Source organism: Barbatula barbatula (genome assembly GCF_947034865.1).
Source record: "Barbatula barbatula genome assembly, chromosome: 10".
NCBI classification, from domain to species: Eukaryota; Metazoa; Chordata; class Actinopteri; order Cypriniformes; family Nemacheilidae; genus Barbatula; species Barbatula barbatula.
In genome coordinates this window covers 1,292,904-1,437,082 of record NC_136773.1, presented here as the reverse complement: position 1 = coordinate 1,437,082, position 144,179 = coordinate 1,292,904, and the positions used below count along the sequence as shown (strand labels likewise).

Genomic DNA, 144,179 nt, shown 5'->3' with positions numbered 1-144,179 from the left:
CCCTTCTCTGAATTGGTGATCTCCTTTGGCAAGCCTTTATCGATACCCATTCTTGAAAAAGGGTGTATCAGGGTATCAGCAGTCCCATGAGGCTAGAAGAGGCTATGTGTTCAGTTAATAACTCTGACGCATAAACACGTCAATTCCAAACATGGTTCAGAAATGCATCTGATCTTAACAAATGTGTGAAATATCTCTGTATTCGCAAGAATCCAGAGAACTCTGTAGGGTTCATCCCCAGTGCACTAAACAATGGTGGCTCGCTGTTAACAGACACTGTTCGGAGACTAAGTTTCTACAGTATTTATAGGGTTTGACAATGAGGAATGTCTCCAAACAAAGAGGCAGAGCTGCTACAATTGGATTTCTGCAGGACAAAAGCATGGGCTCTTAAATTGTGGAGCACAGCGGTGAGACGCCTGACATTACAATGTGCTCACAGACTTCCTCTGCCTACATAGCACAGCACAGGCTGAAAGCAAAGTGTGTGTGTGTCTATCAGAAAGTGGGCCAGGAACCAAACTATCAAGATCTTCTCTGTTTCCTGATTGACAAAAGCAAGGGTCATTCAGATGTCTATTTTTTTAAATCCCTCCTCTATTACCACCTGATCTGAAAACTCCTCCTTAATAAAATCACTTTTGTTTTCTTAGAAAACATCAGATTCAGAAATCTGATTATCATATTAACATCGTTTCTTGATTCGGCATCTCCATCCAGATGATTCATTGTGAACTATAGTATAGTCTTACTGCAGAGTTCACAACAAATACCAGGTGGTTTTGTTTAAGTATTAAATATACCAAAACAAGTTTATACTATTGTTAAATACACTGGAATATGTCATTTTAAGTACTTTGAGAATATAAAATACAATAAATACGATTTATTGCCTGTTTTGGCATTGCAATTCAGTTACCTTCCAGTTAACTGGAGCCAGTGTGTTTGGGTTATGTTAACAGGTTTAGTACACAGACTTTGCATCAGTAGAGGGTCAAAGGTCAACTCTAAGCCTATAACAATTAGGAGGCGCAGCCAACGTGATTAGACAGAAATTGCCTTTAACAGCGTGTGACCTCTAACCTCCAGTCACGTACACCCATAACAAACAGTGGAATGACTTAAAACACACACACCCCCTCCAACTCTATGAATGCTATCTTTTAATCCTGTGAAATTAAAATGTCATCAATACTATTAATAAATTCATCTGATCATAGCAATAATCACAGCCACTGATGTAGAGCCCCATCACACGACTACGAGAGACAATAGCTAATAGCTGACTTTTGACGGTGTAAACATGTTAACATGTCTTGAAATCACTAATCTAGTGTTACCGTGTGATATTTTATGACATTAAGTTTGCATCTACAATTTTGAAGATAACAAAGAACGCAAGTGCGCGTCATTTTCTTTTTGTTCTCCAGCATGTGTTTCCGAGAGCAGAGGAGTAATGCCGCCGTGTAGGCCCTACGTGACTTTGAGGTTTCAAACAAGTTCGTTTGAGCGGGCGGGCGGAGCGATACAAACAGTCAGTGAAGCCGTCCCCATGGTGATAGTGGTGGAATATCGCATGGCTTTCAGCCAATCAGATTCCAGAACCAGAAAGAACTGTAGTATATTATTTATTGCCAATTTTCGTCAATCGAGCATATCGATGTCAAAACCCAACTTAACAGCCATAAAAATCCAAATTATTTCATGGCTGTCGTATATCTGTACAGTAATATCCATAAATATGTTGAAGCGTAGCATGTTGATATCCAGAAAAAGATTTGTTGCTTGTAATATCACTAGACGTCAATCGTTATCCATAAACATTGTTTGAGATCATGTTTCTCACCGGCACTGTTATAAGGCTAAAATAAACTTTGACAGCCAAGTAACTGACCCATTCTTCTTCCCATTCACACTGTTTTTTTAACATCCACTCTGGCTGCTCGCTGACCCGAATCTAATTTCCTCTCCTTATTTGATTTTGCTGTGGTAATGGCAAGCGTTGTTGGTTTGAGACAGGCTCTTCCATTATTGAATCCGACTCATTCTAGAGACAAATGTGCACCTCTGAATAATTAAGCAGGTGCTTGTTAACACAATGACATGCGGACAAAAACTACAAGCTTTCTCCTGTTTCTTCCTGTATAAACCACACAGTGTCCGATTTTTTTGCTCTTGTGAGACTTTAATAATGAAAATGATAAGAACAATAACAATGAATGCATTGCATTTTGTTTGGGAAGTAAAAGATATGTTCAGAGAAAGAATCTAGGTAGAGCACAGCAGTGTTTGCTTTCAGAACAGGCAGCGCCTAGGGTTCTCCTTTTGTGTTTCTTTTCTCTCCTTTGCGAGCACTACCACACGCCTTCAGTCTGAAGACAGGTGGCCTGATCGAGACGGGCGTGCTGTTCTAAGCGAGTGGCCTGCCAATAGGGCACGGTGCCAGCTGGCAAATCACACAGCTGACTTTCCAAGCAGCTGGACGCTCGCACACATATGCAACACCAAACACACGCGCACGTATATACATGCGAGCGCCACAAAAAACAATATGCCGGTCCCTCTGACGCGTGCACATATGCACACGTGGTGCCGTAATACATGCAGCTTTTGTCAACAGATAAAACGTTTCCAGGTTGCACACAGCTACGTCACCATATGTCGGCTCAGATACGAGAAGTGAAGATAAAAAAAGATGGGATGACATTACACCTACTGCACTTGAACACAAAGAGCCTAGAGGATTATGGCCTGGATGTGGGCCGGCCACAAGAGAAGCCAGTGCAGAGCAGGCGTTTAACCGCATTTGTCTTGCCTGCAACATCTGCAGCTTAAACATACTGTATACATTTATTCATTCAGCTAATGCTTTTAGCATTTCACATTTTGTCAAATAGTAACAGTAGTACCTCCATGAGAATTGAACATGAAAAGAGAAAGGTTTTGCACATTCGTGTGTGTGCGTGTGTTTGTGCACGGTACCCCCATCCTAATGTACAACACAGTCCTAATGATCGGCTGCAGCTCACTAAAGCAGATCATCTAATTGGCTCCTCATTGAGCCTGCAGGGACACATATCTCCTCCCCCACGCTTGCTCTCTCTCTCTCTCTCTCTCTCTCTCCACTCGCCCTTCCTCCCTCCCTCCCTCTCACACTCTTTTATTATCTATAAGTGTATCTCCTCCACTTCTCTTCGTCACGGTGCATTCTTCAGATCTGCACTCCGCCAGCTACAACAACCTCCCTGACTGCAGCCTGACTCCTTGCATTCCTGCCCGATCAGTGTGCTCCCCCATCCATTCATCACAAAGACCCCCACCCGCACCACCTCCCTAGTCTCTGAGGGTTGTCTAAAGCAGTTTGCTCGCCTTGCACTGGGTCACGGAGCGCTCTTTAAATAACACATCAGAGTCAACCCCCCCACATCCTCATGATCTCTGACCGCTCACCCTCACACATACAGACTAGACTGTCTTACAGTCTAACAGCTATCTGTCTTAAGGATGAAATAGATCAATAAATAAATAAATGTGGATTTAAGACCAGAATTACATCTACATCTACCCCACGGTGCAACACAATCGCACCATCCAGCTTGGTAATTCCACTATCACTCCCTCAGCCAGGAACCTCGGAGTCATATTTTATGAACAGCTGTCCTTCAATGATCACATTTTAAAGACAACGTGATCCTTCCCGTAATATGCCTTATTTAACATTCGAAAGGTTAGACCTTACCTCACGGAGCATGCGCACAACTCCTCGTCCAGGCCCTGGTGATCTCAAGGTTGGACCACTGCAATGCTCTCCTTGCTGGTCTTCCTGCAAAGACTATCAAACCACTTCAGTTGGTCCAAAACACAGCAGCACGTCTCGTCTTCCAACAGCCCAAAAGGTCTCATGTGACGCCCCTTTTCATCTCTCTCCACTGGCTACCGGGCACTAAATCCCTTTCCCGTTCATTCTCCTTCACAACTTCTTCCTGGTGGAACATTCTTCCTAACTCGGTCCAGTCAACCACATCTCTCACAACCTTCAAAAAACGACTTAAATCACACCTCTTCTGTGAATACTTGACACATATTTTTTTTAAAGTACACAAACCCTCTTCTCTCAACAGGTAGTGGTCTGACTTTTGTTGAAACTAGTAACTTTGTATTAGCACCTAATGTACTGTTACTCTTTTATGACATATCCGTTATTGCTCCCCGAACTCTTAAGTTGCTTTGGATAAAAGCGTCTGCTAATCTATTATATCTATCCTAGTTGGATATCTTGTCCAGTCTTTCAATGTACAGTAACGTTATGTACAGATGTTACACCCAAAAAAGCTTCCTTCATGAAATCAAATGTTAAAAATGACAGAGTAGGGATGTTTGTGCCGAAGGCATGGGCAAGTCTGTGATTGTTGACATTAACTGGGTTGAAAAACAAAGAATTAGGAGAGATGGAGAAATACAGACAGGCATGCAAAGGTCATCTCGTTTATGAGTGTGCGGTTGACCTCTTGTACGCTGTGACAGTCTGTCCTAAGGCCTATGCAAAGATCAGATCTGTGGCTGATCTTTGACCTGTAACCCTGCTTTGGGGCTTTACCTGTGCTGCAGAGAGCAGGTGGTCAGTTCAGAGGTCAGAGGTCAAAAGCTGGAGCCAAAATGTAGGCTTTTGCAGGGACAGTTGAGGTGTTTTCCAATGTTGTGAGGTACATTTTGTTCTATCTATCAATAGGAAAGTGAAATATTTTCACGTGTACTACGCAAACTATGATTTACTCAGGTAAAACAGTCCATGGTTAATTATATTTATCTAATAATCATCTGTTTCTTCCGGTACTGTATGTGAATTGTGACTGAAGGCTAGTAAACCGACAAAGGTGATCATTACAGAGCTCTCACACTATAATGTTCTATTCCATGTGAAAAGCATCAGACGGGTTGTGTGTTAATGCAGCTCATGTGTGTTTTACAGCTATATGAGCTTGAACTGACCCTGTCATCACTAAGATCGATCTGCATGACCGCTTAGGGTCAAGGGTCAGCAATTACCCACTTCAGCGGTTGCATTCCATCTGCTTGCATTCTCTCTCGCACGCAAACACGGGTGCAGTGAAGTACTGATAATTGCGGGCTGGTGTGTCTAAGAGATGAAACACATCCTGCTCATCTTTAGTCCAATTTCCCCTGTGTTTTGCTCGCCGAAGCCCCCAGCAGCACATTAGACAAAACAAATCAAATTAGAAAGGCAAAGTGCAGCTCCATCAGTAGCTCTTCTGAAGAATCCCATTCTTTTCTCTAACAGACACTTATGAAAAACAACATCAATTAACGAATAAACATTTATTCAGCTAAATTAATAAACTCAACTATAATCCAAATCCGATTTTTTTATCAACAACTCTGGAATTCATCTCAATGGCTGAATTCAGTCAGAACACAGAACATGAAACCTTTATTTAGCTCATGGTACTTTGAGACCAAGTAGTTACAAGATGGCATATGCATCCCTTCATATGCACACAGACTAGGACACCTTCTTATCCTCATACAAGAGCCTCACAGGCTGACTGCTGCCCCCTAGTGGAGTCACTCTGTCTCTATATTACTTCTATATTCCTCTACTTCCTTATTTCTGGGTCTTTACTGAGTGTTATAGTGTGTGTCCTGACATACACAAATGTCAGAGTTTCTCAAAGGTCCTTTTGAGAGGGACCTTTAACCTGTGTGTTTCTTTATAGAACACAAACTGACCTTAGTGACCCTTTGCCCAACCCAGTCAGTCCTTTAAAGCCGCTTTACTGTCCTGACTTCGCAACTGCCAAAGTGGAGTCTCAGTGATAAATGAAGTAAGACAGTGAGAATACAGACATGACTCTTACTGTTACTCTTACACTGTGCATCACATGTTACATTTGTAATCCTTTTCTGATACAATGAACTGACATAACTTTGATTGTAGCAGTATTTATAGAAAGTGTCAAATGAATCAGTTCTATTTCATTCCGTCAAACAATTTAAGATATTTTACACACAAAAACAACCAAAAATGGTGTATATCAAAATACCATTTATTACCAGAATCAAACAATTGCAAAGATCAATATCATACTTGGTTAGTCTCACCTAAAGGCCTTTGCACTGCTAAATTGTGAAGATCTTAAGTTTTCATTGAAGTGGAGGCCTGCCTATGGGATTTCTTCCATAAAAATGAATGCAAACTTTTAAGAAACTGATTTCCCTGAAAATTGTAACCATTGCCTGACACTCCCTGCTTAACTCAGGCACCGTAGACTCAAAGTGGTTGAGTGAGTTGGGGTTGTCCAAATCTGATGGGGTGGGGAAAATGGCGATGCGGACCTCCTGTGGTGCAACCTCCCTGAAGCTGGGCTGACTGTAGGAACCAAGTGTCTGGCTCTGGGGACGAGGATCATCCAGGCCTCCTAGGTTCAGATTGCAAGGTTCCGTCCTCCGTAACCTCTCAGGTAACTGCTCCCACTGCTTTTCCACAGTCAATCATTTTTAAGGTTTGTGAACGAGTGGTTGCTTGCCGGGTCTTGCGGTTAAGGGTAGGGTGACCCTCTGTGTGATCCACCACCGCTGAGCTGTCTATCGCCACATATCTCTATCACTCTCAAGACATCATACAAAGCCTCAACTCTTGCCGTAAGAGGTCTTAACATTCTGGATGACTTCTGGATGATATTGGACTCCCTCTCTCTAAAAAAGTACATCATAACAGTGATGGACATCGCCTGTGAGGGGTTTTGAGTCCATGTTCACAGGTGGTTCTATCCTTCTTATTTCACAGTTTAAAGAGTGCTGGTTGTTGTGGGGTTCAATTCACAAATACTGATCAAATGGGCCTGTTATTCAGGGAATACACTAGATGGCACCACATTTAGTGATACGTTATGGATTAGTCGAGAATAATCCTGTTGAAAAAAACAGCATATGCTGGGTTAGGTATGTTTTGATGCTGGTTTGACCAGTTTAAACCATCAAACCGGCATGAGTCTGATTGAAAGGCTATAAAGCACATGGAATAAGATGAGCAGGAGTGGAGGGGTCTATATCAAAATATAGCATTTGGGTAATAGTGGGAGGGGTGTGTGGGCAGAAGGGGAAATGCTGTACAGATATTATGCGAAAGTGAATGCTGAAAGGGTGAGAGGTTGCTGAAGAATCTGTGTTTTCATCGAAGAGGACAAAAAAAACGAGCTGATTACACCATGTGTAATCCCAGCTGGTCCCCATCAGCCAGACTGGAGCCAAGAGACCCTCAGGATGAAGAACTACAGCCAGACTATGTCACTCCTAATTCTGATGATGTTGTGCAGGACACCAGTGGTAGACACGGGGGTTGGAAAATGTCACACGTCTGCCCAGCATAAACAATCACATGTGTTCTGTTCATGGTTTGCATTCATGCACAAAAAGCATATTATAGTTTCAATAATCGTGCATGGTAATCTTTGTAAATGATTTTACAATAAAAAAAAAAACGAGTTAACACCTTAAAAACAAATATATTAAATCAGGTTATGCCTGCATAGGCTTTAAACGTGCTGTTGCGTGTTTAAAATGTTTACTGTTTTCTTTTACTTGGTCATATGTTAAATAAAGACTGTTGAATGTTATTATAAAATGTAATGTTGAACTTTATCGTTTTTGTGCCGCGTGGTGGAAAGGAGATTCTCTGCTGTATACAGTCATGTTTGCTTCTCAAATGTTGAAGTGTGTACAGCGCATCTGTGGCTAACAAAAGCCTTAAATAAACATACAATTACTATAACCACTACGGTACGTATTAAACTGTGGTAATGGAACTTTTTTATTTGCAGTGAAAACAAATCAAGTAGTTCAACGGTTTGCTTGTATAAGGAAGGAAAAGTCAGTAGCTTTTTTTATTATAACAGTGTGTTTTTATAACTATCAGGCATATACAGTAGTATAAGACTAGAGGTCGACCGATTGATCGGCTGTACATGTAGGCAAAGCACGGGTACCAAAACCTGGTGAAGAGGCCAGCGGCTAAGCTATTACATTTGTCCGCATTGTATAGCTAGATAAACTCCCAATGTATCAATACTGTTTCTGTACTGGAGAATGTCTGTGAGACGGAGAAACTCGCACTCTGCAGACATGCCTTGTTAAAAGACGAAAAGTCTGGCTAAAACGCGCATGTTTCCTTTCCTGCTTAAATGTGTGTCTGTGGGTCGAATTCGGTTTGTACTCGGTATTAAGATGCGTCTTGGTAAATCTTTCTATCAAATGGATTAAATAAGTGCTCACAATTTACAAATGAACGCGATAGGGGCAGATAAACATACAGAGAGAAGCGTTTTTCTTTCTGATCTGACAGCGGCTAGACACGCTGAACACTGTAAGTGTGTGTTAGAAATCTGAAACAGAGAGAAAACGGTTCTTCATCAACTTTTTATCAAGCCAAAGTATAAATCCTGACTTGTTGTTTCCCCTCATTTATCTATTATGTCCATGGCAGTCTTTTATGGGAAAAAGAAATCGGCCAAAAAATGGCATCATGCTGTATAACAGATATCGGCTGGGCTGATTTCTAAAAATCGGCATCAGCCAGAGAAAAAGCCATATTGGTCAACATCTAATTTAGACTCGCAGAAAAAATATCCTTATATGATCCTTATATGTAAACAACACTTTGTGCTAATGATGAAATAATTACAAATATTTCCTGCATTTGGGTCATTCTCTGCCTTTTTTATTATATTATAAATGTGAATAACTGTTGTTTTGATCATTAATATATTGCCTCCTGTTTTAATGAGGCACAAGTAGAGTGATGATCCATGTGCAGCTTTACTGTAGGAGTAGTCGTACAGGCAGAATCAGTCACCAGCACACGTAACAACAAAGACAAAACAGTCCGTAATCCAAAAACAGGCGTGAGTCGGGGCAGGCAGCCAGCAATCACAAAGAATAAACAATCCAAGGGGTAATCCACGTGCAGACAGACCAAGGATAAAAACGCTCAGATGATAAACTAGGCCAAACAATACTTTGCAGATTTAAAGTCTGAGAGCCGCTTAAGTAGTGATGGTAATGCAGATCAGGTGGACGAGTAATCAGTGCCAAGCATGTGGGAATTGTAGTCCAAAATTAGTAAGAATCCAGGAGAGGGAGCCCTCTGGTGGCGGTCGGAGAGATCTGCGCAGGAATCGTTCGTGAGAGATTGCCCCCTGTGAGCAGCTCCTGACGCGAAGAGGGGCTGGTTTCTCCGGCTATGTCCTATGAAATTTGGTAAGAATAGTGGGGTCAAGGTTGTCCTCTGCATTGTCCCAGGAACACTCCTTCGGACCATACCCCTCCCAGTCCACCAGATATTGAAGGATTCCTCCCCTGTCAGGAGTCTAGAATGTTGCGGACCTGATACGCCAAGATGGGTGGGGAAAACTGGTTTGCTCCTGCTCGTCTGCTCTTAGACCACCAGCAGGTTTTAGCAGAGAGACATGAAAAGCGGGAGAAATACACAGGACCCACATACCTGGGACTAATTTCTTCAACGGCAATCTGAGGTGAAGATCTTAGGTGGAAAGCCGAACCCATTGACCTGGAGAAAATTCTGGGATTCGGATGTCAGTGACGCTGGGCTTGTAACTTTTGTCTTCTGAGTGTGTGTAGAAGATGTTTTAAATTTGAACTCTCCTTACATGAAACAAGGGGGTTATGTAGGCGTTAACCAGGGCAATCAGAGAATTACTGGGGTGTGAGGTGAAGTGATGACACAGAAGCGTAGGTTCTCTGTATGAAGTTTTCCAGTTAATATTTGCAGGTCTGTGGTTGTGTGCTTGACTTTTTCCATGCCAATAGGACATCCATCTAATGCTTCCACTGCCAAATGAGACTCGCAGGAGATTAAAGGTAGTTGATTACACCAAGCAAATTCATGAGATATAACATTGCCGATGGATGTGGCCTTGTTTCTACCCAGCAGTGACAAGACTATGGGTATTTTCAGACAGGAATTGGATTGATGAATACATGGACTCAATGCAGAGGAGTTTTGTAATGGTGGTCTGGCAGTGAAGAGGCTCTCAGATGAACCGTCTGTCCGCAGTATAGGCAGAGATGTTGACGTATGCGACATTCTAGTTCTTCTGAAAACAGATAAGTGTAACCGAGTTGCCTGGGTTCTGCTTGAGAGAGGGTGGCTGGTGATTGGGCATTGTGACCGGATGAACAAATCAGATTGTCAAGCTGTATGGCGAGACCGATGAGTTGGAGTTCCAGGTTGAGTCTCTTGCAAAAAAACTTTAAAGTGCTCTCCACAGAGTCAGAGTTTGAGCTGACAAACAGTCCGGTCGCTTGATCTCTTATGCTCCCAATCTCCTCCGTGATTCGAGGCCTCGAATCCCGGCTCTCATAAAGCAAGCAGTTGATCATTGGCCCCTTTACCTCCCTCAGAATGTTCAAATACCTCACAAAAGTGTCGCAAGAAAAGTAAAATGCCATTTTAATGCTTTGCCCGTGAGAAGAGCGCAAACCAGGAATATTTCACTGGAATCGGTGGAATATCTGTCTGGTTGCTGATCAACATATAAAGACCATAGTAACAAAAACCCTTACATTTGGTTGAGTTGCCATGGAATTTCAGGGTCTTTTCTGCTGGTAGGGGTTGTAACGCTGCGACGATGTTCACACTCCGTTGCATAGGCATTGAGCTGGAGGAGGTCACACGCAGAGATTGAAGCGTTTAGACGAACTCCTCTGTACCAGTGGTTAGATGAGCCAATTGGTTTTGGTGAGGGAGCCCTCTGGTGACAGCGAAGAGATCTGCTCAGGACTCATTCCTGACACCTGTCAATTTATTACTTTCCATTTCACTGTTTCACATTATATTTTTACATTAAATAAGGCAAGGAAAGGCAAGTTTATTACACAATAGTAATTCAAAGTGCTTTACATAGAAGAAATTAAAAATATCCATTTGATAAAACATATGTAACTGGTAGCCAGTTTAAAGACCTGAGGACTGGTGTGATATGCTCATATTGGTTCTGCTCAGAATCCTTGCCGCAGCGTTCTGTATGAGCTACAACTGTCTTATGGTCTTTTTGGGGAGGCCAGTTAGGAGTCCATTACAATAATCCACCCTGCTGGTGATGAAAGCATGCACTAGTTTCTCTAAGTCTTGACTGGAATCAAAGCATCTAATTTTTGCAATACAGAAGGTGCAAACTCTCCCTTTGCACCTCCTGGTGGAAATTTCACGAACTAGTTTCATGTGGCGGTAATAGGCCGCCTGGTTGACTACCGACTGTATGCAACAGCTGCCTTATTTACTTTTTACACATTCTTCCTATATAAGAATATGAGAAATACCTGCAGCTTTTCAACATGCATATCAGCTTAAAAACACACAAGGATGCAATAAATACAAACTAAAATATTTTGAACAACATGAGATGTAGGCTTGGATAATACTAAAACAGCATTATGTAATATGTTGTTGTCAGAGCTCTTATATAATGCTTCACCATACTTATTATAGACCACAAACAAGACCATTCAAATTTAGTTAGAAGAAGCATTCCACGCGTTTTGCCATGAAGTCAATCGATTTCAGTTACGATGATGTTCAGTTGTTTGGCTGATTGTGGCATTCAGTGTTCAGTTGACTTGCTGTACCTTACACAGTGCTCTTTTCATCTGATTTCTTCATATTTCTGATCTCTTATTACAAACTAGAGAGTAATGAAATACAACCTCACATGTAAATCTGTAACTTTGGGTAGGCTACACGATAAAGCTTATGTCATAAAACTATATTTGAACACTATTTGGACAAATAGTAATTGTCTGTTACTGTAATCAGCTCTATTGGTTTTTAGTAATGATGATAGTTAATTGTTTGTTCCTAATATATATGTATATGGTATTATATTACATAAAATGGGATTGTAACCCATAGGCTGCAAGTAAAGTCTCAGTCCCAGCAGGAAAGAGAGTGAATAAACAGAGAATGAACATCCACTCTTGAGGTGCCCTTCAGACAGACACCTAATGCCCAATCGCTCATTGGGTGCCACAGCAAAAAAGGCTGCCCACAGTGTGTTCACTTGGGTTAGGGGTTATATTAGGGGAATGAAAGTCTTCAAAGGCTGGCACAAAAGATTGACTGATTGAAAGTCTTTGGACAACATTTTACAGGGTGTTCATATGGTGCAGGTCAAGTTTTACACAAATCGGACAAGCTAGGAGGAGTTCAAAAAGTAGATTATTGAAAAATATTATAGATAAAATAGATATACTATTTTTGAAAGCATTACTTAAGGATTTTGATTCTTAGCCCATATGGTCATGGAGATATTGACTAAAACGTAAAGTAGCTTACTGTAGCGCCACCTTGCGTCAGACAGATGTGCATGCATGTCTGACCATCTCACCAAGTTTGGAATTTCTACAAATCACGTTTTTTGACGCCCAGACAGGTTTAGGGCAGAAAAATTATAATAATAAGTAGAAAATCCTTACAAATAAAATAGAATGTTTAAGTAAAAACTTAAATGTTTGGACCTTTATCTGCTGTTTGTTTAATCTCTCAAGATTGAACCACAATGTGGTCATTACATTTACATTTAGTCATTACAGAAAATAACACACTCAGATTAGTTTGTTCTACAGTATGCTTATCTGATGTCACATTGCTGACCACAGCATAAGCTGTGAACATTGTTGAATGAACTATACAGTAGCACATTCTAGCAGGGTGTCAAGGGCAAAACTGACTTTAATAGGCAATGGCAAATATTATCGTCTTTCTAAACAGATAAAAAAATGACAACAAACTCAATGGACATGCAATAACGACCGCAAATCCCAAAAACTAACCAATATATGATCAGCCAACCGACACTAAAAAAGAAGCAATGGTAATGTCACACATTAATAACCTCTGCTGGTCCTCAAAATCACAAACAATCATGCAAAATCAATACAGCACATTTTCTTCAGCTGAGGATGCCAAAGACTGCCTTTTGTAAAGAATACAGAGAGATTGAAGAAACTCTAATAAAGAAATACATACATGATTTCACTCGTCTATTCAGCCTTTTTAAAATGGTTATGTGGTTAGACAGTTTTTAATGATTGTACACTGCTCAATGGTTCAAACTTTATTTTTAGTCTTTACCAAACAAATTACTGCTGGATGCAGTAAAACAAACACACAATTTCAACAGAAATGATCAAAACATCAGAAAACCAGCCCGATCCCCAAAGCATTGTGGCTCCTTTGGATGTACCCCAGTGATCAATCCTTGTATCTTTCCTTTTTAAAAACACATAGAAATACATTGATGACATGCCAAGACCAGGTATATGGTTCCAGTCTTTAGACCATAGTCAATGGGTCTAAAGAAATAAGCATAAGTAGTTTGAGGCCAAACCAAGGACTTGTAAGAGTCAACGAGCCACCACAGAGCAGATCTTTGGCTCGGTACTGCTGCCGCCACGGACACACTGCACCCGAAACACAAACACACACATGCTTTAGTGTGTATTTAAGGTATCGGCCCACCCCGAAGAGATTAATGACCCTGGAGTTTCACCCAAGCCACTGTCTCCAGCTTAATTCCTCTGTCCTGCGAGCACAGTACACATTACACACACTAAACCCAGAAAAACATATGCCATTCTCTCTCCACATTTAAAAAGTCACTTCCTGAACTTTCCATCAGCTACACAAAGGAACATTATGTCAGTGACTTGGCATTCCACCAACCGTAGTACTGCAAGAGACTCAAAGAGTCTCTGCAAAGACAGTCAAAAACACAAATTGAAGGAAGTGTCATCATTTTTTGACAAGTTGACCATGTCAAGCATGAGAACCCAGAACATTTAACACTGTAAAGAAGTCAGAATACATGAAACACTCTGGCAGCCCACCTTTAACATGTTGTGGATTATTTCTAACACAACACACTTCTCAGACAGACACACAAGTGCACAGGTTTCAAATGTCTGAACCAAGAACAAAACAGAACCAATAAAATGAGATAAACCCTTACACGTATACATGCATGTCTATACTTTGAGATTCCGGATGATTTTGGAGAACTTAGGCAAAGAGTCTTACCATAGAGATGGTTCCTTCAGTCCAAGAAGTGCCTCTGTGGTCAAACATACTGTAGACAGACACACACACACACTAATCCTCCCCACCACCCTACTTCTGTGTAAAACTGCTCTCCTCATCTCCCTCTGCTTCTCTCTGATTCAGTTCCATTAGACCAGGCATCTATCTTCTCAAAGCCAGCAACCAATCAGGCCTTTCGAAACCCCCCTGTCTTGTATGTGTGAAACCCATTTTACAGCTGCTTGAAATAAGTGTTAAATATGATACCCATATTGTTCAAATTCTTGCAGAAGCAAGTTGTGGACCCAGCTAACACAAGACATACCAGTTATGTAATTTTAATGGTATTTCTTCTTGCTTACGCTAGTCAGACAGAGGCAGTGTTGCCATGTCTGCAGTGCTCCGGCTTGTTTTGAATGGTCATCGATTTTGTTTTTGTTACACAAATCTGGCAACCCTTGACACCGCTTTACATTAAGGGACGGAGCTAGTGTGTAGCTGCAGCCACCATGGACAAAATGCCTGCATATGCCGGTCATGTTTGGAAGATAGCTTTTAGATCGTGATATTAGCGCGAGTCACGACACGCAGCAGTATATTTTCATTTTCGATGAACCTCGTGCAAGTAAACATAAGCTGTGTTCAAATGTTTGCTGCGATGTACAGACCGATCAGCACATGACATCAAAGTACCGTGAGAACGATTCGAGGGCAGAAACATACTACTCTGGGTTCTTTGATGTCATACACTGATCGGTTTGCGCAGCTATATAGGATATATTGTTAAATGCATTAAAGTGTGAAATACTAAAAAACAGCAAAGTCTGGAAAATCATGAGCATCCGTCAAGTGAAAAAAAGTAACTCAAAAATAGTAATAGCAAAAGCATTTTTTGTTACTTTGGAGTAATGTAATTAGTTACTTCTTATGGAGTAACTCAATATTGTTACTATTTACTTTTAAAAGTAACTTTCCCCGACACTGCTGCACAAGTAACAGCTGGGGGAGAATAAACAAACAATTTCTCAAGAGCAATTTTCGAAGGGGACACAATTAATACTGTCAAAATAATACTCATTCTTCATTGACGATTAGGCTGCGTTTCGGTCAACTGAATGTACAGCTTATCTTCCACTCTCACTGCACAAAACGGACGCTAAGAAAGCAAAACCTCACGGGTCAGTACTGACAACCTTTTCCAAATAATTGAAAGTTGCTGTTCACCTTTTATGGACAGAAAGGGTCTGAAATTCGCAAAATATAGTGCTAAAGTCGCTAAATTTCAAATGGTTTGTGCGCCCGTGTGTGACATGGAACCTAAATGGCAAAGGCTTGTTGGCTATTTGTGGCCATTAATGCTAATATGTCAATGCATGGGAAACACTGAAGGCTTATCGCTGTGTTAGCTGCAGTATGTGATTTACTATTTAACAAGCTATGCTATAAAACAAGCTACCAAACAAGCTAGCTAGTGTTATTATTGCTTACATAGCAAACTCATGTAGAATACATCGGTTATCATCAGGGGCCTGTACCATGAATGTAGCTGAACAAACTCAGGGTAATTGGATTAGTTTTGGGTTGACAAAACCAAACCAACGTGATCAAGCTTTGTTGGTACCATGAAGCAGCTCGTGGAGTTTCTTTGTCAACTCAAGCTTTGATCCTGAAGCTAAGATTAGTTTGCGCGCGCGTGAACATGAACGAGTGACGTCAGCGTGACTAAACCAATCGCATTATAAATGGATAAAGCGATTTCCACAATATGAACACAAACATGAATTTCAGCCATGGACTGATATGTTTCTGCTGTCTACGCAAGAGAGAAGTGTTTCAGAAACACTGCTGATTGCGTTAAAGCACAAGTTAAAAGACTATATAGTACACATATTTACTGTAGTGCTGTAGGGCAAACAGGATCCGCGGGGTCCTCGGTGGAACTACAAGGGGTCCGTGTCCTTGCGGGCAACTTTTTTATGTAAGGCATGCGTACAGAAATATTACAACAAATGTTCATTGAAGCTCCCGCATATTGCAATTTTGACCCTCGTGCGGACAAAAAACATCCATTCAGGCAGCAGAAGCAGTTAACCTTACATCTGCTTCATCATTTCCCTTACGAGTACACATGAGAGGAGTCACGTGCTGATAAAGTTCATTCTCATATATTTCTGAACTTATGTACAAATTTGTTAAAGCTGCAAACAGCTAATTTCACAGGCAAATGACACCACACAGCTTCTGCATTGTAAACTCTGACATCTTACGTGTTTAAAATCAATGAAACATGCACCGTGTACTGATGCTTCATGTCAAACAAGTTGCCCAAAAAATAACGCGGACTGGTTGCATGTTGGTCTCCTTTTAGTCTGATATGATAAAAACTAGTTTTTTTTTTGCAGAAAGATGACGGAGCTCAGAATTATAAAATAGCGGTGTGTTCTGGAAGAAAATATAAGAATTACACTTAATAAAACAGCCTGCTTTTACAACAGAATGCATAAGCCTCTACCTTTAATAGACTAGTCTTTGCGCCATTAACCAGGTCAGTCATTTTATAGAAGCCATAATAAAAACTACGGTTCAGGACAAAGAACAGTCCCAATACAGTGAAACTGAAAGTGTTCCTAGATGTTCTGCACCACAGACAAGAATGTAAAAACTGCAATGCAAATACACGTGATACAATAAAAGTGGAATATAAGTAAGTAATTTGAATTTCATGTGAGTGTAAGGGAAAGCCAGCAAATCTGTAAAATCAGATTTTACCTATATAGTAACCAATATTTGATTTTATATTTGTATTTTATTTGATTAAACCGTATAAAAAATAACTAGCCATTCTAACACGCACTGTGAGTCAGTTACGTCATCTATATGTTTCTTTGCTCACAGCTGATTGGTCAAACTTCAGTCTGAGATCTTGAATCCAGATCATAATCTGCCCCAGAGCAGGTCATCCGTGCAGCGTAAGATACCATGGCGACGAACACCGAAGAAAGCCGAGCTACTCTCATGGTACCTAAAACCCAGGGTTGGCACAAACTAAACTGAAACATAGCTGGCTAGCCACCTAAACCAGCTTCATGGTACAGGCCCCTGATCATTTATTATTGACTCAGCATCAACTGCATTAAAAAGAATCACTTTATTTGTTTCATTATCCAACTCTGGTCCAATATAAAAAGGCAAAACTAACGCTTCTGTTTTAGTGTAAATATAACCGTTCTGATGCCATTCGGTCCGGTGTCATTTCCCTCGCCATAGTAGGATCAAAATCACTAACAAAGATTGACGTTTGCACACATGCACTAGCAGACCTCCGTTACACTTCGATCGATCTGCATGTTTTTAACTGATAAAGTGAAGCTGACGCCATTGTTACGGTTTATTACTTTATGAATACACATGCACTGAGAGTGGTGCACCGACCAATCACAACAGCCTGAGAAGCAGAAGCTCGCTGATATGGTGTGGGTGGGACATCTTTACACACAAACACGCTCTTAGTGGGGAACCAATCACGACCGACCTGGTCAGCTTTACCAATCAGAGCGTTTCGGAAGGAGGGACTTTATATAGACCGGAAGAAATCCAGTCGTTTCGTTAGAAGAGGGACACTAGACATGCGGAATCGAACGTGTTTTTTTATTAGAAACAAGAACATTCATTGTTAAACACCCAAAAACATAAGCAAAACCTCAAAAACAGCAAAAGAATGGCTCCTTTAAAGTGAATAAAATAGCTTTGACAGCCAACTTACTGGAGTTTCACAACTACTGTCTTGCTTACTAACACAGGACTTGTGTGTAGCACAGGTGAGATAAACGGGTGAAACAGGCAGTGGTTTAAAACTAATGTTTCTAAACTAAAAATGCATTTTTTTGCATATTTATTGTTTTTCTACAAAATGCATATTTTAAGTATATATAATTATATTATTCACAATACTTTTTAAGGATTTGGGGGGGGCAACCCTCAGATGGGGTGATTCCTGTCCCCCACCTATGACTGAGACCCAAACAAACATCTCAACCAAGCTTTAAAATCCAGCGGCACCAAACGGTAAGTAAAAGAGAGTAGCAGTAAAGAAAATATATTCACGGTTGGCCATACTGATCGTATACTAATCATAGCTACTGTAACTCAAATCTACCTCTGATAATATGCTATGTGCATTTGAAGAGCATGGCAATAACGTTCAATAGTAGGCTACAAGGAAAAGCCTCCAATAGCATGAAGGAGTTCACTCATGGATACTTACTGGATGCTGATTTTTCTCTTTTTTCCAATTTCAGGTGGCAGGTAGGTGAGGGGACAGATGTGAGTCTAGTTTCCAATGATGTTGTTTGGTCTGTCTCTGAGTCATCTCCTGCAGTGACCAGAGACTGTCCAATTTCTACATCCTTGCTCCGGGCCGACTCCACCGTCAAAACCTGCAAAGACCATTATAAATGAATATAAAGTGTGTAAGATCTGTGTAGGATTTCAGTCTACATTCATAAATAATTTTTCATGATGAGTTCAGAAATTAGGTTCTATTCTTAACTCTTTTTTTGAAAGTCACGTGAGAGGAGGCGATGCCTCCACAGTGCTATAATTTGGGTGATCAACCCATTATAACTCATTTTAGGGGTTTATATTGTCTTCTGTTTACCCACATGCAATGTAGACAATGAGTTGAGATGATATTCGCGACATTCTCACATTATTCGCCCCCAATTATGAAACATGTTGGGAAAGATTATTGGCAAAGAAATATTAAAGTAAGTGTACATGCAAATTTTACTAAACAAAACAATTCCACTGCAGGAATTTTGGGACGGTACTCGTTGTGTTTACAGCTGAGAGAAAATGCTGCATGTCAAAAGAACCTGCTGACCCCTCTCTCTACCAATCTCTTGTCTCTACTTTCTCTGTTGACGTCACGCAAAAACGGATTACTACCACTCGAGGATCTGCAACTCTCCGGACTCTCGCACACTCTTCAAAACCTTCTCTGCTCTCCTCTGTCCGCCTGCTCCCGCACCTTCATCGGAGTTAACAGCTGCTGATTTTGCATCGTTCTTCGTAAAGAAAACTACTGCCATCAGCAGCCAGTTCTCTACGCCACCACCTGTCGAACCCACCTGTCGAACATCCCTGACACGTGTGTGCTCCCCGCCTTTTCTCCTCTGTCTGAAGCTGATGTTTCCAAGGTCATTGGTTCCAACCACCCTACCACCTGCCCACTGGATCCCATCTCCACCCATCTCCTCCAGGCCATCTCTCCAACGATTGTGCCTGCTCTGACCCACATCATCAACTCTTCGCTCACCACTGGGACATTTCCCACAGCGTTCAAAGAGGCCCGCATCACACGCCGCTACTATAGAAACCCACCCTGGACCCTACACTGCTAGAAAACTACAGGCCTGTTTCCCTTTTTCTCTTCATTGCCAAAGCCCTGGAGCGAGTTGTGTTCAATCAGCTCTCCTCCTTTCTCATACAAAACAACCTCCTGGACAGCAATCAGTCTGGGTTCAAGAGCGATCATTCCACAGAGACTTCACTGCTCTCAGTCATCGAAGCCCTGAGACTGGCAAAAGCATCATCCATGTCTTCTGTGCTCATCCTACTGGATCTGTCTGCTGCCTTTGACACTGTCAATCATCACATCCTCCTGGCTTCTCTCAGTGCTATGGGTGTCTCTGGAATGGCTTTGCAATGGTTCGAGACCTACTTCCTGCTTGCACAATCAAACCTCTCCAAATGATCCAGAATGCGGAAGCAAGAGTGGTCTTCAATGAACCGAAGAGAGCGCATGTAACTCCGCTCTTCATCAGGTTATACTGGCTCCCCGCATAAAGTTCAAAGCTATGCTCCTGGCCTACAAGACCACCACCGGATCTGCACCATCGTATCTCCACTCGCTAATGCAGATCTATGTTCCTGCCAGATCACTGCGGTCTGCAAAGGAACAACGACTAGTGGTACCATCCCAAAAAGGAAAAAAGTCACTCCCCCGTACCTTCTCTGGATCTGTTCCACATTGGTGGAATGATCTACCAGCTGCTACAAGATCAGCAGACTCTGTTGCCATCTTTAAAAAATGCCTGAAAATGCATCTCTTCCGTCAACACGTCGCTGATTAATTTATCCTAATTATTTTCCCTTTCCTTCTTATTAAAAAAAAATAAAAATGCTTAGCTTTGTATACTGTGCTAGGCTTTAATGGACTAGTTTTGATGCACTTATGTATTTTGATGCCTATGTTGTTATAATTGCTTCCAATGTTTCCTCATCTGTAAGTCGCTTTGGATAAAAGCGTCTGCTAAATGACTAAATGTAAATGTAATGTAAAATAAATTGTTGATTAATTCTAAAATTGGAAAGGAAACCTTTCAATATGTTATTGGTCTCCATATGTAGACTTTATTTAAATAATTGGTGCGGTTTTCTTTGCTCTTTCATGCCTTAAATCCAGCTGATCATGTTGCCTGTATTAGATTGTTTTTCTCCGTTGAAACAAAGTTAAGCATTTTCACTCACACCAATCTCTGGCTAGGTGTAAGATTTCGGCCACGTTTACACAATGAAAAAACGAAAAGATTTAGCATTTTTCAAAAGTTTCATGTACAGATGACAACGTTATCAAAACGGTCTGCATTTACATGGATCAAGGAAAACGGATAAAAACGCTGTAGTATGCACGCCAGGCCAATGGATGGCGATTTAGTTGTTTAAAGAAACATGACGTGCCTTGGCACATACACATGCACAGAAAAGTGCTTTGTTCAACATATGTGTGGTTAAACTCTGGTGAATGTAAATAGTATGTCTCCGCTGGTCTTATTGGTGCAGCAGATCCACATTTTGCTGGGCAAATGTTACTACATAGTCCAGCAACGAGAGCTCACAGTACGGGAAGCCGCCATATTGTTTTGGCTAAACTCGCACGACTGATCGCGTAATATGCATGTGTGTGACGTCATTGTTTTCAGAAAGGTCGTCTTGCAGTTTACATGGAAACAAAAGTTTTTTTCAAAAAGTTGCACTTTGAGACCCGTTTTTCACCAACTTCTGCAGAAGGAAGAAAATCATATAGGTTTGGAATGACACAAGGGTGAGTAAACGATGAAAGATTTTTTGGGTAAACTATTTTCTATATTTGAATCCATAAATGGTGAATAAAGGCAAAGGCTAATCATGAACTATAATGTGCCAATCTTAAACTACCTAAGAACTCTCATGTCAAGAACAGTCAAGCAGTGAGTCAAGCAGATGCAATACGTTTTAACAGAGCACTGCTGCCACCTGCTGGACACAATATTAGAGTTACAGTGTTTCAGGCATTTGGCATCACACTCACTGAAAACTAGAGGTTGGCCACCATGGACATGTGTGTGTCAACTTAACTCTCTTCATTAACATGTTTGACAATGTTACAAATTGTATATAACTACATCTTTACTATGTATATGGTGTGAAATACTTGAACGTTCTAAACATGAATACATGAATGACCTACTAAATTTGCCAAAAAGTAAAGTCTAGATTATATCACTTCTATACTGCACATAAGACAGCATTAGTATCAGTATTTAGTAAGCAGCAACCACCGTACTTTCACCTGAAAGAGAAAGTGACCACAGAAGCAAGCATTTTAAAAATTGGGTGTCAAACCTGTTTCAATTCTGTAGAACACAAATAAATGAATTTTGAAGAAAGTTAGCAGTTGTCAGTTATGGGGCACAATTGACAACCATAGCAGAACAGATTATTGTATACATGTTTTGTTCTGTTGAAAATAAAAGAAGAAAAGCAAACAGTTCTGCGGCACCTTTGACTGCCATTATAATTTACAATTGTCGTACTAGCTGATAATGCCACAGAACAAAAAATGCTAAATGACTTTGCTTGAGGGTGAGTAAATGATGACACATCTTATTATCTAGGTGACCTTTAACCCAGGGACATCCATGAGAGTGTCAGAAAACAAAGGTCACATTGACTAAGTGGTGTATCTTTACAGCGATTTAATCTTTCATCCACAATCCTTCTTAATGCTGCTCTCTGATTCTTACAAGCTGTCATTACCTGTCAAATTATGAAGCTGTCAACAGATGACCATAACCGCATGATTTTTGTGAGAAGAAAGCTAAATATTCAACGGCGAGAGCATCGCGCTAGCAACACCAAGGTCGTTGGATCCCAGGGATTGCATTTACTTAGAAACAATTGTATCGTTATGCAATGTAAGTTGCTTTGGATAAAAGCGTCTGCCAAATGTAAATATTCAGAAAACTCTTTAGCCGTTCAGCATAAACATTTTTATATTTATATTCATACAAACATACCATTCTAATACTTTATACAAACATTACTCATTAATCTTATACCATTAGTTAACAATATTTATGTATTATAACACATTCAGGTGTCACAGCCATCCGATTATCCCCCGCACCTCTTCTACATTAACTCATCAACCTATATTTCAGATCAAGTACCACCTTTAATAAAATGAGTTGTTCAAGTACCACCTAATGACAACCATAGAAAACACATGAAATAACACTGAGCTCACAATCTTCAATGCCTCATGATTAGATACATCTCCAATTCTAATGTACTATTAATAATACAAAGGCTTTTTCAAACTAAAGAGCATGTTTCTTTCCTGTTTTTTCAAAGTTATTCAGAAGTAGTAGTGGACACGAAACACTTTTTTCAATGTAAACAGGGCTCTATAAATTACTCTAATGGGGGATTCATTAGCTTTGTGGGGGCAATGAAAAAAGACTACAAACCTATATTAAAGACAGACAATGTGGAAAGAATATCTAACACAGAAGAGAAGTATAAATATATGCCAGCACAGATGTGTATAACAAACAGATATATAGAGATCCGATTATAAGGAGGTTATTATAGGGTCTGTTTTACTGTAAGTCCATCTCATTTACTTTCTATTAGACTTTACTGCAGTGGGTATGGTCAAATCGGCGCCACAAAACGAAATGGCAACACGCGCTTCATTGATTGAAAATTGTCTCAAGTAGATGCAGACGCAAGCTGAACTACGCTTTACAGCAATAACAACAGCTTTCAACAGCAGTTCAAGTGCAGAAATACATAAGAAGCTTCATGTACGCACAGCTCATCGTCTGCTCCCGCTCATGCCTGAGTCAGTAAAGACAATAATTCATACAACTACGTATATTTAAATTGCTTGTAGTCTACATGAGATGTATTCCGTATTTATCAATCATGTATAACATTTGAAACTGAATTTAAAACACAAATATAATATGTCGTTTTAATTTCCTGTCGTGTCACGTACCACTAGGGTTTGAGAATCACTGCTGTACTTTATATGTACTCACCACAGTCACTAGTTCATGGTCAGGCCTTATCGTTGTTTATTTCTTGATCTTGTGGATTTACTTGCCTGTTACCTGTTCAAGCCCATCGCCAAGGGGCAGTGCCAGCCAAAAAAATACAACGAGCCCCCCGCAGTCTTCCCCACTGACCAAACCTTTGTGGATTTGCCAGTGTATGTATTGCATTACAGCCCTTCACGTGCACTACGCTCTCAGGCGTCCGGTCAGTTGGTAATATCTAGAATGCAGGTGGTGGATCCTTTTCCTATCTAGCGCCTAAACTTTGGAACAGTCTTCCCTGCGCTGTGCGGGAGACAGACACACTGTCAGTAGCAATCGAGATTAAAGACGCATCTCGTCTATAATACAAATCCTCTCAGGAATTGTTCGGCTGCATTAATAAGATCAACCGAATACTTCCTCTAACAACTGATGCACTTGTTGCCTTGAACGCCGGTATTGTGTTTTCTCATTTTTCCGAGGATACCATAGCGTGTAGGATGCAGTCCATAACTACACCAGATGGTAGATCTGAAAGAGGGAAGCGGTGACCCAACATGTCCTCACTACGAAACTGCAACTGAAATTAGCCATTAGAATATTAATGATAATCTTAAATCTATTATCTACCTTTAAATGTAATATTCCTCATAACCTATTTACTACTCCATATAGGAATTTATAGTCCAAATAACATGTTACCCACGTTTCCCTTTTCTTTATCTTCTATGTGTACTTCTCTGTAATAACACTGCTGTGAGTGTTTGTGTTCGGTGAGTGTGTATCTGTGTTTCATGCATGTAGTCTGTGTGAGCATGAGCGCATGTGTTAGCGTGTGTGTGCCATATTTGTTTTATTTTTTTGTGGTATGTGAAATGAGATTGCATTTATTCACTTTGTTCTTCAATTCATAAGTAATCTACCCAGCTCTGTTTACACGTTTGCCTAATGTTTTTATTCAAAGCTAATTACAATGCATTTACATTTGCTCACTATATGTGTCATTTTTAATTTTATGTTTTTAATTGTTTCATTTAAAATCGTATTTTTACCATTCGTTACTACTGTTCTTTTGTATATTGTGGTTATATTCAAAGCATTGTCCTTTTTGTAAAGATAATCGAAACTAGACCTAAAGTCAGCTTGTAATTTCAATTGAAGACCACTACCTAAATGTATTAGACCACCATTTGTGCCATAGATGCCATAAACAAAGAGTATTGGGGATTACAAAAAATGATGTTTCATGTTAATGGTTAATCCACCAGTATGTGTAAATAAGTCACATTTACTTTGAGTAGTATTTCTAATGCTTTGTCTTAAATACTTATGTATTTGTTTAAGTTCTATGGAGATGAATAATATAATATGATTATATAATATGACCATACTTAAACAAAGTAACAGCTGCAAAACATTCAATGGCGAATGTAGCAATGAAAACGGAAAAACTCATTAAGACCGTTTACATTGAATGCCATGTAAAGTGTGTATGACCTGAATGACCCGTCCTAAAAAAAAGAATACTACATGTTTGACCTCATTGAATTGAGAGTTTTATAGCAAGGATAGCCCCTTGAGATGTAACATCTCATGTCTGTGTGTCTATTTATTTTATGTTTTGCTGTGAAAATAAATATGAGGCAGAGACGTCTGCTCTATCTTAAAATCTCGTTTGTTTTACTTCGAATGGCACATTTTTAAAAGTTCCAAACATCAAAAATGATACTGTACTGTGCTATATTTGTGCCTTTTCATGATATTTAATTAAAAGTGATATTGTCTTTCAAATTGTATTTTATATTCCTTAATGCGTTAGTTTACCCAAAAGTGAAATTGCTGTTATTTTACTCACCAATCCAATCACATTCATGTGCCTCACGTTCTTAAGGCGGCAGTATGGTCCGTCCGACCAGGGTGGCATGACACAATATTCGTCATCAAAAGGGTCCGCGGTCGTGCCGCGTGTAACAGCGCATGTGTGAAAAAGTACACTGATCCACTAGGTGTCCATACACACAGAAAGTGGGCAGTTGCCTTTTTCGAAGAAGAATGCACTCTGGCAACCATACGGCAATGGTCTCACTGTGGAAGCGCCGTTGAGGGTCTCAAGTCAATAAACAAGAGTTTAGCGATATCCAGCTGTTCTGTGTTCTCTTTGAGCTGCGTTGATTTACACTACATTGTTTGTTTGCAATTGTGGTTGCTGAATAAAGACATCCCACCTTGCAAAAAACGTGAGTCGGTTCGCAACTACGGTCTGAGGGTTCTCCTTCACGGTCAGTTGTGTTGTTTCAGGGGGAATTGTCAATATGTTGGGGCATCAGGAAGACGCTAAGAAGTTGTTCCAAATGTGTATACATTTCTTTGTTCCGATGAACCTAAACACCGTCATGGTGCAGTCAACAACGGGAGGAGATGGGGCAGTAATACTACATCCTATAACGTTTTTTTGTTTTTTGGTGGCTTGCTTGCCACAAAATTTAGTTTTTCACTTCATGAACTACTGTGAATTTACATCACATCATGCATTTAGCAAATTTATACTGGTGTGGTCATAGCCACCACAGGCCACCGGTTGGGGTCCACCCCTTGGTTGGACAGACTCAGGAGCATGTCTACTGGCAGCAGCGGTCAATCCCAGTAGTGGGTGGCAACCGAAAAAGGTTCTTAAAGGGGAAATGCACTAGTCAGATTATTCAGTGAGAACTTAAAAAACACAGGGCAGAAAAGGCAAAGCCCGTTTAGCAAATCTATTGAAAAGACACTGGACAGGCATGAAAGACTAAAGTACGATCTACTTGATTGGCAGAGGACAGATTTGATCTGAAGTTATTGCGGTAAAATCACAATTAAACAACATATTTTCCTCCAACAATTATACCTGACATCAACTGTATCATAACTTTTGTTTCAAAACACTCAACTATTTTTAGAGGTCGCTTCAGAATGCACACAGGTTGGGGGGCACCAGAGACTCAGCAGTCTTCATTGATTCTCTTTTTAGAGGCGGGACTTCCTTCATGACCCTTCATCATCCATTGTATCCCACAACTTCAGAAAACCTCCACACAAGCCACATCATGAACATTGTGCATCGACTTCTTTGCTGCCATTAACATTTTTTCAAGCTTTATCCTGCTTGACCAATCAAATTCATTGCGTGCACACACACATAGTAGTTCTTGGCGATTTAGCCTTTTTTTAGAAAGAAAAAGCTGCTCAGCTGGAGGGCAGGGGGTTATGGGTAATATGAGTGTGTGTGGTTCTTAACAGAGCTGTGTGTGGCCGCCCGAGGGACTCCGCTCAAAACAGCTGTTTCTGTGTGTGTACACAGCTTTACATCACGGCCACAATAGTGGCAAAGAGTGGCAGCTTCCATTCAGAATCCCAGAGGATTCCACATACTTAGAAACAAATGTAGGGCCCTATGAAATCCGTGAGATTTTTTACCAAATTCTGTTTTTTTCCGTTTAAATTTCTCCAACACAAGACTGTATATTCACAAGTTGCTGTTTATATGGGTCTATACTACATCTAATGGTTATACCTAGTATTGCATGCTCTATTTATTTCTCGCAGCAGCAACAATCTGCCTCTATGTATTGAATTAGAAATACCAGAAGGGAAATTAGTAAAGAAAAAAATGAATTGTATATAGTTTTAGATGATTACTTTTGTTATTGTACTTATTATGATCCCCAATTATTACTGACCTATAACAATGTTTAAAACGCTGCGATCTCGAATGTCCGTCGTTTCATCAACCATAACACACATTTTCTTCCCACTGATCTTGTTCAGTACGGCTTCCGTGTGTGTGTTTGCTCAAAGACGTGAGGTAAGTGGGTTTGACGAAGGATGCTTTCATTTTGAGGCAATGATCCTCCTTGCTTGCAGTACTTTATCAGTTTTTTGGAAGACTTCACGGTCTCAGATGGTCTCTTCGACATGATCGTCTCAACTTTGAATAAATGTTATAAATATGGCGTAATTCTGCGCCTTACTAACATAACGTCATCACACATATACGGCGCCTCAACAGGGAATATGCATTTCTGTCATTTTATTTGTCAGTTAATGAAACCATGGCAAAGAACAGGTATTTCTAAATGGGTTATAATGGGTTTTTAAAATGATTTAATCCAAAATTTGTAAAATTCCGTGACAATCCGTGTTATACAGTAAATTCCGCATATACTGCCCCTTAAAGGGGTCATACTTGTTTTTTGGTGTGTTATAAGTTGCCTATGCATGTATTAGACACATAAAATGGCTAAGTTGAAAGCATCGGAACAACAGATGCATTCTAAGCAAATGCTCACCCAGACCTGCCTGAAACGCTTCATGTAACCACACCCCCACAAATCTATGTCAGTTCGTGGTAAGATTTGACTAAGACCGCCCAAATGTACACACAAGTAAGGTGGGCGTACCTCACAGTACAATTGAAGAGGAACCTGATGTTCCAAATATGGTAAGAGGCGTTTCATTTCCGTCACACGCTGCAGTATTCCACCAATCACTACACACTGGTTAACTGACCAATCATAGCACACCTCGCTTTACAGAGTCATGAGATTTGTAAAAAATCTGCGCGTTTCAGAAAGCAAAGAAGAGATACAAACATGCACATCATGTGAATAATACATCGTTTTTAATACAACGGTTTTAGCCGTGTCATATGACCCCTTTAAATGATGAGCTGTATTCATACAGTTATTGCTTCCTTGTTAAAAATGTGGTCATTTAAACTCAAAAGAGATATTTCTTTTGATATAATGATACCAGAAGGCCAGTCATTACCTGCACTGTAGATCTCACTCTATACAGTATTATCCCTCACTTATTTAACCCCGATAAGTCCACACAAACAGCTTTTTAGATCTTTACAGACAAAAGAAAACAACTGGCAGAATTCTTCTACTACAGACACATTTCTGAGCTCATGTCCTTTACCATACTATGACATATGTTTGATAAATGCCTTAAGAATCTAGCCTTCATTGCGCACCATAAACTCTGTAGCCGGCAAGCAGCGGCACCGTTCAAACTTAAAAATAACTAGCAAAGCAGCGCCACACAACAGGCACTAATAAAACATCTACACAGGGATAATTGTATCAACACAGCAAACTGGAAAAGTGGGAGGAGGGGGAAGCAGAGGGAAATGGAGGAAGAAAAACAGTTCCCACAGAGCTACCGTACAGGCGCCAGTTAAAACAGCCAGCACACAGAGACGACAAGAGAGGAAAGAGAAAGCAAACCAGAGGGAAGAAACTCTCAACAGATGCGTGAAGCCCTCGTCAGCATTCCTGTTAGGTTACGCAAGGTCAGGAGCCGCAGGAAGACAATATGAGGAGTATTTAGGCTCCCCCTGCGCCAGATGTGTTTTAATAAGACGGCTGCCCTCCCAGCTAATAAGGTCAGCCTCTGGCTCCAGCAAGACGAGCAAACAAGTCGACTCTTGGCAGGAATTCAGCTTAGGCTTGGCACGGGCTCTGGATCAGCTTCCTGCACTCTGAATGAGGCAGAGAAAGCTTCAGTCATCCTTCCACAGCAGCAGCTTTTTATTAGACACTTCCTTTAAAACACACACACACGAGAAGTTGAGAAAGCCAAGGACACTCTCTACCCACTCTGTATTCCCTTCTTTGGATTATGATAAAAATTCTATATTGGTTATAGTAAATCACAGCGAGGATGCTTTATGGTATATGCTTTACAACTGCCAGTTCCTAAATGGACATGCACAACCTGATCCATTCACGTAAGAGTGTCAATGGAACCTGCCCATGAATTCAACTTTTTACATTTTTGAGGAAAAATAATATTCAGCAAGAAATAATTTGGAATGGGTCTTTATTTGCCTTTTTGTGAGTTAGATGACATGGCAGTAGAGGTGGATAGGACAGCGCTGGGTGAAGAGAGGGGAACGTGATCGGCAAGGGACGGCAGGTCGGTATTCTAACCAGGTTAGACAGCGATGCAATTGTGCTGTGTTTCAGCGTGCTAACCACTAGGCTATGGGCACTGACAATTTGGAATGATTCCATGGCCATAGCCAGCTATGAGGTATATCCGGCAGATCCGGCTAGGTTCAAATCCTGTCCTGTGGTTCTCTCCAACCAATGCTTTTCCGTCAATCTCTGTCCTGCCATTATTACTAATTATTATCACAGAAGATTATACTTTACGCTTTTATTTCTAATCAGCCATACAACAATGCTTATTAACTATTATATCTATCCAAAGCCTAAAATAAACCATTTTCAAACTGTGATGTAATCCATTAATTCCAAAAGTTATATTTAACAATGTCAATCCTCCCAAAAGACACATCCAGTAGTAGCAAATAGCATGTAAATAAATTGTACTTTCTTATGTAAATCTTACTGTTGTACATTTCATGCATGGAGGACAAAAAATGATGCATTTTCTCCCCTATTGAAATCCATTCTAAGGAAACTCTCTATATTCATAGTTTTGATTTGGGTGTGTACATTGGATATTTACATTTAAAAGGTTCAAGCTCTATTACATTTTTACATGCCGTTGTCAACCTTAATGATATAAAACATCATTTCCCAACAACAAAACTGTGGACGGTGATATTGCTGGGTGGTTATTCATTTTGGAAAAACCACTGCCTCAGTGTCAATCCCTCTCCGTGTGTACAATAAAAAATATACATTTATTATATTTTAAAAAATGAATTGTTTATTTTGCATTGATTGGGAATATTATAATCACAATTCTTGACACCAGACTCCTCACACCTCATTTTTAAACCCTGGCTATGGCCAAGGATGAGTAATAATCTAGGTAACCCTATGACATTTTTTCACATCACACAGGGCCTATTTTTAAGAAAATATTTTCTTAAAAGAATCTGAATTGTGCACTTTAAGATCACCAACATTTTATGGTGAAAAAGTTCTTTTTAATTCTGTCTTTTAATCTATTGATAGCAATGACGAATAGGCATTAGAACTCTCTCAATGTATGAGCTACAGACTTTTCTTGTTGGTGAGAAGAAACAAATATCCATATGGTTCCATTCAGCAGTTTCCCAATTGGACAGGCACCACTGGCATCTTCAAACAGCCCAACTACCACTCATCTCATCAAAGCTGAAGTACGTGTTGATATCACGTGGTGATATGCATGTGTTTGTGATGAAGATCGAATGATGTTATCATTGGTGATTTGGGGAAAGATACAGTATGTGCATCTGTGTTTTACAGGTTTATGATCTGTGTGGTTAAGTGTGTGCGTGTGTGTGTGTGAGAGAGAGAGGTTGGAAGGGGGTAAGTTGTGTGGTTAGACACCCAGAGTCACTGAGCATTTCTCTGCCATGCGTCTGATCCTCACCCCCTCTTCCTCCGGTGTGCATGTGTGTGTGAGGCTGTTCTGGCACTAAGCCCAGCTATGAAGCGAATTTAAACAAACTTCTGTTGCAACCATCTGCTGGAGCTGGGGAATAAATCAAACAGCCTCCCAGCCGCCAGTGATCAGGTTACCATGAGCATCAGCGCCCGCGCGCCTGCCTGGAGCCATGGCGAAGCTTTGCAGGCCAACATGTGGCCTTACTAATTCCTCCCAGAGAAGAGAGAGTGTTGGAATGTTTAAATGCTCCTTGAAAGCAGTCTCTATTCAGTATTGTCTTTTCTTTCGGATACACTTTCCACAAATATTAACTACTAACTAGATGAGGTCAAAACTCGTGAACAAACTTTATGTTGGCTTGGGAAAGAGAGAGGGAGGGAGAGACAGAGAGACCACAACCATGCTAACTCTATGTGTTTGATTAAGTTTCATATATTAGAACTTGTTAGGTTTAGTCAGACAGAGACAGAGAGACAGACAGACAGTCAGAGATATATAGATATAGATATTGATGGATGGGTCTAGATATAGGTATAGGTGTATGGATGTAGAGAAAGAGAGAGAGAGAGAGAGAGAGAGACGGGGGGGGGTGGGGAGACGGACGGATAGATAGACAGACAGACAGACACAGACAGTCAGAGATATATAGATATAGATATTGATGGATGGGTCTAGATATAGGTATAGGTGTATGGATGTAGAGAGAGAGAGAGAGAGAGAGAGACGGGGGGGTGGGGAGACGGACGGACAGATAGACAGACAGACAGAGCTGGAATGATGGATGTAGTTAAATAGATGGATGGATGAATGGATAGTCTCAGAAGAATAAGAATAATACGTTTAAGTGAAACATCTGTATGTAACATAACTAGCCTTTTATGTTTCAATGAATTGTGTTTGTTTCTGTGTGTACAAACTGTATATTGCGTCCCCTAATCCTAATCCTACCCCTAAACCTGACCATCGCTGAAAACTTTCCACATTTTCAAATAAATATCATTTAGAATGATTTAGAAGCTGATTTTGTCATGGCGAGCACATAATGTGCCCACAAGATCAAAACACTGTGTGGGGACCACACAAACACAATTTTTCTTTAAGATGGATTCAGGTTGTACGGTGTGTACTGTATCATGTTAAACAGTCCAGTGCGAACTCTGGACTATATTTTCAACATTTATTCATTGCATACATCAATAAATTAGGTTTGGTCAAAATGCTGCCCACAGTACTTCGAGATGCAAAATATTACCAAAGGTAATCTGCAAATGGATTTTCAGCAGATGTCATCTGCCGTGAAGCGCATATAGCCTCAGACATCCAGCTGTCAGGCCAAAGGTGGTCCGCCAGTATCACCGCGTTGCCCTAAAACCAGCCCTAAACACAACTCTTTGGAAGGTAGTTTAGTCAGACAGTTGGCAAGCTCACAATGAACATGATGAGAACCAAGGAGGCTGTTTGTTTCTTTAAGTGTTCACTTAGTGCAAGACGAGACAGCAATGTCAAGATGAGCAGACAGAGGTTTAGCGTTGTTTATGCTAAAAGCTTACATAAGACAGTGTCGAGAAGCTAAAGTTCGTCCATCAGCAATAATTGTAATATACGTATTGCTACAAATAAAATCAGAAATTAAGTTTTAGCGTACCTTTACTTTGTTGACATACACACATTTATTTGATCCAATTCGTATTATTAGACATTATTGCAGGTACCCATTTGTCTCCACGGTTTGTATCTTTGTTATATTACCAGACTTTTGACAATGTAAAACTACACTGTAAAAAGCCATTCTGTGGGTTTGTAGATTTTATTTGTCATATGTACAGATGTCAGTGACGGTATGTACATTGAAATGCTTTTGGTGAAGGTTTAGACTGCCTACAGATATACAATACAATAAGATCGTGTCAATATTCCAAACTATCGCAAAGTACATAACGTGTACATATCCTCCATCATACGGATGTACATCACATGATCGCAACAATGCTTTCCTGGACCAGCAGCATGTCAAGACATTACCCTGTAACTCACTGCAGTGCCGATCCTAGACGTCTGGGGTCCCTATGCAATCCTTTGTGAAGAGCTATTGTCATAGAAGTTAAAATTACATAAACATATCTGTAAACTATAAGAAATAAAAAATTATATATCACTTAAATTAATTACAACTGAAAGACAAAAAATGTGAAACTGACAGCAAGAACAATGAAGTATAAAGTTGTATTCACATTTAGATTTTTTTATGACATGTAAATAATCCTTTACCTAAAGTAACACGTGGCTCTGGAACCATCTAGCTGTCAAAAAAAACTTTCACACGCAAATGTGGTGTGTTTTTTTCCTAACCAAATGAGTGCTTAACACAAATAAAGCATGAGAAATGAAGTTTACTCAAGAAGGCTAAGCACACGAAAACACATCAATAATTCTCTAATTGTGATGCGATGACACACATTAAATATTGTCATGGGCAAACCAAATACAGTAGACTGCAGTGGTGTGCATTAAAGCTGTGACTTTTTGTGTCCATAACTCATTCCCTGTAGATGCTACTGAGCTTTAAATAATGGTATATTTTGTGTATGAACCCATGCAGTAGCGAAATAACAATATTAACATATGATTCAACAGTTACTCAGCTACAGATTATAAAATGCATGCTTTAAAAGTAATCTGTAACGTACTTCGTTAGATTACACAAGTTTGATAATGTAATGTAATAAGGTACATGCAGCTTTCCTTTTTTACATCTTATTTTAAACAACATCAGTTTTACCTCATTGAATCTTTTACCGTAATCAACAATTGTGAATGTTTTTCTCCCAATTCTAAGAAAAGAGTTCAGAAATGTGACTTATAAACAAACAATTGTGATGTTAAAGTCAGAACTGTGAGGGACAAAAAGTCACAATGACCTAAAAATTTACTTAAACAAGAAACTCACAAACGATCAGAAAACATGAAAACAAGTTTCAGGTAATGGCAGACAATAAAGATTCAAGGGTGCAATTTTTTAAACGTGGCGATTTGTATGCGTATTATATGTAAAACAAAACGCGTAACTGGACGATATGGTTACATATGCTGTTTATTCAAAAAGTGCAATTATTCCAAGCGTTCCTAGTCCAAGGAACAGAGCAGAAAGCGATCCCGTTCTCCGTCTGCCATAAAACTCAGATCTGGACAGGCTGGGCTGCCTGCGTAGTGCGTAGCCTACTGTGACAAAATTAAACACTTGCCGCTGTTGTGTGATCCTGAAAGCCAGCTACGCTTCGACAGTGAAATGGCATGGTCTCTCATGTGTCTGACTGTGTCATTACGCCAGCTTACTTTATGAAACGGCATTGGTTGTCCCGCTCCGATTTCGTCACACTACAAAGTGTTGCTTTAATAATATATTAAGAAAATATCTTTCTCCCATTTTGCTGGATTTTACTTGATTTTAATTTAAAAAGGTCAAAAAGAACAGTCAGAAAGAAAACATCAAATCAAATCAAATCGAATCGTACTTTAGTAGAGTTTGGGTAAAAACTGATGTAAAACATATGTTATTCATTTAAAAAAATTGTTTCATAATTTTTTTGCAATAAACTCTGATCTTAACAAAACAGTTTGTAGAAATTATTGCTCGGTTAAGATGTGTGCAATGAAATGACTAGCTAGTAAGTTTCTCCAACGAAGCATTGGTTGCACTATGTTTGGTATACAGTGAGTTGAGTCACCCCAGAGTAGCCTGAAATGCCCAGCTGTCTTAGCAGGACAGGGTAGGGTGTGCATGGGCAGGTGGCTGAGGGGCAAAGGACTAAGGCAGGGGGAACAAGATGGTAAAATTAGCATCTGACTCGGGGCTTTTGAACTTTTCCCCTCACTGCAGAAACAACAGCCAGCAGTTATGTGGTGGAGTAGTGTGATAAACAGTACATGGACACGCATGCTCTAGACTTGGGTCCATATTCACAAAACATCTTAAGGCTAAAACTCTTAAAAATAATGGCCGTGTCTGTCCTAAGGCAGTTTGCCTTGAAACATTTTAGAAAGATTTTATGACAATGAGCTACAAGTAAAATACTTACAATTAGCTGAACATAAAGTTCAACCTTAAATACTTGAACCTATACTTAAAAGTGCCTTCTTGGGTAACCAACCAATCACAGTTTTCAAAGACTGTGTCATACGGTACCTAGCAGCAGGGTCAGCCAGGGGCTCACTCAGAGTAGCTCTCAGATGGTCCTGGTCCTTAAGCAAAGACTCCTACGTAGAAGATTTTAAGGCAAATTAGGAACTTTCTTAAATATACTTCGAAGCTTTAAGAATATTAATGAAGATTCCTTTCAGAAAACTCCCAATTTGGCTTAAACAATTCAACTATAGGCAGGGGCGATTCTATGCTTTCAATGTTCTGACTACCGTCAGCTCTCTACAACCAGGTGCAGAAAAATAAAACAGCACATCATCATGAACGACACATTTCTGTGCGCAACAACATCATCATGCTCCTTTTCTAAAGCATACCGTCACTAGTGTGAAGTGCACACATTTTGCTGTAGGTAACATAAACAACTGGTTAACAGTGTGACGAGGGGTGAACGCAGACAAAACGTTTTACAGTGGATGAGAAAGGGTCTTATATTGCTCCCGCATCATATCATGTTAGCTGCATTTGTAACAAAGAATGGCAAAGATGCAGATGTCACCGTGTATTCTGCGTATGACGTTCAATCCGCTCTATGAGCTGTGAACCAAAGAATGTGCTAAATAACGTAGCCTGCCGCCGTTTTCATAATAAGAGTTTTGAAGGGGACTAGAAAGCGATCTTGAATACTTATACAATATTTTGGGGAGGCTGGGCTAGAACTTTAGGGGGGCTTTAGCTTAGCAATCTTAGCCTAACAGTGAATCACAACCAATCTGAGAGCAACTCTGAGTGAGGAAAAGACAAAAGCATTCTTCTTAGTGAGGAGGCGGGGGGTGACCTCATTGGCAGGTATGAAACGTATTTTCGTAGACTGTGATTGGTTGTCCACAAAAAAAAAAATTTGTTAAGCTTCTAAGAATCCTCCAAGAAAGCTTGCCTTTAAAACTTCTATGTAGAAGTCTTAGCCACAAGAAAACAGGCCCTAGATCAGAGAGGTGTTGGTTACCTAAAGACACGCTTTCACGTTTTGGATGGAGAGATGTGACAGACGCCAGGGAGGCCTGCAAAGTGATAACAAACAAAACTCACTTTGCAGTGAATTGAAGACAAACAGAATTCAGTTTTCAATAAATAACAGTAGGTTATTTATGGGATGTAGAGTAGCCTACATATTATAATACTACACATTTGTTTATTTATTTATTATGTTGTTGAATTTGAAGTCCACAAACCTTTATTGTTTCATCCATTGTCTGAAACACATTTCTTCTAGAGGTCGACGGATATTGGATTATTAATGATAACTAAGGTGAGCAGCACCTGCCGACAACGATTAATTACTGATGATTTTTCATTAATTCTGAATCAAAACTCAACACTTTAAAATAGCAATGAAGTTTATTACAACACTAAACAGTATTGCCTTAACCATGAACCGGTATTGTACTTTAAAATAAACCCCCTTAACATTAAATATTTTTATAAATATTAAACTCCAGTGTAGGTGTTTTCTACATTGACAATAATTTTTCCTTGGCATCAGAATAATGACATTTAAAGTATCAATTGTAATATTTTACAATACTCTTTTTATTAGTAATGGAATGATATATCCATGATAGTGGTGGTGAGATGAAATTGCTTCAATGTGTAGCGAAGTCTGGAATTACTGTCATCATCATAGTGATCAACAGAAGAATACAAAGAGCTTTAACAAACATGGTCTCTTAGCAATATTTAGAAGTGTTTGCCTAGAGTCTCTGCAGACTGTCAGAACTCATTTCTCTACAATTGGACTCTGGAAAGGGTTTTACCGAGGCATGTAGATATGCTGGTTCTCTGTCGTGAGATTCTCAAGTGAATATCACAACGCCCTAACTTTTAATAAACCTGACCTTGGTTATCCTGCTCCACTCACATAATCTGCCTCCCCCATAAGTACAGTTGTGTGATTTTTTGATTCAATTTATGTATTTTGGCACACTCTAACAAGACAAATAGACAATTTTTGCTTCTAAGCGCCTAACAATTTGCTGGTCAAAATATATTGGCTTGCAAAAGTTTAGTGCACCAAATGACAGAAGCTAATCACATGACGTATGACCATGGTAGGCGAACATTAAGCACCTGATTGGTTTTTCGCCCCTTTTAAATACAACTTATGAAAAAATGCTTTACTACTTAATATCGCAAACACAAACAATGTAACGATTCTCTTCCAAATTAGAACTTATACAACTAGACAGAACTATCCAAACCGAAACTGGAATCAACCATAACAACTCACGAGAAACAGGCTCTAATTGAAGACTCTTTCCTCAACTCATCCTCGTTTCATGGCTCCTTCTTAAAGGGAATCCAGTGTATAGAGAGATGTATGCCTTAATGTACATTCTTCAACTGTCCAATTTTGGTGAGCTCGTGCAAATTGTAGCCTCTTTTTCCTATTTGTAGTGGAGATGAGTGGTACCCGGTGGGGTCTTCTGCTGTTGTAGCCCATCCGCCTCAAGGTTGTGCGTGTTGTGGCTTCACAAATGCTTTGCTGCATACCTCGGTTGTAACGAGTGGATATTTCTGTCAAAGTTGCTCTTCTATCAGCTTGAATCAGTCGGCCCATTCTCCTCTGACCTCTAGCATCAACAAGGCATTTTCGCCCACAGGACTGCCGCATACTGGATGTTTTTCCCTTTTCACACCATTCTTTGTAAACCATAGAAATGGTTGTGCGTGAAAATCCCAGTAACTGAGCAGATTGTGAAATACTCAGTTCGGCCCGTCTGGCACCAACAACCATGCCACGCTCAAAAATTGCTTAAATCACCTTGTGGCAGCCTCAAAATAAAACATTTTTTTCAAAGACAGTTAGACTGTTTTTTTATTTCACAATTATAAAGTCAATGACATTGTATGGCTTAATTTATAAACATCGCTCTATACCCAACATGTATACTCCTCTAAGCTCTGTACCACTACCTACTGCTGGGCAGTATACCGGTTCATACAGAATACAGGTGCCTATTATTGAATTTTTAATATACCGTATTACCGGTGTATGTATATTTTCACTGAGAAAACATCATCCATCAGCAATCAATTCTCAGCACCTCAGACCTTGGTACACACTACCCTCACTTCAAACATGGAACTCTCCTCTTTCATCCCACTGACTGACACTGAAGTCACCAGACTTCTCTCCAGCCACCCCACCACCTGTCCCCTTGACCCAATCCCCTCCCATCTCCTTCAGGACATATCCAGCACACTGACATCGCACTCACAAACATCATCAACACCTCCCTGCTCACCGGCACTTTTCCATCCACATTCAAACAGGCCTTGGACACGGCCCTAGTATAGAAACCCACATTGGACCTCTACTACCAGCAGTTACAGACCTGTCTCTCTCCCATTTATTGCTTAAACTCTTGAAAGGGCAGATTCTCCAGGTGTTTCGCTTTCCTTCTTAAAAAAAAAATCTAACCTCACTATTCTTAGCTTTGTATACTGTGCTAGGCTTTAATGGACTAGTTTTGATGCACTTATGTATTTTGTTGCCTATGTTGTTATAATTGCTGCCAATGTCTCCTCATCTGTAAGTCGCTTTGGATAAAAGCGTCTGCTAAATGACTAAATGTAAATATGTCTTCCTTCCTATCCCAGAACAAACTACTGAATGAAAAGCAGTCTGCTTCAAAACAAACCACTCCACTGAGACGGCACTGATATCGGTCACAGAAGCACTGCGGCTAGCCAAGGCAGAATCTAAATCCCCGGTCCTGATTCTGATAGACCTATCCGCAGCGTTTGACACTGTCAATCACCAGATACTGTTAGCAACCTAGCAACCCTGTCATCTCTAGGAATCTCAGGCTCCCCTCTCTGCTGGTTCAAATCCTACCTCTCCGGCAGATCCTTCAGGTTGTCATGGAGGGGCTCGCTGTCCACATGATCACTGGGGACCCTCAGGGATCGGTGCTTGGACCGCTGCTTTATTCCATCTATACGGCTTCCTTGGAACAAATCATACAGGCACACGGCTTCTCGTATCATTGTTATGCTGACCACACTCAGATCTACATCTCCTTATACCCAGATGATACCACTGTAGCAGCAGTATAACAGCCTGTCTAGAAGACATCTCAGCTTGGATGAAAGAGCATAACCTCCAGCTGAACCCGGCCAAGACAGACACTACTCTACTTCAATGATCACATTGCAAAGACAACGTGATCACGCCAATATGCCTTATTTAACATTCAAAAGGTTAGACCCTATCTCACTGAGCATGCAGCACAACTCCTTGTCCAGGCCCTGGTCATCTCAAGGCTGGACTACTCCAATGCTCTCCTTGCTGGTCTTCCTGCAAAGGCTATCAAACCAAACCAGCTGGTTCAAAATGCAGCAGCACGCCTCGTCTTCCAACAGCCAAGAGGGCTTATGTGACGCCCCTATTCATCTCTCTCCACTGGCTACCGGTTGAAGCCTGAATCAGATTCAAGTCAACGATGTTTGCCTACAGGACTATCACTGGATCTGCACCGGCATACTTTCACACCCTACTACACTCCTACACCCCATCAAGAACCCTGCGTTCAGCAAACCAGCAACGCCTTCTAATGCCTTCTCATAAGGGCACTAAATCGTTTTCCTGCTCATTCTCTTTCACAACTCGGTCCGGTCAACCACATATCTCACAACCTTCAAAAACGACTTAAAACCCACCTCTTCTGTGAATACTTAACAGACAAATGAAAAAACAAAAAAAGAAGATTTTATTTTTACACTAACCCTGTTCTCTCAACAGGTAGTGGTCTAGCTTTGTTGAAACTAGTAACTTTGTATTAGCACCTATTGTATTATTGCTCCTTAATGCATATCGCTTATTGCTCCCTGATATTTTTGTAAGTCGCTTTGAATGAAAGCGTCTGCTAAATGACTAAAAACTTCAAAATCTTCAAAAAGTGATTGTGTTCCCCTCATACCTGCTCAATATAAGCATATAACATGATGTGTTTCTAGTTTTACCTGTTTCTCTGTATGCTATGATGAGGATTGACAGCGTGATGCGATCAATTTCCTCTCACATATCAAATTACTGAATTATTGTATCTTTATAAGAATAAATGCTTGCTACAAGTAACTCATCATACAACTGTAGAAATAATAAAATATAACTGCACCTTGGATTTTATTAAACTTTAAGTTCCAAAAAGCGCAATGTCTCAATTCTTATTAGGAAAGGCATTCCGTTTACCCACAAGTCAACTATAATAGATCCTGATGGACGGTTCGTCATGATAAATGGTGATATTGGTAAAGATAATATTGCTATAGTAAATATTTATGGACCAAACACAGATACACCTTCCTTTCTCCTCGCGGAAGTAAGCAACTTTACTAATGCCTCTATTATAATGGGAGGTGACTTTAATAATGCACTTAATCCACAATTAGATTGTTATATCTATATGGAAGACTATGGACTGAAAGAGATCACATCTGGAATCTGAAGATTACATTATCCAAATAACAACCAATTCAGATATTACTAACAGATCATTTTCAAGAATAGACATATCCCTTACTAATAATTATATCATACTGTACATAAGATAATGAATTCTTCTATTGGCTGTATTACAATTTCAGACCACGCCCCATTTAGTATTACTTACATGGTGTAATCATCTAGAAATTCAAAAACAGTAGGTGGAGATTGATTTCACTTCCGCTTCTGTCAAATTCTCAAAAATAATAATCTAGACCAACCACTAACATTACAAGAACTCAAAGATGAACTAGATCATATACCAAATAAATAAATCCACAGGAACAGATGGCTATCAAGCATTTTATAAACATTTCGGGGAAATATTGTCTCCTTTATATTTCAAAATGCTCTGCGATATCGTACATACTGGTATAATTCCAAAACATATGATCTCAGCACTGATCACTTTACTATTGAAACCTAATAAATGCCCTCTGCAGTGCTCCAGCTATTGACCACTGTCTCTTATAAATTCAGATTTATAGATTATTAGTAAAGCATTAGCCATGCGTCTATATACCGTCATATGCCACACTAACTTTATTAAAGGAGGACATACTAAAGATAATATTAGCTGATGATACAACTTCCATATATTGCCAAGCTCTATCATGTATACTTGCTTCTTTAGATGCCGAATAAAGACGTTAGACCAGTGCTCTACAACGTGGTGCCCGTGGGCACCTGGTAGCCTGCATGAACTCTGTAAGGTGCCCGCTAAACACAGTGCTCACCAATAATAAATCTGTGACTATACCGATCAGCCAAGTGTTTCATCGTCTTATATGCAAGTGTTTAATATATAAGCTTTAATATATTCTGTAATATAAGTGTAAAAATAAGGCATCACATGTTTAAAGTTTGAAAGAATGTTATCAACAAGTAGCCCTCTAGAGGATTTTAGATATGTTGGTAGCCCTCGCTTACAAAAAGGTTGGCGACCCCTGCACAAGACGCTTTTGATAAAGTGAGCTGGCCTTTTCTTTTTACCACCCTTCAAAGATTTGGGGTTGGAGAATAATACTGCAACTGGATCAAGCTATTATATAAATCCCCAAGCGCATCGGTAGTAACTTAAGGTCTAATTTCCAAACCATTCCAGTTTTTACAAGGCATAAGACAGGGCAGTCCACTTTCACCATTGGTTTTTTTGCCTTATATTTAGAGCCTCTGGCAGCCTTAATTCGACAAAATAACATAATAACGGGAATACAGACTACAATGTATCATTACAAAAGAAGTCTTTATGCAGATGATGTTAAATTCTTTATTTCAAACCCATCCAGTTCACTTTCGTTATTCAAAATGTAATAAATGCTTATAGCAAGATTTTTTGGGTTACTCCACAAACTGGTCCAAATCTTTGTCATCTCTCAGTTGCCTTTTAAAATTGTTGATTCTATTAAGTAACTTGGAATTCATACAACGACAAATACGAACAGACTTCTTAAACTTAATTTCATCGCATTACCCAAGACCATCAAAGATGATCTAGTAGAATGGAATTATCTTCCCATTTCTACGATAGGCAGAATAGCCTGAATATCTTACCAAAAATCTATTATCTTTTCTCTGTGACCCTCTATCTCCCCCCTGCAGCTGGTTTTACACTCTTAACTCTAACTGTCAACAAACTCTACTGTAAAGAAAATAAATCAAGGATTAAACTTACCTTACAGAAACCCAAACATCTTGAAGGGCTAAATAGCCCACATTGTTACTCTTACTTCCTAGCAACACAGTTACAGTACAGGATATATTGGTCATGTGACTTGATCCCAGCTTGGAAAGATATAGAACAGTCGTTCATTCAAGAAACACCACTATATAGTATTCTAGTACAGTATAGTACAGCATAAAGAAAGATAACTGTTTTAAATATATCACTGTCAAAACGATGTTGTCAGCTTGCTGGAAAGCTAACATTCATTATCATTATCAGCTGAAGTTTTCACCATCTAAACTGACACCATTATGGAACAACACCATGGCCGAAAATGAAAGGATTTTTACATTTAGGGTATATTTTTGAAAATATTTTTTTCATGACTTTCATGTATTTGTTTCATCTAGTAACCCCAGATTACATTTGTAACAATACAAAATATTATACAGAGTACATATCGCAAAAAGTCTCATGGTCAATACTAATACATGTACATACTGCAAAGATGACCAAGATCAGGGGTCAGTAAGTTTGGCATCGGGCAAAAAAAATGGCGGTCGAGAACATAGTCAAAAGATAATTTAAGAAATTGAATAAAGTATGATACAACAAGAATAGCCTGCTTTTAAAAGTATATTTACTATACGTTAAATAAATCTATAACTATTATGTAATTATAGTCTATTTTTTACATTTTCTTTTGCCTGCTGGTTTTGCAGTGTGATGTAAACATTAATGGCAGCTAGATGGTGAGAGAAAGAGTCTAAAGTTTTCACAAAACATCTTAAGGCTAAAAGTAGCTCCTAACTGATTAAGTAGAAACTCTTAAAAATAATGGCCGTGTCTGTCCTCATTTTAGGACTGAGAATATTTCACAAAGCGTTTTAGCGCTTAAACTAGCTCATAACATAACATGTGAGACTTTAGGAGTAGTGGAGAGGACTCCAAAGTCACTAAGACAAACTTCAACAATCCTGAAATGGCTGAAACATCGGCAGTCTGCCTGGAAACGTAAAATATTATTTTACTGACGATGGAGATTGTATAACTTTATATCCATCTTGTTAATGCTCTATTTGATTCATGTAGTGCCTATCAGCCTATAAATACGTAAAAAACTAATAGGCTACTTCAAGAGATTATTTGTCACATACACAGTTCTGTAGAGATGCTGTAAACTTTGCGTTGAAGGATACGATCAAAACGATAGAGGGCTCATTCACTGTAGGAGTTATCAAGTAATTGATAGCGTCTTATGATTCTCTCACACATATGCACATTGATTTTAAAAGTAAAAGTTCACAGGACCAACGCGTCATATCTATAATAACTGAAAACATGCTCTCTATGAGTGAATGCACAAGCGCGTATTTCTTTACAACGTGCCCTCCGATTTTATAAGTTAAAGGACAAACGCGTAATTTCTATAAAAACGACCTTACCAGAAGTGTACTTGCGCCCCAAAATGCAAAACTTTGTGTACGCCAAACATATTCAGACTTATAAAACCGTGTGTATTCGCTTTATAAATCACAGATCACCTGCAAGTGTGCGTACGTGACTCAGAATCATATCCCATGAATTCTGATTGGTATATTAAGAAGCCTGGAGTCCAATCTACTTGTAAAGCCTGATGTCACGCACAATAATGGACGTAAACCCTTTCCGGGACCAACCGCTATCAGATGCCATAAAAAAACTGCTGATAACCCCTGATTCCATCCATTACCTCTTTTATGAAATAACAAATAGCCACACATGAGATTCACAAATTAATAATTGTTATAATTATTGATAACAATTATTATTAGAATTATACTGAAGCCAAAGAAGGTCTCTGCTGCATTTATCAATATTTAGATTCAATTCTTATTTAAGATTTGAATTGGATTTTACAAAAAGGTGCATGAAACATTAATCACTCAATACAAGTGCAAATAACCATGCCGATTTAATCTTTGTGATAATGTGGATGTTAAACGGATATGAGGTCAAATCTGGCGTACGCACGTTTCAAGCCCCGTTTGTGTTCGTACGTAATGTTTATAAATGAGACCACTGATGTCTTCTGCACATTCCGTTCAAAAATAAAACTAATCCACAGCGTCTTCAGCTGATCCGATGTCGAGAGTAAACGAATACTTACAGTATGTTCAGTCTTGCATCCAACAACAAAATAACATTTGAAAATGCCTTTTCGGGATTAGGGCCTTTAAAAATTTTATACAAATATTATTAACAGCCTAGTTCATATTTTGTGGCACTTTTATATATATACACTGTATACAAATTATTAAAAAAAAAATTAAATGTACAATTATAACCAGAATGTGTCCCTTCCATTAATACCTTGAATACCTAAATGAAACACCCAGTGAGTGCGCCAAGTGTGTCCTGTTCAACGATGATCGCAGCTTCAAACCACAAAGCTACTATCACCACGATTTACTAATCTTCAAAGAGTTTTGATGTCTCCCACCACCAGATCTTCCTGTCTCATGTGTCCAAACATTCACAGAGAGATCCTGACGTGTAATCTGTCAAACATCAATCATGAATCCTTTTTTAACTTGCATGAATGATAACGCTGTGAAGCCTTTTTCAGAATGCTGATTTACGCACGTAAATGTTTGGGGTTCAGATTAAACTCTATTGTAATCCTCTTACAGACAAACGTACAGTATGTGCTCTGTGTGAATACTTTTCCTGGTGAATAGTGCTGGTGGTTTGAGATGTTATCATAAACATGATGAAAAGTGTCATTATAATATGCTAAATTATCATAAGAACGTATTAAGCGCTTTGCTTCTTTGCTTCAATATTTAAGTTTAAAATACGGTCTTGACATGCACATTGTCTATTGGGTTCAATTCAGTGTAGGAAAATGTGTGTACCCATTTGTTTTGGTGTATTAGGAGTTTTCATCATTTACGTTGAAAAGTTTCAAGTTTTAGACCACGTTTAAAATTTAATAATCACCCAAGCATCGACACTTAACCTGACTTTTGATTATAAGACCATTTTTGGATTTTTATGGTTTATTTTTGGAGATTGTTTTCAGTTTGTCTTTATTTGCTGTTTTTTTCTATGAGGATCTGGCAATACTGTCACTTTTGAAAAGGGCTTGTGCCTATCCTGCGATTCTTTATGCGTCTGTAATGGCTGGATCATTTTAAATGAACATTCAGCACTTTAGTTAAGATTAAAGCAAGTAATCAGCGATCCCTGTTAGTGTTTTAATATTATATATTATGTTCATTAATAATAGTGCTTCATTATGTCGGCGCCAATAGTCCTGTGGTTAGTGTGGCGAAATATAGTGCCAGTGCGCTTGTTGCCCGACCCGAGTTTGATTCCAGTCTCGGGTATCCTTTGCTGTCCCACTCCCCTGTCTCGATCCAAAGCTTTCCTGTCTGTTCTCCTTTTTTTCATCTTCTGTTTATTTCGTTGGTTAAGTTATTTTATATACCTTTAATATACTTTGGGAATTTTAATCTACATAAGAGCATATTTTCTCAAATTAAAAAAAATGTATGGCTCCATATTTGTTTCATCGAAGTCTATGTCCTTTATTGAAGGCCACAGCCTTGTAATTGGTACACAGCTCCACTCCGTGTCATGCCTGATAATGCCCTTCAGCCTTGAATTATTCATGAAAGTCTCTCTTACCTGTATGGCGTTAAACTTGTTAAGCTTTGTGGTTAGCAACATTACACATTTGATTCAAATAATATGTGTGCCAGGAAATGTTACTGAAACAGGCAGAAGTTTAAATGAAAGCAACAAAAATCATTTTCGCTTGGCAGACATTTATCCAAAGCGAATTATATCACATTATACTATACATTTGTTTCTGAGTATATGCAATCCCTGGTTTGAACCCATGACCTTGCCATTGCTAGCACCATAACATAGTCTGCTTTGACAGAGTGCAGAACGTTTCACTCGTACAATTGCTCCAAATGCAAATAAAGAAAATCCAGTATCATTGGTGTAACTATTTGTTGGTCTGAATATGGCTAATCTCACATACAACAATGCACAAAGGTCCATTGAAAACCACAAGGCCCACAAGCCAATTTCATAATCAAAACACCCTGTTCAGTCTCTATTGGACGTCAAAAACATACACACATGCAATGAGACAAACAAAAGCTTGATTTGGCTTGAGCTCTACTGAAGAATGGTTTAAAACCACACTTACAAGAACACAGTCATCTGCAAAATGTTTATTTCTTTAATGCGACAGGCTCCAAAACGAATCTACCCCCTGCCTGCTCTAGCCGCCCAGCTCACTAGAATACACAACAGCCTGTCATAAAACTCCAATTTCAGCATTTGGCAGTCACTCTTCAGTGCATCAGATAAACTTTTGCACGTTGAAACAGAAACAGCCCTTACCTAAGCTGGCCTAATAAACTGTGCTAACTAAGACACTTAAAAAATTCTAGAAGCCCACCAATGAGTCGTACTTTGAATCTCTGCTAAGTTCTAATGAGAGTTAAACATGCAAAGATGTGTGAAACCAGACTAACCCAGAAAGACGCGGTGTGACCCAAAACATTCTTACCTTGTTTTTCGAAACTGCAGTCCCACCAACTGTCTTTATCTTGTTTCCAGCCAGAACCGTGGACTTACATTCCATACAGGAGCCAATGGTTAATTGCTTTCCACTGTCAATCACCAGCATCTGACTGATCCTCGGAGCGTATAGGAAAACAGGTAGGCGAGCAACTCTCACCCTGTTTAGTCCAAGAGTCCTCTTCTTCTCTTTCCTGCAGAAGAAGCAGACAAAGGTGTTGCAGCTATACTGGCGTGACCAGGGGCTGCTGGGTGTGCCTGTTTCAGCACCCTGACTCTCATGTTGGGTCCACTGGCCCAGCAAATCATGATAACACAGCACGCAAGCTGACACAAGGCCCGTAGCGTCAGCTGGCCGGGCACGAGGGGCTGGTGGGTGCACAGTTAGGAAGGGAAAGAAAGGTTCTCGCTCCCCGCAACGGCCTGGAGGGTTAACATGAAGCTGATACTCTATTCCTCCAGAGAGGTCCTCCCCACATAAGTAACAGATGGAGGTGTGGCTTGTGGTTGTTGTAGCTGACTGGCAAGAGGTTGACAGGGGTCCACCTGAAGCTGGTGCAAAGACTTCTCCTCTGCCCATGGCCAGGTGGTATCTCCCAAGGAAGGTGCTGACAGATGTAATAAGCTCCTCCCTCAGACAGAGGCAATAGTCTGCCCAGACATCCTCTAAGATTCTGTGACACACAATACAACAGTGTACCTGTCCATTAAGCATGCTCTGAGCATTTGGTGGGCACGGTAACAGGTTTATGAAAGGGAAGTACATCGCTCTGCAGGCATTACTTGAACGGGCGTACACCACCTTGATCTCTCGCCCGCAGCCCTGCCCACATAAGTAGCAAGCTTCACTTAGATTACTTGGCATGGAGAGAAGTGGATGGATTTTGGGTAGCCCGTCCTCAGATTCTTCCATGCCTGGTAGAGCGAGGGGGGTGGCAACACTGGCACTGAGTACGTACAATCGCTGGTGCACAGGTACATCTGCCTCCTCAAACTTCTGCCACTGCTGAGTGAGTGAGGAGTGACAGTTAGAACAAACCAGTGTATATCCACCAGGACTGAGGGGCACAGCGCCAGGTGGAGGAGTGCGGAGACACAGAAAAGGAAAGAATGGGTCACACGAAGCTCTCTCCTGCTTTTGAACAAACACCCTAAAGTGGCCTCCTGTTGAAAGCCTGCTTCCACAAATGTAACAGACGCATGCATCAGCAAAAACACTTAAGTGGTGTTTGGCTGCTCGACTCCTCTCAGCATTAAGACGAGATGATGCCGCGCACTCTTTCTCATCGTTACTTGTAAAGTTGATCTCGCATCTGTTGCACGCTTCCGAAACACCAGCGGACGCGCGTATCCGATCATTATAGCAGCTAACTACTGCGTTATCTGGAGCTGGTGTGCGCATGGAAGGGCTGTCGTGCTGATGTGGGATCGTAGATACTGACAAGCACGAAGTGTGAGAGATAAACGTAGTCGCACGCCGGTCTGATTTGGGCACATCATGTGCTGCGTTCGGTCCGACAGGACAAGCCACAGATTCGGGACTGCTCTTAATACTCACTGCGTTTTTCCTGCCGCAATCCTTTGACGCGTTGCCGGAACTGTTATTGTTCATAAAACGTCCCGAAAAATCCAAGTCCTGCTCGGACAGATTGTCATTATCCGAGAACGAGAAGTCCGAGTCGTTAGCGTCATAGTTGCCAACGCTTATTCTGCGCTCCAGATCATAGGAAATGCTCCGCGAGTCGCACTGGTACGGTCGTTTAAGCCAGTACATGCGTTTCTCTATGGGTGTCTTGTTGCGCTGAAATGAGTTCCACTGTTCGCGTAAAAAGCAATGGCACACGGCGCACACCAGCACGTCTCCGTCCGGACCGATTTCTAGTGCCCCTGGGGCCGGATCCTGGCCTTGCAGGAAAGGAAAAAATGGACCGTCCTTTTCTCGCTGGTATTTCGCCTGTAAGCTAAACTCCTTTCCCGAGGTGACCGGGCTTCCGCAGACGAAGCAATGGATGAGAAACATTCCGTTGCGGTCGGATCCACACACGCTAACGGGCAAAGTGCTCTCCGACCCCTGCTGAGTCGCAGCCGTGAGCCGCTGCTGCACTTTGGAGATCGGTGTGCGGTCGGGATCGCTCATAGTTCCATGCGTAATGTCTTAAAAATCACAGTAGGCATAGTTCCATAACGAGCGCCGCTTCTGTGCGTTGGCTCACGTATGTAACGCATCGATGAAGCGGTGAAACTTTCACAAACTCAATCAAAGTCCTTCGCTTCTCTTTCCAAAGTGTCCAAATGCCAATGAAATCTCACCGAGACGCCGTCTGGAGTGAAATTCTGCGTACGAGAGCACAAGTTCTTGTTTGAGTTGCTCGGCGAACTTTCCTGTTGTCTGTCCGTCGGCACAGTGTGTGGCTGTGAGTGGCGAGTGAAGAGCGCCATCACCGCCACCACAAACACTACTGCTGGATTTCTTCTATTAGTCCGCAGCTATCCGATGTTTACACGAGAGTAGGAATCGAAACAGCTTTATTTGTAGCGTTTTGTGAAAGCACAAAAGGCGACTAGTGTGTGTTTCAAAACGGGAGCTGCTTATTCTCAAGTTCTTGCTGCATTGCCTTGTTTCAAACATTTCGAACAACTTCACATTCTATGACTTTGCATAGCAATGCCGGACAACATTAGGGGTGGGGATTGAGGTCTGATATGAATCTGTATTTTTAAGGTGAATTCATATTATCTGGGGAAATCTTTTAACGTGTCAGATTATATCCTTATCAAGCTTCATTTGTTCGTGGAAACCTTGCGTAGGCTAAATGTGTCACACTGAATAGTCTCGAGTTGTAAAGGAAAAGGCTGTGTGCAATTATAAAAAACTACAATAACAATGCCTTACATTGACACACTGTAGTGTGTCTTACATGTACTCAAATGAAACACAAGCACTGACAACATCAAAAGCTCAAACCAGAAGACAGGATCTAAACAACCTGAATTCAAATTAATACAGAAATATCATAACAATAATGAGCTACATGCACATTACCAAATTAAAAACAATTGTTTTTGAAGAATAATTGTTGTTAATCTGATACGTTATTGATCCAGAATGATACCTTAGTGTTCCATCTTGTTCATAAGCAAAGTTTATTGTAGAGAGAAAATCCTAATTGTGTTTAGATGCCAATTCTAGCTTTGTCTTAAACTCCGAGAACTCTGTCTGGAGTTACATCGCTCATTTTAACTCCATCTGGCGAGAAACACGTTGAGCAGGTGTTATTATAGCCTACTGATAACTGCTTCACAACATTGTCTCGTGACTGGAAACTATACAGGTTGGAGACAATACAAATGAATAAAATCTATAAATCTGGGGTCAGCCTAATGGTTAGAGAGTTGGGCTTGTGATCAGAAGGTTCTAATCTCAGTGCCAGCAGGTCATGACTGAAGTGCCCTTGAGCAAGACACCTTACCCCTGATTGCTCTGCAGTAATGTGACACTTGTAAGTCGCTTTTAAGCGTCTGCCAAATGAATAAATGTAAATGTAAAACTAATCAACTTAATATATAGAAAAATGGTCAATAATAATAAAATCTAAGAAAATAACGAATTCAATACAAATACTCAATGTATGTCTGTACTCTCAAGTCTTTAAAAAAAATACACACACACAAATAGGTTGCTTTAAAGAAATTCTGATCCTACGATCAAAAGGAGGAATGCTGTCTGCTGCTCACCTCTTACAGGAACTCACTGCAGGCAGGTGGAGATGATGACACCATGTCTGTGGTCTGATCCCTTCACCAGGAGCAAAAAAGCTTACCATGCCATCGCTAATTGTAAAATCCCAGAATGTAATGCTATGATTGAAATGTCTTATTCTTTCTGTCCTCCTGGCAACCTTCAGCATGCCATATAAGAGACATCCTAATCAAATTGTAACCTTTGTGTGGTGTTATCAAGATGATTTAAGAATTATACAGACCACACGAGAGTAGTGAATCCGTAACTTTCTTTACTCAACTTCCTTCTTTCTCCGTACCTCATTACGTACGTAAGTCACGTCTCATCACGTGACAACAGCACAGCATTACTATTTACAAATAGTATACACAAATAGTAACATTGCACATTACTCATGAACACAACATTTCCCCCTTTTTTAAGAATACAAAGTGGATGGAGTAACTAGGCAGCTAAAGTAACCACTACACCTATACACTTATTAAGCCAGTGTAAGTACAGGCATTTTGATCATTTAAACAATCGTTAACCCAGTGCAACATGTAACAACAGTATACAGACTGCAATAATTCTGTTAATAGAACTTATTGGTTCAAGAAAGACCAACATGGTAGCATAACAAACAAAGTGCATGCAATACATCAGATATGCGGCAGTACATTGAATCTAAGTGACATAGTAATTTAGCCAACTGGGTTTGTGAACATTACGTGTAGGCCTAGGACTATTTGCACAATTCAATTTTTTATTTATATAGCGCTTTTCACAATTTGCATTGTTCCAAAGCAGCTTTACAGGGGAATAACGAAAAACCCAAGAAAGGGTAAAACACACTACATGGTGTGTTATATAATAAACCCAATTATTCTAGTAAATAATATCTAATGTCAGCATCTCCTGGTGGTTTATTTAGCATATTTTGCATGAAGTGAATGCTTGTGTCTTTAATCTAGATTTAAATTGGGCGAGTGTGTCTGATCCTGGAATAATATCAGGAAGTCTATTCCAGAGTTTAGGTGCTACGTATGAGAAAGCTCGACCTCCTTTGGTGGATTTAGTTATTCTAGGTGTTATCAAAAGAGTTTTGAGATCTTAGAGAGCGTGATGGGTTGTAGTGTGATAGAAGCTCTGTTAGGTAGGTAGGGGCTAAACCCTTTAAGGGTTTATAAGTGATTAAAAGAACTTTAAAGTCAATACGATACTTAATGTGAAGCCAGTGAAGGGTTGATAACATTGGGGTTATGTGATGGTATTTTCTGAACTAACTGTAGTTTGTTTATTGATGATGAAGGACAAACACTAAGTAGTGCATTACAGTAGTCAAGTCTTGAGGTAATAAATGCATGAATAAGCTTCTCCGCGTCAGCAACACACAGAATATTTCGTAACTTGGCAACATTTCTTAGGTGGAAAAAGGCTGTTTTTGTGACATTTGAGATGTGATTTTTGAAATGACAGGTTGCTGTCTAATATAACGTCTAGATCTTTTACTGTAATTGTTGGAGTAACAGTACATCCTTCAACTTGCAGTTTATAATCAGAAATATTCGGTTTACGTGTCTTTGGTCCGATAAGTAATATTTCTGTTTTATTAGAATTTAAAAGAAGGAAATTACAGGTCATCCAATGTTGTATATCTTCAATGCACTCTGCCAATTTGGATAACTGGGAGGAATCATCTGGTCTTGATGAGATATATAACGCAGCACTAAGGTCAAGCAGGACCAGGAGTGAGATGTGACCTTTATCTGATGCTATAAGCAGGTCGTTTGTAATTTGAACGAGTGCAGTTTCATTACTATGATGCGTCTAAAGCCTGACTGAAATGTTTCGTGTATGTCATTATTTTGTAAGAAAGAGCACAACTGAGTGCACACTACTTTTTCTAGTATTTTAGACAGGTATGGGAGATTTGAAATCGGTCTATAGTTTCCAAGTTCATTTGGATCTAAGTTTGGTTTCTTGATTAGAGGCTTAATGACGGCCATCTTAAAGGGTCCTGGGACATGGCCTAGATTAATTGACGAGTTGATAATGTTATAAATGGGCTCAATTACAACAGTTAGTAGCTCTTTTAATAATTTAGTTGGTATGGGGTCTAATAAGCAAGTTGTAGGTTTAGATGTTGCAATAAGTTTAATTAAATCTTCCTGTTTTATAGGTGAAAAACGCTGTAGCCTTTGTTTTGGAGCGATGGTTGGTGCTAATTCAGAGGACAGACTTGGAGGTTGAGTTTTTACTATTTTGTCGCAAATGTTTTCAATTTTCTCTGTAAAAAATATCATGAATTCATTGCTACCGAGGTGCGGCGGAATAGCCAGGTCAGGTGGAGTCTGTTTATTTGTTAATTTAGCGACTGTGCTAAATAGAAACCTTGGATTGTTTTTGTTGGTTTCTATGAGGTTACGAAGGTGCTCAGCCTTTGCTGCTTTTAGTGCCTTTTTATAACAATATGCACTCTCTTTCCACGCCATTTTAAAGACTTCTAATTGCGATTTTATCCATTTGCGCTCTAGTTTGCGAGTTTCTCTTTTAAGGGCGCGGGTGTTGCTATTGTACCATGATGCAATATTTTTCTCATTAATCTTTTTTGACTTTGTAGGTGCGACTGCTTCTAATGTATTAGAGAAAATAGTACCCAATTTGCTGGTCATGACATCGAGCGATTCTTTATTTATTGGTAAGGTTTTTAAAGGAGTCAGATCTGGCAAGCTCTTTGCGAAACTATCTTTAGTAGCGGAGGTGATTGTTCTACCCTGTCGAAAACGAGTTAAAGGGCTGATTCCAGACATGTGCAAAGTATCTGTCATAAGATAGTGATTGGTGACATCGTCGCTTTGAGGAATAATATCTATATTGGTTAGATCGGCTCTGTGAGATATAATCAGGTCTAGTGTATGATTAAATCGATGAGTTGGTCCTAATGTGTCGTACTACTCCAAAAGATTGTAGTAGTTCTGTAAATGCCAGTGCTAATGCATCGTTAGCGCTATCTACGTGGATATTAAAATCTCAGACAATTAGTATTTTATCAATCAACGTTAACCAATAGGTCCGATAGGAAGTCCGCAAACTCTTTCAGAAAATCAGTATAGGGACCAGGGGGTCTATACACCGTAGCCAATGTAAAAGAAAGCAATGGTTTTTTACTTTTGTAAGGAATAATTATGTTCAACGCAAGCACTTCAAATGATTTAAATTTATGCTCTGTTCTCTGAGTTACAGTAAGAAAGTTTCTAAAAATAAACGTGGCTCATGCATATAACAGTAACTTGGTGGGGTACACTCATTTAGGCCGAAATAATCAATTGGTTTAAGCCAGGTTTTGGTAAGACAAGAGTAAATCAAAACTGTTGTCCGTGATCATTTCATTTACAATAACTGCCTTTGAATTTAGTGATCTAATATTAAGTAGGCCGAACTTTATAAATTGGTTTTGGTTGTTTATTACATTGTCTTCAGGTTTAATCACGATCAGATTTTTTCTCTGACTTTTGCCAAAATTTTTACTTTGTAGTATTATTCGGGGGACACATATAGTCTCTATATATTTGGAAGCAGTAACATTTATAGCAGTTGAGGTGCACATACTATGGTTAAAATTTTGACTTACCTGAGGGAGACATAGTCAACAGGTGCGTAGTGCCTTCGAGATGTGTCGGACAGGAGAGCCGCTCCGATGCTGCTGGGGTGCAGGCCGTCGGGGCGGAAGAGCCTAGGTCGCTTCCAGAACAGATCAAAATTATTTACAAAGAGCAGCTTCTGTTCAATACACCATGACATCAACCATTGATTAAGCGAAAAAAGTCCCTCTTCAGGATCTCCGACTGCCGCATTCTGACGTCGTTCACTCCCGCGTGCAGCACGACAGCTTCGACGTTGGCGTTGTCCTTCAGGATCGCAGGTACCTGCGCAGACACATCAAGAACACGAGCGCCGGGAAAACAGTGAGTGCGCACCTTACCTTTAGTAGATGTAGCGCGAATGTTCCAGACGGTCGAGTCTCCGATGATCACAGCGTTGCATTCGGTCTCGCAGAGGGCGGCAAAGCGGTTCCTGGTCTGGATCTCGAAGACCGGTGGCGGCAGCTGAGTCATCTCACCGGTCCTGGATAGCGCCTTTCGCCGTTGGTGTGCCGGTGCGGGGGTGAAGTTCATTTGGGCTGGTCGTGTTCTCGAACCCTTTGGGGTTCAATTATTTCAAGCAACTCCTTCTCAATAGACATCACAGGTAGGTGCTGGAGTCTGCTTTGGCCTGTGGTCCTCCTGAGCCATGAATGGAGCCGACGCAAGGCACTAAAAGACGTTCAGTGAAGGGAACACAAATATGAACTGTACCAGACTCACTCTTGCGCTTCAGAAAGAATCACTTCCTCTGACACTCTGGTCCAAACGCCAGGGCGATCACGTTTCCATGACGACTGACCAGAAAAGACGCACTTGACGTCATGTTTACGTGACTCCAGACTGTTAAAATGAGTATCAAATGAACGATAAACTTTAACAACAGAGACACAGGTCCGCAGTTTAGTTGTTTTTGTTTCACACGCTAGCAGTTAATAAACAGAACTTAATGCGTCTTGCGGAAGAACATATTAACCGGCGCTACTTCTCTCCGTTTATGACCATGGACGAGTCACCCAGGTCCTGTGCTACTCCACAGAGGCGGCGACCCGCTGGACTAAAATAGTCCGAAAATAAAAACTTGTTATAGGTGTACCATGGTGATTCAGGATACTGACTCCAGTACTCACCGATATGGTTTCGCAATCGGAACAACTCTATGTAAGAGGAAAGAAGTGTGAGACAGCTTTGGAGCAACTTAGTTGATTCAGGGTCTCCTGTTGGGAGCATCGAGCTGGAGCAGCGGGTTCTTCCTCCCTTGTTTCAGGAGTAGGGGCTCTAGGGAACATAGCCCAACCCACCCAAGGTGGTGCAGGGGCCACAGGCGCCGGCGGCTCCTCAGTCTCTAGCCGCAGATAGTTAGGGCAGGGGCGAAGCAAGTTTCGGTGCAGGATTCTCACGGGGCCAGCCTTCCCCTCTGGCCGGATGGCATAGACAGGCTGGTCAGGTCTCTGTCTTTGCTCTACCACATACGGCACGGTTTCCCACCGGTCGCTGAGCTTCCCCTTCCCCTAGCACCGGTTAGCTCGCACCAGCACCTGTTCTCCGGGTAACAAGGGGGCCTCTCGGGCAGTACGGTCATACAGACGCTTGTTCTTCTGGGCGGCCACGTCGAGGTGTTTGGACACTCTCATACGCAGAGTGGAGTTGGCGGTGGTGTCGGTGTACCCATTCGGTGGTGGTAGCGGGGGCCTCAACCGCTGCTGCTCCGAGTAGCAGATCTATGGGCAGACGCACATGTCTCCCGAACATCAGGTAAGCAGGGGCATAACCCGTAGTGCTGTGGACGCTGTTGTTATAGGCCTGCACCAGGGCCGGGAGGCTATCCGTCCAATTACCCTGGTGGTCCGCATCCAGAGTCCCCAGTAAACTCAGAAGCGTCTGATTGAAACGTTCGCACCCCCCGTTTCCCTGTGGGTGGTATGGAGTGGTGTGGGTCTTCCTGCATCCGTACAGTTGGCATAGTTCTTGGATGACACGGGACTCGAAGTTCGGCCCTTGGTCCGAGTGGAGTGTTTCGGGACATCCAAAGGGCTGGAAGACATGCCTCCACAGAGCGTTGGCAGTGGTGGTGGCGGTCTGATCTAAGGTCGGTATGGCCTAGGCATACTTGGTGAACAAATCCGTAACGAGCAAGATGTTCTGATAGCGATCCGTTGGACGACTCAAAGTCAAGAAATCCATAGCCACCATATGCAATGGGGCTCTGGGCCTCACCGGAACCATGGGGGCCCTCACGTTTCGTCTGGACTTAAACAACACACAGCGGGGGCATCCTTGCACGTGCCTCCCCACCGATTCTTCCATGCCGCTCCAGAAAAAGTGCCGGCGCAGCAGTGATACCGTCCGTTCTTGACCCTGATGTCCTAGCTGATCGTGGTAGGCCTGGAGCAACGGCTGAATTTGGGCTTCAGGCACCACCACCTGGTATACCATCTCGTGGGTCCTCGAGTCCAAGACAGACCTACAGATCACTCCCTCCCGCAACTTTAGTCGCTTCCAGTGTCCCAGAAGCTTCTTCAATCCCACAGGCTGTACCCGTCGTTCATCCATCCCAGGGAGTTTGTTCCGCTCCAGGTAATTCCGCAGGGTAGCCAACCCTTCATCCTGTTCCTGCCGCTCTCTCCATCGGTGGGGGTCCCATCCCCAACTTGCCGGTACTCCCTCCGATCGTATTCCAAGTACCTCCACTATCCCTACAATCAGCCCTTCCTCTGATACTGGTTCGACGGGTTCCCCCTTCCCCTGCCGGTGGTAATCGTGACAGAACATCAGCATTTATGTGTTCACGGCCTGGTCGATACTGCAGCCGATAGTTGAAATTGGCTTTCTGGGCCACCCACCTCTGCTCCACCGCCCCTAACTTTGCGGTTTGGAGGTGGACCAATGGGCTGTTGTCGGTCACCACCAACACTTCAGCTCCCCACAAGTAATCCTTAAATTTCTCACAAAATAGCCCACTTCAGGGCCAGCAGCTCGATTTTAAAAGAGCTGTAGTTCGCGTCGTTCCGCTCTGCTGGGGGAAGACTCCGACTGGCGTAGGCGATAACCCTGTCTGTTCCGTCCTATCGCTGGGCCAGTACGGCTCCCAGTCCGCTGTTGCTAGCGTTGGTGTAAAGTACAAAGGGTCGGGTGAAATCAGCGTAAGCCAGAATGGGGACCCGCAGCAACTCCTGTTTTAGCCTCTGAAAGGCGGTCTCACACTCTGGGCCCCAAGTAATCGTGGGGGAACTCCGGCTCCGTGAAGTACCGGATCCGGCCAGCAGCTGGTTTAGAGGCATCGCAATTCTTGAAAAGTCTTTTATGAAGCGTCTGTAGTAGCCGACAAATCCCAGCAAAGGCCGCACCTGCCTGACGGTTTTTGGTGGAACCCAGCCCTGTACTGCGGACACCTTCTCCGGGTCAACAGCCACTCCTGCAGCGCTCACTCGATGTCCCAAGAACTGGACCTCCCTCTTAAGGAGCTGGAAGACTTGCTCCAGATGTAACAGGTGAGAGTCAAAGTCGGGGGAATAGACGATCACATCATCTAAATATACCAGGGTGGAGTCGACTGGGTGGAGCGTCTCCGGTAGGTATAACGTGCTTGACGATGTCGGTGCACCCATAGTCCTCATCGTGGGTGGAGAAGACGTGTTGCCACTTGGCCAACAAGCTCTGAAGTTGGTGGGTTTGTTCTTCTTGTAGGCCCTCCCCCTGCAGAGACTCACTCCGCAAATGGGTCGGCATGCTGTGTGCAGTGGGACCATGACCAGATTCCTCCCCTGCCAGACCGACCTCGACCACCGTTGCGCTCACTTGGCAGAAGCGAACCTCCTGCTTCTCCCTCACCTGATGGGAACTCACTAGCGTGATACGGGTCAACCGTTGGTGACGATAGAGTTGGACAGGGTAAGTGTTCGTGTTTCTCACTTTTACTGCAATTCGGCCCCGACGGGCTACCGTTAACCCCCGAGCAACTTCGACGGCCTGACACTCCCAGTGGGGCTCAACAAGGACACACTCCTCAGGACCATAGGCCCGCTCAGGAAGACGGACCCAGACCACAGCCTCGCTCCGGGCAGGAATGGAGACAGTGTATCGACACGCCACTCGACAGTTGGTGATGACACGTTCCCACTCTCGCTTCTCGGCTACAGAAGTGTAAAGAAGGGGACCCGCCCGAAACAGCTCTTCCCAACAGTCCATGATTACGTTCATCCCCAACAAGGCTCGATGTTCCCCCAGGCAGGAGTCCCGCACAATCACCACTCCCTTCTGTGGGATCGTGGTGCCATGGATCTCGAAGTCGGTCACTTGGTATCCGATATAGGGGATGTTCAGGCCATTTGCTCCTCGCAGGGTGAGCCAGGGGACTTCAGCTTCAAGTAAGTGATGGGCATCGAACAGATCTTTGCACAGACTCTCTGCAAACATGGTAACCTGGGATCCTGTGTCTACCAGGCACCGAACAGTAATTCCATTGACTTTAATCTCCACGAGGGGGCAACGTCCCACCAGGCCGTCTCGGGGGGCTGAGCTTAAAAAGGGGTCCATACGGGGGGTCCCGACCACTTGACCCACAGTGGCCGGTCGTCCTAAAAATCCCCCCGTGAGTTACGTCGGGGGCCGCATTGGCGGCTGTAACGTACTGGCTCTCCGCAGTTGTTACAGATCGGGCGCCCTTGTCCATCCCACTGGAACCTGGAACTGAATGGTCGGCCGGTACGTCTTCCCGGATCCCTCCTCTCGTCAGAATATGACCGGTCTCGGGGCAAAGGCGGGGGCTCTGGCCGTCCATGACGGAACTCTCCCAGAAGAGTCTTCGAGAACTCAGCCATTTCTTCTCGAACATCCTTCATTAACTCTGCACGCAAGGCCTGTTTCCAATCCGTCGGTTCAGGCAGTACTGGGGCACTAGTACGACTTGCAGCCATACACACCGGCGACTCCACGGTCTGGTTGTGATCCTGTTCCAGGGCTAGGGCCTCTTTACGTAGATCTTCGAAAGTCAGGGCAGCGTCCCGTTGAAGCTGTAATCGCAGACTCTGTCGCACTGGACCTTCTTGTAACCCCAACAGGAACTGGTCTCGTAATAATGTCCTTCATCTCCTAGACCATGGTGCTCCCGACTCTTCAACCTGGAGAACTGTTCTCGTAGTCGCAGAGCGAATGCTCGCAGGGTCTGCCCAGGTCCCTGCTTACAGTTAAAGAACTGAGCCCGCAACACTGCCACGGGAGTGGAATCACCATACTGCCTGGATAAAAACTCAAAGATTGCTTGTGTAGTGGCTCGGACGGCTTCAGGTGCTGCTCGAACTTCTCTCTTCGCCTCCCCCTCGAGCGAATTCAGCACAAACTGTATCCTCTGGGCTTCTCGGAGCCCTTGCAGTCCAGCCAGGTACTCCACTTGCGCTCTCCAGTCTGTCAAGCTCAACTCTGAGCCGGGCCCACCGTACTTCTGAGCCCACGGGGCTCCCATAAATATAGATGCCATCGGCTGCCGGGCGGCTGGCAAATCCTCATCCGCCATCCTGGGTCCTCTGGCCGCTCAACCCCGAGTGGTAACCCTGCCGACTACGACAAAACTTATGTCACCCCGTGACAGGGCCGAGGGTTATTTACCACACTCAGGAGGAGCAGACACCAGAAAACACCAAGAGGCGGACAACAAGGATGAGTTTAAAAAGGTAAGTTTTATTAATCTAAAAATGGATAAAAAAGCAGGGGTGGGGATGCTCGTGGCTGTAGCGTGGACGCAATGAAGAAGGGGGGGGGGGCTGGTAGGTACTTTTCCGTTCTTCAGGTAAGTATATTCCTCTCTAGGTGGGCCTGTGGCTGTAGCGTTGATGAAGTGAGGAAGGGGGGTGCCGGTAGGTACTTTTCCGTTCTTCAGGTAAGTATATTCCTCTCTAGGTAGGCCTCGTGGGACAGACCGGGACTTTCCTCGTCGTCAGACTCGTGGAAGTACTCGTGGTGCAGGCAGCTTCCGGGCTCGGATTCGTTGACGTGCTCGCAAAGCCACCATTCAACTCTTCACAATAGCTCCCTCTTTGCTCCCTGTAAGGGACGGACAATTCGACAGTGAGGCGGACAGTAGTAGGTGAGAGAGAAAACGGGGTACTTTAAGAGCCTTCGCTCTCGTTCTGGGTGTAATGGAACGGCATCGTCAGAAGAATGGTAAGGCTGGACTTTCGTTGATGTGGGATGCAGTGCGCGTGACTTGTGGCAACAACGATGCGTTGAGTTTTCCATCCTCCTCTACACCATGCACACGATCTTTAGGGACCTGGAAACAACTACGGGGACAGTTCAATTTGAAAGCATCTTCAAGGTTATGGACCAGTTTCATCCATCAGAGACTCAGAGAAAACACAGTTGTTTGATCTCACCACACTCGTGCATAAATCACTCTGGTAAATCCTCACACGTGTTGGTTTCACTCTTTCAGACACCGTTAACCGCCACGCCGAGTCCTTCAAACAGCTCGAGCCTAAAATGCTCATTCTTGGAAGTCAAATTTCTTTCGAACAAGCTTTTGTTAGGTTTTTCTTTTTTTAACATAAGCTGTTAAACCTGTTCGTGGCCATTTGCCCACGACAAATACCCCTTTCTGCTTTGGGACAAACTCAAGCAGCCCTGCTGTATGCAGAGCCCCCAACAATATAACAAAGGCGTTTGTTCTTCTAGTGTGATATAATGAAAGACTCCGTAAGCTGCCCTTCGAGAAACGCCACGCCATGATTCATCAGTTGCAATGTGACATGTTTTGACTGAACATTGTAACTGCTGGGTAAGTGCATGGGCATAGCTCCTTGTTTCTCTGATGACGAGGTTTAGCTAAACCTGATGCGTTGGCCGGGAATCGAACCCGGGTCAACTGCTTGGAAGGCAAGCAGTTACCACTATATACTCACCACTATACCACCAACGCAGACTGACGGGTGACGAATGCTTGGAATTCCAAATGTACTTGTATGACCAGACCACGTCACCCGAGCTGCTGTTTGTTCGCACGAAACCCATCCGTGGGGGTCGCCGCGTTCACGCTTGGCCGCCGACGGGTGTTCCTCGTTAGTATAGTGGACAGTATTGAATCCCGTTCTGTCTTAAAGTAAGTATGTTATGAACTCAGTAGGTCTTCCTATTTCCTCTCTGCAATGCCTACTAAAATGCAGCACTGTATGTAACACTAAACAGTAAACGTAAGTACAACTAGATGATTTCATTTGCACAAAATAGGATGTCCCTTCCTTGAACCGCCACCTTACCGTGGTGGAGGGGTTTGAGTACCCGAGTGACCCTAGGAGCTATGTTGTCGGGGGCTATATGCCCCTGGTAGGGTCTCCCAAGGCAAACAGGTCTTGACTAAGGGTGGTTCAAAAATCCCTTATGATGTTAAAAATACCAAGGACCGTGACGTCGCCCGGTATGGCGCAACCGGGGCACCACCCTGGAGCCAGGCCCAGGGTCGGTGCTCGTATGCGAGCGCCTGGTGGCCGGGCCTTTCCCCACGGGGTCCGGCCGGGCTCAGCCCGAAGGAGCGACGTGGGGCCGCCTTCCCGTGGGCTCACCACGTGCGGGAGGGACCATAGGGGGTCGGTGCAGAGTGGATCGGGCGGAAGTCGGAGGAGAGTGCCTCGACAGCCCGATCCCTGGATACGGAAGCTAGCTCTAGGGACGTGGAACGTCACCTCGCTGGCGGGGAAGGAGCCTGAGATGGTGCGTGAAGTTGAGAGGTTCCTACTAGAGATAGTCGGGATCACCTCTACGCATGGCTTGGGCTCTGGAACCACACTCCTCGAGAGAGGATGGACACTTCACCACTCTGGAGTTGGCCATGGTGAGAGGCGGCGGGCTGGTGTGGGTTCGCTTATAGCCCCCCAGCTCGCCCGCTATGTGTTGGAGTTTACCCCGGTGAACGAGAGGGTCGTCTCCTTGCGCCTACGGGTCGGGGCTAGGTCTCTCACTGTTGTTTGTGCCTACGGGCCGAACGGCAGTGCAGAGTACCCGACCTTCTTGGAGTCCCTGGGAGGGGTGCTGGAAAGTGCTCCGACTGGGGACTCCGTCGTCCTACTGGGGGACTTCAACGCCCATGTGGGCAACGACAGTGACACCTGGAGGGGCGTGATTGGGAGGAACGGCCCCCCTGATCTGAACCCGAGCGGTGTTCAGTTATTGGACTTCTGTACTAGTCACAGTTTGTCTATAACGAACACCATGTTCAAGCATAAGAGTGTCCATCAGTGCACGTGGCACCAGGACACCCTAGGCCGCAGGTCGATGATCGACTTTGTGGTCGTTTCATCTGACCTGCGGCCGTATGTTTTGGACACTCGGGTTAAGAGAGGGGCGGAGCTGTCAACTGATCACCACCTGGTGGTGAGTTGGATCCGATGGCGAGAGAGGAAGCTGGACAGACTCGGCAGACCCAAACGTACTGTATGGGTCTGCTGGGAACGCCTGGCCGAGTCTCCTGTCAGAGAGATCTTTAACTCCCACCTCCGGCAGAGCTTCAACCAGATCCCGAGGGAGGCTGGAGACATTGAGTCCGAGTGGACCATGTTCTCCACCTCCATTGTCGAAGTGGCCGCTCGGAGCTGTGACCGTAAGTGTCCACCCGAACCCGGTGGTGGACACCGGAAGTAAGGGAAACCGTCAAGCTGAAGAAGGAGTCCTATCGGGCCTGGTTGGCTTGTGGGACTCCTGAGGCAGCTGACGGGTACCGGCAGGCCAAGCGGACTGCTGCCCGGGTGGTTGTGGAGGCAAAAACTCGGGCCTGGGAGGAGTTTGGTGAGGCCATGGAGAAGGACTATCGACTGGCCTCGAAGAGATTCTGGCAAACCCGCGCCAGAGTCCGGCGCCTCAGGAGATGGAAACAGTGCCATACCAACGCTGTTTACAGTGGAGGTGGGAGGCTGTTGACCTCCACTGGGGATGTCGTCGGACGGTGGAAGGAGTACTTCGAGGATCTCCTCAATCCCACCGTCACGTCCTCCGTTGAGGAAGCAGAGGCTGAGGGCTCAGAGGTGGACTTGTCCATCACCCAAGCCGAAGTCACTGAAGTAGTCAAGAAACTCCTCAGTGGCAAGGCAACGGGGGTGGATGAGATTCGCCCTGAGTACCTCAAGTCTCTGGATGTTGTGGGGCTGTCTTGGCTGACACGCCTCTGCAGCATCGCGTGGCGGTCGGGGACAGTGCCTCTGGGATGGCAGACCGGGGTGGTGGTCCCTCTTTTTAAGATGGGGGAACCGGAGGGTGTGTTCCAACTACAGGGGGATCACACTTCTCAGCCTTCCCGGGAAAGTCTATGCCAGGGTACTGGAGAGGAGAATACGGCCGATAGTAGAACCTCGGATTCAGGAGGAACAGTGTGGTTTTCGTCCAGGCCGTGGAACGCTGGACCAGCTCTACACCCTCTACAGGGTGCTGGAGGGTTCATGGGAGTTTGCTCAACCAATCCACATGTGTTTTGTGGATTTGGAGAAGGCATTCGACTGTGTCCCTCGTGGCATCCTGTGGAGGGTGCTTCGGGAGTATGGGGTCTGTGGTCCTTTACTAAGGGCTGTCAGGTCCCTGTACGACCGAAGCAGGAGCTTGGTTTGCATTGCCGGCAGTAAGTCGGACTTGTTCCCAGTGCATGTCGGACTCCGGCAGGGCTGCCCTTTGTCACCGGTTCTGTTCATAATTTTTATGGACAGAATTTCTAGGCGCAGCCAGGGGCCGGAGGGTGTCAGGTTTGGGGACCACACGATCTCGTCTCTGCTATTTCCGGATGATGTTGTCGTGTTGGCCCCTTCAAACCAGGACCTTCAGCATGCACTGGGACGGTTTACAGCAGAGTGTGAAGCGGCTGGCATGAAAATCAGTACCTCCAAATCCGAGGCCATGGTCCTCAGTCGGAAAAGGGTGGCTTGTCCACTTCAGGTTGGTGGAGAGTTCCTTCCTCAAGTGGAGGAGTTTAAGTATCTCGGGGTCTTGTTCACGAGTGAGGGAAGGATGGAACGGGAGATTGACAGACGGATCGGTGCAGCTTCTGCAGTAATGCGGTCGATGTATCGGTCCGTCGTGGTGAAGAAAGAGCTGAGCCGCAAGGCGAAGCTCTCAATTTACCGGTCAATCTACGTTCCTACTCTCACCTATGGTCATGAGCTTTGGGTCATGACCGAAAGGACAAGATCCCGGATACAGGCGGCTGAAATGAGCTTCCTCCGCAGGGTGGCTGGGCGATCCCTTAGAGATAGGGTGAGAAGCTCGGTCACCCAGGAGGAGCTCGGAGTAGAGCCGCTGCTCCTCCACATCGAGAGGGGTCAGCTGAGGTGGCTTGGGCATCTGTTACGGATGCCTACTGGACGCCTTCCTCGGAAGGTGTTCAGGGCCCGTCCGACCGGGAGGAGACCCCGGGGAAAACCTAGGACATGCTGGTGGGACTATGTCTCCCGGCTGGCCTGGGAACGCCTCGGTGTCCCCCCGGAAGAGCTAGAGGAAGTGTCTAGGGTGAGGGATGTCTGGGCATCTCTGCTTAGACTGCTGCCCCCGCGACCCAGATAAGCGGTAGAAAATGGATGGAAAATAGGATGTTCAAAAACATTGTTTTTACTGTGCATTCAATGAAACTGCAGTTGGGTTCCTTTGATTAAGTTATAATATAAAGTAAAGCCACAATAAAAAACTGTTTATCAGAGTTATCTGTTTTTACATATTAACTCTTCATATAGAATTGCTTTGTTATTGAAAGTTGTTTTTAATGTTTATTACAAGAAATTTTTGTAACAACAATTGTACCCTGCAGATCTTGAAGTTGACACGAATTCAGATTCGGACCCTGGAATCTAACCCTAACCCTAACCCTAACCCTAACTCAACCAGAGCAATTCCCTCAAACTATTTTTAATTAGCTAATATGGCTCCTTATTTATGTGATATTAACTAAGCCTACAGAACTATTTTGTAGCAGAAGCACAAAAAGGGAAAAGCTCCATAGACTAAAATGGAGAAAATAGCATCATGGTAAAAGTAAATAGTGCACATTTGAAAACTTAGAATTTTATTGAAACTCATTAATTTTCCTTAATTTAGAACTATTGCCAACATAATGAAAGCATTTTTATATGGAATTTATTGTTTATGTTTGAATGGCATATCACATTTAGTAGTTTTAATGGGTTTCAATGAGGACATTTTTGTCCAAACGCACCTAAGTGTAACAATTGCGTATACCATCCTTAAAGATTTCTGTTTGCACGAATGACAAACAAAATTAAATGGACAAACTAGTTCCGAGTGACCACATGAGGGTTAAATAATGTGTTGTCAAAGTTTTAAAAATAAAGAATTATGGCAAAAAAGTTTAATAATGAAATATGGAGACATGAGGTTTTAAAGGGAGTTTTAGGAGTTTCCGTTTTACAGGAAACATTTTTGGGATTTAAATAAATCAAGTAAAATATTTACTAACATTTCCGCTCACCAATTTAATGGTATTTGCAACAATATTCTACAGGCCTAAAAGCATGTCTTAACCACTGCCCTAATGTGCACTGCTCGTTGGTAGATTGCATTGGTCATTATGGGAATGAGATATTGCTTCTGTTTTTTTAATGTGCACCACCAGTAGAAACTTCGTCTCCAGCTCTCGAATTTGCCCAGTTTAGGAAATATCACCATAACTACTCTATGACAAAGAAATAATATTCTTTAGTGACAACAAATCTCAAAGACATTTTAGATAAACGAATGCAACAAAATAGTCCTTTATTCAGATGTTTATTCATGAAATTAACCAAACATTATTACAATATATGATATAAATACAAAGTCTGGCAGAGTGGACAAATTCATCTTAATATTAGTTCAGTCCAGATACATACAATTTTTAACCGATAGGACAAAAAAAACAAACAGAATGTGCAAGATGTGTAACGAATTATCAATGACGAATTCATAACTGAAGATAATTCTCTTTATTTTTAGATTCATGTTACAATACAAACCCTGCTGATACAGTATGGCTAGATATAAACAGCAATCCACAGCTCCAAACTCCATTACACGCACACTGGGCGAGAGACAGAGAGAGAGACAGAGAGAGAGACAGAGAGAGAGAGAGACAGAGAGAGAGAGAGACAGAGAGAGAGAGAGAGAGAGACAGAGAGAGAGAGAGAGAGAGAGACAGAGAGAGAGAGAGACAGAGAGAGAGAGACAGAGAGAGAGAGAGAGAGAGAGACAGAGAGAGAGACAGAGAGAGAGAGAGAGAGACAGAGAGAGAGAGACAGAGAGAGAGAGAGAGAGAGAGACAGAGAGAGAGAGACAGAGAGAGAGAGACAGAGAGAGAGAGAGAGAGAGAGAGAGAGAGACAGAGAGAGAGACAGAGAGAGAGAGAGAGAGACAGAGAGAGAGAGACAGAGAGAGACAGAGAGAGAGAGAGACGTGATAGCAGTTTGCTGCTTAGTTACAGAACGTTTTTGAAGATGGAGACATTTATCAGTGGAGTCATTATTTAAACACACCGCTGATCTTTACTGTGCAAACAAACCAGTTCCAAATCATCTGATTGTAAGTGTTTGAAGTGCAGGTTCTTATGAAGAATTAATTCTAACAAGAATCAAGGTGCTTTTCATTCATAAATGATAGATACACAATGTACCAGTGTCATATACAGAATATACAATATTTTCATAATTGAAATATTTTTGAATAAAGCTTTCTAATAGCACTGCAGAGATGATGTATGGCAGATGTTGTCTAAACAGTGAACATCTCGACATTCTCTACTTTAAATCCAGACATAGCCAATAGATCCAGTACATAGCCAATATGCCACATGACTTCAGAACGAAGACAAAAAACATCACACTGAGTGACCTTTACCGAAAAAATACATTTAAACCAATTCCTGTAATAAGAATGGACACAATAGCAGAATAAAACGTCATGTGCTTCACAGCACACCAGCCAAAACATGAACAGCTGCAAAGGCACTTTATAAACAACATCGGTCTGATCTGAATGTCACTGAATGCCTCCTCAATTAGTATTGTATTTGTACTACAAAAATGTTCCCACTTTTCACCAATTTACAATAAACGGATGCTTCAAAAACACGGATTGTCCATTCTTAATCTGGCCTCCACAAAAAAACAACATCCCTTTTATTTTGAGGCCGTACGTATGACCCAGGGAAGCGCTCTTAGAAAGCATAAAATGAGAACTGAAACTAATTATTGTGGATTGATTTGTAAATGATTGCAATGCCGCAGCCAAACACGTAACCCGTCAGTTGGCAAAAAACTGGTGATGCGCACCACAATCGTTTTTGAAATGTGTCAACTGATCCAACAAACCCGACCCCTCTCACAGTAGTATGAAGTCATTGAGTGGGACACAATGGAGTGGACAGTGCAAACGTCGTTGACTGAGCACTACTTTCACTCAGACTGCTTTTTGTCTAACGCGGCTCTCATCACTCTTACTTATTCTGAAAGTTGCTCAGCTCCATGTCATCTTTCCGCCGTTTCTGCTGAGCAAAGAGCGAGCTGAACGGATAAAGCTTGGCTTTAGCTGGAAACATCTGGCCCGCAATGTCCACTTCGTAATCGCCGCGGTTAATGAAATCCGGCGTGACCACAACTGGCGTGCCATCCGAGTTTGTCGGGCTAATGAAGCCTAGACACACATGGCGCTGTAACGTGTAGCTGTAGGCGCTGCTGGTGGTCACACCGACCAGGTCACCATTGCGGTAAATGGGTTCACCCCACCAAGGCCAGACGTCCAGCTCTGTGTCGTGTTCTTCAAGGACCAACATGATAAAACGCCGCGAGACTCCCTCTGCACGCTGCCGCAACAGGACGTCACGGCCCAGAAAGTCTGTCTCCTAAGAGCGGAAGACAGTTGAATGAGATAAAGAACAATTAGGGGAATGAAAAGACCTATAGGTTTGATTGTTCAGTTTGATTTTCTTCTAAAAACGTTTGACAACGTTTTCATTTATTTTTCAGGTGAACTATGCCTAAAAGGGCTTGATCAAAACTAGGGCTGTGCGTTTTATCGAATTGCATCTAAAGTTAAACCTAATGCACATGCGCAACCTGTGTCTCAATCGCTTGTGTTCACGTGCCTGGATGCCCATGCAAAACAAACATAAATTAGATCTTTAGATTAGATTTGCTTATTTCACTTGGATGAAATTACACATTCAACGCATTTTGAACAAATTTGAAAAATCCCAAAATACGTACAAAACAAATTAATCAACTTATATATGAAATATTTTAATAATTAAAAGTAACCCAACTCTTTATTTGATTATTTATTCTGACCTAACCATATATTGGATAGAGAGGCACAGCATTTGCTACTAGAAGGTAGTGAATGGGACTACAGTTGTTAAAGGCATGTTGTACTCATTGTACACAAGAGTGTTTACAGCACACTATAGATAATATTGAGCTGAAAATGTACAAAGTTAAATCGTAAACCCAATCGAAATTTCAGTTTCTGACAATTCACAAAGCCCTAATCAAATCCCCAGATTCTATAGTAAGTGTCAGCAAGAGAAATGAACAAGTGGGAATATTATGTCGGTTCACACGATTCCGATATGAGAAAACAAAAGCCAGTAACAATTTGTCAGTAACAAAATAAAGATCAACATTTTCACAAATTGTGAGAGTATGCGAATTTAAAACAGACCTCGTCAAATTTGACGCGGAATTCTCTGCCACATTCCAGTGGAGTGGTGAACGAGTCCAGATCCTGACCCCAAAACGCAAAGAACTTCTCAATTCGTAGACTCCGCAAGGCGTAGTAGCCGGCATTCCTGATCCCATATTTTTGCCCGACTGACATCACTTCATTGTACACGTGCAGCGCATACTGGAAAATGCAGGTCAATCTCAGAACTTTGTACAGACTGTACATAGTGGTGTTATATCACACAGGACAGGAAATCAGTTTGGTGTCATTTTCGGTATGTGGTTGCAATGATGGTAAGCAAAGGCCAGAATTAAACTAAGACCAACGTCAAAGACACTGTAACTTACCTCTATGGGAATGTAAAGCATGAATCCTGGCTCTCCGGTGTGTGTCATACTCATGACTCTGATGCCATTGGCATAACCCACACTCATTTCCTAGTACAGAAGACGAGATCAACATTGTGCAGTTTCCTCATTTGTTGAACACAACAAGAGGGGATTAAATGGGTAGACTCACCTTACAGAACAGAGAGGGGAAGTGTTCTGGAGTCATGGACACATAAGACAGTTCAGACAACACGTCCATGGCACGGGGACCAATCAGATTCAGAGCTAAAAAACACAATGTCATTCTGTCATTGACCCTTCTGTGTAGTGATTTAGGAGCTGTTAAAACAAGGATGAACTTTGCTTACCAAAAAAAATCTTCACCAAGAGGGAATATAGGAAGGGAATTGTAAATCTTAAGAATGAAAAAAAAGTGACCTATTTGTCAGTTATGGTGAACCATACCTGAAATGTGACCTCTGCATTTAACCCATCCAGTGAGTAGTGAACACACGCACAGTAAGTCGTGAACACACGTACACCCGGAGCAGTGGGCAGCTATCACTGCAGCGCCCGGGGAGCAAGTAGGCGTCAGTGGACTTGCTCAAGGGCACCTCAGTCGCTACCTGCCGGCCCTGAGGATCAAACTGGCAACTTTCTGGTCACGAGTCTGACTCCCTAACCATTAGGCCACGACTGCTTACTGACAGGTAAACCAGTTACACTGAATACATTTGTCTCTACCAGATCTAAAATCATATTCATAAAAGGAGTTATTTAAACAATTTCAGTCAATAAATCATTGGTTTAGCTCAAAGAAAAATGGTTCATACTGTGTGTCATGTTTTAAGAATTCACACTGTGCATTTCTGGATTGCCTTGTCTGTGTTTGAATTGAGATTTACTGTTGGGCTGTCTCCGCTGCTGGAAATATTCCCTTATAGGATGAAACGGTCAACATTGACCAAATTCTAATATAAGCCATTGGCGGTTCCAGCCCAAACTAGAATAAAATCATTCAGTCACGAACCCTAGTGACGCCCCAACGTTAAGATTAATTCAGTGACCTACAACTGGTTTCAGACCGTTCCTCACGAAAAACCTGAAGGCATTTTTATGGACTGCTTTTATGATTTGGTTTTAATTCAGTTAGTGCTCATTCACTTCCATCACGGAAATGCATAACCAGTATATTCCTTAGACATAGTTTTGTCTCATGGAGGAAAGTAATATAGGTGACATCTGACATGGATCTTTTCCTCCCGAGATACTTATGACAGAAGCAAACTATTCTTTTGACAGAAGAAAGTTTTGAGATATAGTACAGAGAGGTTGAGTTTGTACATGAGTTGTACTTTGAATCATGTGTTGATAAATGTGAATATCAGCTCACCTGTGTACTTCCAGCTGACATCCTCCAGGTGAAGCTGTGGATCGTTTGGCATGTGTTTCTTAATCCAAGACCAGCAATGAACTTGTTGATCGGTTGGTGAGATGATGAAGAAACTGGGAGCAGAGTCCAGGAATTATTTAGTCATTATAATCCAAAAATAAAACTTGAGACATTTGAGATTGTCAAAACCGCGAAAGTGCATGACTGTGAGTGTTTCCGCTATGTTCATTTTGCCATGGCGGGTCACCACACCTACCCCTTCAACAACTTTTGTTCAGAAGATAAAATCTTTTTGAAAAATCTGAACTTGACCAATTGGGAGCTTGCTCTAGTAGGGCCGTGAGCGAGTGGCAGAAGCCCCTCCCATGACGCGAATTCACGTCTGTAATGAAGCGAATTTTACGCGTGAATGATGCGATTAAACACAAAATGTTCAAGCGTCCAACTACACGCGAATAGCGGGATTTACCACGTTTGGTGTGAACATTCTATTAGAGTGTCATTTTATAAAATAATAATTTCAATTCCAAACATTATGGTCCAAAAGTTTGTGTAATAAAAATGAAAATACTTCTTTCTGAAGCATATCTTTGCATAGTAATAAGGAAATGCCTATTTCTCAACCAAACTTGATGTGTAAATAATTCCTGATTAATTCGATTAATCGCCATATCATGTCATTAATTCGATCGACATTTTTAATCTCTTGACAGCCCTAAAATAAATATACGTAAATACAAAAAACTGAAATATTAAACAGAATTTAATATAGAGAATTATCAAATAGCTCAATTATTCGACTTTAATCATATAGAAAAATGCCCATCCTATAACTGCATATGCAATCTGCTCTCTTGCGAAGAGCCATCTCATACACATGCACAACACTACTTTTCCGTAGCTTTTTGATCTCAAGTTAATAGTTTGTAAATGTGGCACAGTTACTGTAATGCAGTGCATTTGAAAAAATCAAATCAATCCAGTATTTGACAAAAGGCAAAACTGAAACTAATCTGTGACTTTCAACACAACTTTTGTGGCTTTCGATGTTTGCAGACCTGTTTTTGCTGAGGCGAACCACGCTGCAGTCATTCTCGTACCCTCCTCTCTCATTCAGCATGCCAGTGTGGACAATGTGTCCCACGGGCACGTCCAGATCATTGGCACACAGACGCTGCAGCAAACTCAGGGCCTGATCTCCTGCAGACTGAAACAAATACACACATTTAAGAGTCTGTCACTGATTCCTAGTTTATTTTAGTTCATTCATGTGCTATCTGAATCAGAACGGCTTGACTGACAACTGTGCTTGCACGCACACTGAATGTTCTTGGGTGACACACAATGTCAAGACAAATAATAACAATTACAGTGTCAAATATCAATTGCAAAGACAATTACGCATAATCACTGCAATACTGCGTTTAAAGTCAGCATGAAACGGAAGTAGAGATTGTCTTTTCGGAGTGAAACAACTTCTGAAATTAGAAAACATATGTAGGGCGGGACTTGATTTCATCCACTGACAACTGATTGGATTGGACACCTTTGGGTTAAAAGGTGAAATGACCGGAAGTGAAGAGATCTAACAGTGTTTAGTTCAGTTACATTTCAGATAGGTTGACTTGTTTGTAGCTAGCTGCGCACAAAATTGAGTGTGTTTATTTGGAGTATCATTAGCAATGAGGATAAAGACCAATTTTTGGCCGTGCGTAGGCTGTGCGTAACCTCACGTGCACCTCTCCGAAAATATAACAAGGCATCAACTCAACACGGACCACAGGCGTTGTGATTGGTCTGTTTGAATCCCTCCCTCAGGTAAAAAAAAACAACCATAAATTGGCCTTAAAACATATAAAAAGCTACGGTATATAAACTGCGCGGTGTAATAAATAGGTATTGCTTCGAAATGCATATGAAAGAGAAATGAAGCACCTGTTGTTGTGTTTGTGGCACACAAGTGCCGTCAAGTGAGGTTCACCCTGGCTTTTCTTCTCTCTGTTTAATATATGTTTTAGCATACAGTTATCTCTGAAAACCAGTCCTGAACAAATCTTTCAGACGCTACTTTCAAATGAAAAGACTGACAATCAAAATGGATAATTGATGGACAGCCATAAAAAAAGAGGTCTGACCAAAAGAAAACATCACAAAAAGAAAAGGCATCAAGACTGAAGGTGACTCACTGTCAGTTCAAACTTGGTGAAGGAGGACATGTCAATAACACACACGGCTTCTTTACAGCACTTCACCTCTGCACCCACTATATCAAACCAGTCGGGCTTGTAGAAGGTCTTACTCTGGTCCAGGGCCAGTAAATCTTGAAAAAAAAGCATGAAGACAGAGGAACATCTCAGAAATCTGCTGTACTATTGGGCAGTCTTGTGAGTGAATGTAATATTTGAATGTTACGCCTCTAGATGGAGATTTGAAATGCTTATAAACAGTGTAGTTCTGCAGAATGTATGTGAGGGTTGTTTGAGTAATCACTTTAAGCCCAAAACACCTTTCATTGCTCATGGTTGTGATGACTTGACTATTATTTCTAATTTGGGCACAAAGTATTAATAAAGGGGACCACAAAGATCTTGACAGACTTTGTCTCTTACCTTTCCCAGGGGGAACAAAGTACTTGGCTCGCTCAAAGCCGTGTTTCTCCATCCAGCGTGCTCCCTGAGTGTCTAAGCGGTCGTATAGTGGACTTGTGCGTAACTGCCGACCCGTCTGGAAGTCCCAGCGGGGAACTTTCAATTCATACAGGAGCGCTAAAGCATTAACACACAGTGACGGGTAGGATTGTAAAATTTGCAAATCAAATATGGGTTACTATGAATACAGTTGTTGGGTGAAAGGTATAGTTCACCCAAAAATGGGAAAACAATCATCTTATTCACCCCCAAGTCATTCCAAACCTGTGTGACACAAGAGAAGATATTTTGAAGAACATTGGTAACCAACCCTGTTGACCTTCATTCTATGGACACGTCTTAAAATTCTGTCGTATACAAGTTTTGAACCACATGAGGGGGAATGAAAAGATACAGAATTTCTGAGTGAACTATCCCATTGAGAAAACAGTATAAACGAAGAAAATGTTTATACTATTATATTATAAAATATTATAAAAAAGAATAATATAGATCTCAGAACACAGAGATATGTTTAATACTCACGCATAACCTCCATCACTCGATGGCGCAGGAAGGTACGGCTGCTCTGCAGATTGCCAAAGCGTTTGATGTCCAAAGGCCAGACACTGGCACTGGGATATCCGTAAGTTATCCACTCTGCCAAATATCTATGGAAAACAGATGCTATTATGAACTGGGATATTTCGGCAACAAAGCAAAATTACACCATGTTTTACTCACGCTCAAGGCATCTTGGGTGTGTATCACATTCTTCTCTTTGACGAACACAGTGAGAGTTATCATACCATTCATATTCCATTTATTGTGGCTCTTCTGTGCTTTAGAATGGGAGTTAATGGCAAATGAGTTTTGGAAGCTCCAAAAAGTAGATCGATCGATCAGAAAAGTGCTCGACACGGCTCTATGGTGTTAATAACAAATATCCATATAATCATCTTAATGAACGACAATGCATATCCTCTCGTGCACACGTAGCTGACTGAAAACGGAAGTTAGACATTATCATTAATCAAAATGTAAATAACAGAGGTGGGGAGATAAGTCACATATGGTCAAGTCCAAGCAAGTCTTAACCATCAAGTCTCGTGTCAAATCTCAAGTCACAGTTTAGTCCAATCAAGCAGGTCAAGTAAAGTCAAGGGATCACCCTAAGCAAGTCAAGTCAAGTCCTGATAAGATTCAAGTCAAGTCCCAGTGCTAAATTAAACCGAGGTTAATTGTTTCGATACATGTTTATTTTGGAACAGAAAAGATGAACTTATATACATATATTACGTATCTCATTCACATTTCTATATATGAATTATATGCATATCTGTGACACATTAATATCTGAAAATAAAATTGTTTAGCTTACACAAAATGTAAGAAATCCAGTCTGAAATGTATAACAGAAATGGAAATACTTGTATCTGACAGAATGTAAGACTTGAACCTTATAAACTAAGTATTGTGACTGAAAATCTACGTATAATATGTTTTATATATATAATGCTGTATAGCGAATTTACATCTAGTGATGGGAATCACGGATCATTTTATTGACTTCGATCTTGAATATCGCTAATCAAAATGAACGGATCTAATGGCAAGCCAAACAATCCAAAAGTAGGATGAGACAGCGGGGTATTACAGAGCTCGCGCCGAGCTGACAAGTCATCTGTGCGATTCAATGGACCGACCCGCGTGGCCGACTCATCAGCGCAATGCGGACGTGTTTCCTAGCGCCAACCAATAGGCAGCGCGGCGCCAACTAATCCGCTGCGCTGACCAATTTAAACAGATAGTGCAAGTTCATTTGGCACCACTCATTTACATTTTACCCATAAACCACTGCTATTATTAACGTAAATAGGTGAGGTAAAATGGCTAGGCGCATTGTGGAAACAATTTGAACTACTCCTGACATTTTCAACAGAATTGAAGAGGGGACAGAGATATTAATTCAGAAAATGAGAGACGAAGACTTTTTGAGCCTTTTGCCAAAAACCAGACCTGCTTTGTACAGCTCTTTCCGTAGCCTCTATACATATGTGCAGTTTTTCAAAGTATCGATGCACAACACTACTGTTTACTTATTATTTAAGATAATAATAAAAAAAAATTATGCATTTCATCCTGATTTCCTTTGTCTTCTGTAGTGAAAAACTGATAGACTTCAGCAGAGAACCAATGTTAATGTTTGTAAGGAATGAGGGGTTTCTTGATTGTACATTTGAGTGTACGGTTTGCACTGTTCAAATAGGTCGGCCCAGCCCTGGTGGTGGCGCTAGGAAACATGTCTGCGCTGTGCTGACGAGTCGGCCGCGCGGCTCGGTCCATTGAATCGCGCAGATGACATGTCAGCACAGCGCGAGCTCTGTAATGCCCCGCTGTCTCGTCCCACTTTTGGATTGTTTGGCTTCCCATAGGATCTTTTTCATTTCGGCAAATGTATGTTAATACAGCCCAGTGATGAAGTTATGATGCTTAATCATCATCTCTGCGGTGGACTCGCAATATGCACGTTTCATACGTAATATATAATCTGAGAAATTTGTTTTCTATTTCAACTGGTTTCATTTTTTTACAGAACAAAACGTTTTGTTGTTATTGTGAGTGTACACAAAAAAACGTAGACACTTAACAAATTCGAACGCTTTAATTATTCTTGTCAGTATGACCAAAACATTTGAAAGAGTTTTTTAAGTGCAAGTGATCCCACTGGCGTCCATGTCAGCCTGTCATGCAGTATAAGCGAGCTGCTGTTCAACTTACACACGCAGTCCACACAAACACCTGGAAATGTGCACATTTTATATAGACATCAGCCTGTGCCTAATATAAAGAAGCCCCATCATTTTAAGATGCCCCCCAACATTAAAATTCAGGCTACGCCACGGTTATAGCTAAATTCCCAATACATCTACTTATGAGATGAGACGTAGGCCTATCGGTGATGATCGATGATCACATTTCTAATAATAAAAAGGCCAAATTATGACAAACAGAAACGATTAATTAATTTTTTTACATTGACTATAAAGAAATGAATTTCTCACCTTTCTTTGTGGTTCGTGATTAGTCGGATGAAATTTGACGTTGTGGTTGTCGTGTCAGATATTATTGCGTTGCATACTCTACATCTGGCAAATCTTTTTTATTTGCACGGTTCAGTTCAAAGTCCTTCAAATGCCAAACGTGACTATTTGTGGAGCTCGAATGTTGTCTGCCATGTTTGGAGCGTTAAAGGCACAGGCGCTGATTATAGTGCTGCTGAGACACAATCATTGTTTTAAAAAAATAATTATTTGACTTACTTCAAGTCGAGTCAAGTCTCAAGTCACTTGCTCTCAAGTCAAAGTCAAGTTAAGTCCTTTTCTTACTTCAATCAAGCAAGTCACGAGTCCTGAAAAGTGTGACTTGAGTCAGACCCGAGTCAAGTCATGTCCTGCGTCCCCCACCTCTGGTAAATAATATGCATATTTGAAGAATATAGCAAATATGGACATTTGCCTTAAACAAATGCATCGATTCGCTTCAGAGGGCCTTTATTAACACCATGGAGTTGTGTCAAGAAGTTTTCTGATCGATCGATGCACTTTTTGGAGCTTCAAAATCTGATTTGCCATTCACTCCTATTCTAAAGCTTGGTAGAGCCATGAAAAATTGAATATAAATGGTAATATAACTATGACTGTGCTTGTCTAAAAGAAGAACAACATAGACTGTACACCTAGGATGCCTTGAAGGGGAAGGAAAACATGGTGTGATTTTGCTTCGTCGCCAAATATCCCCTCAACACGAGAAGAGAAACATACAGTTCTGCTGCTTCCTTACTTTCCAGCTCCGCCTGCGAAAGACAGGCCCGATGAATTCATGCCTGCAAGCACAAAGTATCCATATATTCCCGGCGTCTCTCCCATCAGGCAGCGCATGTCTGGAGTGAAGGACTCTGGGCAGTTTACCAGCTGCTGGATCTCACAGGCCTCCAGATTGGGCATCCTGCGCAGTAAAGCGCTCAGCATTGGCTCTGTATTAAGAAATCAAAAGAAAGATGAGGGATGAAAACAGCAGTAACATTTATGATGTATACGTTTTGTATTTTGGATTGGATTCAATTTATTGTCATTACACACATACAGTGTAACGATATGTAGTATATTAGCACCATTGCTGTTTAAATGTACTGTAGGGCTAGCTTAAGCAAAACTGAGATTTGTTTTAGACAAAATATTGCCAAGTAACCTTCTGAACATTCCACATATATCCCCAATATTTACTTAATTAACCTTTTTTCTGACCGCAAGAAGAAAATCGACTCCAGTTTGAACAGAGAAACTGTCTAATTCTTTTAAAAATGTCTAATTACTGAACCTGGAAAAGTGTGACTTATTGGACCGAAAACCGCCCTACGTAACAACCAAGAATACTGCTTAACTATTGATGGATGTTCCATAAAACCCTCATCTTCAGCAAGGAATCTTTGCATTTAATTTGATAGTACTCTGTCATTTGAGAACCAGGTCGCCAACACCTGTAAAATTGCGTTTTTCCATCTTAAAAATATATCTAAACTACGTCATGTGCTGTCACCATCAGATGCAGAGAAGCTTATACATGCCTTTATGACATCAAGACTAGATTACTGTAATGCACTATTAGGTGGTTGCCCTGCAGGCCTATTACAAAAACTCCAACTGGTCCAAAATGCGGCAGCTCAAGTTCTTACACTCATATTAGCCCGGTTCTGTCAACCTTGCACTGGTTACCTATAAAGCATCACATTAACTTTAAAATCTTACTGATTACCTATAAAGCCTTGCACGGTTTAGCTCCCCTATAGGCTTTTATGCAGCCCTACCATTAGGTGGAAGAGGTCATGCAATGACAAGAAATAATTGTGATCGTGCCTCCAAATATAGACTCAAACTAAAGCAACAAGCCTGGTTTGAAAATTTAATATGTAGAAAGTACAAATATTTGTGACTTAAGAAAACTTAAGAAATGGAAGTATAAAAATTTGATATAAAAATATCATAAAAAAGTACTGATGCCAGAAAAATCTACTTAAATACTTTGTTACTTCCCATCCCCGAGAATCGATGATTGCACAAATGTCTTCTTAGGACTGTGCCATATTGACGAAAGATGTGTTATACTTTAAGTTGCTAAATAATGTGATACGATAATGTTTGTTAAGTCTGTAAAATCAATTTATAAAATGGTCAGATCTGGTCCTTGATTCTGATTGGTCTACCCGATTTGTAACTGCTGACTGCATTACATAGCCAAAGTATCAATGTGCCACTGGTTTGCATCTGTGTTGGCCTTGCTACGCATATGGAGTAACCGTTTACTAAGAGCAATAAGTGGGCCACAGGTGCATTTTATAACAGCTAATGGGGTAACAACGCACTTAGCTAATTCGTTTAGTTATTGCAAACTCTCAAAATCTCAATCATTTCAATATTGTGCCGCCCTAATGCCGACCGTTTACTGTCCACATTAAAAAAAGGTTTTAAAAACAATATACAACAAAGAAGAAACACTCTAATACAACACTGCACTAAAGCTGTGAACCATGACATTAAAGCACAAGCGGTCTGTTCATTTCAGAGAGCAGGTGAAACATAGGAACATTATAAGTGGACCTGCATCACATAAACCAATCACTGTACCGCTGGAATCAAATAAATCATAGAGAGTTAAAAAGAGACAAGCAGAGCTGAAAATATGTGCAGCTATAAACAGCAGAGGACATACTGCAAAAGCACACACAAATTTCACAACACAGCACTACAGCTTGTCCGTCATACGCAAGAAACTATTTCAATGTCGTAAAAGACAACCACTCCCACCATGATGCGCTCCAATGTTTGTGATGGAAAACATTGATTCTGTCACAGGTTCACACAGCATGTATTTGAGTCTTTAATGGTGGCGTTCACAAAGTGTTGGTTATTTACGAGTGTGACAAAAGCATTCTATAACATAACACAGCACAACAGCAACTCTCCTTTGTAAACATACTGCACACATCCGGGTGATTAGTGTTTTGTGTAGTACCAGAAATACCGCAGACATAATCCGGTAATGAACAACACACAGACCATTGCATAAATAATACTTTCTGTTATCACAAAATTGCGTTCTTGGATATTAACATCCATCACTATGGTCACAGGCGCCACTTGCGAATAAAAGATGGACATACAATACCGTTGAATATGTTTGTTCGTTTATACAGAGGGTTTGAAATGACATGAGAATAACTTACCAAAGTGATCCCAATCTTCTTGCATGTTCTGGATCTCCAGCTGGTTGCGTCCCTCAGTGAAGATGGGTTTAGGGTTCTTCTCAAATCCTCCTGACAGGATTCCCCCCTGCCAGGCCCGAGCGTATATCCGTCCGTCCATGTCTATCACCACTAGACAAACACAAGTCATTCTTATTTTATTCCAACAGTCTTTTATCAAATGTTTAATGTACCTTTTTGGCCAGAGGTGTTTTGCCAATCAATGTACAGTGCGTTTAGGCTATAGCTATCTGTTTGTTCCTTGGGAATAAAACCAACAACGCTTTGCCATAATATATCATATAAACTACTTATATACATTCACCGGCCACTTTATTAGGTACACCTGTTCATTCTTAATCAGTCAAACTCAACTCCATAAATGTAGGCATCTAGATGTGGTGAAGACAACTGGTTAAAGTTTAAACCGAGCATCAGAATTAGAAAGAAAGAGGATTTAAGTGCCGGACGGGCTGGTCTGAGTAGTTCAAAAACGTCTGATCTCCTGGGATTTTCACGAACAACCATCTTTAGGGTTTGCAGAGAATGGTCCAAAAAAGAGAATGCAGCGTATATGCAGAATACCATTTCTGAACGTACAACATGTTATTATTACCTTACTGACTCTCAAAAGTTTGATGCACTTATGTATTTTGATGCCTATGTTGTTATAATTGCTTCCAATGTTTCCTCATCTGTAAGTCGCTTTGGATAAAAGCATCTGCTAAATGACTAAATGTCAATTATTTGTTGGGCGAATCATCTGTCTAATCCCCTCCTTTCTGTCAGCCAGCTCTGGTCTACCGCGTTCAGCGTCGCAAATGGAACGTAGGCGTGCATTACACCAAGTGAGGGAAATCTGACCCGGATCTGAAATTTGAACGACTTCAGAGTCGACTCCTTTTTTCCCAAGCCAATAACTTTGTTATTCCTTGACTTTCGGCTTTACAACTTGGCAGACTGCTTACATTCACACACAGTAACATTACACATCGCATGAAATGTAATTTGAAGGACATTGTAATAGTAACTCTTTAAAAATAAAAAATGAGGCTAAAATTACCACAGGCCCACCAAAATTGGAACAACACAAACATGGCTCCATCCTGGCTTGTATCAATGGTTCAGGCTGGTGGTGGTGGTGTAATGGTGTGGGGGATATTTTTTTGGCCCACTTTGGGTCCCTTAATACCAATTGAGCATCATTTAAATGCTATGGCCTACCTGAGTATTGTTGCTGACCATGTCTATCCCTGTAGTACCCACCTTCTGATGGCTACTTCCAGCAGGATAATGCACCGTGTCCCAAAACTCAAATCTCAAACTGGTGCCTTGAACATGACAATGAGTTCACTGTCCTCCACTGGCATCCACAGTTACCAGATCTCAATCCAATATAGCACCTTTGGCATGTGGTGGAACGGGAGATTCGCATCCTGGATGTGCAACCGACAAATGTGCAGCAACTGCGTGATGCTATAATGTCAATATGGACCTCTCTGAGGAATGTTTTCAGAACCTTGTTAATAATCTATGCCACAAAAACTCACGGCAGTTTCGAAGGCGAAAGGGGTACTAGCTAGGCGTACCTAATAAAGTGACCGGTAAGTGTCCATTTTTACATAGTGTACATATTACCCACAACTTATCGCGAGTAGGCGGAGTACATTAACGCTATACACTACAATAATTCAATTACAAAGGTGATGCATCCTTGAAATAAAACATTTAATTATACAGTCAATTTAACTTAAGTAATAATGAATGAAAATAGACTGTCCTTAAATGGAAAGAAGAGCTGTGGCGAATGTCGTCCAACATTTACATTTACATTTATTCATTTGGCAGACGCTTTTATCCAAAGCGACTTACAAGTAGTTTTTTACAGTGTCACATTACTGCAGAGCAATCAGGGGTAAGGTGTCTTGCTCAAGGGCCCTTCAGTCATGACCTGCTGGCACTGAGATTAGAAGCAGCAACCTTCTGATCACAAGACCAATGCTCTAACCATTAGGCCACAACTGACCTTGCCCAAGCAACAACAGCCATTTCTGTTTCACGTCTGTATGTCCCAGTGTGAGAATAATGTTTTGCATAACACTAAAATGTATATATTTTTTCAAATTAAAATAACATATTTTAAAATACTTTTCCAAACAGTATCCTTCGCTTTGCCGAGGGTCCTTGTTTCTTCATAAAATGCAGTGTCTTGTGCAGTATTGTCAAAAACCGCATGGATGCATTTTGTGTTGGCTGTATTGTTTTTATTGCCTCTCAAAGAGCTAAAAATCATCTTAACTGCATAAGTCAATTGAAAGTGGATGATGGATGATGTGATGTAGCTAGAAGAATGCGGTGTGGTGTATATCTATACCTGGACTCTCTGGATGCGCTGGCTCTGACAGAGGTTTAGTAAGCAGATAGAAATGTTCACAGCCGTGTAACGGTACGGACACTTTCACCTCGCTGCTCTGACCCAGTTCATACGCCCACTGAAAAATACACCAGGACATGACAATTCAGTTAGACTGAAGCCTATGTCATCTAGATAATGACACATTTAAATCAGTTTAGGAATTGAATTGGAAGCGTATTTCCAAACATTTTTGCTTGGTATATCCCAGTTTCACTATCAGAAGCCTGCACTTGCAGTGGCACGAATAAAACATGATGATCCATTACAGCTCCACTTCAAGTGGCCTGACCGATCACATCTGGCAGTAAGTGTATCATCTGAGGCCAGGTCTGCATTTCTGCATTTTCACATGTCGACCGTTGATGTCAGGCATGTTGAAGATGTGCTGTCAGGACTTGTGAGGTTTTTGTAAGACAATCACAAAATGTTTAAATCCCTGATTCACAATAAATGCTTCCTCAGGTGTAAACAGGGCCAAATATTATCTCATGGTCTTGAACAGAAGTAGGAAAATCAAATCACTATAGAGTCATATTGTAGATTTAGGATTGTAGCTTGCTGTTTTAAAGCAGCAACATAAACGAACATTACTGGGCCTGCACACATTTGTGGCCCAAAATAACTGTATTTTCTTTGGATTAAGTGTAAATAGTTGTTGTTGGATTAAATGCAATTAGTACATAAAAATTGTGGCAGATACTGTTTGCACCTGTTGTGCATTAAACATTATGCAATAATAACCGAGTCTAAATCATTATATTTATACAAAATTAAAAAGCCCCACACTTACCCCTGACCTTATCCTAAACCTAAAATGACTTTCTTCATTTTATTGAAAACAATCAATGCCTTCATGATCTTATATGTGATGGAAAAAGGTAAAGTGAGTTCAGCAAAAGGGGGATTGGAACCCGGGACTCCAACGTCAAAGCTATTAACTAGAACCCAATTAACCCCTGACACCACTGGAGTCAATCTTTGAAATTGTTTCTACCAGCAAGGCGGCCTATTTGTACTCGGTGTAAATTATTGCTAGACATTAGCTAGCAATTTACAAGTATGTCTAGCCAGTATTATTTTGGATTACCAGTGAAAGAACTGTTCCTTGGCTAAACCTAAATGCCACAAAGTTACCCAACCTATTCACACAAAGTGTATATACAATAAAATTCAAAAGATATTATATTCAGTGTTTCAGATTCATTAAGTAGACAACGGCGAATTTGTTTAAAAACGAAGCAAATGTTATGAAACATCATAACGATCTTTAATCTCTATTTTTCGATGTTTTGCTGTGTTGCTTCTGAGACGAACAATCATGCATCACACATTCAACTCGACACGGGATCATTTTGACCCATACAATGTATTGTTGGCTATTGCTACAAATATCCCTGTGCTCTGTATGAGTGATTTTGTGGTCCAGGGTCACATATTTTTAGCCACTAGCCAGACCCCTCAACAAACACGGACCGGAAGTTAACTTCGGGTCAGGCGCAGGCGTCTAATAAAACCGTCTATAGCACAGTTTTGCATAGTTAGAAAACAGCTTCACAAACAAATAGATAGTAGAAACTGAAGTAGGGAGATGTAAATATTAAAGAAACTTCCAAAATATAGAATATTATAGCAATTTGTCTTTATATGATAATCGTCAGCGTTGTGTACATTTTTTGATGCCGTTTTCCCATAATAAATAGGGATGTCAATGTAATATTTTGGTACGACCTCAACGGTTTAATACGTGTATGTGAATAACAAGGTTTTTTTGGGTTATGCGTTTAAGTCATTTCTGTGTGTTTTATTGGCTCTGTCCGTTTGCTATATAATATCTAATAACAATGCGCTAAAGTTAGGGACGCTTGTCAGCAGTGAAGCAAGGCTGCCTGCAACATGAGAAGCAAGCTGATGTTAAGTAGGGGACCAGCACTCCAAAAGGTTTAAGAACCACTGCCCTAGTTAACCACCTGGTGTTGTCCCCACATGCACACGAACACACACGTGCGATTGGACTATCAGTCGACTACAGGCAAGACATGACATTTCCGATATGTGAACCCTTAGTCAATGACACCCCTACTGTTGCGTATAATGCTGACGAACAGACACACTGTGACCATTGAAAGCAAAGGACCTACGGGCTTTATAGTCCACCACAAGCCCATTGTACCAAAGTGATTCTGTCCGAATTTGAATCAGGAATGTGCATCATCTGATCTTGCATATGAAAGCAGAATGTCAGCACATGCAGGGAGAGCGTTTACAGTGCAATGCCCATTGAGCGGTAGTGTTTGCACCGCGCGTCTGTCTGTTTACTGCATTACATTATTTTAAATACACAAGCTTTTAACTGGCATGTTGATGAACCCTAAACAAAGAACTGCTGTGAGCTGCCAGTATCAATCTTTAATATATCTGTATTGGATATTATTAAATACACCAGGAATTTGTACAAGTTGATTTTTGCTTAAAGAGAATAAGAGAAGTTAAGTAAAATAAAGAGAATTGCAAAAAAACGTCTTACTGTTCATGTCACACAAGCATAGAATAACGAAAGAAACGCTTTTAATGTGTTAAGCCATCAGAACCGAACCGAACAGGCACATTTCATTGTTCATTTCACAGTGTAGTAGGATGTACTGTTTATCAGTAACGCTAACTGTAAAATGATTTGTCCGTAACATTATAATCACTTTCTACATATAAAGACTGAATGAATGGAATTCATGACAAATGTGAACATTTTCATTAGATGACAGGGACACCAGATAGGGTCTTAAACCTTTGGATGTATCTAGAAACTTATCTAGAGAGACTAACCTGTCCAGCACAGTTCACAAAGTATTCACACTCTATAGATCCCCGGTCAGTCTCCACGGCTGTCACATGACCCTTACTGACCACAACGTGATTCACACTCGTGTGTTCATAAATCTGAACTCCTGACATGAAAGATATATATAAAAATAGATGAAATCAGGAAAATATTAAATACATAGTAACACGTGCATTAACTCTACTAAATGTAAACAACATGTTCTAAAGGACTGTAATTGAACTGATCAATACTGTATATAGCTTTAGTCTTACCGTGACCTGCGGCTGCCACAGCAAGCCCGTGATTGACGTCCGGTGGCGAAACCACGCTGTCTCCTGGCAGATGCAATGCACCTACAAGATCATGAATATTCACCAGTGGGTGGAGCCTGGCCACATCTTTGGGTTTGATGATGTTACAGCTGACACCAAGAATCCTAGAGACAAAAACTATAAAAATGATGTTTGCGGTGTGAGGCTAGTTTTCTTATTTGTAGAGGTATGTTGTTGTCCTGAATGCATGAGGTCCAATTCTGCTCTTTAGGAGAAGTAAATTTACATGCATGCAAATAGCAGATGCTTTGAAGCGCAATAAAAAAATGTCCAGTCGACCGCAGTGGAGTGTAGACATAGTGGCCCTTGACAAATGATAAAATGACCAGTAGAGATCTGTGCTGCCATTTGTCTAGCGCGAAGCGGATAAAGATCCTGCAAAGTGTGTTCATCTATTTAACCACAGGCCTTCCAGGACATGTGTATGTCAAGAATCTCTCCCAACTGAACTTTAGACACATGACGTCCCGTGTGTCTGTGCTTGGAGTGACTTGCAACACTTTCTGTAACCTGATATGAAGCCATAGTACCAGAGCTACGTCAAGTCCTCGTGTGTACCCTTTTAACCACTGAAAGGATCTGCTCCAAGAGTTGAGAAAACCCAGCGTTATATTTAACTTTTTCCTTTGGAAGCAAATTGCTGATTTGTTTTTTCTCCTCACAATGTCAGTGTATGGTGAACAGCTCGATTAAAGTTTCGAAAAGCACACACATTCACATTGTTTTGACTACAAATGACAGAATTCAAGCTGCAAATCATTGGCACAAATACCAGAATGCAACAGAAATGAAAAGAATGGCTTAAGATTACATATCCAACACGATGTACGCAACAGAATTGTCAGGTCTGCCCGCCTTAGCTCTCGTGTTGAGGATACGGCTGATATGTTCTGGTTGTTACGGCATTATTTGATCATGAGCTTTGTAAATTGTTTCATTAAATAGTATGGTAAATAAACAAAAGGTAAAATATTTCGTTTTTCACCAAAGCCGTTTCATGTAAGAACGTACATAACAACATACAACAAATAATGAGAGAAAAAGAGAGGATCACTCACTTGAGCCTGGATGCCAGTCGCTTCAAAGACAGGAGCCGGTCTTGATTTTGAGCCAAACAAAGAGAACCGGTCCGTACAAAACCTGGAAAACAGACACGCACACACACAGCCAAACTTCTTTCAAACATATTTGATCTTAAAGTTTTACTGCGTCCATTGTGTGACGGTAGTGATCTCTTACCTGTTTTAATACCAGTCTCCTCCTCCAAGCGCTCATAGAGTGCATTCGAGTAATCGGCCATTTTACTCTCGATAGAAAGAGGTTTGGCGACGCTCACTATTCCTGCACAAAATCGAGTTGTGCCGGCTCCAAGTCTGCATCAGACAAAACGGTTAACAGCACTGTACTCCTGATTTAAACAGCAAGTTCATTTAGTCGGACAGAATTCTGCAAGTATTCAGTCCAAGCTAGCGTGGTTCAAAATGTCTTTGTTTCCTTGCGGTAAATGAACGGACTGTATCTTAAGCAGTAATGTTTTTAGATGGATAAAATCATGCAAATATGAATTGACGAGTTCGACACACATGTCATTAGATATGAAAATAAAAGCATATTTGCTGTGCTGTCCGAGGAATAACACTTTATATTAAGACCTTATTTTACATCCCTCAATCCTTCCCAACTACCTTATAAGCAGTACTTTGGGGTTTATTGAGGCAAAAGTCTTAGATAATAGTTAGTAAATAGTTAGAATTGGACCCTTTTCTAAAGTGTGACCATTACTTCAACTACCAAAGATTCGTTTCTGTATAATGTGCCTGAATAAGCTTAATTCCCTAGCATGAGTAATAACGCAGAAGATCTTGATATTACCACCTAAAATGTTTACTTCACCTTCTCTGCAACGTTTATGAATGTTCAGTTGGTAAAGAAGTCTGCAAGTTGATTTCCTTAATTACTGTGTTGTTAATCTAGGTTTAAACTTGAAGGAATAGTATGAATGCAAGTTGTACACCTACTAAATTTATGTGGTGAAACATTATGTATGCAAGTTAACTTTGCACACAGTTGGTAAAGAAGTTATAGGAAAATTGGGATTGTTTACATTGTGTTACAATTACAAGTTGTTTGCACAATTAAACGGTTTTTGACTACAACTTTCATGCTTACTCATGAGTGCCACCTCTTTATAAGCAGCATCATTTTGTGGGCCTTACAAACCTGTATAATGCTAGTGTGCCATTTTTCTAATCACCATTACAGCATAATAGGCTATTATAAACTCAAATAAATTTGAGTTTATTAAAGTTTTTTTCTACACCAGGGGTTTTCAAACTGGTGACCGGGGAGTCGGGGACCCCCAGGGGGCCTACAGAAGGTTCTAGGGGGTCCCCAGAAAATCTTAGAGATATAAAAAAGACAAAGCAAAAACTTTAAAAGTATATTGAACATTATTACTGTTTTATTAAGAAGTGTTCATGTGTATTTCTTAGTGTTTATCTCTTCTTTCCTGGTATGAAAATTGTTACAGAAGAAATAAATCTGAATTGAAATTCTTCTGTTCAGATTTATACATCCAACATTACTTGTATTTTTAAACATGACAACATCTTAGTGTTTTGTCAGCCACAACAGAGTTTCAAAGGGAGGGGAGTGAGCCGTTGGTTGCAATGTGCAGATGCCGCTAAATTTCATATACTAACTGGACCTTTAAAAGTGATTATGAACTTTTTTTCCCACTATTTGATCGTTCGGTAATCGTAATCGAGAGACAATTCATTGAAATTAAGATTTAAGGCCAAATCGTCCAGCCCTAGTCTGTAGCTACGCTTTACATAGTTTTGATGTTGTGCGTGTCATGTCTATCACTGTATACACTCACCTGCCCTGCTCCAGCAAAACTATCTCGGTCCATCCCAGTTTGGCAAGATGATAAGCCACAGAGGTCCCCACAATGCCCCCTCCACAGATGACCACGCGGGCGTGAGCGGGCAGGGCTGTGGATTGCGCGTCTGTGCTTACAAAGCGCACTGATCTCTGCAGACTAAGATGTGCGGGTCGAGCTCCTGAGTCAGAGAACCAGCGGGGCAAAAGGACGGGGGACAGAGCCCTGACAGTCCACGCTCCACTGCGCATGCTTCTGCCACCTGCGCAAAAACACAGCCATGACACTCAGCACAACACATGTCTGTGAATGAAATGTTCCCTTTTGAAGAAACATTTCGCCCCTTAAATGAAAATGTCGTCATCACGTCCTCACCCCAGATTGCTGTAAACCTGTATATAGTAAATGTCTTCGTTCTGATGAACACAAAGGAAGATATTTGGAAGAATGTCAGTAACCAAACAGATCTCGTCTCCCATGTACTGCCACATGAGGGAAAATAAATACTATGGGAGTCAATGGGGGATGAGATCGGTTTGGTTACTGACATTCTTCCAAATATCTTCATCTTATGCAGGTTTGGAACAACCTGAGGGTGAGAAATTTCATTTTGTGGGGGAACTAAGTCATCCAGTAAGCCCCGCTGTACTGAAAAACAACACCATGTCAAAGCAAATGTCACTTATTTGAAAGAGAGATAAAACATATTAAAAGTGTGTGATTAATATGAATGTTTTACCATGAGCCCGTTATAATCCATCATAAATCATATGTTCTACAAGCCCACTGACTGACGTGTCATTATCTTGAGACCTTTTATCACATTCTTGCATTTACTTGACTTTAGTCACGACAGCGACACTAGTTTGTTAAACAAGCTGATGACGATCAATGTCAAACTGAACAACAACATTCGTGACATGCTAAAACACGACTAGACTTTATAAAGAGGAACAAGCAGCTGAACATTAAAGAAGTGACGAGTGTGCAAAAACCCAAACCTGCAGAAGCGAGTTACACTCGCTCAGATCCGATCAGCAATATCGATCTAATGATGTGATTCTTGTGTCGACCTGATCTTAGACTAGAGCTGTGGCTACCAGTGGAGCCTGTCGCAGCTGCGCATGCGCGAAATCGCTTTACAACGACCCTATGCTGACAGCTCGGTGATTGACAGATTATTTGTACGCGTTGTTATGTATCGTTCACGTTCTTGCGATTTCGAGTCAAAGCGAATATGCGTTGTACTTAAAAACCTACTGCGTGTCTTATCTTCATTTCCCAAGTTAACCTTGAGATATTAATAGACACAACATCAACGTCTTCCCTGCATTATGTTCCGAGGCCAGCTGCAGTTGCTCCTCCCGGACGCCAGTGGCGCTCTCACGCGCCCGCGCACCCGAGTCTGCGCACTGCTGATCTGATCGTTCTTCAGCGAATTCATGATACGCATCCGACACTAAAGGCGAATTTAACTTCACTTCTGGCCGTTCGTGTGTTGTAATTGAACGCCATGTCCTACAACTACGTGGTGACGGCGCAAAAGCCCACGGCTGTGAACGCGTGTATCACGGGTGAGTGCGCGCGTGTTTAACGCATCTCCCGCGCTCGAGCGCGACAGGCCTCATTGCCGCAGTAAACAAACTTCGGTTCAGTGCAGCCGCTGATCAATGGTGCTTTGTGTTCGTGATGCGATGAAGTCAGAAAATACACAAAACCGCACGGAGACGCATCAAGCTCTCGTCAATGAACACGGACATGTTTGTCGGGTCGGTGTCGGTGTATGTGTGGTGCAGCTCGTGTGTTTGATATGACACGTAGCATAAACACGACAGGGGTTTTAAAACGGTGTAAATAGAATTCGTAGTTACCAATCTACCATGGTAACCACTTCAATGAATAAACCGTGTTTACATGACACGTTGAGATCAGTCACGTGTGTGATGCTTCATCCGCAGGTCACTTCACGTCCGCCGAGGATCTGAACCTGTTGATAGCGAAGAACACGCGTCTGGAGATCTATGTGGTGACCGCGGAGGGTCTGCGGCCGGTCAAGGAGGTCGGCATGTACGGCAAGATCGCAGTCATGGAGCTCTTCAGACCTAAGGTGACCAATGACTTCACATCCAGTCATGATTCAGCCACACCGCTCTCCACCATTGCCCGAGAAACCCAGTAGAAATAGAAACATGCTCCAAATACAAACGTTAGATTGAGTTTCCAAAGAGACTACACCTAGAAGGGAGACGGTGGGTTTTCTGCAAGTGCCACGTTTTGGCCAATGAAACATGAAAATCAACTCTGGTGTCTTCTTTTTCTGGCCGGTGATGTCATTTGCTCCATTAATCACCTGTGTTCACTTATTTTTCACTTTCATTGAGAAGTCTTGACGATGCTTCCTGTCAATTTCAACATTTCCTCATTTTTTAAGCACGACCGAAGTGATCTTGCCTTATGTATGTTTCACGTGATCCTGAAACGTTCATTTTGTCATCAATCATTTTTCCCACGTTTGGGAAATGTAAGACCCCTAATGCATCGTCTGTTCTTTTTTTGGACTCCCTGAGCATTTTACTTCTAGACGATTTATGTATTGGCAAAATATTAAAGCCGTATTTCATTGAGCCCTATTACACTGAAGCCTGTGATACACAAACAGAGGGGATTAAACACCCCCGGCTGAATGAATGTAAACAACAAGTTCACGTGTAGAATTCTAACACGTGCATTTATTTGAACAAAGTGATGTGTAATGAAGTCATCCACACTGCTCCATTCTGACTAATCCAGTCTGAGAAATAATAACAAAAATGTTTTACCCACCTTAAGGTTGGTGTATATTAGGGATGCACCAATATCGGTATCAGGCCTGATACTATAAGCTCATAGTGCACCGATACCAAATTTGTTGGGAAATTTGCAGATGAAAGTTTGTGAGAAGCACATAAAATAGTTTTTTTTTCATAATGAGATGTTTGAAATTATGGAGCTTATCTAGTTTTATTAGTCTCACTGTTGTGAAAAGGTACAGGCATCGGAATGGGCGAGTAAAATCTGAGCTCGGCAGTTAAAAAAATGGCATCTGTGCATCCCTAGAATATATGTGACCCTGGGCAACAACATTTATCAAATTGAGATTTTTCTTGCATAATAAAGCTTTGTACTGATGTACGGGTTGTTAGGATATGACCGTTTTAAACTCTGGAATCTGAGATATTTTTTGCGTAGGAATTTTACAAAATATCTTCATGGAACATGATCTTTACTTGATATCCTAATGATTTTTGGAATCAAAGAAAAATCTATAATGTTTTGCTACATGCTGCTTGAGACTAGACTCACATGTGATTCATTTTCCATCACATGTTGCACGTGTGCACTTTTGTGTCAATAATACTTTACTTGTGCTTTTATATGAACAAAAATTGCAGACCCTTCTTAACATTCCTCAAAAGGTCTCCACAGAATACCACACCTTTCACCCCAATCTGCGCCTGTAGGTTCTACCAGGCTCCTGTCTAATGCTGTGATTCTGTTGTTTATATCTGAAGGGCGAGAGTAAAGATCTTTTGTTCATATTGACTGCCAAATACAACGCCTGCATCCTGGAGTACAAGCAGAATGGAGACAGTATCGATATCATCACCCGTGCTCATGGGAATGTTCAGGTACTGCTGGAGACTGGCTTTTCCATTTAAAAAAACGGTAAAAAAACAACAACTTAAAAGCATTTTTGACAGGACCGGATTGGGCGTCCATCAGAGACGGGGATCATCGGTATAGTGGATCCAGAGTGTCGTATGATTGGCTTGCGGCTCTATGACGGCCTGTTTAAGGTCATCCCACTGGATCGTGACAACCGTGAGCTGAAAGCGTTCAACATCCGGCTGGAGGAGCTACAGGTCATAGATGTACAGTTCCTTTACGGCTGTCAGGCGCCCACAGTCTGCTTTATATACCAGGTAGAAACCTAAACACCTTGATGAGTGCTGTGGCTTAATGCGAGTGTCTGTGCAGGTCAACACGTTATGGGTTCTGTATTCATGTGCTCTGCTCTTCCTTTCTTGTTTTGTTTAGGATCCCCAGGGCAGGCATGTGAAGACGTACGAGGTCTCTCTCAGGGAGAAGGAATTCAACAAAGGGCCCTGGAAACAGGAAAATGTGGAAGCTGAAGCATCGATGGTTATTCCAGGTGAGGTCACAGCACCAACCTGGCCGAACGTTTTACTTGTAACAACATGTGTGGTGGTACTGGAGGGTTTGTAGGCTCTGTTCTGCAGGTTCTCTGTAAAAATTGAACCGAACGGTTCTCACCCAACGGTTCGACGCGCGCTTGGACCACGGTTTACCTTAAATATGACAACGTATTTCAAATATGGTTTGTTAAAAGTGATAATGCGTAAAACAGACTAACAAAGTTCAGCTAATGCATGTTTGTCGATGGATAGATATTTATTACCTACAACAAATCAAATAACGTAGACAAATTTCAATAGGATTGACGTATGCTGTCAATTATGCATTTACATTTAGCAGACGCTTTTATCCAAAGTGACTTACGAAGAATTTGGGGCACAATAGACTATATATATATATATATATATATATATATCAATTATGATTCATCTTTATTTAATTTGTAAATATGCAATGTTGTGTTTTATTTTACTTTAATCCATTTCTTTACTGGTATATATTGGTGCTGTTACTTGTGGCTTGATGATTTGATCTTATTTTTATTTGTCAGTAGTCCCTTTTCTCTGAACATAGCACAAACTGAACCGAAACTTGACACAAACTGAACCGTGAGTAATTTGAACCGTTACACCCCTAATACAACTTTAAGATGAGGGAAATATACATGCGTTATAGATGTGACAAAAACGGACAACACGTTGTTGAGAGAAAAGATACTTTTTATATTGAAATGATAGAAATATTGCGAATGTGTCGGATGTCTGGAACATGATCAGCTATCAGAAAGAATGTCAAACATGTTTGTTGGTTGTCCTTTTCAGTTTTTAAATATATTTTGGCACATTTTACAGCATTAAAGCATTATTGTATCGCATTAGCAAGCAGGAGTTGCTCGAACTAGTCGACATCAAGTTTTAAATGTCAGTATTTGTTCTGACGCTGCAAAAGCTGGAAGGTAAATCCTTACGTTTAGTGCGCTACACGCAGATCTTTTAATGTTATAGGCTATTTTTGTGTTCCCTGTTTACTAAAACATGAAAGAAAGCGAATAAAGAACAATGTTTCTTATATTGGCTGCTGTGTCACTGAGGTGCTGCGTTTGTAAGTCTGCTATGCAAAGTCTGCTGCATGAGGCTAATACGTGTATTGATGTTTGACCTTTAGGCTGTCACAAACAAACTCTGTCATTTCATCTATAAGTTTACCACTGTTTTTATATCCTGATAACACAACTAGTTACTGATGGGACCCTGCCCTGTGAAACCCAGCCAAGTCATTTTTTGTGATGTACCTAGTCACACCATGTCAAAGATGGAAATCACAGGGAAATAAATGATTGAAATCACATTTTGATGCACCCAATCTCAAAATGAAACTGGTTTAATTTAAGTGATAGTTCACCAAAAAATGTCATTTGTCAAATCTGTCATTTACTGCCTCATGTCATTTCATACCTGTATAAATGCCATTGTTAAGATGAACACAGAGAAAGATATTTGGAAGAATATTTAACGATTTTCAATGATTGACTGCAACAGTAGGTAAAATAAAATGGTCGTCAAAGGTGCCCGAGAAATCTTTGATTTCATAAATTCTTCAAAATATCTCAGTATATGTTCAACAGAGCAAAAAATATACAATATGTTTTTTTTTTCCTACTATGGCAGTGGATGATGTCGTTCTTACGAATATCTTTATGTTTAACAAAACAAATAAATGTATAAAGGTTTGAAACAACCTGAGGGTGAGTTAATGGAGATCTCGTGAGATCTCTTCACACCCCTAACAACGACCCATGTCATTCATGTGGGCAAAATAAATAATGGATATAAATGAATGTTAAATGTCACTATTTGAAATATTCAAATAGCAATTAGGACTTGGCCTATATTGTTTTGACTGTGGTTTTGTGTGTTTATACATGCAGTCCCTGAGCCGTTTGGTGGTGCTATAATTATTGGACAGGAGTCGATCACTTATCATAATGGAGACAAATACTTGGCCATCGCTCCTCCTACTATTAAGGTAAGAGTTTAATGACACTCTTTGCCTTTTCATTACAAACTCTTATTTCTCCAATGTGTAAAGTATGCTTTGTTAACATTATAGCAAAGCACCATTGTTTGTCATAACCGTGTGGATCCCAATGGCTCGCGGTACCTCCTGGGAGATATGGAGGGCCGACTCTTCATGCTGCTGTTGGAGAAAGAAGAGCTGATGGATGGAGCTGTAGTGCTTAAAGACCTGCGAGTCGAGCTGTTAGGAGAGGTGTGTGTGTGTACAGCCGTAGTGGACCTCACAAATATAGTGAAAAGACCGGGTTCTACTATTCAAGGTCTTATTACATTCTTAGACATGCATGATTGGGTAAAAAATAACTAATAATCGGTTCGGCATATTGGTTAGCCAAAAAAAACCCACACAAGTAATTGTTGTCATGTCACATATCGATCTGAAAGCGTTTTTCTGAAATATATATATATGTTTTGCGCTCAAACAGCAACATTATACACAAATAAAGCTAAACATTTAAAAAGCATAGTCTAAAAATGACTGGGTCAAAAGGGACACACCCAACTGTTGGGTTATAACACACAACTGTATGTGTATAATGTTGCTGTTTGAGCGGTTGCGGAGACTCCGTTCTGGCCATCTTTCTAACATAAACAACATTGAACAAGGGCAAATGAAACAAGTGGATGACATTATTGATCAGCGCACATACAGAGAGCGCTGTGATAAACATGGGAAGCGTAAAGGAGCGTCAAGCGCCAGGTGTGGTTCTGATACTCTACACTGGACATCTTTTTTTAACATTGACAACTTTTAAAGTGATACTCCACCCAAAAATGAAAATTCTGTCATGAATTCCTCTCCCTCTAGTTGTTCCAGACATGTATAAAAGTCTTTCTTTATTTGAACACAGAGATCTTTTTTACTGCCATTGTAGGAAAACACTGTTTTAGTAATAATCTTTTGGTTGTGTTGAAGAATAAAGATGATGTAGGAAACAAACAGTTCTGGGCACTTTTGACCACCGTTTACATTCTTCCTACTATGGCAGTCAATGGTGCTTCAGAACTGTTGGTTACTCGCATTATTCCAAACCCAACAAAGACACGAATATATGTCTGGAACAACTAGAATTTAGTGACTCTTTAACTGCCGCAAGAGAGTCAAGTATGTGAGAGGAGACGGGCCTCTGTTGTTCATGTGCCATGTGTGTCGACTCGCTGTCGGTAAAAAGAGAGCGAGCGAGAACGCACAGCTGGTATGGTTATGTGGGGTTATGTGTATTAGAACCGTTTCAGATTTTCCAGTATCGAAATATCGATATTTTTGACAACACTACCTACTTCAGTGTAATACGTTATCATATCCTCATGCTTTAAGTGCCGTTCACTATCACGTCTAAAAATGTGTGAAAAACACATCTGGGAATGTGCTGTTACGGCGTGAAACGCTCACCAGATTTATCAGTTAATCAGAACAAAACCAATATCCGATTAAGGAAAAATGCTTAAATATATTATCAGTAAATCTCTACTTTGATAACAACACACTTTTAAAGTAAAGTTTCCCTCATTTAATGGCTGCCTTAGCCAAGTGGGAAAAATACTTTAGTGTAAGTCTATAGTCACCGTGTCAAAAAGACAGAGATATGCTTTTAGAGAATATTAGCTTTGTTCTCTGTTGATGATGTTTTTTTGCACATCCACAGATGTCCATACAGTTTCTGTCTGCAGTCGGTTGTGGTGCAATGTTGCAGTCTTGACTATATTAAGCTATATATCAGTTGCTTTTTGAAAGGTTAAATGATGATTTTATCTGTGTGTGTGTGTTTTGAAGAGCTCTATCGCTGAATGTCTGACATACTTGGACAATGGTGTGGTGTTTGTGGGTTCGAGGCTTGGAGATTCTCAGTTAGTTAAGGTAGGTCATCTTGCAGTTCGCAGGTTACTTGAGATTTGTGTTGTTTTTCTGTGATGCAGTTTTGAAAGCATGTTACTGTAAAAAGAATCTTGCACTGAATTTCCTCAGCTGAGTGTGGACAGTAATGACCAAGGTTCATATGTGGCTGTCATGGAGACCTTCACTAACCTGGGACCCATAGTGGACATGTGCGTGGTGGACCTTGAACGACAAGGACAAGGCCAGGTGAGATCTGTGAATTCTGTGTATCTGCAGCCTAGCGCTTGACCTCATTTATAAAGGTAAAGTGCAACATTTGTCACTTTATTATAGTGCACAAAACATTTCAAGTAAATTATACATTTATGCTTAAATTGATAACTGACACATTTAATTCAAAGAAATTGTATAACCAAGAACATTTCTACAAAAAACCTGAAAACATCTCAATGCAGAAACTTTCGTTAAATCGAAGCACATTAACGTTCATTCACTCATAAATGCAAGGTGCATCTTTTATTTTACGAGCAGTAGGAAGTGTTGCTCGATCTAAGCTTGAGTCGCTTATAATGTGTATTTAATCAAGCAACACCCTTCAAACATAGAGAGCGTAGAAAGAATCCGTTTGGCCGGCTGTGCGATGACTACACGCACACCCCCATTTATGCAATTTAACACTTTGATCCCAGCGAGGTCAAAATCTGTATCTATACGGAAAAATCACATCACTGATATAAGATTAACATATCAAATTCAACCCAATTCATCGTGTTGATAATTTTGTCCTATTGGGGATGGCATCTGAGAGCAAAAGTAAGTGACCAGATCCATGATGAATTTTGCACTCTTGTAAACAGTGTTGTGCTCTAGTCGTCATTGAATCATTGGTCTTAAAGTATTGAAGGTGTGATGGGGCACAAGTCACAGCTGGTAACACAGGTAGAGCATAAATGAGCCCTCACAAAATCAAAAGTGATAATGTGCCACTGTATAAAACTACTTGTAAGTCGCTTTGGATAAAAGTGTCTGCCAAATGAATAAATGTAAATATATATATATATATATTAAGATCGGCAGGCAGACCTGTTTTTTAATATCTCTATTGAAATAAGCGCACATGAGCGTGTGTGTGACGCGCAGGAGAAAAACAGAGGTCTGGTTTAATGGTTTGCCGAAACAACACAACATTATCAATCTTTATGTCGGTCTCCAATGTTGTGTATGTCATATTTGTAATGGACTTAAAAGCTGCACCCTGCTTCATGCTTTATAAACTTACTCTCCATCCTGCCCTCCAACGTGACCTCTCCACTCCAGCAACCTCACTCCAAGACCCGCCCCATTTCCGTTCTGATTGGCTAGTAATGTTTGTTTGCTTGAGAGTGATTGATGTGTCTTCTCACACCATTGGTAGGCATACTTATGAACTCGAACTGACATCAAGAAGCTTTTTTAAATGTAATCTTTATTTTCTGCAGCCACAGGACGGAGATCTGGCACAGTGCCGGAAAACTTTAAGCCCCGACTACAACTCACAGATATTGCTTTCTGTGTTTTTCTGTAGCTGGTGACCTGCTCTGGAGCGTTTAAGGAAGGCTCGCTGAGGATTATTCGCAATGGCATAGGAATCCACGAGCACGCCAGCATCGACCTGCCTGGAATCAAAGGTCTCTTTATCTGTCTGTGATCATGATGATGGCTTGTTTAAAGCATTACTTCACAACATAATGAAAATGATTTATTCATTTACTCACCATTGTGTGTTCAAGCGGACGTAACACGTAATATGAGTTTCTCATATTAATCTCGAGTACATATAGAGTAGTTCTGCATCCTTCATATCTCTGAAGAGTATTTCCTTTGATCACATTTGTAAAAGTCAGATACAGATATGCTCCTTCTGGCACCAGCTTGTGATTGACTATACGTTCATGCTGTTTACGTTATATGTGCCATATAATTGCCAACAAAACACAGACATTTCACTGCAGTTCCGCCCCTTAAGTAAACCGCGTAGATTCCGGAGGTGGCATGTCTTGAAGAATAATAAACTAGACAACACACACTAAATCCTGTGAAACTGTCAAATCATTTTCATTACTCGATATTTCAGATGTAACGTGACATTGTGTGTGTTTATGATGTTGTGTGTGTTTCTCAGGACTGTGGCCTCTTCGCTCCGAGTCAGGCAGAGACACTGATGACATGCTCGTTCTGTCTTTTGTGGGTCAGACCAGGTGAGAAAGGGTGTTCATGAGCCGTTATTTCATTCAGTTACTGAAGCAGTGACTCTTTCCCGTCCCCTGTTTACACTACAGCTAATGTGTGTGTGTGTGTGTGTGTCCAGAGTGCTGATGTTGAGTGGAGAGGAGGTGGAGGAGACTGAACTTCCAGGGTTTGTGGATAACCAGCAGACGTTCTTCTGTGGGAATGTAGCACACCAGCAGCTCATACAGGTGCAGTTGCAGGCATCTGTACTGTACTTTAGGAAGGGTTGGTTGGGATAGCTGTGTTCATGTGTGCGTGTGTGCAGATCACGTCGGTGTCCGTACGGTTGGTCACTCAGGACACGAAGGCTCTGGTGAGCGAGTGGAAAGAGCCTCAGGGAAGGAACATCAGCGTGGCGTCCTGTAACAGCACACAGGTGGTGCTAGCTGTGGGCCGGGTGCTCTATTATCTTCAGATACTAACAGGAGAACTCAAACAGATCAGGTACTAACTCACACATACACATCACATATCTTTAACACTATATAAACTTAAACGACCGCTTGAGCGGTCTCATATTATTCTTGGAGGCCTATACAGGAGTAATGAATATATGTTGTATCTTCGAAGAGTATTTGGGTTGATCACGTTTATAAAAGAGATGTACAGCTGTACCATTATTTCATAAAACAGACGACCTCCTGGGGCTGTACGGAGGGAGGAACTAAATCACCAGCACACAATACATCATCGCATGTTTTGATTCGCTATAAGTTGCGTTGTTTGCATTATCTACATACGCACTCATTTCCAACGAAACACAGACACATGACTTAGTTTAAGTTGCCCTGTGCGGTTCATGTCCGGCATCTTTTAGCGCTGGGACCGCTCCATCTATCAGTTTCAAACCATCTCAAAATCCAGTGTTAAATCCACCGTTTATATAACATCCATGAACAAACAAACACAGCTGAACTTTTCACTATCGCAAGAGTAACAAGCTGAAGCCGCAGGCACACAGGGCAGCCAATCTTGATAAGCAGTCGCTCGTCGGTTGATGCGTGGGCGGGCTATTTCTTTTGCCTTGCTGTGGGCGTGCTTTCTGAGAGAATTGCCCTATAAGGGACTAAGAAAAGTTATGTAACAGTTTTTCATGTTTTTTTTCTTTTTCTGTACGAACACTGGTGGAGTGTAGCGAGCACAGAAATACTACGTAATACGTCCAACTGGTCAAGTTGACCATGTCAAGCATGAGAAGACAACACGTTTAACACTTAAAGAAGTCAGAATGCATGAAACAGCATCTCAATGTATGAGATTTACAGTGCGTATTATGTGAATCGTGTCAACGGGAGAGTAGAGGCATTCTGTACTCCCAGCAAGATGTGAATATTCTTCGGTATGGTTTCTTATCGTGTGGGTTATTTAATGGGTCCACGAGTTGGCGACTCATGCCGTGTTGGTTTTATAGGCACTTAAAGGTCCAGTGTGGAATTTTTGGCCGTATGCAATATGTTCATAACTATGTGTTCAGAGGTGTCTAAAGAGCTTACACAATGAAGCGTTATGTTTTATTACCTTAGAATGACCTATTTCTATCTACATACACCGCAGGTTCCCTCGCATTGAAGTCGTCATGTTGTGTCTACAGTAGCACTAAAGTTCTCTACAGAACGTGTTGAGTAAATACCTTATCTCCTTTGTCCAAGAAGCAAAAACATGACGACATCGAAGTCTTTTGTCAGCCACCGTTGTGCTTTGAAAGGGAGGGAGGAGGGGTGGAGTGAGCCATTGGTTGCATTTCACAACCTGACCACTCGATTCCACTTAACTTTGTGCACTGGACCTTTCAATAAAAAGCGAACTGTCTGATGGTGGAGTGGATCTCTGTCTGTAAGTCACGGAGAGTTTGTAATAATGGGTTGTGTGATTGTGTGGCGCAGCTCTGTAGAGATGGAGCATGAGGTGGCATGTTTGGACATCACTCCTCTGGGGGACAGTGGAGGAGAGTCCAGCATCTGTGCTGTGGGCCTTTGGACGGACATCTCGGCACGTCTGCTCAAGTTACCCTGCTTCAGCCCGCTGCATAAAGAGATGCTGGGTGGAGGTAAGTGTGTTCTTGTTTTTCATTGCTTTAAGCATTAAAGAGAAAAGTCTGCATCTGTACTTTTTATAGCGATTCTGTTTCGCTTAGCTTTATATGTTTGTATGTTCAGTTCGTGTATTTAATTTTTTTCCATATGAAGCTTTGTTTCTGAGTGACATATAGTGTTTCTGAGTATAGTGTATATTTGTGGTTTACTTGTGTGTTTTGTAGAGATCATACCTCGCTCTATCCTCATGACCACATTTGAGGGCAGTCATTACCTGCTGTGCGCTCTGGGAGACGGGGCACTCTTTTACTTTGGATTGGACATTCAGACAGGTTAATGAAACGCACACATTCAGACGGCCGACAAGCATCACATTTTACTTTCGATTTTTTGACCTAATGACAAAAGTCGTGTCAAACGTTGACGTAAAAAAGACCTAAACTGTCTTTCTCAATGCACCCAGACATTGTTTGTGTTGTTAAGCTGGTTCTTGTATGCGAGTGTTGACCTATTAGTTCTGTTAAAATGACCGAGGGTCTTAAACTGTGTTGTTTCATTGGTCGTGATCTGAGAATATTTCACGTCATGCGTGTTCTGTCCAGGTGTTTTAAGTGAACGGAAGAAAGTGACTCTCGGCACGCAGCCAACGGTTCTGCGTACGTTTCGCTCTCTCTCCACATCCAACGTGTTTGCCTGTTCGGACAGACCCACCGTCATCTACTCCAGTAACCACAAGTTGGTCTTTTCTAATGTCAATCTGAAGGAGGTGAACTACATGTGTCCGCTCAACTCTGAGGGCTACCCTGACAGGTGTCGCATCAAAAATGCTTTTCATACTATGAGTCTATAAAAATGCTCTGGCCAGATAAAAGCTTACGTGTCACTGTTTCTTACAGTTTGGCTCTGGCCAATAACAGCACTCTGACCATCGGCACCATCGATGAGATCCAGAAACTCCACATCCGAACTGTTCCTCTCTACGAGTCACCCAAGTCAGTGTGTGTGTGTGTGTGTTAGATATCTGCGGCTGACCAAAGTCAAACTGATTTGATCTGGAGGTTCTGAGATTTATCTGTTGCTTGTGATGTTCTGCAGGCGGATCTGTTATCAGGAGGTGTCTCAATGTTTTGGAGTTTTGTCCAGTAGAGTTGAAATGCAGGACGCCAGTGGAACCACAGCAGCCATGCGGCCCAGCGCTAGTACACAGGTGTGTGTGTGTGTGTGTGTGTGTGTTTGCTTACATCAAAATAAGCATCAGAGATCTGTTTAGTAAAATAATGAATTCCTGAAATACTGAAGACTAACATGTATGTGTTTATACATCAGTTGTGTTCTGTATTTGAAGATCTGTGTGTGTTTGTGTGTTCAGGCGCTGTCCAGCAGCATGAGCTCCAGTAAGCTGTTTCCCAGCAGCACTGCCCCTCATGAGACGTCTTTTGGAGAGGAAGTGGAGGTTCACAGTCTACTGGTGGTTGATCAACACACATTTGAGGGTATTTGTTGGCTTTATAATACACACACACACAAGTCACGTGCATTATTTTGCTTATGTTACCTCTCTCTGCATTGTTAATGGTGAAGTGTTTTGTTTTCACGCAGTGCTGCATGCGCATCAGTTCCTACAGAATGAATACGCTCTGAGCATGGTCTCCTGTAAGCTGGGCAGAGATCCTGCTGTTTATTTCATAGTTGGCACAGCAATGGTGTATCCAGAGGAGGCGGAGCCCAAACAGGGCCGCATCATCGTCTTTCACTATACAGACGGTAAGAGTGCAAGAGCAAAAGTTGAAGTGTGATAACATTGTCCTTAATACACAAGACACATTGTTAAAGATGAGGTAACATACTGCTCGTATTCATCTTGAGTACTGCACTTGTCTCTTCGAAGAGTGTTTAGTTTGAGCAAATTTATAAAAGCGAGATAGAGCTGTACAATTATTTCCGGAAAAAGTCAAGCGTCTGCAGTTCTGCTGTGGGGGCGGGTTTACAGCACAAGTACACAATACCTCAACGCATTTATTCACTTTAAGTTTGTGTTGTTTACATTGTACACGTACGTGCTGATTGACAACAAAAGACAGACACATGACTTAGTTTGACTTACTGTGTGCGGTTCATGTCCGGCATCTTTTAGCACTGGGACCACATCATATATCAGTTTCAAACCATCTCCAAATCCAGCGATTTATCCACCTTTTATATAACATCATCACTGAAATGCCGTGAACAAACACACACAGCTGAACTTCCGTCAGCCGAGTGAAACGGCATTGATGGGCGTGCTGCTCTTTCTCACGCTGGCTGGTTGACATGTGGGCGTGATTGTCCAAAAAGGGACTAAGAACCCTTGTTATGAAAGAGGAATCCATGTTCGAAAAAACTTGAAATGGCATGTTCCCTCCGCTTTAAAGTGGGATATATTAGCTGCTTTCATACCGAATCATTTCAGGAACAAAGTTTTCCTTTAGGCTGTTTACCGGATTACATCTGAACCAGATTACATTAGGAACTCATGAGGACTAAAGGACGGCCCAGTCAGAGATGTTTCTGGGTTTATACTTTCAACTCAACATTTCAGAATTTGAAAACATTGTAAAGTGCAAGTCATTAGTATCTACATTTACATTTAGGCATTTGGCAGATGTTTTATCCAAAGCGACTTCCGTTGCATTATCCTATACATTTATATAAGGTATCTGCAATCCACTGGGATCCAACACACAACCTTGCGCTGTTAACACAATGCTCTTACCACTGAGATACAGGAAAGCTTCTTGAACTCTTTCTCCATCAAATGATGCTTGCCGTGTGTTATCCAGGGTTTTTGAGACTGTGTCGGTGGATGACCTTGCATGCTATTCAAAGGAGTAGTTCACTTTAAAATAAGGCTTTGAAGTGTGATACTCCTTTAACATATTTGTGATGTCATCCTAACACAGACATTTGTCATTTATGAGTTATCAGTTCTCTGCCAAACACGGATATTTCCAGCAATCTGTGTTTTCAATGTTGTACAGCAGGCGGCGCTGTTAGACATTTTCTGAACCATCACAGTGTCTCTGAATCTAGAAACCGTAAATATTTGATCAGTTTTCTATTCTTTGTTCTGAATCTGACACGGGCGAAGTCTCCGCTGTATATCAAAAAGAGGTGATAAAAAGAGCTGAAGATAGAAGAAACATTTTTGCTTTGTTTGTTTCCTTTAAAAGCAGTTGATATATTGTTTATCCATATATTCATTAAAACGTTTTTTAAAGTCTGGCGGGGAAAGAGTAAAGAACTAGTGTATAACTGCGACACCTCAAAGAGCAGCGATATTTGACTTTCACACAGCCTGTCCAGACCAACTGTGTTCACGTTTATATATCTAAACAGCCATCACGTCTTTAGGCAGTACCGGCCACATTGCTATGCGTTTCTGAACAAAAGTTGCTAAATCTTGTGACAGAGATGCCAAGTTAACAAAACCGTGTTTGCGCGCCCCTGCGTGTGTTGAATGTGAATGGCAGACGCTTGAACAACGCCATACAACAACAACAGCAACAGTTCAATAATGGTAGTTCAGGTGGTTTTGTTGTGTATTTCTAGGTAAACTGCAGACGGTTGCAGAGAAGGAGGTGAAAGGAGCCGTTTACTCGATGGTGGAGTTTAATGGCAAACTGCTGGCCAGCATCAACAGCACGGTCAGTTTACTGCCTCTGGAACTCTTCTGCTGTTCCTTGAATCTATTTCCTACACTAACTGTGTGTGTGTGTGTGTCCGTGCACAGGTGCGTCTGTACGAGTGGACTGCAGAGAAGGAGCTGCGCACCGAGTGTAATCACTATAATAACATCATGGCGCTTTATCTCAAGACTAAAGGAGACTTCATACTGGTGGGCGACCTGATGCGCTCCGTGCTGCTGCTGGCCTATAAACCCATGGAGGGAAGCTTTGAGGAGGTCAGGATTCAATTCCATCAATTCCATTACTGGCTATTCATTCTTCATTTCTCATTCTGTGCTGTTTTCATGTCATCAGATTGCACGTGACTTTAATCCAAATTGGATGAGTGCTGTAGAGATCTTGGATGATGACAACTTCCTTGGAGCAGAGAATGCGTTCAACTTGTTCGTCTGCCAAAAGGACAGGTGACGTATATGTCTTGTGTTGTTGCTACATACATGCTGTCCTGTTTTTACAACAAATGTAAACTCGACCTCATTTGGGTGAAATGACATTCACACATTTCTAATCGTGTGTACTTGAAACCAGCCCATACATTGGATGTCCTATTTTATGACTAAAATCAATATATATGAAGAGTTTGGGTCCAAAATGAACTTTTTTGATCGTATGTTCCGATTAATCTCCTCCGCAGTGATTGGTACGGGAGGGATGGAGTGTATAATTATTAACGTGTTATCAAGACATGTTTGGGAAATAGAGACGAATGCTCAAACATGCAGATTGATTCTGTCATTTCTTAAGGTGATGTAATGAATGTAAGATTATATAATGATTGTCTGTCCACCAGTGCGGCAACTACAGATGAGGAGAGACAGCACCTGCAGGAGGTCGGCTTGTTTCATCTGGGAGAGTTCGTCAATGTGTTTTCACACGGATCTCTGGTTCTGCAGAACCTGGGCGAGAGCTCCACTCCTACCCAGGGTTCTGTGCTCTTCGGCACAGTCAACGGAATGATTGGTAAACTTTTTCATTTCCATTTATTCAAATAGTGCTTTATCAGTGCTTTTTAACTTTGATGCACGTCATCTTCGATTTGAATCAGTTTTTGACACGGCCTTATTTCGTCCGTATTATTTATTCTTTACATTATGTGAAATGATTTAACGTAGAAAACCGAAAATCACAAAAAATGACTTGAGCTGGGTTTTGACAGGCAGGGCCCAAATGATGACTTCATAACACCTGAACTGCCCATCCTCCTCGGGTATGAGCCACTGAATGTGCTTGTGTTGTTTCAGGTTTGGTGACGTCACTTTCAGAGAGCTGGTACAGTTTACTGCTGGACCTCCAGAACAGACTCAACAAGGTCATCAAGAGTGTTGGCAAGATCGAGCACAGCTTATATCCTTGAACTGAAGCTAAAGTCCCTTTACAGGAAGTTGTGCCATGTTTGCAACGTCTCTGGGCAGTTACTTACACCATAGCAAGACATCAGTCCTACTTTATCTTAAAAAATCACAATTAAACAGCATATTTCAAATGAACTATTAAACCTGATATGGACTATATCATAACTTTGGTTTGCCAAGCTTAAAATGGGGTTTTAAGCAGCCATTGCGTGTGTCACAGGGTGGCAAGCAGCGCACATAACCTCAGCCCCATAGTATCGTCAGTCTTTATCGATGGGCGATTGAATCTTTTTACTGGACTTTTTTCGCCATACCGAGCATTGCTTTCCTCTCAATTCATTGTAATGGAAGTAGGTCATCTTTTTAATATATATTATCTTTGCTAAGGAGTCTGACCGAACAAAGGTCGCAGACACATTGTGGATTTACATTTTGTCCTTGACTTCAGTGATACTTGGAGGTCATTCCATACAGAGCGCAAGACTGAGCAGGCCACAGGATTCATAGATGGAGATCTTATCGAGAGCTTCCTGGATTTGGGTCGTGCCAAGATGCAAGAGGTGGTCAGCACACTGCAGGTAACATCATTATGTATTTCTCGTTCTCAAAATGACAGCATTTCAATGGAATCTTCATATTAGAATCATTGGAGCATTTCATGTCCGCTCCGGTGCCGAAATCCCTCCTGATGCGTGGTTTGGTTTCATAGGGTCAAATTGAAATCGGTGTGAATTTTCTTGTTGTTCCAGATTGATGACGGTAGTGGAATGAAGCGGGAAGCTACGGTGGACGAGGTCATTAAGATTGTAGAGGAGCTCACGCGGATCCACTAACCTGCCAGAGCGTCACAGATCTGTACATAACTATAAATAAATCTGAGAAGATGATTGGTGTGCGTGCACTTCTCTATGAATTCTCCCGTCACAGCTCACACACCAAGCACATTTGTATTGTTTGTTGTATGAGCATCAAGATATTGAGTCGAGGAATTATCCTCGTTGTCAGCACTGTTGTGATTTTCAGTAGTTTTAGTGAAGCGTTTGTCATTATGTTTCTCTGTTTGTTTATTTTAATAAAGTTTGCTTCAATACATTTGGCTTGATGCGTTTTATAAAATGTGTGTTTTTTTCATTAACTGCTTTGTGAAGACCTGCAGACACAACCATCTACCATCCAGTGGTTTTCTGTTGGACCTACATAAGGTTTAGCCGAGTTAAAGCAGCTCTGTACCTAACACAAATTCAGCTTGAAGATTGAACAAAAAGAAGAGACAAAAGGTTCTAAAAGTGACAATTGTAATATTTGTGTAAGCAAGCCACATTACAGACCTTTAGGAGGGTTTCCGTTAAGTAACTTTCAATCAAACTCATTGTCTTAACAGTGTATCAGTGCTAGAAGTTTCTCCGTTTAAAGTTTGAGACCACATAAAATGAGTCAAAAGTTTGATGTGAAGACTTATGACTCGGTAAGGTGTTTTAATGAAAATGCATTATTGTCACTGTAAAGCTAGGGTGTAAAAAGTATACGGTTTTTGATGTCAATAATGAGTACACATCACACGATTGTAAAAGCGTGTTTTATTCATTACATCACATCTCTATACATGATCAGATCTTTCGTTCTTTCATGCGGACTCTTCATAATACAACCTTCACATACTGTATTCTGCTTATATGCATTTTATAAAGTAGTATAGCCTTGTACAACACTGCTTAAAACAGTAGTATGCTACATTGTCATATAATCATGACATAAACTGATTTTATTCTTAAATTTTCAATTCAACAAAGTTTGTTTTATGTTAAAAAAATATTTCCACTGGCAGCCAAAAGTAACCAAACGATCCGCAAAGAAGATCTTGGTTGATTTTTGAATCACTCATCGTACTGGAAATGTAAGGTCACGTGCATTGCATTGTGGGATGCAGTGTTTTAGAAATCATCTGGTATTACATAAATACAAAAAGTCATAATTGAAGGAAATTGTGCTCATGTGTTCTGTGAAGAGAGCAGAATGATTTGGGCCGGTTTCCCTGACAAGGATCAGCTTGAGCCAAGACTAGGCCTTAGTTCAATATTAAATATTAAAAAAACATACAGTCTTGAGACGACACAAACACAGATTATATTTTGAGATATCATATTGATCATCATTTATGACATGTCAGTGTAAATTGTCAGTCTGGGAAACATCTGTCTTCACAGCTACTGCAGGTCCCATTGAGTTTGCAGTGATTCACAAGAGAAATAATAAAACGCTTGCGAGCTTGTAAAGTGTTTGAGGTTCGAGCGTCATTTGTTAGGAGATCCCAGTCAACCGTTCCATTGACTGTAAAGATGGCTATTTTGACACTTTTCTCTGTTTCATCGCTGCATTGATTTTAAAGTGATAGTTCACCCAAATATGAAAACTCTGTCATTTCAAACATGACTTTCTTTCTTCTGCAGAACACAAAAGCAGATGTTTTGAAGAAAGTTGGTAACCGAACCGCGCCGGCACCCATTAGTCACAAGTTAACAACATCTTCTTAAATATCATCTTTTATTTTCTGCGGAAGAAAGAAAGTCGTACATTCTGGAGAAATGGCCAAACAATGCCTTGCACTTCTCTGTGCTGCCTGAAGGGGGTCATAAATAATAGACTTGATTTGTCTTCATGGGGCTGCTGGGCATCATTTAGCTCATATGTTGCTTTGCTTTGTTCATTCGTGCAATAAAACTGTTTAATTCTTAATGCTGGGCTCGTTTCCACATCAGTACTTAAACATCTTCAACTTTTCTCTTAAAAATGTAATTCTTATTTTTAGGATGTGTAGGGGGTCAGAATGGTGATATTACTAAATGTGAACGCAAGCCCACTCAGAATAAATATAAATGGATGTAATGCATGTCATATGTAATATGTATTCATACAAGTTAAAATAACACCAATGGTCTCCGTGATTAATACAAGAACCCATCTTTGAGTCAAGTGCGCTCCACGTGTCCTTCAAAAGGTGTTTGATTTATGAGAATACTGCCAGTAGATAACAAGAAGAGGACAGTTCTGAATGATAACAACAATAGGAAAAGATAAGAATCGTCCTTATTCACAAGAAAGATCGGTTTGTAATGTACTGTGTGTTTGTTTGATTTGACTCATTATACTGGCACTTTAAAAACAATGTGGCGTTTGTTGGAGATTGTTGGTCAGTGTGAAATCCCTGTTGGCGTTCCACATTGGCTCAATATCAATGAGAATTCAGACCGTTGGTGTTTGTCGGATCCGTGTGAATTCCCCTTTACAGTGTTGCGTGTTGTTTGAAGATCTGAAATGATCTGGTCCTGTGTGGCAGTGCTGCTCTCAGTCGTGTTTTATGCATAGAACGTGTCCACTTTCACTGCGTGACAGAACATAGTCATGGAGAACACCAGACCCAGAATCTGCAAACAAACACACACGTCAGGTATGAAAGATACATGTAAACAATCCAAATCATTCACGCATGAGCGGTTAATACCTGTGTTAGAGCCAAACACAGTGCAAAGATCCACAGAGCCACCAGATTGTCATGCAGCCAGCCCTTTACCCGCTCATAGCACGGCTGTCAACACACAAATGCACATTTCATGTTTTCGCATGTAAACAGAACACGTGGTGGCGTTCATGGTTCTGTGGAAAAACTGAAAATCAATCGATAGCTCACGAGGCACAGTATGTAGTTTAAAACCCATTTACAAAAGTGTTTGAATATAATGTGTTAGACAAGTTCCACTGTGACAGCAATGTGATTGAAGCTTTCAGATTATACAGAGACCGAAGCTTCCCGTACAAATCACTTATATTAAACTTCAAGTTCTAATCTATTTTCTAAATATACTGTATACTGTAAGTAAACTATGTCGTTTTGGCCATAAGCCCAGATGTAGTATGACTTATCATCATCATTTGTTTCTTTAAAAAATCTAAACGTGTTTTAGCGATCATCAAACACGCATTTTGTCCCCTGGGTAACACGTGAAAAGCTTCTAAAGGGCGTCACTGAACGGAAAAATGTGATATTTGGCACAACTGTTGTATTTCTTACAGCGGTCCACCAGGTGCCAGGATTCTCCAGGCCGCAGTTATCGCTGTACTCCAGACAACACGAGTCCGGCACTCGAGAGGCATTGTACACATGAAACCAATCTGTGTGATTAGTCACTCCACAGCAGCGAAACTACAAACACAAACACACTTCAGCTTCAAAACAGACCAACAAATATCACAATTCTTGCCTCGGATGTATTGAAGCATAATGCAGGCCTACTGTTTACCGATCGGACCAAAAGTGCACGACTGAATAAAAAGCACTTACATCCGTTTGGACGATACTCCAGGCATTGGTCAGGCCGATGTTTCCTTCCGTTCCAAAGAGCTGCAGACCTTCCTTCAGATCACTCTGAGCATACAGATCAATCTAGAGCACACAGGGACCGAAAGGTCATTCATCTGTCATGCAGGCTACATACAGGATATATTTTGATAGATCTTGAGAAGGTGTTGACGTGTTTACCACCGCAAACATCTAATAACATTCTGTTTCAGCAGCATAGACAGAAAAACAAATGTCCACAGTGAGTGAAAGTACGTCAAATAGCGTTTTACGCCAATCTTGGTTTACGCTCGTAAAAAACAATGTCATAGAAGAACCATTGTTGGATAGGGTCAATTAATGTTCTTTATGAAAACAAGTCGATTCAATGACGGCAAAGGTTTTCTGGAGAATCAAAAAAGGTTCTTCTATTAAAAAAAACTTTGTTCAACCTTTATTTTAGTGTTCAAATGTATAAAATGACATTTTGCATCAAAAACTGAAATAGTTGTTAAAGGGCTGCGATGAGCTCAGAGATGTTGTTAAAAATACACTTCAGTTGTTTGTTAGAATTATGGGTTTTTTTCAGATGGATGTGAAGCGCTCAGAGGGGACATAAGATAAGTCATAAGTCAGCTTCTGAACAGACGTCTCATGTTTGTCTCTCTGATATCTGACAAGGTCAAAATGAGTCGGCCAACAGCATATTAAAATGACTGATTTATTCAAGAGATCACTGAAAATGTAGCTATACATTAACACGACCAGAAATTGTTTAATGTGACACTTTTAGCCCTAAATATCCTGAATCTCGGATGTAATGACTTGATGCCTTCAGACATGATTCGGTCCATTATGTTTTGCTAAAGACTTTGTTAAAATAACAGAATCTCTGGCTGTTCTGTAACATTACATTTCCTTGTACGTAGAAGTCTACAGTATACAGTAGATGTCATGAATGACATGCAGATGCTAAAACACAGCAACGTGTACAAGCGTAAATGACATTCACATAACTGGCCTCATTCTGAAAATGACATTTCTTGTGAAATCAATCTTCCATTCATGATTCATTGCAGCGGTTTACATAAAGGGTTACAGGGGAATGAATTTTGCTGGCGTTCTATGAATGATGCACAACATGAGCGCAGGAGTGTTAATGTGACTGAGCTCATGAATGAACAAAGATGTGCTTGTGTGAAGCTGGCCCAGAGGAACGTGTGCGTGTGCTGATGAGGAGCAGTTTTTCTTCTTTAAGCATTGTGAAGTCATGTATAATGTATGATGGACTCATCCTTCTGCAGCTGCTGCTCAGTCAGCACGTGTAGCATTCTACACCAGAAGGACATCCACAATCTCCACGAGAACAGAAGCTGTGCTGTTTATCTGCTATAGTCTGAACTCCAAGAATTGTCTCACAATACATGCACATACATGTATCTCCATGTTCTGTCTGCGTTTCAGCATTTTAAAGACATCTAGTGTTCCTACTGTATGCACAGGGATGTTTATAAGACGACATTTAATTTTGATTGTAAATGTTTGTTTTTGTTCTATTGTAATGTGTTATTAGTATCCGTTGTGTATTTAGAGTTTGTTCAATCTCTAAATGAAAGTAATTTGTACGTTGGGTGTCTGGTTGGTTTTGTCATATACAGGTTTTGATCCACATGAGGGTGAATGAACGATGACATCCCTTCAAACTACGAGGACCGATCGCAGCTATATATAACATGCGGCTCGTCCTCAATTTTATGGTGTCCAATAAACTGCACTACATTTAGGCAAACAGAGATTTGCGGCGTTGTTTTCGCTTCACATTGAGAAAACTAGCATGAATGATATAAACAGAGCGTTCACGCTCTTTGCTACAGAAGAAGCTGAACCGCACGTTCGTCATCAGTTAGACGAGCAATGAATTGAAATATTGAAATATTTAACCACGCAAATGGAGAGAAATAGGAAATCTGGAACTGATACTGTGTACAGTACATAATGTCATTCAGTGTTTAATGAACGGGTCTACTGCACGTGCGAGGACTTCCGCGAAGAGCTTTGAGAAGTGAATGTGCATTAAATAAGCATCACGTCAGGGTTCAGAACAGCTCTAAACACTGCTCATGACAGACAGCGTGCCAAACACCACGGCATTTCAAAAACACATTATCTGCCTCCACGTCCTCTCCTTTATACATCACCAGGAAAAACCTTCTACATTATTCCTTCCATAACAAGATGTAATCATAATCATAAATAATAAATGGCTTTAGGTGCTGAGAGGACATGGTATACTGCGCTTCTCCACTGTTCCATCAGTATGTTCTGCATAGTGCGTGTTGTGCAGTGGACGTATACTACATTTGCCGTGTTTCATTGTCAAGTGACCTGTTGTTTGCTGATCTGTGAACACTGGCTTTCTTTTTGGATTGATTTGTCATTTGAATACGAGCTCTCTGTGCCCCGATACAGAGGCTGGAATCCTTCAAAAACAGTCATTGTAAATGAGATAAATTGGCATTTAATTTAATAGAATATACTGTGACAAGGTGCGTGGAGAGGAGGACTTTGAACTGAACGGCCCTTCATTGTGATGCTTTCGAAGATGGTGGCCCCTGTATTGGCTTATATTAGCTGTTTTTTTATTGTGGTATTGTCGCAGTGACCTTTGAAAGTGTTTTTGACCCAAAGGGTGTCATGCTGCCATATGTGCTTTCTGGAGAACAGTCAAGATGAGCTTTGGCCGTGATACAAGAAGTTAAATCAAAATACCATCTGTCTCAAAGTGTCCTTCAGTATAAAACCAATGACCTTTCCATTCAGTGACCCAATCAGAGGATGGCACATTCACATTTAGGCATTGGGCAGACGCTCATAGTGCTTTCCGTTCAGACATGTCTTTATCTTTATGTGCGTTCCCTGAGATCAAACCCATGACTTCTGTGATTCTAGTGCAATGCTATTACAGTTGAGCTACAGGAACAATCAATATTTTGCATTCAAGATTTTCATTTCAGTTTCATCTCTACAAGCCTCGAATCATTTCCTATATGGTTTATCCTACATGTTTACCAGGAATCACAGTCATGTTTGAACCTTGTTCATGGACACAAAACCACTGAGACATTCTGATGCTCTTGTTGAAGATGGACAGATTTTGTACTTGCCTGATCTTGACAGGCAAAGAAGAGAATGATGAACAGGATCTCCAGTAACAGAAGCAGGAACAACAGGATGAAGAACTGCAGAGAAACGACAACAGACAGCAGGTGAGGATACACGTGATATATAGCACACGAGCACGTTTCATCAGCCGTCGTGGAAACGTAATGAGCCTCTGAGAGGACCCTCTCATATCTTAAAATCAAATACATAATGAAATAAAACGGACCAGAGCATCACTGTGATTTACCCACAATGCACCTGCCTTTCATGATTCTGTTTAAACGATTCATGGCTCCTCTGTCCCACTATAATTTCATGTTTAATGATGGCCTTGGTGTGTCATTGATCTAGTAATATCCCTGATGTGACTCGATAAAGCTCTCAAGCTACTGTTCATCACCTGATGTAATCATATTCATTCATCCAAAACCTCCAGTTCTGAACAGATCTACAAGAGAGGAGACTAAACACACACACACACACACGTGCGCAAGGAAAAGAGTGAGAAGACATCTGAACCCTTTTAAGAATCCAGCTGATAGAGCTCTGCACCTGTGACCTTCAGAAGAGCTTCACACGGCTCCTCCAGACAGAAACCAGACAGATGAGACCAAGGCATTGCTGGTGTTATTGTGTCAAGCAACTGATGGACGCTAACATGAGGACTGTTTTCGTTTGATTTACTTCCACCTCACAGCAGTCGAGGTCAATGTGGGCTCTTCTTGGCTGGTGTGATGTCATGGCTAAAACGCACAGATGAGATCTGCACGCTGATAATGCTAATCGTGACTTTTTGTCTATGTGTGAGTTTTGTCACGGGATGGAACTGTACAGTTCATCAGGGAAGGTCCATTACATGTTCATGTTTGGGTGAACTGCTCATTTACGTCTGTTCACTTCAGTCTGGCTTTAATCTTGCACTCTGAATAAAAATCATCTTTTCAGTCAGTAACAATGATACTTTTGTTCTATTTTTGATGTTTCAGAACTCTTATGATAGCCAGGAGGAGATTTGCAGGGAGGGTGGAATCATAATGAGCAGCCTAAAGTTAGCATATTCAGTCCCCTATTCCACCTTAAAACAGAAATGGATGGGGATCAGCAAATGCCTACATGTTGTTTCATTTAAAGGCTTGTGCAAACATTGGTCCTTTAAAGAGAGAAAATTGATTGAAAACTGGACATTTATGAAACGGTGAATTAGCATGATTGGTTATTAGTGAAATTATGTCACTAGTCATTTTTTATTAAAAGTGACAGAAAATGGGTTGCCCCTTGCTTACTAGACACAAAGATGTGTTTATGGTTCAGGACAGATTGGCCTGTTTTTTAAAGAATGAGAATATAGCACTGGAAGTATGAAGCATAGAGTGGCAAGTACTGTACGTGGACACAAACAAGACTATTGAGAAAAGATATCGCTCGTAACAGAACTTTCTTTGTTATTCTTACTTAGGGTTATTCTTCACTTCACATACAGAAAAAGTAGATGCGAAGGATGATTTTATGTAGAAAACAGTAAAAAAACGTTTTTCTTTTGCTTGCTTTTCACGAGCAGGGTCACATTTTGTGATGAACAACATTCTATATTGGGAAATGAGTTAAAGATAGAAGTCGTTCTGGTGTGAATGGCACAGAAAGGCTAATTTAGTAAGTTACACTGTACTTGTATATGTGTAATGACAATAAAGTTGAATCTAATCTAATCTAAATTTGTTTTCTGAGCTTTTTAATTGTTACATTACATTTGTTTGAATGTTGTCAGTAGTTTTTATTGACAAATATTAATAATTAGACTTCTGTTAAGAGGGCTTTCCCCTCGCCAGAGCCCACAATACATACATACTGTACATACATATTGTGTGGATATCAAAATATAAAATAAATGGCCTGATAAAAGATAATATTGTGTATATATATATATCCAAGGGGGCTTGGAACTTTAATTGAATACCCCTGCTATGTTTCTGAGTATACGCAAACCCTTGGATCGAACCCATAACCTTGGCGTTGCTAGCGCCATGCTCTAACAGGAAGGTGAGATCTCATGCGTGTGGTTTTTTATGGGTAAGGTTTGGTTGCAGCAAAGCTTGAACTATTTTAGTAAATTATTACAAACATTACTTCCTGATCATCACAATAACTGAACATTTGAATCCCTGTCCTAATGCCGTTGCTGTCACTTTTGATCAATACGCCACAGGAGGTTAAAGAGCAGTTTACGTGTTTCTTTCCAGCAACATTTTGTTTTCATGCGGGTTGAAAGTCTGTTAACATCCTGATAGGAATCACTAGTGCTCTAAATATATGTTTTGTATAGACGGCACAGGACCTTAAAATGGAGCGCTCTAAAGGGAGGGTGGAAGTCTACGCTCAATGATAGCATGTTGTTACTAACTATTACTAGCCGAAATTGCCTACCCAACCTTTTGGCTCCTAACCAGAACGTTCAGTGTCTGGAGCCTTATTATTGCTAAATAGAAATTCTAATGACGTCTGCATGTATTGTGTGCACTTCCCAGTGGCTGTAACAGGCTGGGAGACCAGTTTAAGCCAGAATACCAGCGTAGGCTGTTTCATTTTCCGGAGGGTTGTGTATCTAAAGCATTTTTAGATGTTAGTGTTCTACTTGAACTACTAAAAGCACTCTCACAGTGAGTCACAGGAAGGTACAGTATGCATCTACAACTGTATACTGCATGAGAGAAATAAAACTAGTGTCCATACTGAGGTCATCACTATATTCTTATGACAAAAATAGCTGCTTAAAGAGTAAACATCATCATAAGAGAATATTTGATCACAATTCTTCTCCCCCAGACATTGGCAACAGGCAATGATAGTCTCTGTGACTCCAGCCCAACTCAAGAGCGTAAATCCTTCGCTTACATAATCATAAGACTTACCGCACTTCTCTAATGGTGCTATACTGGAAATATCACAGCTGTTCAGGGAAAGAGCTAAAATCACCCCTGTAATGGTCTGAAAACAATGATAAGAGCCTGGATCAGCAGCTGCACAATGTATTCACGGCCTGAATTAAATCTGCATTGTATATTAAGGCATTTAAAAAGAGCTCAACAAATACTTAAATGATATCTCTCAGAGATAACCTTAAAGTTAATAGCATACGTGGGCTTCATTTTATGTTTTCTGTAATATTTCCTGAAACATTCTGTTGAGTTGTAATGTCTTATTTTGTTCATTTCTTATTTTGGGCAGTTATTACAACACATTAATTTAGTAGACTTTTATTTTGAAAGGCTTCCACCTGGGGAGAGGAAGGCCTTGTGACTAAAAGGGAAGTGAGGCGAGGAGAGAAGACGTGTGCTATGCTCTGGAGGATGACCTGAAGGAGGCCCATGTCCACATATGGTTCTTATTGCTTGAATTTATTGGTTATAATACTGACTGATGTTTTCAAGAGACCGATTGGGTTACTGTGTATTTTTCACACTGGATTGTTTTTCTATTGCAGGTTGATTTTGCGCACTTTATCATGTTTAGATTCTAAATGTTAACTCTTTAAATACACTTTTCACTTTAACAAGGTTAACTTGAGTTTCAGAATTCCTCCACTTCACCGTAATGATATTATCACAATATCAGTTTAAATGGGCATTTTGTTTCCTTTAATGAACCAATAATTGATTTGAATAATCATAATAATAGTTCATCCTTTTTTGGCCAACAAATTTAAAAGTTTATTACTGGAAAGAATGTGTCTCATACTGTAGGGCTTACTCACTGGGAAACTGCTGACATCAGACTTATGATCATTTCATTTATTGTTTCAAATGACAAAATTACCACTTTCTCAAAACAAACACTTGACAGTTCAAAAAGAGGTAATGAAGTGGAATGATTTATTTAGCTTAGAATAGTTGAAAATCAGTGTATGCAGCATGACATGCACATTCAGGCATTAAAAGACCACTGTGAAAAAGCAGATCGAAACCAAAACCATTAAATCAACGTTACAAATGCTTGATTTGTCAATGTCAACTGCATTCACCTTTGCACTCCCAGTTAATGCTGAAAAAATGACGACATTTCAACAAACCACCGTTATAGCGATCAGTGTTTGCTTTAGTTGGACTCTTGACTTTCATGAATTAACTCTCTTTCAGATCTTACAAAAGTGATCATGCAACGCAGAACAGACCAATCCAAAAAATGTGTTATCCATTAATGTGATTTGTAGATTGACTTGAGGGTGAGTAAATCATAACATCATTTTCATTTTTCATCGGGATCCCTTAAATAAAGTGTTTGCTTAAGTTCCCGGCTATCAAACTCTGTATCATAATTGTGAGTGAAAGCATTTTCCTGCTGCAGTCATGTTTCTCCGACATTTCAAAGCTTTGTCATGATTCTGCATCTTCTGGTCATGTTTGTGTGAGAGACAGACTTGTCATTGTTGTTTCGGTGTGCTCGGGTCTCCTCTTTGTCCCCGCCCCCTTGTTTCCTCATTAATGATTGTTAATGATTTCATGCCCCGCACCTTTTCCCCTCTTGATTTGGTTCCCTTTATTATCCCCTTGTGTCTTCTGTCCTGCGCAAGTTCGTTTAGGTCTGTTTGGTGTCGACCTCGTCTGCACTTGGGTTCTCTGTCCGTGCCACATCACTACAAGCTTACTACTGCTCTACCATATACCATCTGCACTGACTGATTTATAACATATTTAATGACAACAAATGAATCTAACCTTGTGTTTTGTCTCCAAACAGAATGTTTAGTTTTTTTAAAACATTAGTGGGTATTTTTTGTAGTGCACTTACTTCACAGTTGTATAAATGAACTACACTTACACTCAGGAGTAACGGACGATTCTCTTTGACCGCACCCACACACCCCAGACAGCCAATCACCATGATGATGGTGCCGACGGCGATGAGGAGATTGGCAGCAGAAAGTGACGGCAGTGAGGATGAGAGGGTAGCAAAGTTTCCCTGGGTAATGGACAGCCAAACTCCAACTCCAAGTATCCCACAACCCCCGAGCTGCAAAAAAATGGATTTGATTAAAATAATGAATTCATGACTACTGCATGTGTTATAGGGCATATTTCTTACAATACCCCATTGAGACAGGCACTCATGTACTGTACAAAACTTTACTTCAGTTCATTAAAATGTTGCCTTCAACAAGACCGACAGACCAGTACCATAGAGGACAAACACAAGACATCCTTTCAACCTTTAAAGACTTCTGCTACACACATATTTAAACACAATCCATTCATACATTTTTCAAACAAACTCTCACAAAGAGAGATTTAAAGCTGATATTACATTCTAAACAATTAATCTGTTTTTACATTACAAATTTGATCTGATGAGTTGAGGATGTCTTCTCTGTTGTGGAATGCTAAGCGGCTTTAACTTTCATTTGGATCCTAATGATTTGAACAATCTTGTCTGAGAATTTCTGATGTTAAACCAGACTATACAGGACACAACATATTTCTGGAGGTATACCCTGTTAGGATCAGATTTTTAAGGGGATGTGTGGGTAAGCTTACATTCAAAAGGAGTTTCTCCATGATTTTAATTACATGAATATTGGCCATGAAGTAGCAATAGATCATGCACCACCCATAAAAGGTCAAACCTGTATGACTTTCTTTTGCCGAACACTAAAGAAGATATTTTGATCAATCCTGGATACCAAACAACAGCGGTACCCATTCGCTTGCGTTGGTTTTGTTTCCGTGCAACAGGAGTGAATGGCTACCTCCATTTTTCTTGTCTAAGGGTGGACGTGAAGTAAAGCTCTCACAGTTTGCTATACAAGCACATATCAACAGAACTTCTATAAACCTGATGTAAAATAGAAACAACAACACTCCTTGGCTTTTATGAAATGAACTGTAACCAACTCTTTCATGGGGCTTATTGATTTAAAAAATGTCTAGTGCAAACCATTTTTTTGGCAACAGCTACTGTATCACTGGTCACTTCAGTTTTCTTCTTCTTGTTTCATCTGTATCTTTTGCCTTTCTTTTACCATCCTAGTTTGAAACACAAAATGTACAGTTCATCAACGTTCCCGATTGTAGTTTACATTGTGAAACAGAGTGAGGTAAGATGCCAGTTTTCAACACGTTATTGCCTTGATTATCCATTAGTATCAGTCATGTCTTGTTTAGTTTGCTCTTCAGTTAGTCTGGACAGTAACACAGTGATCACAGTACATGGACTTATCATTCTGAAATACATGGATTTTGGTGTGACGGGTGATTTGGTGGTAAATGTGTATAGAGCAGATGAGATGATTTTAATTTGACAATAAAATCATAAGAGACGGTATACTCTTCCAATTCACGTTACAGCGGTTATTACACTTCCTGCAAATGCTCAGGGATATTGGACTGAACCAGAACTCCTGAGGCTTTTTACAAAGCAGTGTCTGAGTGTACGGTGTAGTTTCACAGCTTGGTTCGGCAACTTAAGTTCAAATGAAATTTGAAAAGATTGATTAGGTTTGAAGATTCTCTTCAAGCAATATATCAGTCATGCCTCTAGAGACAGACACAGCGGATTCCCCTCATGTTCTCCATAATGAGCTTCGGTTTCATCCTTCTGGGAGGAGATTTAAGGTCCCCAGTGCAGAATAAATAAGTTCAAGCACTTGCTTCTGCCTGTGGCTGTAAGATCTGAACAGAAAGAACTTTGATGTGTGCATGTGACCTTTGTAGCATGAATGTCAGTCCAATAAGAATTTCCCAGTGATGGGGAAAATCAAGTATAATCTTAATGAAATGGAAGCATTATATAGATTTTTCAATTAAATAACTTTGATTAGCTAGAGAACAAAGTGAAAATCGTGTTAAAATTCGGATTCTTTATGACATCTGGAAGAATAGATTATGGGTGGCAATGCCGGGCAAGCTAAACTTGGAGCACATTGTTTCCTGTTGTCATTAAGACAATTAATTCCTGTTTGCCCAGATGGCCATTTTTTTCTGAGACAGTCCTGTATTTCAGCTTTTCAGCTATTTTTAGTGTCTAGAAAAAATAATGCTCTTCTTTGATCAAATTGATGTATTGCTGGCAAAAAGAGAGAGTAACTACCAAGCTGTCACGAATGCCAGTGAAGAATCCTCTGTCGGCCACCGGAGGTCTCACTCTCCTGAGCATTAGCTTTGGCAAAGAACTACATTTCCCAAAAAGCCGCATGCTGGGACTGAGTACCGCACACCTGATCATCATCATCACCAGACTATTTAAACCCTACCTGCCCATGCACACATTGTGGAGTCTTGTTTGCCCTGCTACATTTATCCTTGTAGCGGTTACCTGTGTTTGAACCCTGCCTTGAAAAGAAAAGCATTACATCAGCAAATATAAATCTAATGCTCAATGCAAACCAGTAGGCATCTGGCACCGGAGAGATTGTTCAGAAGAATCAGAATCTGATGAAATGATCTCATCTCAGTCTTTTCTAGACAGTTTCTCAAGCCCCCACTCTTCTGATGTCATCTTGAGATTAGCCAACACCTTCAACATGTCTCTATATAATACCACCTGCTTCTTTGTTATACGTTTTCGGATTCTTCTCTGCTTGACGTGCAACTCCTTATCTGATGCAGCTCTCTCTGTCATACTTCCTAATACAACTGAGTAAATCATAATAAAACATTACTACAACAAGAACATTCTGTATTTTCTTTTCGTAAAGTCAAAATGCTTAAACATGCATTACTCAAAGGGTTATAATAGGTTTGGGTTAATATTTTAATGCAGTAAACATAGTATATAGTATTCCTTAGTCAAAGCTATAGGGGAGATAATGTGGGAGAATACAAACAAGGTAGGACAATTAGCATGTTTCTTACTTTACTCAACAGTACAAAAAGAAATGTGATTGGGGTTTCTTTACTTCAAGTCAGTTAGATAGCCTCTTGGGTGGAAGTTCCTAGACCTCCATTACATTTACGCATTTGGCAGACGCTTTTATCGAAAGCGACTTACATTACATTGTACTATACATTTGTTAAATTCTTAATATGTGCAATACATGGTATCAAACCAATGACCTTGACGTTGCTAGCGTCATGCTCTAACCACGGAGCCTCAGGAAAGCTTCATACTATGCATGGCCAGTTCAATTATTGTTTTAAGTAATCATCTTATATTTTTGTTCTATAATAATGTCTTCTTAAATCAAAATGATTTTTCCTGTAAATCACATAGAACTGATATAAACGTTTTAAAAATGCCATTCACTTAAGCATACTGTATCATAGATTCATGTTTCAACCACCAAAAGATGGTTCATGGCTGTATATATGCATTAGTTGTTTGGTGGTGTTGTGGTATGGACTGCAGTCTGTGTCCGTCGTTCCCTCCTCCAGAGGTTTTAAAGTCAATAAAATGTGAAGCGAATTCATTGTGATAAAGGTTGCAGTAAAGATTCCAGGCAATGAATTTGTGTTTCTGAGCTGCTGCTGACAGTCTACGATCTTTTTCTTGTATTGGGGCACATCAGCCGCTCATAACACTGTCCTTTCATCTGTTTCCTGGCAGCCCTGCCTCAATTCACATAGCAATCACACCTCAACCCATCCGAGGGCTGACATCCACAGAGATTCATGGCTGAAATAATGACGGTGCATTGTGAACAGAGTCGACGAGCAAGCTTCCAAAATGAATGCTGAAACGTCTTCAAAATTGAGGAAAATGTATAAATGATTGCAGTGAAAATTAGATGTGACATGCTATAACAGCTTGGCTACTTTACAATCTGTTTAGAACTCATTTAAGGAGAACCATCTGAATAAACTGCATGCTTAGATGTGCACTATATGGACGAAGTATTGAGTTCCATCCAAATTTGACAAATTCCAGTCGTTTCAAACCAAAGAAGTATTATGCTACACCATACAAAAGAACTTGCAACAGGTTAGGAAGGGTGGTTTTCTGTACCTCTGTGTACATTCATTGATGGGTTTGGGAGATGAGTGTTTGATGTACAGTTGGGTGCAGCTCTCAGTCAAGTTATTTTACACTAGACTGAATCAACCCTATCTTTTTTAATCTAGCTTTGCAGAGGCGGATACAGAAAGTAAATGATTGGTGGGGCTGTAAAATTGTGGGTGGGCCGGAATAATTTTTAAGAAAGATTGATGGGCCTGTGTTCTGTCTCATTGTGGCGTCGAATGCAATTCACTAAACTTTGCTCTACAAATAAAACGGCATTACTGTGCAGTAGATTTAACACGGTCCCACAGCTTTGCTGTGCATGGCTTTTCCTGTGTCAAAAGTCGGCCAACTACGTGCAGTTTACTAGACTCATGTTTGTTACAGGCCAGTCAGAGGCGTTTCCATTTTTTATAACCGTCTCTTGTGAAAGTAAACTCAGTGTTTACCTCAGGAAATGACTGCATGTCTTATTTCTACAACCGGACAATTCCCTATGAGGTTAATACTATTATCTGCCATATCGCCCAAAGACTCCCAATCCGCTGGCTGGGCACCAGCAACGGAGGGCTCTAGTTTTGCGGTTGATCGACTGTTGGTCTACCTGCAATAGAATGGCTCCCAGCTCGTAAACCCTGTCTCTCCACAGAATTCTGGGATAGATTACCAAACCTAGCAATTTGACCCGGTTTATAACAACGAATACATATAGGTTTACCATTCGCCTGATAGGGGAACCTAGTGCTCTCTGACCGACCATCAAATCTTATTCTGAAACACATGGGTTTCCAGTTGTTTCCTAACAGCATCTAATTGTGTCTGTTGCTTACAAAGGCATTCTTTTAGTTCTGACAACTCATCTACTGACTGTACAGAAACTACCTTGGTATGAACCTCTACCACAACCTGGGCACTTTAGGAATGAGCATGGGGCGGAAACCGACACTACTTTCCCCTTCCTCTATCCACAGCATAGCTTCCGTACAGACATGTAGGAAAGTAAGGGAGGGGTCCATACGAACTTGTCGCTTTAATTCACGTCTTAACAGGTTATCACTAACATGTTCAAGGAATTGGTCTCGAAGCACAAAGTCGGGATTAACGAGGCATTTTGGGTCTCTCCTCTTAATTGGTTTAACAAGGGACATAAGGGCATGAGAATATTACTGCAGTGACGTCCCTTCCATCTGTTTTTGTTGGAAAACTGCGTTTGTAGACCTACACAAGATTTAGGAGAACCATAGTTTTCTAATAGAATGGAGAAAATCTTCTCGGCAGTATCTTTCTCTGGGGGAGTCCTAAGCTTGATCTCTGCCTTCGCCTCCCTTTCCAACAAATCAACAACAACAAAAGCTTGTTTGGGATCTGACATCTTACGTAGATTCAAAGAACTAGGCACCTCCTCTATCCAGTCCTCTACTCCCAACAGATCCTGGGAAGGTTTTCCTGAGAAATGAGGACACTTCCGTTCTCTTGGAACATAAACATATTGTTCTGCCAACACAGGGAGAGAAGACCCAGACACCAAAGTTGAAGAGGAATAAGTAATATTGTCATGATTCTGCCTGCTCTTGTCTTGATTTTCTGGTCTAGGGGCAGAATCATGACAGACCCACGTGTTTTATGTGGAGAGGAACATATTATGGTCAATCAGGACATAATATGCGTTCTCTCCTGTCTCGTCATTTGGCCCTGCCCCTCTCGTTTCTAGTATAGCTCTCCTCCTGTGTCGCATTACCCACACCTGCCCATCGTTATCCCCTTTGTTAGTCTCCCTATATAATACCCTCTTGTCTATTGTCTTGTGCTCTTTGGTTGTACATATTCTTGTGTCCTGCCCTGTTGGAGTGTTCATGTTTCCTGATATTCTATTGAGTGTTTGCTGGTCTTGTTTGGTTTTCAGTTGGTGTCTTGTTTAATAGTGTTTTCCCCATCGAGGGTGTTTATGTTTTGTTCCTGTTTTATTATTAAAGTCTGTTCGTTAACCCCTTCATCTCCGCTGCCTTGCAATTGGGTTCTTCCACTACCACGTTCCTGACAAATATATAGCTAATGTCAATAATCTATGCACACTTAAGTCACTTGCACTATTGTTTAGTCTAAATTATTATCTGTTCATATCCACCTGTACATTTATGTTCATAGTATATAGTCATCTGTATATATTGTTCATAGTATATACCTACTGTCATATTTTCATAGAAAATACCTACTGTATAATATTTTCATAATCCATGCCCACTGTATTATATTCTCTCATATTGTATTCTGTATTTATTCTAACTGTATATCCTGCACTTGCTAACTGCACTTCTGGTTAGACATAAACTACATTTACACTGTACTTGTGTATGTGTAATGACAATAAAGTTGAATCTAATCTAATCTAAATATGAGGATTAGCATATGAAGAGTTGATTTGCAAAAAATAACTCGTTCATAAAATTGTACATTCAAATTAAACGGCAGTTAGGTTCTTTTGATTAAGTAATAATATAAAATACAGCTTACTAACACAATAAAAACATGATTTAAAAAAACATTTAACTAAATGATCTGTTTTTCCAAATAAACTCTTTATGTAAATTGATTTAAAGTTGTTTTAAATGTTTATTTAAAGTTTTGTAATAACAATTGTACCGGACCTTTGACGTTGACAAGAATTCAGATTCGGACCTTTGAATGTAAACTTTGAGGACCCCTGCTTTAGAGGAAGATTGTATTGCTCAGATGTTGCTTTTTTAGCTCAGGAGTTCTGATGGAGTTCTCAAATGTGGTTTACTGAGATGTGTATCATCTGTCTGAAAAATGTTTCTCCTTAAAATGCTTTGCAGGAGAAATAAAAACAGAAAGAAAATGAGACTTTGCATGTTCAGATCCATGAAGAGTATGGGGGTGTAAAATGAATGCAAATATTGTAAATGTAAAATATATTGGATTTGGAGACATTTGATGAGAAATGTTTGAGCTCATAATTCAATTATATTGACTTCTAATTGCAGACTTGGCGAATCTGTGCTCAGTTTGAGACATTGTTGAGATCTACAGATTGAATAGATTGAGATCTAATTTATTTTCCCAGTAAAAATGTTTGCGATGTGGGAGACTTAATCCAACTAAACATTTCCCATACACAAATAAAAGTGTTTTAATGAACAAACACACATGGTCAATGTATTTCCACCAAAACTTCAGAGCAGGGAAACACATCTAGGAGTGTGTTTTCGTGTACCGGAAAACCCCTGAGCTCGCTGATGCAGGCTGTCTTGATCTATTCATAGCATCTCTGTTTCTTCCTTCAGCTCCTGCTGCTCGTACACCTGTTTCTCCAGCTCCTCTCATCCTCTTCCTTCTCATTCTTTGATCTTGTCTTTCATGGCCCCTTCATTTCCATGATCATGTCTTCTTAGTAAAGAGTGCAAAGCATTGTGACATTGTTGGTGTTTGCTGTGCAGGTGTGAAACGTGTTTGTCATGCTTCGTTCCCCAGTGCCAGACCCGCCGCACATACACCAAGCACAATGCTGCAATATTCATACAGACGCACACATTGCACCTTCTCCTAATGGCTGTCCTCTGTACTGTCCTCTCACATCAGACTGACACTGATGAGCTGGAAAGCATATCTCTTGTGGGTCTGAGAAATCTTGAAGGACCTACTCAAAGAACCTTGAACTGTATTTTTAGTGCTCCTTTTCTCATAATACGGTTAGTGGTGGAACCATCTATGGTCTTTGTGGTCTTCCAGGAACTTATAACTTTCTTGAATAACCCCATATTCAGTTCTGAAGTTTTGAGGTCAGAGGGACCTCTCGACTGTCCCATTGGAGGTTAGTCAAGTCAAACTATATAAATGACTTAAATATAATAACTATACACCATGTATATAAATGTTTATATAAAAAATGACTAAATGTAAATGTATACTCGGACATGTGTAATTGTATGACCGTTTGTTTGCGGTGTAGACAGTTAGCCCGAGATGCTAATGAATTTAAGCCAATGATTAGAGTTAAATGACAAACAATGACTTTTAGCCACTTTTAGCTATTGTGTTCACTTAACTTATTGTTGTTTGTGTTTAATGGTTTCCCCACCCATGTTACATCAAGTGTCTGTAATTGAATAGTTTTGTCATAATCAGTTCTGTTTTATCCTTTTTCCTCCAGTTGAGCAGTGAAAAAAAGTAAGTATTATATTTATTATGATAATTTATTTCCTTATTATAAATAACGTGATTTATTTTATTTGCACATGTAAAATTACTAATTGACAATGAAAAAAATCTGAATAAAGTAAAGTAATAAATAGCCTTAACCAAAGCAGTGACTACTAGGCATTGTTATATTTTGTTTATTGTTACATTCGTAAACAAATTTGTGATGTGCTAAATGATTACCGGTAAATGTAAGGTTTTATGAGATGTTATCTAAATCCCTCTTTTTGTCTCCATGTCTTATTCCCAGGGACACCCAAAGCCAACGGACCCAGCTCCTCCCCACCCTGACGCTCGTCCTGGCATTGCCTGGGACCCCTTAGGCCGTCAGGCTCTGCTTCCGTTTGCCATAAATACATATCTACTTTAGCAATACAAAATGGTGAAACGCACTACAGAAATAATGTTGACTTTGCCTACATGGATCCTCACACCACCTGGTAATAGCAGGAAACCCATTTGGAGAGAACAGCATTGGTATTTTCTTGCTAGCAAGGATTTGCTTTTTGGCAAATTACAACTTTATCATTGGTGTAGGCCTTGCTATGAGAGACTACGTTTTTGCTGAACTATTTTACAATTGTACAAAGTACCCGAAATATTTCTGTATTTATATTTAAAGTTAAGGCAAATTATTTGGTTAGTTTTGTTAAGATGAACACTTGTAAATTATAACAATATCACCAACACAATATTAATAATACATTTGATTTCAAGAATTTAGATTTCTGCTTTTTAAATTAGTCTTTCTGCTTATCAAATTACTGTGAAATGGTGCCTTGAAGCACCCAAGATGGTTCCAAATCATTTTAATAAAAGGGATCCCCAAGAAGCCTTGAGGGTTCCTCAGAGAACCAGCCTTCGTCCCTCGAGTTTCCCCGGAGGGTTCCGCCGGCGTGGCAATGTGAAGAACCCCAGATGGTTCCTCATAGAACCTTAAATTTTTACAGTGCACTTACGGATACACGCATGCAAAAAAAGATATTTCTTTAAAATCTTTATAAATGTGCAAGTATTGCGGTGTAAAGTGTTCAGTCTATTTTCTTGCTATAGGGATGTCTGCTCGCTTTACATTCAGTTTCTCAATTTGGCTAAGCAGCTTTCCCAAAGAAAGAGCATCCAACACAATCCTGTTGGTTCCTCTAGGTATCTTCAGCACTCTGTACATCTGCATAGTTCTAATATCATCATACAAACAGTATGCTGAGAAAATACAATTTTGACAAACTGTAACCTTCAGGGATCCATTTGGCTTGGTCATATCACATTACACAAATACAGTATATGCTCCTATGTCCCGTGGCATTTCTGTAAGACCTGTAGACGTGTTTATGCATTTGGACAATTTCAAGCATTAAATTAACCTCCCAGGTCCTTTATTTATGTTAAATGAATGTGAAGAATAACCAATTTAACATTGATTCAACCTAAAATAAATGATCTTTACAATCGGAAAGTTTAAACATAAATAGTTTAGGTTTGGCATAAACTTGGGTATAATGGCATAATGGTTAAAGGAGTTAATGCTGAAGGGGAGGCAGAGACAGAGATTCCTTCTTTCTTGCCTTACTTGGGATTTCCTTCATTTATTTCCATGATTATTTTATTTATTATCATTTATTTCATTTTTGTACAGCACATTGGTCAACTGTCATTGATTTAATCATACTTTATATGATTTCATTCGGCGTCACACAGATCGATCGACTGATGAAATGGCAGCTCTTGATTCTCTCTCACGTTGCTGTGATGTCACCGTGTCGATCCGTGTACAGCGCAGCTTGAAGTTAAACAAGCTTCTTGTGAGGCATTGTCACATTTAGAATCAGGGGAGCAAAAACGCAATGATACAGACGACTCGATCACTAAGCGGATGTGGGCAACCACGCCTGCGTATTCTAAAGTGTCTGTTTTTGTCCGTTTACACAGAAACGAAGCCCAGAGTTTTCAAACTAAAACGTGGTCTACACATTTGTCTAGTGTCAACTCCAGGTGTAAGTTATGCGTTTTTAAAGGAATACGCACTAGTATAAACGCCACCTAAGATTTTCCTCAGTCTTGTAAAATGCTTGGGATAAAAGCATCTGCTAGCTGTCTAAATGTAAATGTGAATTTACTATACATTTATGACATAGGAGAAAATTGAGACTTTAAGCATCGCAGCTTTCATACACACTCCTCATAAATGAGCTGTATCTTTACTGGCGTTGCTGAGAAATACTGAAAATAGTTTCCATGGCAATACTGACAGTGGCAGCTTTGCTACAGATAAAAGAAATGTGGGAAGCAGTATTTTTAAGCAATTCATCGGGCATTGTTTATTATATATTTAGATTGTAGAATGAGCTTCTGATGCCTCATGTCATGTTTTTGTCATCTTCATTGGCTTTTATTTCAATGACCTTTTAAAAATGGATCCCAGAAAACAAATAAGATTGGAGAGTTATTTTTGATTACGTTCATTTCATGTATTAAGAAATTGGTGTTGGCAAAGCAAGCACATTTGGATTATTTGACCCAAGCATTTCTTTCAGGGCAAAATATTGATAAATAATCATCAGGATTTTAAAATGAGTTTGGTGTATATACAGTATATATATATATATATATAGTAAATCAGAATGTAATCGAAATAAGCTTTTAATGTAAGCAGAGGGAGTGTTACACTGTCAGTATATCAGATGTGATATGGCACAAAAATGACAAACTACAAAACATACGGTCAACTTTAACCATCATTAATACAGGACGTGATGGTGTACTAATGTTGACCTAGTTTCTCTATAACTAGCCGTGTCCTGCATCTCTGTATCGTTTGGCAAAGCAGAATTTATGTTTTACATTTGTGCAAGAAACTGAATCAACCAAAGATGATATAAAAGATTTCAGAAATAAAAACAATTAACAAGAGATTTAACCATATTGACAAAAGAATATTAAAAAGCTTGCATATAAGGAATACTCCTCACAGTACTGTACATTCATTCACACCAAGGACATTTACATTTAGGCATTTGGCAGATGCATTATCCTATACATTTATACATAGGTGTCTGCCATCCCCTACACAACCTTGCGTTGTCAACTCAATGCTCTTACCACTGAGATACAGGAACGGAGACGTGGACCCTTAGATTAAAATTTTACAGCAAAACATGAAATGATCATGTCTGCTTTCTCTGTTTCGACTCTAAAGTCTTAACTTTAAGGTCAAACTGCTCTTTAGAAACACAAATGATGTGATCAATCGTAAAGACATCTGAGCTCATAGAGATCGTGTTTTTGAGGTTCTGTGAACAGATCCCGTAACTCAATGATCTTCAGTGATCTTCACATGTCTTACATCTGTGTAATGACAGTAAGCTTGTCCTGTTAACTTTGGTATTTGGAGGCTGATGACTCTTTAAAACACATTTGCTTGAACTAAAAGAGTGCAGAGAGACATAACATCAGACGGCAGGGTATAATTACACACCACAGGGAAAATGAAAGCACTTATTGTAAGTTACTGTTTCATGAGTGTTGTGTTTTATGAAGGCGTGCCTTTCTTTAGTGTGGACAACACAAGCACAGTTCAACAGTGTTAGTATTCATTACAGTAACTGTGCTAACAGAACCTTGAGTTTTGAGTATGAACTCTAAATGCTAACGCTAGTGTTTAATGTGGAGAATTATTATTGCAAATTCTTTATGTATTTATTGGTTCTCATGATTGAAATGATTCCCTCCCTTTTAGCCCATGTAGTCATATTTTAACTTTTACTTGTGATATGAAAACGGATTGCAGTCCCACGGACAATTCACACATAGATTGTATCAAACCACATATAGAGGTTAGAGCGCGGCGCTAGCAACGCCAAGGTCATGGGTTCGACCCCAGCGATTGCACATACTCAGAAACAAATGTACGGTATAGTATCATGGAATGTAAGTTGCTTTGGATAAAAGCGTCTGCCATATGCGTAAATGTATCTCTAGGGCATATTTTAATAAAAGAAAAATGTATAGAAAATACAGCTATTTTTCTTTTTTCAGTTTTTGTCCCGTCTTCTCACAGTGTGTTTTTTGTACAGCCACCTAAGCAAACTTAGTAAGCAAAAAAGTAGCTAAACTTTTCAAAAAATGTTAATTTACATGGTCAACTTTTCAAAAAATGAGTTGAACATATGACGCAGTATTTCTGTGCTCGATACACTACGCCAGTGTTCGTACAGGTTTCGGGAAGTTTTTTTGGAACAAATCGTTACGTAACAACTTTTCTCTAGTACCTTATTGGACAATTCTCCTGGAAAAGAACGGCCACGCATCAACCAAGTCACTTTCAGGCAGGAGAGAGAGAGAGAGAGAGAGAGAGAGAGAGAGAGAGAGAGAGAGAGAGAGAGAGAGAGAGAGAGAGACAGACAGAGAGAGAGAGCGAGAGAGAGAGAGAGAGAGAGAGAGAGAGAGAGAGAGAGAGAGAGAGAACTATGTTTGTGAAGTTCAGATGTGTTTGTTTGTTCTCTGCATTTGGTTGATGAATGTTAAATAAACGGTGGATATAACGCTGGATTTTGAGATCGTTTGAAAGCATCCCAGAGCTAAAAGATGCCGGACATCCCGATCACGAGTGGGGTTCATCGGGTTTCCCGCACCTCTCATGCATTTTCAGATTTTACTGAAGATTATGAGGGCACATTCATTTTAAAAACAGAATGACCCACATTTGTAAGTTATTTACAATAAAGCCTAAAATATTTCATGAAAATATAGGAATTTTAATTTTTCTTTAACTATTTTATTATGTTAATGTAGTTTTGTCCACTGTTGTGAAATTGGATATGATGGTGATAAAAAACACTCAATTGATTTTAGAAAGTATATTTAAGAAAAGTGTTTGTGTATTTAGACTTTGTGTTAACTATTACCTCTTTATTTTGGATTGAGGGAACCAAGAGAGGAAAGTTCATGGACCTTAGATAAACTACATTAGTTATACTACTAATATAATACTCATATAGTAAAACGGCATCATTTTGTGTAGGGATATTTATGAAAAATCTCTTCATTAGATGAACGGTCATAAATTGGCTACATGATGTTTTTCTTCCAATCTAATGCCGTGCACATCTTTAGGTAAGGGTCAGGTTTGACATACTAGAAAATCAATGAAAGTCTATGAAATGACCTCAGTAATACAGTATATACAGTGAAACAAACATGTGTATTTGGGGTGAAGAAGGTACAGTACAAGCAGAAACTGAGTGAAGTGAACCTGGTCATCAGCTGAAGTGGTTCTTCTTAAAGGGGTTCATTCAACGGCGTTAATGTTGACAGAACTTCTCTCCCTTTAGGTGTGTAATTTTATTCGGCTGAAACACATTAAATGGGCTCATGTTTGTTTTTCAGTCTTCTAAATCGCAACTCATTTTTATGACTATCTCTGTACAAACAGCTGATATTCTCATGGAGGCCGTGTTTCCGTTTTATTATGCAGCAAGGATTTAAATAGTATGTTCAGCAGCACCTGACAGTCATGAGATAACCATCAACAAGAATAACTTGTTATTAATCCCAATAAATTCAAACAAGAAAAGCACCAGAGAATTGAGCCAAGAAAGCAAGCGCTCACAGACATTCTTCTGATAAGCAGCACCTTCTGCTCTTCCTGACCCGGATGACTACCTTTCTTCCATGAAACACAAAAGGAGAAGTCTGACAACTTTCCCTCACAACAGTTCATGGTGACCATCGTGACATCAGCATCGTGATGCATCATACAGCTCATGACAAATGAACCAAATGTCGATTTAATGAGTGGAAAATGAAACGGGAAAGGTAAGGAGAAGGAAATTTCTCCAAGCACTATTGTTATGGTGTCTTTCTGTCTTTTCTGGAGCGTGACAACTGCGATCACACTGAATTGTGATTTTGTGAATATGCTGTGTGAGGGTTTATTCATTTGCTTTACACAGGTTCGAAAAAGCTTGAGGGTGCGTGAAAAAGAACAGATGAACTATATTCGGATGAACTCATAGATGTAAGCATACGGCAATGCTTTACGTGGACACAAAAGGTGACATGTACAGTATAAAGTGTGCACTCACCCAGAAGAGCAGGTTGAAGAAAACCATCCCGTATCTCAGGGCCCTCAGACAGCCCTCGGCCATCCTGCAGCGCCGCAGCTCTAGGAGGAAGATGAAGGACAGGTCCAGGTAAAACACAACATATTTTCTGCCCTGCGCTGTGGTGTAGCTGGCTTTAGCTTTTTTGGACCCTGGTGTTCGAAGGCCAAAGACAAACGGCGTGCTGTGGTATTCGTACTCCCCGCTGTAACGTTGAGGAGGCGAGCCTGACTTGCTCTCTAATGAAGGACTGCGGCGATACGGCGTTTCATCTGTGCTCGAGCGACGCATTTTGGGATTGGGGGCCGGAGCCGGGATCCGGACCCCCAGGGGCCAAATGATCCCCACTTTGACGAGACTTTAACAACTGCACAAGAGAGAAACGTGATAGGCCAGCAGGTTGAAGGAACAAAATCGTTGTCTTTAAAACGTCATGTGCTCTTTAGCTGAAGAAACCTCAGAAGATATTTTTGTCTTTGATCAACGGGACAAACGTTACAAAACCAAAACATTTAAGGAATAGATTTAATTTCTCAGCGACAGAAAGGTCCAACACAGGTCGGAGCGCAATATTTCATCGAGGTGACGTGCCACACTTGCATCAGTAATGCAATGCAATGCAATCCTGTGTGCAAGAGCTCCTGTGCCACTGAATAAAGCAGTTCACCTCCTAAGACACACTGGGTTGGCACAATTTCAAACACACACTTGTCTGCGCTTCTGTTTTTTTGGCTTGCACACCTGAATGGTTGCAGGCTGGTAAGTTGAACACAGGCAATATTAAAGTGAAAGAAGAAATCCTATTTACTACTGTCGCTTAAAAAACTCCAAAATGTCCTTGGCTTCCTCGCGGACTGACTGAGAAATCCAGATGACCGGCTAAAGTGAAATGCCGAGCTGTTTATTGCACAGAGACGTGCGCTGCTTGCCAAATCCAGACGCTTCTGGGCAACGCATGCAAAGGATGCATCATCTGTCCCAAACCTGTCCCTCGTCCCAGAAACCGTGCACAGTCCATTTGTCTTTTAGCAAAGGTGTGTTTTACGCTATCAATCCTCTTGTGCTGCGTTCATGATCATCTGATCCAGGTATGTAGGCAGATAGCATCCACAGAAGGGATCCACGCTGCCTGCTGCTGCCGTCGCTCGCTCCGATTATTCCTGCGTTCTTACACCCCCACACTAACACACACACACACACACACACACACACACAGCATGCAGCATAGCCTCCTGCCTCCTCCTCTCCAGCAACTGTCGCACAGATCATTTAGACCCTGACCACGCCCCCTCACGGCTCGTCCACTCATCTTCCTCTCTCTCTCCATCTTCCTTTAACACATTGTTTTATCCCTCACCTGCTTTCCTCCGTTCACTGGTTATTACAGCCGGATAATGCAGAGCATCTCTTTCTCTCTCCTCCCCCACACCCCTCTCTTTCTCTTCTCTTTTATCTGTTTGTAGTCATCAGCAGCGTGTGTGTGGATGTGCTGGGCTCACTGACATTAATCTCAATTACAGTAAATGTCAATGTGTGGCCCTGTTGTGATACTGTGATTCATGAAATGTTTCATAATTAAGGATCTTTTCAATGGACAGACTCTAAAGGCTGTTTTTCAATGGGAAGAGTGATGTTTAAAGAGTTCCTTAAATACATCCAAGGCTCATCTTCTGCCGGAGTCTTTTATGCCCAGCTATTATTAATGTGCGTCAACCTCATTATTAAGAGTCGAAGTGAATCTCAATAGTCCTGCTTTCATTACCATGAGACCTGCTTCTCTCTCTCTCTCTCTCTCTCGGCCTCTCAGATCGGTTAATCCCCAATCGGCTCATGTTTTATATTCCACACCTCTGCAGTTTCACTCTTATCCAGTCAAACCAATCTACTGTGTACTAAGGATCCATTTTATTCCATTTACAGCCACATTCACGCAAGCACAGTACTTTATATCCACTATATCTTTATCTCACCAGAAACATTGACTAAAACTGCCAATTTCATTTATTTCATTCATTCAATGACATTTATTTCTGCTGTAATATAATATATACTCTGATTTTATTGGATTGAATAAAATCATTGGATTCCTGGAAAATTCTTCCAAGAATTAACATCATACACAGAAAAAAAGGTATTTGGGAATTTGTTGGCAACTGAGATTTCTGGGGCACCATTGACTACCATAGTAGAAAAAACATTTTTCGTTTGTTCTGTTACATTTAGCAGACGCTTTTATCCAAAGTGACTTACAGATGAGGTAAACAATGGAAGCAATTATAACCGGTCTCATACAGCCCACCACAGTTCACAAAGCCAAGATTTCGATTTTAAAGGATAGAAAGAGAGAAGAGATAGAAGTCAACACAAACACGAAAGAAGATATTTTAAAGAATCTAGGAAAGAAAACTGTTTTCGACAACCTCAGAAATCTCATCTGCTAACATTCTTCTAAATATCTTTCATTATGTGTTCAACAGAACAAAGGTTTGGAACTACATGAGGTTGAGTAATACATGACAGAATAGTAGTATAACTTTCTTTTTAATTTGTGAAATAAATGCAGATTTCAGTATTTGAAGTTATCTTATTTAAATCAAAAATCTTCAGTGAATTCGATGTCATTTATTGCTAAATGCTGGAAGCTGGTTGGTGTGAAGGGTCCTTCTCGAGCGTGTTTTCTTGTCCCAAACTGATGAGACTTGAGGCATGTTTATTCTTGATTATCTATGACATGTGTTTTGCAGATATCGTCAAAAACATTGATCAGAATATAGAATATTGACAGTGCAGTGCAGCTATACGGACACATTTTGGGTCTTTAAAAGCATAAAAGCAATCACATTAAAGATAAATAGTTATTTGAACCTCTTGGAAACTGGCATAAAGACACGTGGTACAAATTGATATTTGACTACTCACCTTACCAGATGCCGTTGCAGATGTGATTTATAAACTTAAAGGAAGCATCCGTCTTCATTCTGTGTGTTTCCTCTCACTCAGGACTGTGTGTTATATTCTCTGTGTACGTTCTGGTCAGCCTAAGGGAGGGACCGACTGCCACCAGGCATCTCAGGAATGCTTGAATGTTATTCTTAACATTACAGTGGTGTATTTGTACTCTCTTTCAGACACTAAATGCTTTTCTCTCTCAGTGTTGTCATCACTTCAGTTAGGTTATGGGAATATTGAAGTATGCTGTGAATTAAAAAGGTGTGACGTAAAGGATTCTGTGAGTTTTATCATCGTTTTGATTGGCAGTAGTGATGAGGATTTCGAATGCTTTGAATCATTGCTATAAAGGCTTTCACTGTTTGGAAAGAGTTTAGACTCATAAGTGGGGCCATCTACTGGTCAACATAACGACAGCAGAACATATATTAGATACAAGGTGCAACGTTCTTATATTTGTTTAAAATAAACCTTTAAACTGTTTCCGTTTATTGAAATCAAATAAAACATTGGCCTTAAAACTATTGGATAAACTAAAACTAAACGAAAAATGTAAATGATGCCTCAGAAATACAACTGAAATAAGTTTAAGGAACTCAAATTATAATAATAAACAAATAATACTAATAATAATATAAATTATAATGACAAAAGCATACAACATATAACAAAATTGCAAAACATTTTACTAAATGTAACGGAACAACAACTAAAAATCGAAAGACAAAGGCCAAAGGCTTAAAGTTTTAATAAAACTACAATAACACTAAAAACATAAGTCTTATATGTTTATAAATAAATATATATGCATATGTCTATATATATGCTACGTCCAAAAAGCGTATTTTCTACGTCTAAATTCACTGAACGCGTCAAAGCAAGTGTTTAAAAAATGTCTCTTAAGTGGTTTAAAAGCCTTTACATGAACAAGAGTGGATTATATCATGTAACCTAAAAACAAACAGATTCTGCGTTAATTGCGTTACATATTTTTAACGTGTTAATCTAAAAAACAATTATCACATGTGTTAACGCCCTAGTTAAAATACATTTGTTGTGGCAAAGGAAGCAATAACAGATGATGACTTTGGGATGTTAATCGCCCACAGTAGTGCCGCTGCAGCGCCATACACACACGTGATACACTAGAAGGTTCCTTCTCTCCTGTGTGTTTACAGATGTGACGTAATGACGCAAGATGTATTTCCACGAATTCACATTTCCTTCAGCGGACGACCCGACTGAGCAAATTATAACTCATTATTATTATTAGCTTACCATTGTAAATCAAGGTAAGATAAGACAATGGTTTTGAACACTGATCTGTATGTATTTACCCAATAATTCATTTCTAATTATATTTACCCCGGAATTATCGTGGATTGTAGCTTTAAATATATGATAGCAATATAGCATTGCATTGGGTTTCCCCTCTGTACTTATTAAATCAAATTAGATGCGAATCTCTTTAATGATCTGAGCGAATAATTTTGATCCTTAAAATGACATCTATTTGAAAGTCTAGGTTACTCACTTACATTTTTTTCAGTTTTTTGCAGAACCGAAAAGAACATGAATGACAAACATTATACTACTGGCACTTATTTCTATTCTTTTCTCTTCTGGTTATCTTTAAAAAGTAAGTACAAGTGGAGAGTTCACAGTTTTTCCTTAATTGATTGCTTTTGTTGTTTTCCTCATCTGTAAGTGCTTTGGATGACTATCTGCTAAATGATTAAATGTAAACTATATGGTTAGATACAAAAATAAATGAGATAATCCATTAATAACTACATTTTAAAATACGTTTTCATTTTGGGATGAGCAAATACTTGAAGTCCCCATGAACAGGAACTTGTGATCGTTTCTTCTGTATTTTGATGCATTTCCAGGTGAGATGGAATTTCGTGAGTGGGCGTGACTTTTGTGTACTTGACTCGGTACTTCCGCCTAAATCAAGCGTGACCGTTTGAATGTTATTACGTATTAAATGAAGTTGTGCATAACAGAGCAAGCATTTGTGTTTATAAAGCAAATACATTTTAATTTATTTTAGACAATGACCAATCGTTTCGCTAGATAATACTCTTATTCATCATCCCGTATCGTTTAAAGCTGCACTGAAACTAATTTTGACCTTCAACCCTCCATTGAAGTCCACTATATGCAGAATAATCCTGGAATGTTTTCTTCAAAAACCTTTATTTATTATCAAAAAAAGAAATACACAAACATCTTGGATGACAAGAGGTGTGAGTAAATTATCATTAAAATGTATGTTGAAGGTGAACAATTCCGTTCTTACTAGTCCCAGACTAAAATGTTTGAGCTCTCTTAAAGGGATATTTCCCAGGCAAATTGAATTTCCCCATGTCTCGTCGTCAGCAAAGAATCTTGGGATTTTATTTCGATAATAATCTATCATTTGAGAGCCATGTTGCCAAGTCCTGTAAAATTGCATTGCTGATTAAAAACGCGGATGTCACGGTTATGGACAGAACCCAAGCGCAGGCAGACGTGAGATAGAAACAAAACTTTTTTTAAACAAAAGACCCACGATGGGGAAAACATGAACAAAAACAAAGGAGAGGCAGGATCATGAAAGAGCCCCCGCCTTAAAGAACACCCCCAGATGTTCTTCAAGAGCACACTAAACATGACAAGACCGACAGACAGGAGGACAGACACCATAAACAAAGAACGGAACACACTAGGGGTAGGGCAAGACGGGACGGCCGTAGAAGGGGAAAGGCTGGGGCAAGACCGACTGGACTGTAGGTTGGACAGGAATAGGTACAGGCAGTGGCACCGGCTGCTGTGCCGGACTGGGCATCGGCTGCTGCACGGGAATGGGCGCCTCGACAGGACTGGGCACCGGCTGCTGTGCCGGACTGGACGCCTCGACAGGACCGGGCACCGGCTGCTGTGCCGGACTGGACGCCTCGACAGGACTGGGCACCGGACTGGACACCTGGTCAGGATCCCGCGCTGTCCTCCGTTGCTTCTTCCTCTTCGACCGGCCCACAGAACGTGTGCCTGGCTGCAGAGAAGCGGTGGGGGGCCAGACTATCTCCGTGCTGGAAGAGTCGGACGGGGAGTCCCACGACTCCCTCAGTCCACGCCTACCACGGAGGCTAGCTGGTGGTGGAGAGGACACAAGGACAGAGGCTGATGGTGCAGCGGTGGTCACCACCCTCAGGGATGGCGCCCGACGGACATGGAAAACACGGATGGGTTGAGACCCTGGGCTCATGACAAACCTGAGCATGGCCTCGACGTCCAGCGGTCTCAGCCTCCTCATCTCCGCTGGCAATAGGGGAACCCTGAGGGTTCCCTCACCTCCTCCTCTCCGAGGACCACCTCTCCTGCGGCTTCCAGAAACCTATCAAGGTAGTCCGCCAGGTCTGAGTTACCCTGGCGAACGCTGCAGAGAGGACGTGGCTGACGGGACCTTGCAGCGAACACTGCTACCTGCTGGGTTCTTCTTGGTCGGTTCATTCTGTCACGGTTATGGACAGAACCCAAGCGCAGGCAGACGTGAGATAGAAACAAAACTTTATTTAAACAAAAGACCCACGATGGGGAAAACATGAACAAAAACCAAGACACAAATGAAAACTAAAACTTCCCACAAGGAGGACAAAACAAACAAAGTCCTTTGAATAATAATTCAACAAAATCTACAAATTTGGAACAGGAACAATATAATCCACAAACAGGAATAATCCAACAAAGTGAGGTTACTATGAACAGGGATGATAATGACAATGAACCTGACAAATGCAGATCTATGTTCCTGCCAGATCACTGCGGTCTGCAAAGGAACAACGACTAGTGGTACGTTCCCAAAAAGGAAAAAAGTCACTCTCCCGTACCTTCTCTGGATCTGTTCCACATTGGTGGAATGATCTACCAGCTGCCACAAGATCAGCAGACTCAGTTTCCATCTTTAAAAAACGCCTAAAATTGATTTTTCCTAATTATCTTCCCTTTCCTTTCACGTACTAACCTCATTATTCTTAGCTTTGTATACTGTGCTAGGCTTTAACTGACTAGTTTAATGCACTTATGTATTTTGTGGCCTATGTTGTTATAATTGCGTCCAATGTTTCCTCATCTGTTAGTCCCAAGACAAGGAGAGGCAGGATCATGACAGCGGATGCTTGAGTTCTTACACGTATAAAAAAGTATGAGCATATTAGGCCAGTTTTGTCAACCTTGCAGTGGTTACCTATAAATATAAGCCTTACATGGTTTAGCTTCGCAGTATTTGAGTGAACTTCTCATTTATTACGGTCCTTCACGTGCACTTCGCTCTCAGGCGTCCGGTCAGATGGTAATACCTACAATTTAAAATCAATAACAGGTGGTAGATCCTTTTCCTATCTAGCGTCTAAACTTTAGAACAGTTTTCCCAGTTTTTAGAACAGTCCGGGAGGCAGACATCCTCTGTCAGTTTAAAGGGGCGATGAATTAAGGCCTAAATTTTAATCAGATCTTTTATTATATAAGAGTTAGTCGTATTCAAGCGAACATCCTGTAAGTGTTAGAACTGAAAACTCCTTTTTGTACTGAAATAACATCAGTTATTGACACCAGGCTCAGCGAATGCCAGGTCCTGGAATGCACCTATCTATAGGTTGAACACCGCCTCCAGACAAAAATCAACGACTACTTCTCTATCCCAACACACTGGTTCGCCCATGACCGTTCTGAAGAAACAGAACCGTTGAACGGAACCAGAAACAGCGAGCAAGCAATAAATATGCCCTTAAAAATCGCAAAATATTGTGCAGTGCCTGGTTGCAGCATAACCTTCCTTTGGATTCCGACCTTAGTAATGTGTGGTTGAAGATTATTGTTAAAGACGTTCCATCTCACATGGGTAAAACATTGAGCGTTTGTTTGCTTAATTTCACCTCGGATTCCGCTGGATTAAATAGCAGTGCTGTAAATGGCACAGCAGTCTTATCTGAGTGAAACATATTTGTGCGATGCGTCACTATTGCTTTGTTAGAGATTGCTTGATATGCCATGAGCCCTATTCGCAAGTGATCAGTATTACCTGGGGACCTCTAGTCATTTGTAATAATTACAGAGGTTGTCTGTGATCTTAATCCCGTGCTAATCGGGCCATGTCTGTCATTTGTAAAGTAAAAATCCCCCCACAAATTACCTACATCGAGATCCTGTGATAATATAAGTCCCATGCGAATCGGCATCTCTGTGATTTGGAGGGCTCATGTATAATTTTTCAAAGTTTTATCCACCGTTTGCGAATAATGGAGGCTGTGTTGAAGTGTTTTGTATTATTTTGCGTGCTAGGTCATATCATATCATGGAAACTCTCATAACATTTGAGACACGCGATAGTGGTGATCTTATTTCCGGTTCGCAATCACGAGTCTGAAATGCTGATAGTAACGGTCATATATCATCAAACACCACACCATCTTGTGCAGAGGCTGCAGCTTTTGCCAGAGGTGAACTGGAATCCCCTGGTTAGGCCTGGTTTCCCTCTGAGGGTTTTTTCTCCTCCAATGGAGTTTTGGGTTCCTCGCCACCATTTGAATACTGTTTAGCACGGTTTGCCTGGCCGAGAGGGCTGCTTTAGAACTAGAAGTTTGACTTAATTAATATTGCATATAGGAATTTATAGTCTGTTTAATATTTGACCTCATTTATCTTAAATGTGCAACATTGTGATACCCAACAAGGCATCATCCTCCTTCATCCTTAAAATCTTGGTCAGTTCAATCTTCCCAGCACTCCTCCACTCACCCACAGGCCAGCTGAAAGTTTCTTGTCACTGCTGAGTACGTTGTGCAATATAAGAAATTCTGAGAATAACGTTATTAATCACGTGTTGCTCATAATCACCTTTATGAAAAAGTTTAATGAACAAACTGAAAATCTGAATCATTTTTTAAGATTCTTTTGATGGTATTTTCAGTCCTTCTTGCTTAACAAATACCCATAAATGGATGTAGACTTACCAAAGCTAAATCAAATGGCTTTGAGAGCATAACAGATTGTAAACTATATTAAGAAATGTTTTTGTTTAGCACACAACAAGACAACTGTACAGCAATTATAAGACCATTTCCCACCAACTGAAGTGATTCAAAAATAATTACAGAATGTAGCTGTCAAGGCTGTAAATAAAAAAAGAAAATAAATTCTAGATTAAGATCCAATAAAGACATAATTTACCATATTGCAATAAAAATGTTTAGGGTTTAAAAGAGAACTTCCCCTACTTGTGTTAGAGCCAGTGGCTTGGTTTTATTACGACTGAATAATACAGTACTGACAATCCTAGCTGGCTGAAGAAAGTATGATCTCAAACAGATCTGCCATACATTTCACAATGCATAACACGGTTCAGTTCATGAAATTAAAGAAGTATCGTTCCATCACTCCTGGGACCTGTAAAAGAATGTTTGTAGCTAGTTCATTTTAAATTTAAATACAGGATAAAACAAGGTGGTTTTCATAAGAACACAGACATTCATTTGTGTTAGTATAAACTCCAAACGCAAGCATGTTATTATATATCTATATGCAGATGTCATTTTTGGCTTTAATGCATTTACATTACAGGTGTTGTTTGCTGTAATTTCAGTTACCGTCTGCCTGTGTCTTCTGTTAATATAACCCAGCAAGTTCCTTTGATTTAGCTGAACACTGTGCAAGTCGCCCTGATTTGTTGCCGGACACGTAGTCTTTTTAGAGGTGGTGCTGCTGAAGGTGGTGCTGCTGATGCTGAAGGTGTTGCTGATGATGCTGAAGGTGGTGCTGCTGATGCTGAAGGTTCTGCTGCTGAAGGTGGTGCTGCTAATGCTGAAGGTGGTGCTGCTGATGCTGAAGGTGTTGCTGATGATGCTGGGGATAGAGATGGAGCTGATGATACTAAGGGTGTTGCTGATGATGCTGGGGATAGAGATGGAGCTGATGATACTAAGGATGGCGCCGATGATGCTGGGGATAGAGATGGAGCTGATGATAGAGATGGAGCTGATGATACTAAGGGTGGCGCTGATGATGCTGGGGATAGAGATGGTGCTGATGATACTAAGGGTGGCGCTGATGATGCTGGGGATAGAGATGGAGCTGATGATAGAGATGGAGCTGATGATACTAAGGGTGGTGCTGATGATGCTGGGGATAGAGATGGTGCTGATGATACTAAGGGTGGCGCTGATGATGCTGGGGATAGAGATGGAGCTGATGATAGAGATGGAGCTGATGATACTAAGGATGGCGCCGATGATGCTGGGGATAGAGATGGTGCTGATGATACTAAGGGTGGCGCTGATGATGCTGGGGATAGAGATGGTGCTGATGATACTAAGGGTGGCGCTGATGATGCTGGGGATAGAGATGGTGCTGATGATACTAAGGGTGGCGCTGATGATGCTGGGGATAGAGATGGTGCTGATGATACTAAGGGTGGCGCTGATGATGTTGGGGATAGAGATGGTGCTGATGATACTAAGGATGGCGCCGATGATGCTGGGGATAGAGATGGTGCTGATGATACTAAGGATGGCGCCGATGATGCTGGGGATAGAGATGGTGCTGATGATACTAAGGATGGCGCTGATGATGCTGGGGATACGGATGGTGCTGATGATACTAAGGGTGGCGCTGATGATGCTGGGGATAGAGATGGTGCTGATGATACTAAGGGTGGGGCTGATGATGCTGGGGATAGAGATGGTGCTGATGATACTAAGGGTGGCGCAACATAAGCTAAAAGAGTCTAGAGTATTTATATAGTTGTTCATGAATTTAATTAAACTAATGTAATGTAATGTACTGTAACGCATAGTCTATAACAACAACAAGTATTTGAACCCCTGAGATTTCACAACACAAGGAAATGTTAAATGATCAATATGGTTTTAGTTGTAAATTCCAGAAAGAAAGACTACAACAAGCAAAAACACAAAGGTAGTATAATTCAATGGTTCTTGTTGAACTGCATTTTGCATGTGATTAGCTACATGATTGTTGAGCTGGTGTAAATGGTTAAACAGCAGTTCACAGTAGGAACAGTGGTGTTAATGCAGCACAGTGTGCATCTCTCAATAGACCGCCGGGGGTCCGTCCTCGAACACGTACTGTTTGATGCATCTGTGCACGTTAAACAAACATTTAAATAAATCAATAAAGAAAATCTATTGTGTAGCATTGCGGGCGGGATGGCGCTTTAATGCTCAAGTGAACCTACTCCGGATGAACATGTCAGGAAGTGAAACATAATGTGGCAACAGCAATAGATCTATAGAAAAAATGTAGATATGTTTCAATGTTAAGTTTATCTTTAATGGACGCTTCTCTTACCGTGCGATGCAAACTGTTTATAGTTTATAGTTTCATTCATCTTCATATGTCCAAAGCGTAACCTTGTTAGAATATTTTCCTTCTAGTTTTCCTCCACACCCCTACTTCTTGTTGGATTTTATAAAGTGACGTCCTGTGTTACCTGTATCCCATTTGTGTTGCCATTCCTTATCGGCATATGCTTGAACTACTGCTTTTGCTTCATATTTACCAAATGAGATATTAATGATCTCCTCCTTTTCCAAACGCTTTCTTGCTAATCCATCAACCTTTTCATTTCCCCCAAACCTCCTGTGAGCTGGAATCCCCATAAATATGATCACAATATTCTTAAATCTATACAGATTTTCATAACTCTCATCTTGTCTTCTCTGAGATGTGAATGATGGCAACGATTTTAATGCAGAACATGAATCTGAACAAAGTATCATTTGAGTCAATCCACCATCATCTCTGCTGTATATAACATCTCGAGACTAAACAAACTGGGTTCATTTAACGTAACGGAGATAAATTTACAAACTATAAAGTGTAACGAAATATCCTTGGTTTTCTTAATTACGTGTATATTTGATGTATCTGTATTTACAGTAAGCAATTAAGTGTTAATGATAATGTTTAAGTTCAACTGTTTGAACTGTTCAGTTCAAATTGTGTTAAACTACTGTTCTAGCAGATATGAGTAATTCAGGTTTTCATGTAGGCATAATAGCAGATAAG

At 40.9% G+C, this 144,179-nt stretch overlaps 4 protein-coding genes and 1 long non-coding RNA gene across 9 annotated transcripts in view; 2 read left to right on the top strand and 3 right to left on the bottom strand.

The window, feature by feature from the left end:
• Positions 1-49,216, bottom strand: part of gse1b (Gse1 coiled-coil protein b) — a 111,401-nt gene extending 62,185 nt beyond the window's left edge. For all 4 annotated transcript variants that reach the window (XM_079466280.1, XM_079466281.1, XM_079466282.1 and 1 more), the window contains exons 1-2: positions 46,790-49,216; positions 18,375-18,546 (exon numbers count right to left, since the gene is read on the bottom strand). In XM_079466280.1, coding sequence (XP_079322406.1) covers positions 18,375-18,546; positions 46,790-48,937 — 2,320 coding nt within the window. In that variant the 5' untranslated portion in view covers positions 48,938-49,216. The remainder of the gene's footprint in view (positions 1-18,374; positions 18,547-46,789) is intronic.
• Positions 17,679-20,473, top strand: LOC306899789. Its single transcript, XR_013787229.1, has 3 exons — positions 17,679-17,928; positions 18,070-18,175; positions 18,409-20,473. It is a non-coding gene; the product is annotated as an uncharacterized lncRNA (long non-coding RNA).
• A 16,661-nt stretch (positions 49,217-65,877) lies between the features above and the next one.
• pdpr (pyruvate dehydrogenase phosphatase regulatory subunit) lies at positions 65,878-89,090 on the bottom strand. The gene is made up of 18 exons (XM_079465862.1): positions 88,940-89,090; positions 87,936-88,200; positions 86,294-86,427; positions 86,113-86,194; positions 84,995-85,158; positions 84,725-84,846; positions 81,863-81,980; positions 79,471-79,620; positions 77,031-77,223; positions 73,734-73,858; positions 73,170-73,325; positions 72,747-72,880; positions 71,619-71,767; positions 70,561-70,673; positions 69,358-69,452; positions 69,186-69,275; positions 68,836-69,018; positions 65,878-68,017 (listed from the first exon to the last, which is right to left on the bottom strand). Exons 2-18 carry the CDS (start codon positions 88,187-88,189, stop codon positions 67,613-67,615), a joined length of 2,667 nt encoding a protein of 888 aa, XP_079321988.1. The 5' UTR covers positions 88,190-88,200; positions 88,940-89,090; the 3' UTR covers positions 65,878-67,612.
• Positions 89,020-106,537, top strand: ddb1 (damage-specific DNA binding protein 1). The gene is made up of 27 exons (XM_079465861.1): positions 89,020-89,512; positions 89,897-90,045; positions 91,490-91,606; positions 91,679-91,900; positions 92,016-92,130; positions 94,063-94,160; positions 94,245-94,403; positions 95,985-96,068; positions 96,177-96,293; positions 97,612-97,714; positions 98,209-98,284; positions 98,395-98,503; positions 98,581-98,759; positions 100,199-100,362; positions 100,573-100,680; positions 100,951-101,158; positions 101,245-101,340; positions 101,444-101,555; positions 101,718-101,841; positions 101,948-102,112; positions 103,937-104,031; positions 104,118-104,288; positions 104,368-104,477; positions 104,864-105,033; positions 105,315-105,417; positions 105,880-106,003; positions 106,175-106,537. The coding sequence occupies exons 1-27, from the start codon at positions 89,452-89,454 to the stop codon at positions 106,256-106,258; spliced, it is 3,423 nt and encodes a 1,140-aa protein (XP_079321987.1). The 5' UTR covers positions 89,020-89,451; the 3' UTR covers positions 106,259-106,537.
• Positions 106,538-106,982: 445 nt separating this feature from the next.
• tspan4a (tetraspanin 4a) lies at positions 106,983-135,201 on the bottom strand. 2 transcript variants are annotated; one of them, XM_079465323.1, is made up of 8 exons: positions 135,081-135,201; positions 132,144-132,223; positions 117,733-117,924; positions 112,923-112,997; positions 109,762-109,863; positions 109,492-109,623; positions 108,925-109,008; positions 106,983-108,847 (listed from the first exon to the last, which is right to left on the bottom strand). In XM_079465323.1, exons 2-8 carry the CDS (start codon positions 132,204-132,206, stop codon positions 108,779-108,781), a joined length of 717 nt encoding a protein of 238 aa, XP_079321449.1. In that variant the 5' UTR covers positions 132,207-132,223; positions 135,081-135,201; the 3' UTR covers positions 106,983-108,778. The 2 variants fall into 2 exon arrangements, with proteins under 2 accessions (XP_079321449.1, XP_079321448.1); XM_079465322.1 differs by lacking the exon at positions 135,081-135,201 and having other exon boundaries at positions 132,144-133,606.
• Positions 135,202-144,179: the final 8,978 nt, after the last annotated feature.

Bases quoted from the DNA above. Each gene is read 5' to 3' on its own strand.
- tspan4a (XM_079465322.1), bottom strand. From the start codon at position 132,452: ATGCGTCGCTCGAGCACAGATGAAACGCCGTATCGCCGCAGTCCTTCA. The intron at 117,925-132,143 runs GTGAGTGCACAC...ATTTTTTTGCAG, and splicing joins TCTTCAACCTGCTCTTCTGG to CTCGGGGGTTGTGGGATACT. The intron at 109,864-112,922 runs GCAAGTACAAAA...TGTGTGCTCTAG, and splicing joins TCTTTGCCTGTCAAGATCAG to ATTGATCTGTATGCTCAGAG.
- pdpr (XM_079465862.1), bottom strand. From the start codon at position 88,189: ATGCGCAGTGGAGCGTGGACTGTCAGGGCTCTGTCCCCCGTCCTTTTG. The intron at 81,981-84,724 runs GTTAGTCTCTCT...TGTATTTTTCAG, and splicing joins TTGTGAACTGTGCTGGACAG to TGGGCGTATGAACTGGGTCA. The intron at 73,326-73,733 runs GTGAGTATTAAA...TTAATGCTTTAG, and splicing joins TCGAGTGATGGAGGTTATGC to CGCTCCTGTATGAATTGAAA.
- ddb1 (XM_079465861.1), top strand. From the start codon at position 89,452: ATGTCCTACAACTACGTGGTGACGGCGCAAAAGCCCACGGCTGTGAAC. The intron at 92,131-94,062 runs GTGAGGTCACAG...TTATACATGCAG, and splicing joins AGCATCGATGGTTATTCCAG to TCCCTGAGCCGTTTGGTGGT. The intron at 104,478-104,863 runs GTGACGTATATG...TCTGTCCACCAG, and splicing joins TTCGTCTGCCAAAAGGACAG to TGCGGCAACTACAGATGAGG.